Source organism: Bufo bufo, chromosome 6 (genome assembly GCF_905171765.1).
Source record: "Bufo bufo chromosome 6, aBufBuf1.1, whole genome shotgun sequence".
Classification (NCBI taxonomy): domain Eukaryota; kingdom Metazoa; phylum Chordata; class Amphibia; order Anura; family Bufonidae; genus Bufo; species Bufo bufo.
In genome coordinates this window covers 369899336-370026457 of record NC_053394.1, presented here as the reverse complement: position 1 = coordinate 370026457, position 127122 = coordinate 369899336, and the positions used below count along the sequence as shown (strand labels likewise).

The window sequence follows — 127122 nt, the reverse complement described above, 5'->3', positions numbered from 1 at the left end:
GGGCCCCCAGACATAACTTTGCTGGGGGCCCCACAATTGTCACGTCTGTCCCTGTATGTAGGTAGCTGAATATGAGATTGAGACATTCTTACAGACCAGTCAGATCACCAGTCTATACATGTGAATCCAGGTGTGCAATAGTTAATCCTGAGTGTGTTTCCTGGATGGGGGATCAGTGACGGCGAAATATTTAAATGTGTTAGGAGACACCGCAGCAGAGCATTGGCTGAGAGGAGCAGCGTGATGGCAGGGCGAAGTGGGTGACTCAGGGCCGCACAGGGTCACCTCAGGGTGACAGCAGAAACTTCTATGTGGATTTAGTCTCTGAGCAGTTAGTCGTGGAACGATCCTTTCAGAGATGGAAAGTCGTTAGAAAAGTTCTTCACAGCTTTCCCAGACTCCTGATCGGCAAATTCTTTCTGCGCTGTGACATCACTGTGTGCATTATCCCAGTGCATTAGGAAAAGTGCTTCTGAAGGTGGTCATGGTGGTCTAGGTCCTTGTTCCGCCCCTGTTAAATTCATTCATCCCTTTGGATATAGCCCAGATCTATAGATCAGCACATTAAAACTGAATGCCAATTTTATGACTGCCCTGGGGCTACAAGGGCACATTAAGGCCTCATGCACACGACCATATGTATTTTGCGGTCCGCAAAAAACGGATCTGCAAAATATACGGATGACGTCCGTGTGCATTCCGTATTTTGCGGAACGGAACAGCTGGTCCCTAATAGAACAGTACTATCCTTGTCCGTAATGTGGACAATAATAGGACACTTCCGTTTTTTGCGGACCCATTGAAATGAATGGTTCCGTATACGGTCTGCAAAAAAAACGGAAAGAAAATCCATTCGTGTGCATGCGGCCTAAGGGGCCGCCACCAGCTGGATGCCACCTGCAGGGAACAGATCTATGGTTTTCAAGATATTTTCTCAGCAGACATTTTGTGAAAATGCCTGGGTACGTTAGGCTACTTTCACACTTGCGGCAGAGTGATCCGGCAATCTGCATGCAAACGGACAGCATTTGTAGACAGATACAAATGCATTGCAAGAACGGATCCGTTTTTCTGGACGTCATCTGGAGAAACGGATCCGATATATATATATCTTTTTCACATTTTTACCGATCTGCGCATGCGCAGACTGGAAGGACGGATCCAACATTGCGGTATTTTTAACGCACTAATACATTTCAATGTAAATTAATGCCGTATCCGGTATTCCGGCAACTGATCCGGAATTTTGGACGGTGATAATACTGCAGCATGCTGCGGTATTTCCTCCGTCCAAAACGCCGTTCAGTGACAGAACTGGAGACATCCTGATGCCTCCTATTCTGAATGCATGGGGATGAAACCGATCAGTTCTTTTCCGGTATTGAGCCCCTAGGACGGAACTCAGTGCCGGAAAAGAATAACGCTAGTGTGGAATTACCCTGACTATGAAAGTTTGAGCTTGATGACTTTCAAAAACACTGCAGGGATTTATCAAAACTGGTGCACAAATAAACTGGCTTAGTTGCCCATAGCAACCAACCAGATTCCACCTTCCATTTTTCAGAGCTCCTTTGAAAAATGAAAGGTGGAATCTGATTGGTTGCTAGGGGCAACTAAACCCGTTTTCCTTTACACCAGTTTGATAAATCTCTCTCTTTGAGTTTTTCCATTGGCAGTTTTTTTTTTTCTTTTTACCAAAAAAACAGCGGCCAAAATTTGAAAATGACCTATAAACAATATTGGGACATTTTGTCATTTCCCCTCATGCCTTTTTTTGGTACTGAAAAACTGCTCTGAGCTACCATAGGTTTCAATCTAGCACACGGACGGCTGGAGGAGACATGCCCCCGCCAGCAGCACATGCATCATCAAGATCGACATAAATCAGGGTCTATGAGAGGAATTTATCATGAGGGTAATATCTGACGTCATTGGGGGTCATTTATTACGACCCCTTATGCCAGAAACTGGTGTAAAAAAGTCGCACAGCCCCGGTTTGCAACTTTTTGAACACCACAACTCCCTAAATTTAGGTGCACTGTGCCACCTTCGCCACTGGAGAGTGGTGGGGGTGTTATCGGCCCAGGGACCTTCACTATCATTTCCGCCAGTTTCTTGGTGTAAATGATAATTGAAACCTACATGCACGGGAATTTCAATCTACATGCACGGACTGCCGGAGGGTACTACTAAAATATGACGAGGCCTGCACCACCTCATAAATTAAACGTATCCTCCGACAGCACCGGGGATATAAAACACTGGTCCAAATGTATTAAACGTTGCATGTTCCGTTTGGATCATCTTGATACCTAAGGCCCCTTGCAGACGAGCGTGTCCAGGATAAGGTCCGGATGCGTTGCGGCAAACCCGCGCGAGTAGGTACCCAATTGCAGTCAGTTTTGACTGCGAGATTGCGTTCCGTTGTTCAGTTTTTATCGCGCTGCAATATATTTTGCACGCGCGTGATAAAAAACTGAATGTGGTACCCAGACCCGGACTTCTTCACAGAAGTTCAGGTTTGGGTGCAAGGTTGTGTAGATTGTATTATTTTCCCTTATATCATGGTTATAAGGGAAAATAATATCATTCTGAATACAGAATGCATAGTACAATAGGGCTGGAGGGGTTAAAAAATAATAATAATAATTTAACTCACCTTAATCCACTTGTTTGCGCAGCCCGGCTTCTCTTCTTTCTTCATCTGTGAGGAATAGGACCTTTGATGACGGCACTGCGCTCATCACATGGTCCATCACATGATCTTTTTACCATGGTGATGGATCATGTGACGGACCATGTGATGAGCGTAGTGACGTCATCAAAGGTCCTATTCCTCAAAGAAGAAGACAGAAGAGATGCCGGCTGCGCGAACTAGTGGATTAAGGCGAGTTAAATTATTATATATTTTTTTTTAACCCCTCCATTCCTATTGTACTATGCATTCTGTATTAGGAATGCTATTATTTTCCCTTATAACCATGTTATAAGGGAAAATAATAATGATCAGGTCCCCATCCCGATCGTCTCCTACCAACCATGCGTGAAAATCGCACCGCATCCGCACTTGCTTGCTGATGCTTGCGATTTTCACGCAGCCCTATTCACTTCTATGGGGATTGCGTTGCGTGAAAAACGCACAATATAGAACATGCTGCGATTTTCACGCAACGCACAAGTGATGCGTGAAAATCACTGCTCATGTGCACAGCCCCATAGAAATGAATGGGTCCGGATTCAGTGCGGGTGCAATGCGTTCACCTCATGCATTCCACCCGCGCGGAAATCTCGCCGTGTGAAAGGGCCCTTAAGGCTGCGTTCACACGGGCGAGATTTCCGCGCGGGTGCAATGCGGTAGGTGAACGCATTGCACCCGCACTGAATCTGGACCCATTCATTTCAATGGGGCTGTTCAGATGAGCGATGATTTTCACGCATCACTTATGCGTTGCGTGAAAATCGCAGCATGCTCTATATTCTGCGTTTTTCACGCAACGCAGGCCCCATAGAAGTGAATGGGGTTGCGTGAAAATCGCATGCATCCGCAAGCAAGTGCGGATGCGGTGCGATTTTCACGCACGGTTGCTAGGTGACTGTCTATACACTGTATTATTTTCCCTTATAACATGGTTATAAGGGAAAATAATAGCATTCTGAATACAGAATGCTTAGTAGGTGATCAATTGAGGGTTAAAAAATAAAAAAAATTAACTCACCTTGTCCTCTTGTTCGCGTAGTTCTCCCGGTCTTTAGTTCTTTAAAAAGATGAACTATGGGCTAAAGGACCTTTGGTGACGTCAGATCACATGCTCCAATCACAGGGTCCATCACCGCGGTGATGGACCATGTGATTGGAGCATGTGATCTGACGTCACCAAAGGTCCTTTAGCCCATAGTTCATCTTTTGAGAAGTAAAGAAGAGACCGGGACTTACGCGAACAAACGGAGAAGGTGAGTTAATTTTTTTTAACCCTCAATTGATCACCTACTATGCATTCTGTTTTCAGAATGCTATTATTTTCCCTTATAACCATGTTATAAGGGAAAATAATAACATCTACACAGCACCGAACCCAAACCTGAACTTCTGTGAAGAAGTTCGGGTCTGGGTACCACAGTCGGTTTTTTATCACGCGCGTGCAAAACACATTGCACACGCACGATAAAAACTGAACATCGGAACGCAATCGCAGTCAAAACTGACTGCAATTGCATTCCTACTCGCGCGGGTTTGCCGCAACACACCGGGACGCATCCGGAACTAATCCGGACACGCTCGTGTGAACCCAGCCTAACACTTTTTGTCTATACAAATGCTACTACAGTGCGGATGCAATGCGTTTTTCATTGATGGTTGCTAAGAGATGTTGTTTGTAAACCTTCAGTTTTTTATCACGCGCGTGAAAAACACATCAAAACTCATTGCACCCTCGCGGAAAAAACTGAACAACTGAACGCAATCACAAACAAAACTGACTGAACTTGCTTGCAAAATAATGCGAGTTTCACTGATCGCACCCTGAACGCATCCGGACATAATCCGTCACGCTCGTGTGAAAGAGGCCATAGGTTTTACTACAGGAAAAAAAAATCTGAAAAATGTGCCACTAAAAAATGCAAAAAATCTTGTAAAAAACACATAAATATCATGCCACTTTTTAGAAGCCAAAAAAAACAAGATAATGTGGCAGCACCCAAATGAGTGCTCAGGAGAAGGGTAGGGTAATGATATTGCCCATTCTTCAATGCCCCATGTCTGTCAGTGAAGAGAGAGACCCCGATGTCCTGCCGTCCATGGCTCCTAATAGTAATAACTCCCAGTATATCAGCCGCGCCGCGCCCTCCATACCACAGCTACATTCTTCATCTTCAATATCTTTAGGCCTCATGCACACGACCGTTGTTTTGGTCCGCATCCGGGCCGCAGTTTTTGCGGCTTGGATGTGGACCCATTCCCTTCAATGGGGCCGCAAAAGATGCGGACAGCACTCGGCCCATTCCGTGGTCCACAAAAAAAATATAACCTGTCCTATTCTTGTCCGTTTTGCAGACAAGAATAGGCAGTTATATCAATGGCTGTCCCTGCCGTTCCACAAATTGCGGAACGCACACGGACGCCATCCGTGTTTTGCGGATCCGCAATTTGCGGACCGCAAAACACACAACGGTCGTGTGCTTGAGGCCTTATGCAGAGGTATTTGCCGGGGTCACTGTAGGCAACTACAATTAGATTCCCTAATCTTGGAGGTTGTGGAGGGAAAACTCTATTCATTCTCAGTCTGCTGGTGTCATAGAACAAGAGACCGGCATAGGACTGCAGTCCCTTGGGCCCACCAGAGGAAATGATTCTGAGGGCCCACCCTCTGTGTATATAGGACCTTAAGGGCCCTGTTCTATTAGGGGCCTATTACTGTCAGAGCTTTGGCCCACAGGAATATTCTCTGGTACTCTGGTGGGCCAGTGTGGCCCTTCAAGTAACCCCTTGTCGGTAACACCACCGAGGGAATTAGCCATCTATATGACGGAACATTTTTTCATCACTTTATGCAGTACTATTTACAGAAAGTAAGTAATATACAGTGGGGCAACAAAGTATTTAGTCAGCCACCAATTGTGCAAGTTCTCCCACTTAAAAAGATGAGAGGCCTGTAATGTTCATCATAGGTATACCTCAACTATGAGAGACAGAATGGGGGGAAAGAATACAGGAAATCACATTGTAGGATTTCTAATGAATTAATTGGGAAATTCCTCGGTAAAATAAGTATTTGGTCACCTACAAACAAGCAAGATTTCTGGCTCTCACAGACCTGTAACTTCTTCTTTAAGAGGCTCCTCTGTCCTCCACTCGTTTACCTGTATTAATGGCACCTGTTTGACCTTGTTATCAGTATAAAAGACACCTGTCCACAACCTCAAACAGTCACACTACAAACTCCACTATGGCCAAGACCAAAGAGCTGTCGAACGACACCAGAAACAAAATTGTAGACCTGCACCAGGTTGGGAAGACTGAATCTGCAATAAGCAAGCAGCTTGGTGTGAAGAAATCAACTGTGGGAGAAATGATTAGAAAATGGAAGACATACAAGACCACTGATAATCTCCCTCGATCTGGGGCTCCACACAAGATCTCACCCCGTGGAGTCAAAATGATCACAAGAACGGTGAGCAAAAATCCAAGAACCACACGGGGGGACCTAGTGAATGACCTGCAGAGAGCCGGGACCAAAGTAACAAAGGCTACCATCAGAAACCCACTACGCCGGTAGGGACTCAAATCCTGCAGTGCCAGACGTGTCCCCCTGCTTAAGCCAGTACATGTCCGGGCCCGTCTGAAGTTTGCTAGAGAGCATTTGGATGATCCAGAAGAGGATTGGGAGAATGTCATATGGTCAGATGAAACCAAAGTAGAACTTTTTGGCAAAAACTCAACTCGGAGGAGAAAGAATGCAGAGTTGCATCCAAAGAACACCATACCTACTGTGAAGCATGGGGGTGGAAAGATCATGCTTTGGGGCTGTTTTTCTGCAAAGGGACCAGGACGACTGATCCGTGTAAAGGAAAGAATGAATGGGGCCATGTATCGTGAGATTTTGAGTGAAAACCTCTTTCCATCAGCAAGGGCATTGAAGATGAAACGTGGCTGGGTTAGCATGACAATGATCCCAAACACACCGCCCGGGCAACGAAGGAGTGGCTTCGTAAGAAGCATTTCAAGGTCCTGGAGTGGCCTAGCCAGTCTCCAGCTCTAAGCCCCCTAGAAAACCTTTGGAGGGAGTTGAAAGTCCATGTTGCCCAGCGACAGCCCCAAAACATCACTGACCTAGAGGAGATCTGCATGGAGGAATGGGCCAAAATACCAGCAACAGTGTGTGAAAACCTTGTAGACTTACAGAAAACGTTTGACCTCTGTCATTGCCAACAAGGAGTATATAACAAAGTATTGAGATGAACTTTTGTTATTGACCAAATATCTATTTTCCACCATAATTTGCAAAAAAATTCTATAAAAATCTGACAATGTGATTTTCTGGATTTTTTTTTCTCATTATGTCTCTCATAGTTGAGGTATACCTATGATGAACATTACAGGCCTCTCTCGTCTTTTTGAGTGGAAGAACTTGCACAATTGGTGGCTGACTAAATACTTTTTTGCCCCACTGTAAGAGAGAAAGAAATGTCGTGAATTACGTAATAAACGGAGAAAAACAATCCTGATCTTGGGAACCAATGATGTGGAAGGGATCCTGCAGGACTGTTAGCACTTCCTGCAGGATCCATTTGCCATATCTGACCTCTACAGAGTCGACATCCCCTTTAAACCGTGGTGCACCAAAACAAATTTATAGGCCACGTACACTGATCCAGGAGATTGTGATTCCCGTTAGCAGTGCACAGGATGCATGGCTCCCGCCTCCCTTGTACGACGTCTGTGGCATGTACGGAGACATTGGGGGAGATTTATTAAAACTGGTGTAGTGGAAAATGGTTGCCCATAACAACCAATCAAATTCCACTTTTCATTTTTTCCGAAGGAGCACTGAAAAATGAAAGGTGGAATCTGATTGGTTGCTATGGGCAACTAAGCCAGTTTTTCTTGACACCAGTTTCGATAAGTCTCCCCCATCCTCCCCTGGAATCCTCTATATGAATAGGAGGCACAGTACGGGCTCTGTGGACCTCTATGGAAAACCTAGGGCAGCACTGTACAATATCCATAAGGTCCCTTGTAGCATATGACTGCATTTCAATAGGACGCTTCCCAGATGCCTTATACTGCAGCTGCTTTGAGATCAGTAGTTTGCAATTATGTCCTAATTTAAAAAAAACAAAAACACTTCTGTCAGAAAGGGATATTCGGGGAGATTTATCAAACTGGTGTAAAGTAGAACTGGCTTAGTTGCTCATAGCAACCAATTAGATTCCACCTTTCATTTTTCACAGCTCCTCTGGAAAATGTAAGGTGGAATCCGATTGGTTGCTAGGAGCAGCTAAGCCAGCTCCTTTGGAAAATGAAAGGTGGAATCCGATTGGTTGCTATGGGCCAAACACCAGTTTGATAAATCTCCCCCATTATTTTTAAAAATCAATAATAAAAGAAAACTATTTCTATTTTATTTTTATTTTTTCATCTGTAACAGGTACATCATCAGAGGGGCATCTGTGACAGGTATATCATCATAGGGACATCTGTGACAGGTACATCATCATAGGGACATCTGTGACAGGTACATTATCATAGGGGCATCTGTGACAAGTACATCATCATAGGGACATCTGTGACAGGTAAATCATCATAGGGGCATCTGTGACAGGTACATCATCATAGGGGCATCTGTGACAGGTACATCATCATAGGGACATCTGTGACAAGTACATCATCATAGGGACATCAGTGACAGGTACATCATCATTAGGACATCTGTGACAGGTAAGTCATCATTGGGACATCTGTGACAGGTACATCATCATAGGGACATCTGTGACAGGAACATCATCATAGGGACATCTGTGACAGGTACATCATCATAGGGGCATCTGTGACAGGTAAGTCATCATAGGGACATCAGTGACAGGTACATCATCATAGGGACATCTGTGACAAGGAAGTCATCATAGGGACATCTGTGACAGGTACATCATCATAGGGACATCTGTGACAGGTACATTATCACAGGGGCATCTGTGACAAGTACATCATTATAGGGACATCTGTGACAGGTAAATCATCATAGGGACATCTGTGACAGGTACATCATCATAGGGACATCTGTGACAGGTAAATCATCATAGGGGCATCTGTGACAGGTACATCATCATAGGGACATCTGTGACAGGTACATCATCATAGGGACATCTGTGACAGGTAAGTCATCATAGGGACATCTGTGACAGGTAAATCATCATAGGGACATCTGTGACAGGTACATCATCATAGGGACATCTGTGACAGGTAAATCATCATAGGGGCATCTGTGACAGGTACATCATCATAGGGACATCTGTGACAGGTACATCATCATAGGGACATCTGTGACAGGTAAGTCATCATAGGGACATCTGTGACAGGTACATCATCATAGGGACATCTGTGACAGGTACATTATCATAGGGGCATCTGTGACAAGTGCATCATTATAGGGACATCTGTGACAGGTACATCATCATAGGGACATCTGTGACAGGTACATCATCATAGGGACATCTGTGACAGGTACATCATCATAGGGACATCTGTGAGAGGTAAGTCATCATAGGGACATCTGTGACAGGTATATCATCATAGGGGCATCTGTGACAAGTACATCATCATAGGGACATCTGTGACAGGTAAATCATCATAGGGGCATCTGTGACAGGTACATCATCATAGGGGCATCTGTGACAGGTACATCATCATAGGGACATCTGTGACAAGTACATCATCATAGGGACATCAGTGACAGGTACATCATCATTAGGACATCTGTGACAGGTAAGTCATCATTGGGACATCTGTGACAGGAACATCATCATAGGGACATCTGTGACAGGAACATCATCATAGGGACATCTGTGACAAGTACATCATCATAGGGACATCTGTGACAGGAACATTATCATAGGGACATCTGTCACAGGTAAGTCATCAGAGGGGGCATCTGTGACAGGAACATCATCATAGGGACATCTGTGACAGGAACATCATCATAGGGACATCTGAAGTGACTTACAGCGTGAGTGAGGGGGTGTCAGGGTCAGGCTGAGTGGCAGCTCTTCGGTCAGGGCTCCCCGTCTGCCTCAGGTCCTGACTCTCCCCTCTTCTCCTCCCCTCTTTGCGGGGGCGGGGGGATCACCTCGGAGCCCGGCCTCCCCTCTCATTGGACGGCGGCGGGGAGAAGCTGTCAGCCCATGTGGCGTGGCCGGCAGAGGATGTCTGTCATTTAAAGAGTGAGGCTGAGAGCTCCGAGACATCCCAGAGACTGCACCGGCAGGGAGGGGGCACTGGAGAGACCTCAGCAGGGAGGAGACATCTGCTGCTGCATCACCTGCTCAGCCATTGCAAGGAGAGACAGCCTCACAGGCAGAGAGGTAAGTGATGCCAGGAGAATGGAGGGAGGGAGAGGGGCGAGCTGCTCTGCCAGACAATGGATGGCAGTGCCAGGATGCTGGGGGCCCCGCATGATGATGCCCACTGGAGGGCCAGGAATTTGTATTCTATTTAGCCTTTTGTATTATCTTATTTTTCTAAATCATCATGAAATGTTACATTGATGCACATATCAGGGTCATGGTGTATCCAGAGGGCCCCCACCTGGCAGCTACATGCCCGCCCTTTCATTCATAGGTTTGGATGAGGGCAGTGCCTGCTGAGATCCAGGGATCCTGTCCCACTGGTACCAGCAGGCACCATTTTGCCTTCCTGCTGGCGTCCACCGTACTGGTTGCCTGCAGAATCATTTCGGCTGATGATTTTGGAGCCAGGAGTTAGTATGTTAAAATTCTGTGTTGACATGTTTTTATTTTAATATTTTTATTTATTTTGTACATTTTTATAGTTTTCATTCCATTAGGTTTTCTAGGGCAGATATTGAGCCCTGAGATAATATCTGGACATTAGGGAATTGCATTTTATGCATTAGCGTAGGTTCACCAGTGTCATAGCAATCCCCTTCAGATGCTGTAGGCATGTTGGCGCTGTAGTGGCATCACTACGCCTTCTATGAGGGTATCAGCTCACGGGTTTCCTCTGATGTTGTCCTCTGACTTCTCAAGTGATCAGCAAAGGTGGAATCTCCCCTTAAATGGCAAAAGACTACCTGGAGAATTGGTTCTGAAGAAACTTTTACCCACGGCCACGTTCACATCTACATTGTTATTTCCGGTGTTCTCCTCCTATATCTGAAGTCAAGGATCAGACATGAAGGGCCCCCGACGGATCCCATTGACTCTGAGCTGTTTTTAAAAGGGGTTTTCCTCTGGGTAGATCATCAGTATCTGATCGTTGGTGGTTTCGCCAGTCAGTTGTTTGAGGAGTCCTTCTCGCAGCTGCCCATAGGCCGGTGACGTCACGTTCATCGGTCACATGGCCTAGGCGCAGCTCAATCCCCTTCAAGTGAATGGGGCTAAGCTGCGATACCAAGCACAGCCACTATACAGTGGACTGCGCTGTGTTTGGCGAGCTCACAGGAGCGCCATGGCCTTCTCAAACAGCCGAGATCCCCCACCGATCAGATACTGATGACCTATTGTCAGGATAAAAAGGTGGAAAGCCCCTTTAAGGCAGCCTAACGGGGCCTCCAAAGAAGCCCATTGTTCCTGCGACAATTATTGTAGAGTTTAGGAGCCCGACTGAATATTTAGTAGCCGGATTATATGAGCATCCATAGACAGCAATAAAAAATAGCCAAAAAGTTAGACACCACCAGAAAATATCTAAGAACATCAGGCCTAGTCCTGACTAAATGTGTTATCATTTATGAATGAATGAAAATGAGGGAAGGAAGGAAGGGGTCCTCAAAAATGTAGAGTCTTCTTTAATGCTTTAGGCCAGGTGGACACACTGGTCCATGTATTTATGGTGACCCAGGAACCTGATCTTCATAAGTTCCACCATATCAGCCATGGTCACAGGTGAATGAGTATATTGTTCTCTAAATTTAGTGTAGGTGTGTCAGACGTGTTCATTCACTCCTACAAAGGCTTCATTCACACGTCAGTGAATCACAGACGTGTTCTGGCCACGTCCTCCACAAGGATCCATTGAATTGAATAGGTCTTCACATGTTGTTTTCCACGGACCGTGGTTCTGAGGAAAAGAACGGAGGCGTGCAGTACTTTGGTTCATTTTCCGGCTCATGGAACATTGCTAGGAGATTCTGTGGAAGAAGGATGGGCCACCTTCCGTGAAAACTGATGACACGTAGAGCTAAAGAAAACTGACCGGAAATGGTTGAAACCCAAACATCGTCACGGATGAAACATGAACCGTTTTTTTTTTTGTTTTTTTTTTCACGAATGAAGAATGAACACGGGCGTGATCTTGTCTGTAAGGTCTAGTAACGGCCAGCTCTTCTCCTCCATGCTGCTCTCATTGAAGGAGATCTCTAATAAGAACATTTAATTATACGTGGGCAAACCCACTGATGTCCAGATCTCATGAAGGTTATTATTGGAATCCACCTTTAAGATCATTTCATCTATAAATTTATACAATCACTTCCTGATCCAGTAAGGGAATTGCTTCATCTCCTTGATCAAATCGAGGATATGTAGGGCACGACTAGTCCCATCTGAATCCTGCCTCGCATCATGGCCGGTAGCTTCACAAAGGAGGCATTTTCCTAGCTGACATCTAGAAGCCTGCATGTGTTAAGATGGTGCTTGGCTCCCTAGGCACAAAATGCCTTCTCTTCCAGGAGCTGCCTGAACGTCGCGCGCTCCTTCGAGTCTCGTTGTAATTCACAGCTAAGAGTGAACCAGGTCCTAGCCATGGGGAGAAGGGCCCCTTTGCTAATTCAACACGGCTTTGTGTTGGTATCGGAGGGAGACATTCACCCCCTCCCCTTCTGCATTACCCGCCTGATGGCGAGATGTTTTTGTAATGCTTCTCTATAATATAAAATAATAGGAATTACAGATATGATGGATAATGTACAATCCATGGATGTCAGGGAAGGAATGAGATATTGTTTCTGAAATAAACTCAAATTCATTTTCATCTCTATGGGAAGAGTGTTTCCACCTGTCCAGCTGGTTCTTGGTTAAATTGGTTTCTAGAAAGCTGCTGGTGACCCATATAGCAGTCATTCCTGCCCTAGATACGTTCCTCACATATCAGGAGACATTAGGATGGCTTGGTAGGAGACACCATTGGGGGCCATGATATTATCACCTAGCTTCCCAGAACCTGTTGTCATGGTAGTAGTCTATCCTATTGTTTATATAGCGATGTAGTGCTGTACTGAGATTGTCATCATTCACAGTAAGGCTCTGTCCCCATGGAGCTTACAATCTAAATTCCTTTTGTCAAACACGCACATGCTCCCTTGGTCCAATTTCTTAGGGAGCCAATAAGCTTAGCAGTTTGGGAAATCCATGCAGACATGTGGAGAACTTACACACTCCATTCAGATGTTGTCCTTGGTTAGATTTGAACCCACAAACTGCTGAGCCACCCCATAATGTGGCCCTGAACCCGTGGTACTGGTGGAAGTCTGCTGGAGCCTCCACCACAGCTCTCACATGGTCCTTTGTGGTGCCTTGTTGCTCTTGTGGTAGAAGATGTTTCAATCAAAAGAGGTGCAGGAGCATCAACACATGCCACATGGCCTCCATTCTGGGAATTGTGAGGATCCAGGTTTATCTTCTCACAATGACATATGGTGGAAGATGCTTGGAATCCAGATTTAGTGCATCCGCCTTCCTCAGATGGAGGGGGGGCTTAATGTTTCTTCTGCTTGATGTAATATTACTTTATAATAAGACGGCCGTGGATTATAGACTCTACCACATGGGTCAGCTACCGGAGCAACTGGAAACTGGTTCATCATGTTCTAAAAGGATGGGGCATCTTCAGTGTCTTTTCTTGGCCATTGGTACTGCTTAAAAGTGTGTCCAAAGACACTGTAATGTAGGACATTGGCTGGCGCTGTTTGGGTGTAAGGTAAGACATTGGCTGGCACTGTAATGTAGAACATTGGTTGGCACTATAATGTAAGGCACTGGCTGGCACTGTAATGTAGGACATTGGTTGGCATTGTAATACAGAGAATTGTCTGGCACTGTAATGTAGGGCATTGGTTGGCACTGTAATACAGAGAATTGGTTGGCACTGTAATGTAGGGCATTGGTTGCACTGTAATACAGAGAATTGGCTGGCACTGTTGTGGTGTAGTGTCGGGCATTGGCTGGTACTGTATTACAGAGAATTGGCTGGCACTGTAATGTAGAGCATTGGTTGGCCGTGTTCGGGTGTAATGTAGGACATTGGCTGGCACTGTCATGTAGGGCATTGGCTTGCACTTTTGCAGTGTAATGTAGGACACTGGCTGGCACTGTAATACAGAGAATTGGCTGGCACTGTTGTGGTGTAGTGTCGGGCATTGGCTGGTACTGTATTACAGAGAATTGGCTGGCACTGTAATGTAGAGCATTGGTTGGCCCTGTTCAGGTGTAATGTATGACATTGGCTGGCACTGTCATGTAGGGCATTGGCTTGCACTTTTGCAGTGTAATGTAGGACACTGGCTGGCACTGTAATACAGAGAATTGGCAGGCACTGTTGGGGGTATTATGGTTGACACTGTCATACAGGGCATTGGCTGGCACTGTTAGGGGGCATCATGACTGACACTGTAATACAGAGAACTGTCTGGCACTGTAATATAGGGCATTGACTGGGGTTGTTGGGGCATAATGTAGGGCACTGGCTGGCACTTTAATACAGAACATTGGCTGCCACTGTTGGGGGTATTATGGCTGACACTGTAATGCAAGGTATTTCTCCAGCACTGTTGGGCGGCATTATGGCTGACACTGTAATACAGAGAAATGGCTGACACTGTAATGTAGGCATTAGCTGGCACTGTTAGGAGGGATTGTGGCTGACACTGTAATATAGGGCATTAGCTGACACTGTAATGCAGGGCACTAGCTGGCACTGTTAGACAGGCATTGTGGCTGACACTTTAATGGAGGGCATTGACTAGCACTGTTAGGAGGGATTGTGGCTGACACTGTAATGTGGGCATTAGCTGGCACTGTTAGACAGGCATTGTGGCTGACACTTTAATGGAGGGCATTGACTAGCACTGTTAGGAGGGATTGTGGCTGACACTGTAATGTGGGCATTAGCTGGCACTGTTAGACAGGCATTGTGGCTGACACTTTAATGGAGGGCATTGACTAGCACTGTTAGGAGGGATTGTGGCTGACACTGTAATGTGGGCATTAGCTGGCACTGTTAGGGGGCAGTATGGCTGACACTGTAATGTAGGGCATTGGCTGACACTGTTAGGAGGTATTGTGGCTGGCACTGTAATATAGGGCATTAGCTGGCACTGTTAGGGGGCATTATGGCTGACACTGTACTGTAGGGCATTGGCTGACACTGTTAGGAGGTATTGTGGCTGGCACTGTAATGTAGGGCATTAGCTGGCACTGTAATTTAGGGCATTGATACTAATGGAGGGAAAAGGGTATTGGCACGGACAGCTCATACATTCTGACTCACACTGTAATGCTCGGCAGTGGCACTGCTGTCCTGTAGTGTGCTCTGCATACAGACGTTATCGGCACTGTTAATACTGTACCCACAGGAAGCCATGACGCTGAAGGGGACCACGTGATGAGGGCACTGATTGCCTATGCTGCTTAATAAATTGAGGTGTATCTATGGCACTCCGTGTGCCAGAAGCCACAGTCTCCGTCAGCTAAGGGCCTGCATACACATGAGCGATAACTGATGCCAAATTCTGGTATAAATGATAGTAAATCTCCGCCCCTCCCATTAAGCCCCACCCATTTTCTCATCACTATAGAAAAGTGGTGAAAAACTCAATGTCCCAAATTTAACATTGGCCATTATTTGCCACTTTTATGGCGTAAAAGACTCAATAAATCTCCCCTTCCCCCCCACGTATTTAATCAACTATAAGAACAAGAAAGCACAAAAATATGTAGAAATAACAGGAGATAGGTCATCAGTATCTGATTGGTGGGGGTCCGACACCCGGGACCCCCGCCGATCAGCTGTTTGAGAAGTAGTAGCGTCGTGGCCTTCTCGCAGCTTGGCCTAGGCCGTGTGACGTCACCTTCATTGGTCACATAGCCTAGATGCAGCTCAGCTCCATAGAAGTGAATGGGGCTGAGCTGCAATACCAATCACAGCCACTATCCAATGGATGGCACTGTGCTTGGTGAGCAGAGAGAAGGTTGGGGCTGGTGCCTTCTCAAAAAGCTGATCGGCGGGGGCTGCGGCCCTCTTTCTACTCCCCGCGCACATCGCCATGCATTGGATAGTGGCTGTGCTTGGTATCACACTTCTGTGCCTAGGCCACGTGACCGATGAATGTGTCGTCACTCGGCCTAGGGAAAGCAGAAAGAAGGCCGTGGTCTTCACAGGAGCACAGCTGCCTTCTCGAACAGTTGATCGGCAGCGGTCCTGTGTGTCGGACCCCCACGCTCAGATACTGATGACCTATTCAGAGCATAGGTCATCAGTAAAAAAATCTCGGAAAACCCCTTTAATATCTGTCCATGTGTGCCTCTTTACCAGACTGCTTGGATTGGAGGCAAATCTGATCATTCATGGCCACCTTACAGGAGACGTGGGTGCCTCCTCTGTGACCTACCTCCACATGGACACTGCATCAAGGTAGAGAATGAGTGGAGAAGTGGCCGAGCAGGTACGTGACTCCATTCATTCACTTTTATGGAAGCCACGGAAACAGACGAACACGCTTGCTCCCATGCTCCCATGCTCGACCATCTTTTCCACTCATTCTCTGCCTCATGAGGCAGGATGGGGGTCAAATGCTTCCCGTTCGGTTGATAGGTGCGTCATGTGAAAGCATGATTGGTGAAGATCCATTTGATGATCCTGACCGCTGCCTTAATTGAAATCTATCATAGATGTCTCTCCAGACCTCCGAGACCCCTCCAAGTACTGGTTACATTACAACAGTAGTTCCCAGAAAAGGGACCGTCACTTGGATGTTTTCTTTTATAAAGGGTTTACCCCAGAAATAAAAAAATAAAAATATCTGCATGCCATCATTTTAACCGTATCAGTGCAAAAAAAAAAGGTGCTCTCCGGTGTAATTTTTGGTTTTCTTTCTCTTTTTTTTTTACTCACATAGAGGACTTTTTCCCATTATGTGGGTGGGCAGCAGCTTGTATGGGTCTAGTTTTTTAATACCTTATATCCTCTCAAATTCAATGACCAAAGGCATGATTTAAAAGAAATGTAAGGGTAGCTCTCTTTCACTTAGGCCTCTTTCACACGGGCGTCATGGATTTGGGCCGGATAAGATGCGGGTGCGTCGCGGGAAAATGCACGATTTTTCTGCGCGAGTGCAAAGCATTTTAATGCAGAAGTTCGGGTTTGGGTTAGGTGTTGTGTAGATTTTATTATTTTAAAATAATAGCATTCTTAATACAGAATGCTAAGTAAAATAGTGATGGAGGGGTTAATTTTTTTTTTAAAAAATTTAACTCACCTTAATCCACTTGTTCGCGCAGCCCGGCTTCTCTTCTTTCTTCTTTCTTCAGGACCTGGGTAAATGACCTTTGATGACATCACTGCGCTCATCACATGGTCCATCACATGACCCACCACAATGGTGATGGACCGTGTGACGAACCATGTGATGAGCACAGTGACGTCACCACAGGTCTTTTTCCTCAAAGGAGAAGAAAGAAGAGAAGCCGGGCTGCACGAACAAGTGAATTAAGGTGAGTTAAATTATTTTAAAACATTTTTTTAACCCCTTCAGCCCTATTTTGCTAAGCATTCTGTATTAACTCACCTTAATCCACTTGTTCGCGCAGCCCGGCTTCTCTTCTTTCTTCTTCCTTCAGGACCTGGGTAAATGACCTTTGATGACATCACTGCGCTCATCACATGGTCCATTACATGATCCATCACCACGGTGGTGGACCGTGTGACGGACCATGTGATGAGCACAGTGACGTCACCACAGGTCCTTTTCCTCAAAGGAGAAGAAAGAAGAGAAGCCGGGCTGCACGAACAAGTGAATTAAGGTGAGTTAAATTATTTTAAAAACATTTTTAACCCCTCCAGCCCTATTTTACTAAGCATTCTGTATTAAGAATGCTATTATTTTCCCTTATAACCATGTTATAAGGGAAAATAATAATGATCGGGTCTCCATCCCGATCGTCTCCTAGCAACCATGTGTGAAAATCGCACCGCATCCGCACTTGCTTGCGGATGCTTGCGATTTTCACGCAACCCCATTCACTTCTATGGGGCCTGCGTTGCGTGAAAACCGCACAAAATAGAGCATGCTGCGATTTTCACGCAACGCACAAGTGATGCGTGAAAATCACCGGTCATGTGAACAGCCCCATAGAAATGAATGGGTCCAGATTCAGTGCGGGTGCAATGCGTTCACCTCACGCATTGCACCCGCGCTGAAAATTTGCTCGTGTGAAAGGGGCCTTAGGGGCGAAACTGTGCTTTATTGTGGCACACGGCATAACGGGGGGGGGGGGGGGGTGGATTGGGAGGTCCCACTGCCAAAACCTACCATCCCAATCCAAGTAAAATCCAGCCCGGAATAAATAAAGAAAATAGCTCCAGCAACTATATTTACTGAAGCCAGCATCATTCTGGATTTCACCCTCCTCAGCCAGTTGAGAAACCTGGGAGAGATATACCCCCCTTCCGGGACATTCCCATGCATTTTACAGTTCACATTGCCACAGAAAGCATAAGTCTAAGGACTCATGGAATGGAGCAATGGATATGGACGGCACACGGAGTGCTCTCCGCATGTTTTGTGGCCCCATTGAAGTGAATGGGAACCACGTTCGTGTGCATGAGCCCTAAAGTGTACGGAGTACTTGCTCGTGGAGAATCCAGTTTCCTAGAGATTTATCTAAATCCATTGGGAATTCTTGCCCTGAAGAAACATTGCATCCTTTGGTGGAGGTCTGGTGGGACCTGCAGGTCAGAGCTTTTACATGTCTCAGGAGCTTCCTGGAGTCTTGAGAAGGCTAAATGGGGTCTTAGCTTGTCTGCTGCATTGACATCTCTCTGGACACTTTTGTTTGCTTTAGTTTTTATGCTGCTGCCATTGCTATTGGATCTTGAAACATTATTGTGGATATCTTTACCATCAGGAGACTGTAAGGACCAAATGTCTTGCTCCATCCGACTCCACAGTAGTCAGTTATTGCTCCTCCGCGCTAACTCTGTTCCTATTCAAATAGATGCAGTAATACCACAGGTGGCAAAATTACATTATTTAATATTAATATTTCCTACCATATAAGCTATTGTAGGACCAGAGACAAGTTCTCTACTGGTGTACCCTTTTAGTATTCTCAGATGGGGGACAGCAGGGCTTTCATTTTAAGCATAGGTCCCAGCATGTGTGAGCAGAACTCCCTAAACTGCAATAATCCAGCTGCTCACTGCCTTAGGACATATTCACACAGTTTTTGATGGGTCCTCCACACCAAAATCTATGTAAAAAACGCAGAGGATCAAAGCACTGACGGTGTATTTTTCCACGTGTGAAGTCGATCTTTGCCTTCTGGTTCCATAAAAAACACGTCAAGTTTTGGCCGACCTGTATGGCTGATAGCAGTGAGACAGTAGCTGATGTATTTTTAAGGATTGTGCTGAAGGCTCCAAGGTCCGGATGTCACCATGAACTCCTATAGGCAGTCAGGAATCCAGTATGTGCACTAAACCTAACAAAGCATTGACATCACATAGGACCGAACTTCCAAAATATGGAAGGCAACGTAGAATTATTCTTCTTATGATGGTTTAGAATTGTCTGAGAAAAGTACACGTTTTAGGGCACCACTTCTTCCGATCACAGTATGAAGCACAATAAAATAGTCCACAATGAATAGGTGGAATGGCGTCAAATTCCACCAACTTTTTGTATTTGGCGTCATTTCTCCTATATATCGTATATACTTCTGTATTGTGCTGCATAGTCTGATGGATCTGAAGAAGGGTCCAAGTTGCCTTGAAACATGTTATTGATCACATTAATGACCTATTAATAGAGCAAGTTGGGATGTACACACCTCTGGTGCTGCTTATCTCTTAGGAAACCAACTTATCCAGTCTATGTTTCCTCAGTGGGTCTGGGTTCCCCTCCTCTGTGCATTGGGCTCACACACTGCCTCTGGCTCTTAAATGGCTATCGTGCACACCTTCATCTTCACCTGCCAATGGCTGGTGATTCATGCACCTTCCCCTGTGGGAAGGAGCCTGAGCAATAGGTTCCTTAGTTTGCTAAATTTCTGCAAAGGTATGCTGTATTCTGTTGTCTGCCTGTGTACTGACTCTTTGCCCGGTTACTGTATCCAGACCCTCCACCGCCTGTCCTGACCTGTGCATGTCTTCCCTATTTAACCTACACCACCTGCCCTGACCTTGCGCCACTTCCCATATAACATTGGCCTGTCCCTGTCTATGATTTTGCCTGACTTCTCAGCCCCCAAGGCTCAGCTGTCAACTACACAAAGACTACCCCAGGAGGTAGCGGCCTGGTGGCGTTCCTGCTGTGACATCCAGATCCCTGTATTATAGGGATTAAAGGGTGAATACCAGCACAAGGGGGAGGGGCAATATTAATTCACGGGATAAGCTTGAATTATGACACCAACCATGGTATTATTTTTGTACTGTATGTTCGTGACATTAGATGGGCACTACATTGTACTGTTATGTGTTCATGTATGACATTATTGTGTAGGCACTATATTGGAATATTAATTAAGTGCTTTTGTGGCAGTATGTGGTAGGAAGTGGTCACGTTTTTTCAAAGGCCCAACAGGCTGTGATATGACCCTAATGCTGTTAGATAAATAGTCCGTCACCTCCACAATCGGTTTCAAAGTAAGCATACCGCTATGTGGGGTAGTCGTCCCAAAACATAACCATACCTTTCTTGTGAAAATCTGATCCTCTAATACTGGGAAGTGCTCTTTGTGGTTTTTATGCAAATAAGGTTTTTGGTGCACCATGGGCGGGGGTGTTCCATTTGGTGCAGCATTGCTCCACCGTTAATGCCGCCCAGTGCCTCCCTGTCTTGTTAGATTGGCAGTCCTTGAGATTTCAGAGCTTGTAGCGATAACACAGGGGACGCCAAGAGTGGCCTCGCCCTTGGTGCAAAGAAATCCTTATTTGCATAAAAATAAAATGAAGCATTTCTTTGGATTGGATGACCAGATGTTCACAAGAAGGTATGGGGCCTCCACCCTACATGTCGATATGCTTTGAAGCTGATTTTGGAGGTGACAAACATCTTTACAGGAGTTGTCAAAATCTGCATATTTCCCCTAAATGTAAAAATAATAAAAGATCAGGTACTCACCAGTCAGTTCCCTGCCGTATCCAGAGCCGCCGATCCTGTCCTTACCTCCTGTCACTGTTTGTAGGCTGATGTAGCCGTATACGGCACATGACCACTGCAGTCAATCATTGGTCTCAGACTGCACTCGCCAGAAATTGGCTGCAGAGGTCACATGCTGTATTCTGCTATATCACCAATGCAGCCGGCAAACACAGACTGGAGGTGCAGCGGGGGATTACGAGGTGGGTATCCAGTTTTTTATCATATTTAGGGGCACTGGGCAGAGATTTAAATATGTTAGATGACCCCTTTAAAGTTCATACTATCCCTGTAGCGTAGCCCGATCAAAGGGTCTCACTGTGTAGAGAGCTCGGAGTTGTCGTACTGGGATGTGCTTGGGCAGAGAACGTGATGACTTTTACATGACAGGTGATTAAACCAGTTTCTGTTTCCTGCCTGTCTCTGAGCCTATTACAGGGGATAAAGGCACCAGTGCTATGAGTCAGCCATGGTTAGAAAAAAATCAAGGACATTGAAGGGAAATGAACTGAGTAGGATGAAGTGCTAACCCAGATTATATTATAACATTAGTCTATGCAGAAATGTGAAGTGTGGAACAGGGTGTCTCGGACTGAGGGTCAGTGGAACCCCTTCAGCAAGAGCTTATCTGTTTCTAAACCTCATAGACCACATTAATATAGCTGAGACTTGGCCCACCAAAGAATATGGTGGTCCTATCATAGCCCTGATCCTGTAATGGTCCTCTGGTGGACCTGGTCCATTAGCAGTCCTAGTTCTGTGGTGGTCCTGGTCGTCCAATGGTCCTTATCCTGTTGTGGTCATGTGGTGGCTTTGGTCCTCTAGTCCTGTTTTTTTAGTGTCTTATTCCTGTGGTGGTTTTGATCCTATGGTAGTCCTTATCCTGTGGTGGTCCTGTGGTAGTCTTGAAAATGTGGTGGTCCTGGTCCTGTGGTGAACCTGATCCTGTGGTGGTCATGTGGTGGCTCTGGTCCTCTAACAGTCCTGTTTTTTTTTGTGGTCCTAGTCCTGTGGTGGTCTTGATCCTATGTTAGTCCTATCCTGTGGTGGTCCTGTGGTAGTCCTGATAATGTGGTGGTCCTGTGGTAGTTCTGATAATGTGGTGGTCCTGTGGTAGTTCTGATAATGTGGTAGTCCTGATAATGGGGTGATCCTGATCCTGTTGTGGGGCATATGATGTTTTTTTTTTATATGTAAGGAACTCTCCAGGGCCTGAGAGGTGGAGAGTAACCCAAAGATCCTCTCTTAGTCTTCTTGGTTTTTACTTTGAAGAGATCTGAAACAGAAATGTGCTATTCTAAATCTCTAAATGTTTCTTTTGTCCACAGAATAAATATGGAGGACATTGTGATAGCTGGAATAGCGGGTCGGCTCCCGGAATCAGACAATCTGCAGGAATTCTGGGAAAACCTTATAGGAGGAGTGGATATGGTGACAGATGATGACAGAAGGTGGAAGCCAGGTAACGCATTGTATATGTGATGTGGAATCTGTGGAGGTAGTCACTTGACTTTTGTCCTTCTTGTGATAGCTGAAGACTAATATTACTTTATGATTTTATACTCATTTTCCAGGTATATATGGATTACCAACCAGAAATGGAAAACTCAAAGAAATCAACAAATTTGATGCCTCATTTTTCGGAGTTCACCCCAAGCAGGCTCAAACCATGGACCCACAGTTACGTTTACTTTTGGAAGTTGCCTATGAAGCCATCGTAGATGGAGGTGAGATCTTGGTTTCAAGTTACTTTTCAATAGGTTTATTGATTTCTCTTTTTCAACCATGAAACCATCTTACATGCCAGATGCACGCTTGTCAGTGCATTCTAATGGTTTAGGGGTGCACCTAGCCTTTCTGCTGCCTGGGGCGAAAACTGAAACGGCGATCCCCCCCAATGCCAATTTCTTAACCTAACCTCTTTGCCACAATGAAAGCCCTCATTGCCCATGGCCCTTCAGCTGCCACCCTCTCGCCCCTACCTGGTGCTACCTGAGGCGATTGCCTCACCTGGCCTCATTGGTGGTGCACCCCTGCTAATGGTGTTGATCCCATTTCCGTCGGTTGCCCCATTGTGGAGAAATTTTAAACATCTTATGCTAATTAGCCTCTGGGTGCAATGAGGGCGGCACCATTGTAATTCTGATATCCGAGGCTCCGCTCCTTCTCCTTCCCAGCTGTGCCCCCACCACATTGACAGACGGGTCAGTCCCTGAAGACATGCGCACATCTGGCCCTCCCGAAGTTGGCTTCACTGGTCGGCTCAGGCAACAGTGAAATGAACGAACAATCGCAAGACTTCGAGAGACGAGTGATTACGTCTTCACTTCCTGGGCCTGTCAGACAAAGTGTTGGGTGCGTGGCCGGGAAAGAAAAGGAGTGGAGCCTCGGGTGCAGTGTGGTGCAACACCACTGCCTTGATTGCACCCGGGACCTAATTAGCATAAAATAAAAAACCTAATTTCTCCATAATGCGGCAATGGAAATAGGACCAACACCATTAGAATATATTGACAAGCGCGTATCTGGCATGTAACATGGTTTCATAGCGAGCTGTGTGCTGACAGATTCCCTTTAACGTGATACTTGCAGAATTGTCATATCCTTATTTCTTTCCACTCAGGTATTAACCCCTCAGATCTACGCGGCACAAGCACCGGTGTCTGGGTAGGTGTTAGTGGGTCGGAAGCCGCAGAGGCCTTAAGTCGAGATCCAGAAGAATTGCTTGGATACAGCATGACTGGATGCCAACGTGCCATGTTTGCCAACCGTATATCATACTTCTTTGACTTTAAAGGTGGGGCTCAACAATATATTGTGAGGGAGTTTATTATGGTTTTTACATATTTTTCACACATATATTTGATATTTTAGGGCCCAGTGTGGCTATAGACACCGCGTGCTCTTCCAGCTTATTGGCCTTAGAAAACGCATACAAGGCAATCTACCATGGACAGTGCGACTCTGCAATCATAGGTGGAGTCAATTTGCTGCTCAAACCCAACACATCAGTACAGTTCATGAAACTGGGCATGCTGAGCCCGGATGGCGCATGCAAGTCGTTTGATGCCTCAGGTAAGTGGTGAATATAATACCTGCAATACTCGCTGTTGTACCATATACAATATTGATTGTTTAAATAGGAATGTAATAACCATTCTGCGGCCTCTCTTCTCATAACCCTGTTCTTTGCCATTCCTCTATTATCCCTCCCGAATAGGGTTAAATTGACATCTGGACATAACCATTCCTGCCTTATCAAAGGGGAGTGTCCCGACACAATCTGGTAACGTCAGCACTGATTGGGCCGTGTAGGGACGCGCCTCCAAACTAGTAATATTCAGATGTCAAATTAATCATACTTGTCTAGGAGGAATAACAGAGGAACAGCACAACATAGTGCCAAGAAGAGAGTCTCTGGATTGATTTCATGAAGGATGCAAGTACTTACTGATTTAGAGAGATGGTGGGTCCTCTTTGAAGGGGTTTTTCGGACACAGATATTGATGACCTATCCTCAGGATAGGTCATTAGTGTTAGATCGGCGGGGGGTCCGACACCGGGCATCCCCTTCTGATCGGCTGTTACTGGCTGACGCAGAAGCTAACAGTGGACAGAGCGGAAGCAGAACGCTCCATACACTGTAGTTTTCAGCGCCAGCATACTGAAGCTCAGCTCCAGTTCATCTGAATGGGAGCTGAGCTGCAGTACTCCAGTACGGCCACTACATAGTGGACGGCGCTGTGTTCCTCCAGCATTAGGCACTGTGTAATGTCCGGTGCGGTGGCAGCCTGCTGATTGGTGGGAGTGCTGGTTGTCAGACCTCTGATGTTGATGACCTGTCATGAGGATCGGTCATCAATATTTGTGATCCAGAGAACCCCCATAGAGTCTAACATATCTACATCTGTGTAGTTCAGCACACTCTATCATTCTTTGTTATCAGCCATTTCACATCTTCCCCATATCAAATATGGGCCCCTCATTATGGTGCAAGGTTTTGGCTTCCAGGTCAGAGGGGCATCAATGCACCCTTCCATGTCCTTTCCATGACTTGTACCAATTTTCCAGCCCATTCAGAGGGGACTCCTCCGCAGGTTCTTTCCTCCCAGTAGAAATGGGTTGGACCCCCTCTCCCTTATTGGACCCCATACCCCCTTGAATGCCATTCTTTCACATTTTCATTCCTATATCTACATTGTATATGGGAAGTCACACCTAGATATAACCCATATCTGATCTATACAATGGAGGCCTTCTTATATAATAGGAGCCCACAAAATAATGACATCTCCATGTGGATAATTGAACGATTTTAGGTTAAGTAATGTATTTACTGCAAGGAGCGACTGGGTATGTCCCTGATGGATCTTCCAGTCCTTGCTCTAATTTCCCTTTTCAGAAGTTCAGGTTGGAACAAGTAGATGACTGCATTGTGGGATTAGCCGCCTGCTTGATGTTTCTGCTGACTCATTCATGCTCGTTTCATGTCCCCACTTTAGGAAATGGATATTGTCGCTCCGAAGCAGCTTGCGCGGTCCTGGTCACTAAGAAGTCTCTGGCCAAGCGAGTGTATGCGACCATTGTGAATGCTGGGAGTAATACTGATGGCTATAAAGAGCAAGGTGTGGACAGCGTTGTCTTCTGAGCTTTCAGGGCAGCCAGCAGTCTGGATTCTCCGGCACTCCAGCTGTTCTGCAACTACAACTCCCAGCATGCTCCATTCGGTTCTATGGGAGATACAAGAGTAACCAAGCAAGTGTGCATCCTGGGAGTTGTAGTTTCACAGCAGCTGGAGTGCCGAAGGTTGCTGACCCATGTTATAGTCCTTTTTATGTTAAAGAAACACTCCAAGATTTTTTTTCTTGGCCTATATAGTGCAGGATAGGCTGTAATTAAAGAATACAATGGAGGTTCTTGTGTATGCCATGTGTATACCTGATTTATTTGATGTGTAATTTGTGGGTTGTCCTCCTTTTCCCCTCAGATATGGTTTTCCTAATGAATCCTACATTTCCCATCCTCCTGGCTTTGCAGAGGCAGAGGCTCTGTGTAAAGGCAGCCATGGCAGATCAGAACTGCTGTCCCCTCACACTGCAGGGTCTCCATGTTCTCTTTCTGCTCCTGTCAGGTCTTCCATGCAGTCAGGGAGACCATTGTGAAGCTACATCTTATAGAACTACGCTGGAGAGTCAGCACCCACAGATAGTACAGACCCACAGTGTGAGGTTTATATAACTCCAGCTAATCACTGTATACAAGCACTTACTATATATCTGCCCTCCTGGTCTTTTAGAAAGGGGAGACAGATCATCAACAGAATACAGGCATATACAGAGGAACGTGGAGTGTGGGTAGGGGCCTGTTAGCTACCAGAAGGGATTTGATTGGTGATGTCTTCCTCGTGTAGTTCACAGGAAGTCAGCCAAAGTGGAGAGACTGAGTTCCTATTTACACATTAGAGCAAGGAGTAAGATTTGAGGTTACATGACCAGGCTCCCATAGTGAAAAGGTTCAAAATTTATGGATACAGCTGAGTTAGGGTGTAGGTGTGCAGAGGTCAAGAGGGAGTAAATAAGCTGTGATATCACATATTGTGAATGGTGGATGCTGTGTTATCTATAAAGAGGTGTTACCTGTCAGTGCAATCCTGCATGTGATGATAATGAGATGACTGCTGGAATGTGATCTGTACAAAACAGGAAATCTCAGCATGTTATTAAGCCAGTGTGAAAACTGCTTAATTTCAGATATAAGATTTTTTTTATATGATAGCGACATGGATAATTAAAAAAAAACACCAACTATTTCACAAAAATCTGTTTAACATGAACAGTGGGTCAGTTTCTGATAACACATTCCCTTGAACATGGACTGACTTTCTGGTAAGGTTGTTGAGCTTATGCTTATGAACAGCAGTAAATCTGAGCTGCAGTGTAAAGTATGGGGGTTGAAAAAAGCAGCAGCCAGAGCTATTGATAAGACATGTAGTGTGTTCAGACCACCTCAGGCTTTCTTTAAAGTGGTTGTCCAGCCTCTTGAAATTTTTAACCAAAAACTTAGAATGCTAAAAAATAAAAAAAAAGGGTAATACCTTACCTAGTCCTGTTCCTCTCCCACGCCATAGCTTCCCAGACATGTGATCAATCACTGGCTGCAGCGGACACCACTGTTGTCACCAATGCAACCAATCACATGTCTGCGTCGAAAGGTCATCATTGGAGGCCACAGTATAAAGACTGGTGGGGAACCCAGTAAGCGGCAGGGAATCGGTAAGGCGAGTTTTGATATTTTAGAGAATTCTAAGGTCTAAGAAAAAAAAAATGGGGGTGGACAACCCTTTTAAAACTTAGACTACCATGCAGATAAGCTGTGGTCCCAAAATATACCATGTTCTGATTCAGCTGCTGAGCATCACCATGGGGTAGTGGCGTGAATATCATTTTTTAGACTCAGCTGGAAGTTTACTTTACATCATTGACAGCTCTCAGTTAAGTTTTTATCCTGTAAAACAAGACTATTTTGTCTAATTAATGGAAACCAGAAGGGAAAGGGCTGGGGGTGGGTGAATAGTTTCAATGTCCTCACTGTACAGTTGAGTGGTCTCAGAGAGACAATGGCCTCCACCTCATTTGTATTCTGCATAGCCGTCCTCTCTGCTTAGATTAAATGTTCTAAAGACTCCTCTGTCTTCTGCCAACAGGAGTGACCTTCCCATCCGGTGAAGTGCAGCGGCAGTTGCTAAACGCTTTGTACCAGGAATCTGGAATCCAGGTCAATGAGGTGGAATACGTGGAGGCCCATGGTACAGGCACTAAGGTAGTAGGACATGGCAGGACTGGCATATTGAGCAGTGAAGGTCTAGCATACAGAAAGCTCTTACAGGGACTGTTAGATATAGAAAACCCATCTTCAGATACCTGAGTTAACAGAGCAAGGCCCCTTGTTTAGGAGTCTGATCCATTAGCCACAACCAAGAGCAGCTATCAAGAACATCTCTTGGTATGGGGCACCTGGCAGACCCTTGCATTGCACAGCCTTTTGACTTCAGTGAGATTGGTGTAATACTTCATTTCTCCTGTGGTGGTGCTGCAGGGGAATTGAACACTTGCTTCTGGTTGCAGCTGATCACTGACGGAGCTGTAACTAGGCTTTCCATCAAAAGTGAACAACCCCTTAAGGTTCAGCTTAAAGGGGTTTTCTGAGATATTTTAACTGATGACCTATCATCAGTATCTGATCAGTGAGGGTTTAACATCCTGGACACCTGCTGATCAGCTGTTAGAGAAGGCACCGGTGCATGCAGTAGCGCCACTGCCTTCTCGCAGCTTTGCCTAGGCCATGTGATGTTCATTGGTCACATGGCCTAAGCGCAACTCAGCCCCATTAAAGTGAATAGGGTTGAGCTGTGTTACCAATAGGGTTGCCACCCGGCCAGTATCTCACCGACCAAGCTGTATTTTAGTGGCCCTGCTGGTGCCGGTAATTTTTTTCTACCAGCAATAATAATTGCCGGTATTTTCCTAAAAGGAATTAGTACAGCCTTTAACTCCTGCCCCCTCCCCCACTTGTGTTAAGAACAAAAAAAATTAAAATAGAACTCACCTCATCCATTTGATTGTGCCGCGACTCGCTGCTAACTGGATGTGGGGCATTAATATTATTGGGGGGCACTAATGGGGGCACTATTAATTCTGGGGGCGCTAATGGGGGGCATTATTAATTCTGGGGGGCACTAATTGGGGCATTAATATTACTGGGGGCACTAATGGGGGCATTATTCATTCTGGGGGGTACTAATGGAGGCATTACTATTACTGGGGGCACTAATGGGATCACTATTAATTCTGGGGGGCGCTAATGGGAGCATTGTTAATTCTGGGAGGCACTAATGGGGGGCATTACTATTACCGGGGGCACTAATGGGGGGGCATTATCCATTCTGGGGGGCAATAATGGAGGCATTAATATTACTGGGGGGCACTAATGGGGGCATTATTAATGCTAGGAGCCACATTATGACATAGCGACTTAACACCCTGTGTCAAGCTACGCCCATAACCACACCCACTATGGGGTGTGGCTTAACTTGGCTGTTATTTTTTGAAAGGTGGCAACCCTAGATGCCAAGCATTGTACAAAGCTGTGCTTGTTGAGCTGCGAGAAGGTTGCAGTGCATTGCCTTCTCAAGCAGCTGATCTACAGGGTCCCGGTTGTCGGACCCTCCCTCCCCCGGATCAGATACTGATGAACTATCCAGAGGATCGGTCATCAGTATAAAAGTCTCCGAAAACCTCTTTTAATCAGCACATAAAAGCTGTAATACTCAGGGAAACCCACTATGTCCAGTACTTCATCATTATTACACTCACAAACATGGTAAAAAAACAACAACTTTTAATTCTGCATCCTTTGAATACTGAGTCTATATAACCCCTTATCCCCTTTATAATCCTCTTTGATCAGGAGGGTCCCCCAAAATGAGTAAATTCAATACAGTGGAGTCCAGCTGCAAGTTTCCAGTTTCCCTGCAGCGCCACCACAGGAAAATTAAAGTATTACATCGTATCCATTGAAATCTATGGGTTGTCCATGGTATGCATTCTAATGGGTCTTCCAGAGAAGGAGACTCTCTTTGTAGCAGTTCTTTACTCTGGCTAACTGATGTAAGCCACAAATAAAGGTCCCACTCTGTTATCCCAGCGGGTATTTGAATTCTTCTGGATCGGATGGATAATAACCACTTTTTAATTATTTCTTTTGATTCCTTGCTCAAACTGCGTATATACACTGCCTGTCCAAAAAAAAAGTCGCCACCTGGATTTAACTAAGTAAATAGCTATGAGCCTCCTATTGGATAATTACTGCCTGGGCGATTATCTCTCAGCTGGCAACAAGTTATTTAACCCCAACTGGTGCAAGGAGTTGCTTCTCATTTCTTAAACAACCATGTCGAAAGACACATCTCGTGGTCGTGGAAAAGATGTTAGTCTGTTTGAGAAGGGTCAAATCATTGGCATGCATCAAGCAGAGAAAACATCTAAGAAGATTGCAGAAACTACTAAAATTGAGTTAAGAACTGTCCAACGCATTATTAAAAACTGGAAGGATAGTGGGGACCCATCGTATTCAAGGAAGAAATGTGTCCGGAAAAAATCCTGACTGATCGTGATCGACGATCACTTAAACATTTGGGGAAATCAAATTGAAGAAAACCAACAGTAGAACTCAGGGCTATGTTTAATAGTGAAAGTAAGAGCATTTCCACACGCACAATGCGAAGGGAACTCAAGGGATTGGGACTGAACAGCTGTGTAGCCGTAAGAAAACCACTAATCAGTGAGGCAAACCAGAAATAAAGGCTTCAATTTGCTAGGGAGCATAAAGATTGGACTCTGGAGCAATGGAAGAAGGTCATGTGGTCTGATGAGTCCAGATTTACCCTGTTCCAGAGTGATGGGCGCATCAGGGTAAGAAGAGAGGCAGATGAAGTGATGCACCCATCATGCCTAGTGCCTACTGTACCAGCCTGTGGGGGCAGTGCTATCATCTGGGGTTGCTGCAGTTGGTCAGGTCTAGGTTCAGCAACAGTATGTGCTCCAAGAATGAGGTCAGCTGACTACCTGAACATACTGAATGACCAGGTTATTCCATCAATGGATTTGTTCTTCCCCGATGGCACGGGCATATTCCAAGATGACAATGTCAGGATTCATCGGGCTCACATTGTGAAAGAGTGGTTCAAGGAGCATGAGACATCATTTCCACACATGGATTGGCCACCACAGAGTCCAGACCTTAACCCCATTGAGAATCTTTGGGATGTGCTGGAGAAGCCTTTGCGCAGCAGTCAGACTCTACCATCATCAATGCAAGATCTTGGTGAAAAATGAATGCAACACTGGATGGAAATAAATCTTGTGACATTGCAGAAGCTTATCGAAACAATGCCACAGCGAATGCGTACTGTAATCAAAGCTAAAGGCTTTTTTTTTAATGGCGACTTTTTTTTGGGACAGGCAGTGTATATTGCAGTCCTATTCAATGAATTGTAAAGGAAGATAAAGACAGGGGTTTGGTTGTACAGTGGGGGAAATAATTATTTGACCCCTCACTGATTTTGTAAGTTTGTCCAATGACAAAGAAATGAAAAGTCTCAGAACAGTATCATTTCAATGGTAGGTTTATTGTAACAGTGGCAGATAGCACATCAAAAGGAAAATCGAAAAAATAACTTTAAATAAAAGATAGCAACTGATTTGCATTTCATTGAGTGAAATAAGTATTTGAACCCCTACCAACCATTAAGAGTTCTGGCTCCCACAGAGTGGTTAGACACTTCTACTCAATTAGTCACCCTCATTAAGGACACCTGTCTTAACTAGTCACCTGTATAAAAGACACCTGTCCACAGAATCAATCAATCAAGCAGACTCCAAACTCTCCAACATGGGAAAGACCAAAGAGCTGTCCAAGGATGTCAGAGACAAAATTGTAGACCTGCACAAGGCTGGAATGGGCTACAAAACCATTAGCAAGAAGCTGGGAGAGAAGGTGACAACTGTTGGTGCGATTGTTCGAAAATGGAAGGAGCACAAAATGACCATCAATCGACCTCGCTCTGGGGCTCCACGCAAGATCTCACCTCGTGGGGTGTCAATGGTTCTGAGAAAGGTGAAAAAGTATCCTAGAACTACACGGGAGGAGTTAGTTAATGACCTCAAATTAGCAGGGACCACAGTCACCAAGAAAACCATTGGAAACACATTACACCGCAATGGATTAAGATCCTGCAGGGCTCGCAAGGTCCCCCTGCTCAGGAAGGCACATGTGCAGGCCCGTCTGAAGTTTGCCAATGAACACCTGAATGATTCAGAGAGTGACTGGGAGAAGGTGCTGTGGTCTGATGAGACCAAAATAGAGCTCTTTGGCATTAACTCAACTCGCTGTGTTTGGAGGAAGAAAAATGCTGCCTATGACCCCCAAAACACCGTCCCCACCGTCAAGCATGGGGGTGGAAACATTTTGCTTTGGGGGTGTTTTTCTGCTAAGGGCACAGGACAACTTATTCGCATAAACGGGAAAATGGACGGAGCCATGTATCGTGAAATCCTGAGCGACAACCTCCTTCCCTCTGCCAGGAAACTGAAAATGGGTCGTGGATGGGTGTTCCAGCACGACAATGACCCAAAACATACAGCAAAGGCAACAAAGGAGTGGCTCAAGAAGAAGCACATTAAGGTCATGGAGTGGCCTAGTCAGTCTCCGGACCTTAATCCAATCGAAAACCTATGGAGGGAGCTCAAGCTCAGAGTTGCACAGAGACAGCCTCGAAACCTTAGGGATTTAGAGATGATCTGCAAAGAGGAGTGGACCAACATTCCTCCTAAAATGTGCGCAAACTTGGTCATCAATTACAAGAAACGTTTGACCTCTGTGCTTGCAAACAAGGGTTTTTCCACCAAGTATTAAGTCTTTTTTTGTTAGAGGGTTCAAATACTTATTTCACTCAATGAAATGCAAATCAGTTGCTATCTTTTATTTAAAGTTATTTTTTCGATTTTCCTTTTGATGTGCTATCTGCCACTGTTACAATAAACCTACCATTGAAATGATACTGTTCTGAGACTTTTCATTTCTTTGTCATTGGACAAACTTACAAAATCAGTGAGGGGTCAAATAATTATTTCCCCCACTGTATATTGATGTGTTTGTGTTACTTTTTGCACCAATTGCAATTTTCTTTACATGTGATGTTACCTGATTTGATGGACTCCTGTACAGTTGAAGTACATCGCCCTAGAAGATGACCGTAAAGTAACACCATAAGGCTACTTTCACATCTGCGTTATTGCTGGATCCGTCATAGATCAGCAAAAACGCTTCCGTCATGATAATACATCTGGCTGTATCCGTTATGAACGGATCAAGCTGTATTATCTGTAAAATAGCCAGGGTGGATCAGTCACTAAAACCATTGTAAGTCAATGGTGGATGGATCCGTTTTCTTTTGTGTCTGAGAAAATGGATCCGGCACCATTGACTTACATTGTGCGTCATGACAGATCCATCTTGCTCCGCACCCCATCGCAGACAGAAAAACTTTGCTTGCATCGTTTTTTCCGTCCGCGATGGGCAGACAACCAAACGGAACGGAATGCATTGTGGTGCGTTCCGTTTCATTCAGTTCAGTTTTGTCCCCATTGACAATGAATGGAGACAAAACAGAAGCGTTTTCCTCCTCTATTGAGATCCCATGACGGATCTCAATAGCGGAAAGGGAAAGCGAAGATGTGAACGTAGCCTAAGAATGCTATTCCATATTTCATAGCTGCACAATCTTGTGTTCTGCAGGTTGGGGATCCCCAAGAAGTGAATGGGATTGTGAGCGTTTTCTTCAAGTCAGAAAGAGAACCATTGTTACTTGGATCCACCAAGTCAAATATGGGCCACCCGGAACCTGCCTCGGGTCTTGCTGCATTGTGTAAGGTGAGATGAGAGGCGTATCTTGAGTAATATATTTAGCCAACTGTGACATGGCATACTGTGAATCAGTTATAGAGAGGCCCGAACATTCCTTAAGTGAGGATAAGATGTAGATACATTCACTTCATTATTGCGTCCAGTTTGACAAGACTCTAAGGTATAGCCTTGTAGACCTAAGTGGTATCATAGTGCTACATAGTTGGTCCAAAGGATGACCTTTTATAGGCTGAGTGTATAACATGACAACCTTCATTACCGACCTCACTGTGTTTTTGTGTTCTTTTCTATATATATATGGGTTTGTCCCAATTATTGTGTCCCCACTTGGTGTTGCAGTGTAGGGAGGGACCAATAGGAAGACATATTAGATAACGGAGGAAGGAAGCAAGGCAGGGTGTGTGAGTAACCATGTGTCGTGCAGAGCAGCAAGCCTGGGTGAGACAAGCTGGTATGCTGGTGGCAGGAGACTGAAGGAGATGGGGACCCATTGCCTGATTAGTATTGTCTGAGATTGTATCTGTCATGAAGGTTAGGGAACAGTGCAGCTCTCTACTCAACCCACACCACTGTCCCTACCTACTAGGACCATCTGCCCAAATGACGGCCCACAACTTGGTGAAGGGCCTTAACCTAAAGAGGGTAAAATTGTATTCAGACAGACTAATTCCAGGAGGTCATGTCAGAGGCAAAATCAGTAATCAGAGGCAATGTCAGAGAAACAGGTCAAAGATCCAGAGTAACAAACACAAAACTAACTAGTGAAGCAGGAATACCAATCACAGGCAACTGTGGCCAGCGCTGCAAAAAGGGGCAAAGGGGACTACTTCTCTGCTTGTGTACCAGAGTGAAATACTCAAGAGTTAATGTGCTGTACCAGTATTCAGCACCCTGTCATCAAGAGTTACTGTTGCTGCAAGTTATATTGAGTGGTCCTTCAAAGAGGCGGTACCCCACTAGAAGGACTTGGGGGAGAACTGTAACATAGAAACATAGAAACATAGAATGTGTCGGCAGATAAGAACCATTTGGCCCATCTAGTCTGCCCAATATACTGAATACTATGGATAGCCCCTGGCCCTATCTTATATAAAGGATGGCCTTATGCCTATCCCATGCATGCTTAAACCCCTTCACTGTATTTGCAGCTACCACTTCTGCAGGAAGGCTATTCCATGCATCCACTACTCTCTCAGTAAAGTAATACTTCCTTATATTACTTTTAAACCTTTGCCCCTCTAATTTAAAACTGTGTCCTCTTGTGGTAGTTTTTCTTCTTTTAAATATGCTCTCTTCCTTTACCGAGTTGATTCCCTTTATGTATTTAAAAGTTTCTATCATATCCCCTCTGTCTCTTCTTTCTTCCAAGCTATACATATTAAGGTCCTTTAACCTTTCCTGGTAAGTTTTATCCTGCAATCCATGTACTAGTTTAGTAGCTCTTCTCTGAACTCTCTCTAGAGTATCTATATCCTTCTGGAGATATGGCCTCCAGTACTGCGCACAATACTCCAAGTGAGGTCTCACCAGTGTTCTGTACAGCGGCATAAGCACTTCACTCTTTCTACTGCTTATACCTCTCCCTATACATCCAAGCATTCTGCTGGCATTTCGTGCTGCTCTATTACATTGTCTTCCCACCTTTAAGTCTTCTGAAATAATTACTCCTAAATCCCTTTCCTCAGATACTGAGGTCAGGACTGTGTCAAATATTCTATATTCTGCCCTTGGGTTTTTACGCCCCAGGTGCATTATCTTGCACTTATCCACATTAAATTTCAGTTTCCAGAGTTCTGACCATTCTTCTAGTTTTCCTAAATCCTTTTCCATTTGGCGTTTCCCTCCAGGAACATCAACCCTGTTACATATCTTTGTGTCATCAGCAAAAAGACAAACCTGTACCTGCCACCCAGTGGCTTACAGACCATGAACCTCTTTTGCTCAGATTATTATGCAACACGTGCAACCAAGGGTAGTTATAATTTTGTGGAAGGTGATAAAGTTGTTTCTACAAGTACCTGCCTAGGCACAGATCAATTTCCTAAAATTCAACAGTTATTTTGATGAATCCCAACTGGGTGGGAAACTAAGGTCCACGATCCTGGTTTGAGGACCACTCAGGAAGATCTTTCCAATTTTGGTTAGGAAACTAGATGAAATCTAACATGATAAATGTTATACTATGGAGGAACAAGGTGGTATCTTATAAACATGAGGGCATTGCATTTATTATGTTGTTACTGTGAGTGATCCAATAATAGAACAGAAGAAGAACAGGCCGTAGGGAAATCATATTCTCCATGGATTCCAGTTCAGCATCTTACATTCTACCCGAGGATCATCAAACACGATCTGCAAGGCTGATAGGGAAGCTGCAGGGAATTTGATTTCCCCCAGCTCTGCTCTAAATTAAGTTGATTCATAGGTAAACTTATATAGTAAAATAAAACTCCACTTAGTGAAGGTCCTTGGTCAAAGAACCTGGTGGTGACCCTCCTGACCTCTTATTGGTACCATTCAGCAGCTACCACTTGACTTCCAGTGTGACAGGAGTTTGACGTATTATAGAAATACATTGCAGGTCTACGAAACATGACCTTTATTGGGTTCATCACAAAACACTAGGGGAAATGTACTAGGGCATGTGTTGTGTCATGTTTGTCTACTAAGCCTTGAGGGAGACGATGAGCAGCAAGCGGGAATAGAAGTCATTAGAATTACCTGTTTGCCCAAGTGTCAGTCACCCACAAGCGATGTACTTTGCTTAAATAGACATAACATCAGGTTAGTAATTACACAGTCATGTGGAAAAGTTAGTAGATGCATGTAAAGTTGCTGAGATCTGTTGGCTTTTCCCCATCTCAACCTTTGAGAGAATAAAATGAATTCTATTACACCACTTCAGCAGAATAAACCTATTTAAAATCATTATCCGACATTTCCGCAAAAGCCAAATCGTCTTCCATAATAATCGATGGCCTCACTAGCTTTGTAGTTATTGTGCAGATTATCGAGTCTCATTTACTGCTATTACTATGTCAGACAGGCCATGGATTTAATGGGGTTGTCCTACCGGTAAATATAATATGTATTGTACAGATCATGAAAAACTAACAATATTTACCATTAATGTGCATTAAAGGGGTGGTCTGGCCTAAGAGCTGACCTATCCAATGCTTAGAACCTGTGCCCAATTAAAATAAAAAACATACTCACCTCTCAGTAGTACCAGCGTTCTTCTGCCACAGCCCTATTCCTCCTGTTTTGGGTCCCCACCTACCCAGAAGTGGCTTGAACCTGTGACCTGAGGCTAATCATTTGGCTTCAGCAGTCTTATCTCCAAGAACTATGTGTCACTGCTAGTGTCATGCTGTTCTAGAACCTGTGACCACTTAAGCTCCCTAAAAAAACTATCAATTGAGAAATGATTGCATTTACATACATAGTATGGTGCCACCTGGTGTTCATTGTCTATATCAACGTGCACACCCACCTAATGAACTGAAGTCTGGTGGACAGTCATGCTCAGTCACTCTCCCACTGCCAAATTCATAATCTTAGAGTAGTGATCCTCTGTTCACTGAACAGCAGCCTACACAAACTGCTTCAACCCTGCTTGTCAGGGAAGGACTGGCGTCTGTGCAATATACAGCAAAGCTGAGGTCGCTACTGAGGATTGACTTGTAAGCAAGGAAATACTATTTATTTCCATTGCTCCAGATCCCATGGTACAATTATTATCTGCCTATCTAGAGAGCAACCTACTGGGGACTACAGTAGGGCTTCCAGATGGGGAAGGAGACTGACTGAAGAATTTACTGGGGATTATTTTTACAGCTATGAGAGGAAGAATGAGACTGTGAATTTACTGTGGATTATTATGTTTGTGTACTATTGTACTGATGTGGTATTTTTGGAATGAAGTCTGCCAGAGGGGGGAAGCAGACTAACTCGTGGTATTATGCAGCAGGGTGAAGTGAAAGGGAGTACATACAAGGGGTTTGGGCTGTGAAGGCAGAAACAAAAGAAATGGGTCATGTAAGACTGCTCAAGAGCTCACTCAAAATAAGACAGATTAGCAGTGGGGCTAAGGGGACCAAGGGGAAGGAAAAAAAAGGAGAAACATATATTTTTGGTGGAAACAGTGCAAAGTAGTTTAAATAATGGGTTATATGAACTCGATTCATGCGATAACCTCTTTAACCTTTGCTCATTTAAGGGCTATCCTTCCCAGCCCCACCACCATCTCTGAATAATTATCCTCTAGATCTGTGATGGCTAACCTCCGGCACTCCAGCTCCCAAGATGTACACTTGCTTGGCTGTTCTCAGAACTCCATAGAAATGAGTGGAGCATGCTGGGAGCATGCTTCTATATCATCATAGAATCCAGTTTAACAATCACATTTTTTCAGTGGAGTTCACTGCAGGAGTAGGATAGTCTTCTTTAAATCAAGTGCACATATATGAAGTAGTATAGCTGAATACTATGTTTTACTACTTATTGTTTTAATTTTACACCCATATAGGTCATTCTGTCTCTTGAACATGGCGTTTGGGCCCCAAATCTCCATTACAAGAATCCAAACCAAGATATTCCTGCTTTGCAAGATGGAAGAATCCAAGTAGTGACTGAACCCATCCCAATAAAAGGTGGTATTGTTGGCATCAATTCGTTTGGATTTGGTGGCTCCAATGTCCATGTGATCTTGAGACCAAACCCGAAGAGATTATCCTCTAGTGGGGGCTCCCTTCCTCTTCCTCGCCTGGTTCAGATATGCGGACGGACACATGAGGCTGTGGAGGCTCTAATAGAGAAAAGTCAAAAACTTGCCTCAGATGCCACGATTGTGAGCCTGCTGAACAACATCTCTGGAATGCCCTCTACAGCCATGCCATACCGTGGATACACACTTGTGGGAACGGAAAGTGATGTGAAGGAAATTCAACAGACGCAAGCATCTGGTAGACCTCTGTGGTACATTTGTTCAGGTGAGCATTGCCTTGCAGCTTGGTTCTTTGCCACAAAGTCAACTCCTGTAGGTTTTCTGGGAACTTATTCTATGGCTATTGGACTTAGTTTCTCAATGACAGTGTCTCTAATGACAGTGCTGACTCCTCTTAGTATCCAGTGATGACTATCATGACTGAAATCTAATCATGACAAAAATTTCACACACTGGACTATATCATAGAAAAGACCAGTTCTGGAACGAAGGTTAGGTGGAGTAGGCAACGGTGGCCGTGCACATTAAACTAAGGTCGGCCGAACATATAGATTTTGGTGGGACTGACTGACCAGCATGTAGGTGCAGAGGTCTAGTGAACACTCGCCGAGAAGCTACAGAACATGGCGACCCTGTCATAGATAAGTGTAGCTGGCCCGGGATTAAACATCACATATGTTAGGGGGATGTGGGTAAAGGGAAATGGAGACTATGCATTAAAAAATAAAAGCTAGATAGAGTGACTATTATGCAGCTATCATGCTGAGCCTCAGGAACGGATAGTATGCAGGCATTCTTCTATTTCTGCTTTGGGCATCATCTTTGAGATGACCTATCAGTATGTTGCATGTGATCTACAGGAATGGGTACACAGTGGAAAGGAATGGGTCACAGCCTCATGAACCTGGATATATTCCGCGAGTCCATTTTCCGATCTGATGAAGCTCTAAAAGGAACCGGATTGAAAGTGTCAGAACTTCTTCTCCACGCCGATGACAGCACCTTTGAGGACACTGTCCATGCATTTGTTGGACTGGCTGCCATTCAGGTAGGAACTCTATGTGATGCACTTTTCATTCCTTCAACATGCCACGAATTGTGCTTATAGTATGACAGGCGCACACATTGCTTTCTGTGTCATATGTACAGTATCATGCTTGGACCAGTATGGTCCATGTATTATCATTATTGATTGACCTCATGTGCTACATTTCAGATTGCTCAGATTGACATGCTCAAAGCAATGAAACTGGCACCTGATGGCATTGTTGGGCACTCAGTTGGAGAGTTAGCTTGTGGATATGCAGATGATTCACTTAGCCACACAGAAGCCATACTCGCTGCTTACTGGAGGGGACGGTGCATCAAAGAGGCAAAACTCCCACCAGGTGGAATGGCTGCAGTAGGTATGTTGAACTTCATCTTGTGGGCCATTTTGCAAGTTTTTCTATGTCCAGCCCCCAAGGCTTCTTATCTGTACAGATTGAATTGAATTCCATACCCTTATCGCAACCAAAGCTTTTAGACCATCAGTATCTGATAAGTGGGGGTCCGACACTCCGCACCTGCACCGATCAACTGTTCTGCAGTAGCCCCGGTGCCAGAAGTCATCACCAGAACTATACAGCTCCATGCATAGTGCAGTGGACAGAGCTGGTTATTGTAGCATTGAAGTGAGTGGGAGCAGTGCTGCAGTTACCAGCTCCATATGCTACACAATTGATGGAGCCGTGTAGTTTTGGTTTTGACTTTCGTCGACGGAGCTATAATGTTGCAAATGTTAGATATATAGGGCAAGGATATAAAACCAGTTCAAATAAAAACAATGTGTGTGGCGGTGATTAGCGGAATGGGGCATGGCTTAAAGCGATTGTCTCACTTCATCAAATGACATTTATCATGTAGACAAACTTAAAGGCTATGTACTCCTTTGGGGGCAATTTCTTTATTATTGCATTGTACTTATTTTGAGCCAAAAATCATTATTTTCAATTGGTCTTTATTAAAAATATGGAACCCATTTTTTCTGTACAGAGCTGAGATGCTCTAGAAGTAGCCTGTGTATTTTCTCTCTTTTCCGTCAGTTGGGGAGCAGACGGGCTCCTTATCTCTGCTCTCTGACATTATAAAAACTCATTATAGTTTAGTTCTTATCTAACTAATAAGATTGTGGCTTAAATAAGTGTTTATGACCTCTCAGTAGTTTAGAGATAAGGTTTATTAGATGACCGGCACAAAAGTGAAAGTACCAGTCACACAGCTAGAAAACCAGTTAATCCTTTGTGACTGAACAGCTCAATATTTTTTAATAAAGGCCAATTGAAAATAGGATTTTTAGCCAAAAATGAGTAAAATGGAATCATAAACAAAAATTGCCTTCGAATGTGTACATAGCCTTTAAAGCTTCCCAAGTCTGTGTGTACCAGTTGGTCTCGAAGATTGGGGTTCTTTTTGTTACATATCAGCGGGGGAGTTTAAACTCTTCCACTTGGGGTTAACCCCTCTGTAGAATATGCCAGCTCCTTCTAATAATATGGTCAAATTGGATTTTGTGGCTGCGCACGTCATTGCTAGCTGATTGCTGCATGAATTTTATCCCGGTTAGGGATTGCCGTATTATCAATTGAAAAAGGCTTTGGACTGGCCGAAACGCGTCCTGTACCTTTTCTATGCATTAAATTAATAAAGAAAAACCTTCAAGCATACAAGCGACTGCTGGGACTTCTTGTACTACCATAAACAGAAATCTACAACAGCTCAGAGCTGCCATAGATTTCTGGCTTCATTTGCACCAGAAAACTGCTGCAAATAAAGATAAATTTGTCTCAGCTGTCCCTTTCCGGAGCTTTCTACACCCTGTTTTGGAAAAAGGGCAAGGGTGGCATAAAGAGAGGCACTTGCGATTTCTCTTTTCCAAAAAGCTGCATTTAAAAAGTTACAAACAGACAATACAGATAATACATCTCCCCTACTGTGTCTAAAAAAGCACCAAATCCATCATCGTGAGCCACTGGGAGGAATTTGGCACATCGTTAGACTGCGTATTTCAGGACAAGTTCACATCACTGTTCACGTTTCCGTTCTTCTGATCCATCAGAAAAAAACGGATCTTGTATGCTGGACTTTTTTCCCCTCTAAACTAATGGATCTTAGACGGAAATGGCTCGAACGGATGCCAAATGTGCATAACTGATGCTCAGGATCCCTTTTTTTATTTACACAATCTATTTTCTTTATTTTTCTGTTCCTCTGACGGATCAGAAGAACGGAAAAACGAGCGGTGATGTGAACTTGCCCTTATCTGTCTAAATGTCGGACAGGATTAGTAAATCTGCCCCATTGTATTCCCCATAGCAGTCACTCAGTCTACAGCTCTCATCATGCAAGGGCGGTTGAGGAGTGAACCCATTCATTGGTGTCATCTCCTCTTTTGTATGGACTGATCTCCTGCATTTATCCCCCAACAGCCATGACCCTGAGGAGAGGAGAACATGTGCCAGTGCAGTAGCCCTAAGCCAATCTTGTACTAGGTTTTTATAAATCTCTTCCAATCTCTTTTAATTGGCTTAATTATGTCACTTGGCTTAGATCAGTTATGTGTTTTCTCCATGAATCTGTTGTTTTTGTGGCACTTTTGCTTTTGTTCATAATTCACTCAATAAGATTATTATAATCCTGGTCAGGGACAAAAGACTTTTGTCACACATTCTGAATCTAGATCCAATGATGGTAAAGACCTCTTAGACCTATTCTTGTTCAGAACCGTTCATCACTGAGCCGCACAGAAGTGGCTGCGCTGGTTGTCAGAACATCCCAGATGATCTAGCAAGTTGTCATATAACATGAAACTGTCTGCTGCTAAACCTCAGGATAAATAACATTACATTAATTATGTCAAATTAGTCTTGGGTTGCATCCTGTATTATACTCCAGAGCAGCACTCACTATTCTGCTGGTAGAATCACTGCATATACATGCCATTACTTATCCTGTACTGATCCTGAGTTACATCCTGTATTATCCTCCAGAGCTGCACTCACTGTTCTGCTGGTGGAGTCACTGTGTACATACATTACATTACTTATCCTGTACTGATCCTGAGTTACATCCTGTATTATCCTCCAGAGCTGCACTCGCTATTCTGCTGGTGCAGTCACTGTGTACATACATTACTTATCCTGTACTGATCCTGAGTTACATCCTGTATTATCCTCCAGAGCTGCACTCGCTGTTCTGCTGGTGCAGTCACTGTGTACACATACATTACTTATCCTGTACTGATCTTAAGTTACATCCTGTATTATACTCCAGAGCTGCACTCACTATTCTGCTGGTGCAGTCACTGTGTACATACATTACATTACTTATCCTGTGCTGATCCTGAGTTACATCCTGTATTATCCTCCAGAGCTGCACTCGCTATTCTGCTGGTGCAGTCACTGTGTACATACATTACTTATCCTGTACTGATCCTGAGTTACATCCTGTATTATCCTCCAGAGCTGCACTCGCTATTCTGCTGGTGCAGTCACTATGTACATATATTACTTATCCTTTACTGATCTTAAGTTACATCCTGTAGTATACTCCAGAGCTGCACTCACTATTCTGCGGGTGCAGTCACTGTGTACATACATTACATTACTTATCATGTACTGATCCTAGTTACATCCTGTATTATACTCCAGAGCTGCACTGGCTATTCTGCTGGTGCAGTCACTGTGTACATACATTACTTATTCTGTACTGATCCTGAGTTACATCCTGTATTATCCCCCAGAGCTGCACTCGCTATTCTGCTGGTGCAGTCACTGTGTACATACATTACTTATCCTGTACTGATCCTGAGTTACATCCTGTATTATCCTCCAGAGCTGCACTCGCTGTTCTGCTGGTGCAGTCACTGTGTACACATACATTACTTATCCTGTACTGATCTTAAGTTACATCCTGTATTATACTCCAGAGCTGCACTCACTATTCTGCTGGTGCAGTCACTGTGTACATACATTACATTACTTATCATGTACTGATCCTGAGGTGCATCCTGTATTATCCTCCAGAGCTGCATTCACTATTTCGCCGGTGGAGTCACTGTCTACATAAATGACTGTGCAGTGCCTCATACATGTTTACCGTTGTCCCAGTTATTTTTTAAGGCAATTACACTATTAGACTAATAATAGTAATTCTCCCCGACCTAAACCTCCTCATTTGCAGCACTTACCACTCCATCTTCCCCACTGCTGCAAACATACAGTAATGTTTTAGCTGCAGCAAGGACTTGCCAATATATACAGATGTACCAATCACTGGCTCTGGTGGTATACAGCACAAAACTGCCAAGGCCAGTGCTTGGCTGCAGCAGTCACATGCAGTATACAAGCTTGTCACCGCTGCAGTCAGAAAAGCAAAGCCCAAGAGCGTCAGTGCAGGAGGGCTGAGTATACGTTTTTTTTTAAATTATTATTCTAATAACTTCCTTGCTTAAAAATAAAATTACCGGTAATTTGATCAACTCCCTGAAGCTTGGCCAGAGTTTTCCATAAACCCTGCCCTTTGTTAGGTCTGGTTATTGGGACTGTCTCTGACAGGGACAGTTACCATTCATGCCTCATGTAAAATATCAATCACCAATTGCAGACATTTAGACATAAGGAAAGTCTGGGAGATTGTAACCTGGGACTGCAGAAGTGTGATTGCAGCTCTGGAGTAATAATACATACTGTATTCTATGTCAGCAGCAAAAACTCCAACAATCAATTAACGATCAGTTTGAAAACGGCACCGAACTGGATGCCGACATGTTTTTTTTTGGCTTCATCTCAGCTACCCAGCACGTGTGCTACATGTGTCTGTACCCTGACCTTGTCCAATTAGTATGTAGGGACATAACGTATTGGCAAACAAATGAGAACACTCAGTTGTTCATTTAGTAAAGCATTTCCAGAAGGAATAACAGAGGAACAGCAGAATATAGAGTTCTAAGAAAAGATACTCCATAACTGCCTATAGAGATTGATATTTCTCCCATTGTAAGACTGACTTATCTCCTCTTGTCAGGGCTGACTTGGGAGGAATGTAAAGTTCAGTGTCCGGAGGGAGTGGTGCCGGCCTGCCATAACTCTGAGGATACAGTCACCATATCTGGCCCACAGGTAAGGTTCTGTCTCCATTCGCTCCTGGTCAAGGCTTTCCTCCAGCTGGAGGCTCTTGAACTTTGCTATGGTATTTGTAGACTTCAAGGCGTTCTCCTTTATCCTTCTGTTAGGATTCGGTGCGAGGCTTTGTTGCAAAACTCAAGAAAGAAGGGGTGTTCGCCAAAGAAGTGCAGAGTGCAGGAGTGGCCTTTCACTCCTATTACATGGCGTCTATTGCTCCATCGCTTCTCAGTGCCCTGAAGAAAGTAAGTCGCACATTTATATTTAATTTCCTGTGTGTTTACTGATGCTGGGACCTTGTAGGATGTAGCTGAGATACCTCCATGAGCCAGTTTTACATGCAGTCTCATCACCAAGCTTCTGGATGTTATCCCTCACTTGTGTGAGGTCCCTGATGGTGGCCATACACCTTAGATATCTGTAGGCTGAACACTCATTTGTCTGAAAGCTATTCCTCCCACCACCCCATACAGATGCGCACTGTGCTGAGACAAATGTGCACGTGGTCTCAATGGGGGAGGAGAATAAGCATGCTTAAACCATCTGCCATCACGGGAGAGTCAGGACACACATTAAATGGGCAGCCGCTCCTACTGAAATTGGAGGGTTGGTCCAGTCGTTATCTAAGTTGTGTGACTGAGGTGGCACACATTATGTGTCTGTTCACACTGCTCTCTGGTCTTCTTCCTTTGTCTGAAGGGATCCTGTTTTACATGCTGGGCAGCACATAATGCAGAGCAACAGAATAGGGGAGCATGCAAAGCGTAATTACAGCACTTCTTTCCTTTGTCCTAGAGGGGCCTGCAGGCAGCTGTAAATAGTCCTTTACATTGACAATCTCACCCACAGGAAGCCCTGGCAGCATTAAAACAAATGTGCTAAACAGAGGTGTGCAAGATAATAAAAATAATGGCTTCTGAGCTATGGTGCATCATCTGGTCCGCACTCACATGCTGTTTTTTTTTTCTCTGAAAGACTCTTTGAAGGCAAAATCTGGATGTGTGTCCTTATTATTATATTCCCACTAAATCCCAGTTATCAGCCACTTGCTTGAGAGATCTGTTTATTGTTTATCTGAAACAGCGCCACTCTAAATGTTTTGCCTGGCACTGCAGCATAGGTCCATTTTCTTTTGGTGGATCTGGACATATTGGTGACTGAGTCACAGAGTGGTCTTTGTCTTTTTTTATCCTTAGCTTCAGAAATGTATAGCATATCATCAGTAATACAGGTGCTGACGCTGGGCTTGGCTACCTTAGCAGCTCAACTTTAGAATTAAAGGAGTTCTCCAGGACTAGGAACCCATAGTCAGAGGGCTGGGCAGGGTGCAAAGCACTGAGAACCCATCTCCGCCACTTCCAGTCCCGCTGGACCAGAGAGAGGAATCTTATAAAACATGGTTCTTTCCATTCCATGGGCAATCTCATTAACAGCAAGCCCTGGCGGCATCAAAACAAATGTGCTATACAGAGGTGTGCAAGATAATAATAATAATTAAAAAAAAAGGACTTCTGAGCTATGGTGCATCATCTGGTCAGCGTGTACCATCTACATGCACACCACCACTGTGGTAACCTTGGTCATGTGCCGTCCCTGCACAAGTCACCACTAAGGTCAATGATTGGCCGGCAGGGGTGATGTGCATGTAGACGGCACATCACACTTCCAGTCCTGGAGCGCTTGTGACAGGTGAGTTTTTTTTTTCTTCACCTTTTGCATGCTGTCCAACTCCCTAGAACTTGGGTTTGGTCTTGGAGAATCCCTGAGACATCTGTAGTGAAACCTTGCATGCCAGGGCATCACGTGGCACAGGTGGTTATGTAGTTTAGCCATATTCGCATTTGGAAATGCAATACATCACGTTATATTAGTAAATTATAATCCTAGATATAATCCTCTTTATATCAGTGTTTGACCTCAGATTTGCTTTGATATTACCCTTCAGGTCATTACGGTTCCTAAGAGGCGCTCTCATCGCTGGATCAGCACGTCCCTACCAGAGGCCCAGTGGCAAAGCGAGCTCGCTCAGTTCTCATCAGCGGAATACCATGTCAATAATTTAGTCAGTCCAGTCCTCTTCCAGGAAGGCTTGCAGAGCATCCCAGAAAATGCAGTGGTGGTGGAGATTGCCCCTCATGCCCTCCTCCAGGTTGGTATATTAGTCATCACCTGCAGTGCAGACATGTTCTTCTCATTAGCGTCTTCCAATTTTCCAGTGCAAATCAAGTGTGACCGTTTTCACTGCCTCCATAGCGGGTGTTACAGCATGCGGCACATTGTGCATCCAGTACCGCCACATTAGATTACTAGGAGCTGTCTGCGATTTGCAAGTAATCTAATGCCATGTGGGTTACTTCAAAGAGGCTGTCTAGGCTTCTGTGCTTTAGTTCCTCAGAATTTTCAAGACCTCTGCTTGCTTCCGCTGAATGGGAACATTGTTTACCCCCAGAGGCTGAAAATCTGTACACGGCCTAATATGTTACACAGCTGAGGGTTTGTTACAGTTGTATCTAGCCTAGGCAATCCTATGTGGACTGATGACTTATTGAGCAAAACGATAGTTGCCTACAGAGGTTACTATTGAATCAAACTCCAAGTTTATTGAGAAATACAAGGTAAGGAGAGACTTTCAACATCTGGATATTGATAAGAGTATTTTCATTGTCTGACAGCAAGCAGAGATCTTGAAAATGGCGGGAGAAGTGTATTAGAAAAGTGGTATGACTTTCGATTATGCGACACAGGCATTTAAAGAGGGCCTGTCTCCTCTCCTGACATGTCTGTTTTAGAAAATACCAGTATTCCCCAAGAAATAACAGATTTGTGACCTTTAGTTAGAATCCTGTGTTCCTCTGTTGTTCATCCTGGAAGGGTGTTAACAAGTTGACAACTAGGTCTTACTTAGTATTATCAAAGGGGCATGTCCCAACCCCTTTTTCTAGTTTACGGACAAGGATAGGCATTATTACAATGGATCCGTAAAAAAAAACGGATCCGCCAAAAAAACGGATGCCATACGGAACGTCATCCGTTTTTTTTTTTTTGCGGATCCGCAATTTGCGAACCGCAAAACACATACGGTCGTGTGCATGTAGCCCTAGGCCGAGTTCACACTTCAGTTATTTGATCATTTATTTCCATCAGTTACTGTGAGCCAAAACCAGGAGTGACGCCTACACAGAGATCAGGTGCAATGGAAAGATTCTGTGTTTTTGATCCGCACCTAATTTTGGCTCACAATAAGGGTCCATTCACATGTCTGCATTATGGGCCCGCATCCTTTCCGCAATTTTGCGGAACGAATCGGAACCCATTCATTTTCAAAAAAATAGAACATGTCCTATTCTTGTCCGTAATGCGCACACAAATAGGACATGTTCCTACAAAAAACGGAATGCACACGGAGTAACTTCCGTTTTTTGCGGACCCATTGAAATTAATGGTTCCGCATACTGTCCCCAAAAAAACTGAAAATGTTTGTGTGCATAAGCCCTAAGGCTGGTTTCACACGGGCGTTGCGGAAAAAGATGCGGGTGCGTTGCGGGAACATGCGCGATTTTTCCGCGTGAGTGCAAAACATTGTAATGCGTTTTGCATGCGTGTGAGAAAAATCGGCATGTTTGTAGGTGTTGTGTAGATTGTATTATTTTCCCTTATAACATGGTTTAAGGGAAATAATAGCATTCTTAATACAGAATGCATAGTAAAATAGGGCTGGAGGGGTTAAAAAAAAAAAATTTAACTCACCTTAATCCACTTGTTCGCGCAGCCCAGCTTCTCTTCTGTCTTCATCTGTGAGGAATAGGACCTTTGATGACGTCACTGCGCTCATCACATGGTCCATCACCATGGTGATGGATCATGTGATGGACCATGTGATGAGCGCAGTGACGTCACCACAGGTCCTTTTCCTGTGCACAGCAAAGATGAAGACAGAAGAGAAGCCGGGCTGCGCGAGCAAGTGGATTAAGGTGAGTTAAATTATTTTTTATTTTTTTTAACCCCTCCAGCCCTATTGTACTAAGCATTCTGTATTCAGAATGCTACTATTTTCCCTTATAACCATGTTATAAGGGAAAATAATAATGATCGGGTCTCCATCCCGATCATGTCCTAGCAACCGTGCGTGAAAATCGCACCGCATCCGCACTTGCTTGCGGATGCTTGCGATTTTCACGCAGCCCCATTCACTTCTATGGTACCTGCGTTGGAAAACGCACAATATAGAGCATGCTGCGATTTTCACGCAACGCACAAGTGATGCGTGAAAATCACCGCTCATGTGCACAGCCCCATAGAAATGAATAGGTCGGTATTCAGTGCGGGTGCAATGCGTTCAACTCACGCATTGCACCCGCGCGGAAATCTCGCCCGTGTGAAAGGGGCCTAAGGCAGAGTTCACATCAGCGTTCATAGTAACATAATTTATAAGGCTGAAAAAAAGACATTTGTCCATCCAGTTCGGCCCGTTATCCTGCAAGTTGATCCAGAGGAAGGCAAAAAAAAACCTGTGAGGTAGAAGCCAATTTTCACACTTTAGGGGAAAAAATTCCTTCCCGACTCCAATCAGGCAATCAGAATAACTCCCTGGATCAACGACCCCTCTCTAGTAGCTATAGCCTGTAATATTATTACACTCCAGAAATACATCCAGGCCCCTCTTGAACTCTTTTAGTGAACTCACCATCACCACCTCCTCAGGCAGAGAGTTCCATAGTCTCACTGCTCTTACCGTAAAGAATCCTCTTCTATGTTTGTGTACAAACCTTCTTTCCTCCAGACGCAGAGGATGTCCCCTCGTCACAGTTCTGGGGATAAATAGATGATGGGAGAGATCTCTGTACTGACCCCTGATATATTTATACATAGTAATTAGATCTCCCCTCTGTCGTCTTTTTTCTAAAGTGGATAACCCTAATTTTGATAATCTTTCAGGGTACTGTAGTTGCCCCATTCCAGTTATTACTTTAGTTGCCCTCCTCTGGACCCTCTCCAGCTCTGCTATGTCTGCCTTGTTCACAGGAGCCCAGAACTGTACACAGTACTCCATGTGTGGTCTGACTAGCGATTTGTAAAGTGGTAGGACTATGTTCCTATCACGGGCATCTATGCCCCTTCTGATGCAACCCATTACAAAAGTTGTGCATGCAGGACTTTTGGCTCCACTTCAAAAATCTTCCTCTGAGCGGAAACCTAACGGACCCCATTATACTCTATGGGGTCCGTTGGCTCCGTTCGGCTCAGTTATGTGCTGAATCTGTCCTTTCCGTTCTCCTGCTCCTATGGCCTCTTGCACACAACCATATGTATGGCTTTTTCAGTATTTTGCGGTCCGTTTTTTGCGGAACGGAACAGCTGGCCCCTGATAGAACAGTCCTATCCTTGTCCGTTATGCGGACAATAATAGGACATGTTCTATCTTTGAACGGAACGGAAATACGGAAATAGAAGGCATACGGAGTACCTTCCGTTTTTTGGGCGGATTCATTTAAATCAATTGTTCCGTATACGGTCCGTATATGGAACGCAAAAAAACGGAACGTAAACGGAAAAAAAATAACGTTCGTGTGCAAGAGGCCTATAACAGAGCAGGAGAACGGAAAGGCTGAACGCTGATGTGAACTCAGCCTAAGGGCTCGTTCACACAAATGTTTTGTGCCTTCCGTATACAGGCCGTTTTTTGAGTTCATTTCAATGGTTCTGCCAAAAAAAACGGAATGTACTCCGTATGCATTCAGTTTCCTTATTTCCGTTTTTCCATTCTGTTTAAAGATAGAACATGTCTTATTATTGTCTCAAATCACGTTCTGTGGCTCCATTCAAGTCAATGGGTCCGCAAAAAAAAAAGGGAACACATACGGAATGTACTCCGTATGTCTTCCGTATCCGTTCCGTTTTTGCGGAACCATCTATTGAAAATTTGATGCCCAGCCCAATTTTTTCTATGTAATGGAAAAACGGATCCGCAAAACACTGAAAAAGCCATTTGGTCGTGTGAACAAGCCCTAAGAGTTTTCTTTCAAACAGACATGCCAGAAGTACAGTATGTTGTGCCCTCTAGTGGCTTAGGTGCTACATAACACCTATACAGTATACACTACAGCATAACTGAATGGCTGCTTAGTTTACCCTGACATCTACTGGCCACTGTGAGGTACTGCAAAATATGAATTTCTATTATAATTTTTTTAAATGTTTCATGGCTTTTCTTAAAGGTCTTCAGTGCTGATTGTTTTTAGTTATAACATCCCTTATCCTCTTTCTCTCCAGGCAATCTTGAGGAGAAGTTTGAAGTCAACCAACACAATCCTCCCACTAATGAAAAAAGGACATAGCAACAATCTGGAATTTTTCCTTACAAACATTGGAAAAGCCTATTTAAATGGGTATGAATGTATTATTTTTAAATGTAGAGTTTTTGGATTCAATGGGCCATGGGGATAGTGGGCACACTTAAATTAGGGCCCCTCGTACTGGTGCTGGATCAGATCATCGTGCACCCGTCTTGTTACAGGAGCTTGTTCCACATTCTTGTCCACCCACATCATTTCCAGTCTCTTTTAGAGACAAACAGTCTTCGGGTATAAGGAATGCCCCCATAGTATCCCCGGGCTACCCCTATGGTACATACCCCCTTAGTAAAGCTACAGTATGTTTTTTCCCATGTTGTATAATTGATTGAACACATCATTTTTCATCCTTCTCTACAGAATCAATGGTCAGTGTGATAACATCTACCCCCCGGTTGAGTATCCTGTTCCCGCTGGGACACCCCTCATCTCCCCTCTCATTCAATGGGATCATAGCCAGACGTGGGATGTTCCCAAACCTGAAGACTTCCCTGCTGGTTCAGGCGGGTCTACGTCATCTACAGTCTATAACATAGGTAAAGGACACAGGTGTCGTTATGTATGTCAGTATTCACTGGATTTACTATGGATATTTGCATTACAACTGGAATCTGCAGTCATTTTAAATATTATTTGAGGGAATTACATAATTCATGTAAAAATGAAAATCAGCGATCATATAGGACATGACAATCCATTTCTAATAAAGCCAGCCCTGTACCTCACATGGATCCAGCGGTCTCCCCATTCATTGCTCCAATTGTTCTGCTAGATTTATTTACAGCTGTCAGCTCAGGGGATGTCCTTTCTGCTGCAGCTCTCTTCCTTTTACAGCTCAGGGGACATGCTTCCTCCTACAGTACTCTTCCTATCACAGTTCAGGAGGCATGTCCTTCCTGCTGCAGCTCTCTTCCTATCACAGTTCAGGAGGCGTGTCCTTCCTGCTGCAGCTCTCTCCGTATCACAGCTCAGAAGGCATGTCTTTCCTGCTGCCGCTCTTTCCCTATCACAACTCATGGGACGTGACCTTGCTGCTGTAGCTCACTTCCTATCACAGCTCAGGGGACGTGACCTTGCTGCTGTAGCTCTCTCCCTATCACAGCTCCGTGGACGTGACCTTGCTGCTGTAGCTCTCTCCCTATCACAACTCAGGGGACGTGACCTTGCTGTTGTAGCTCTCTCCCTATCACAGCTCAGGGGACGTGACCTTGCTGCTGTAGCTCTCTCCCTATCACAGCTCAGGGGACGTGACCTTGCTGCTGTAGCTCTCTCCCTATCACAGCTCAGGGGACATGACCTTGCTGCTCTAGCTCTCTCCCTATCATAACTCAGGGGACGTGATCTTGCTGCTGTAGCTCTCTCCCTATCACAGCTCAGGGGACGTGACCTTGCTGCTGTAGCTCTCTCCCTATCACAGCTCAGGGGACGTGACCTTGCTGCTGTAGCTCTCTCCCTATCACAGCTCAGGGGACGTGACCTTGCTGCTGTAGCTCTCTCCCTATCACAGCTCAGGGGACGTGACCTTGCTGCTGCAGCTCTCTCCCTATCACATCACACAAAGGGTGCCCTTTATACAGCAGCTCTCTGCTTTTTACAGCTCAGGGTCCATTTTGCTGAAGCTCTTGTCCTTTAACTGACACAGTTTCTAACAGTAGATACGGCTGGCGGCAGGTGACGGATGGGACTGAGCATGTACGACCACCTCAATAGGTGGGCATGCATATTACTATACAGATGAAACCCCAGGGGGCACCATTATAGTAAAGTAAAGAGAATATCTCACAACTGGATCATGTTTGTAACAGAAAGTAACTTACAATAGTACCTCGTTTTTTTCTTGCTGAGTTATATTAAAATAACATTTAAAGGCAGCACAACCCCTTTAAGTCCATAATGTAATTTGTATGTAAGAAAATGCTGCCTGTAAAGTGGTTCTGTCATCAGGTTATTCTGCAATATATAATGACAGCATAGAATGGGGATAGGCCCGCTCTACTATCTGCCAACACTATTGATGTCCATATACCAGGGCTTGCCAACCTGCGGCTCTCCAGCTGTTGTAAAACTACAACTCCCACCATGCCCTGCTGTAGGCTGATAGCTGTTGGCAGACTGGGCATACTGGGAGTTGTAGTTCTGCAACAGCTGGAGAGCCGCAGGTTGGCCATCCCTGCCATATACTGTCATAGGAGCCATGGATGGGCTTGCCTTCTTGAACAACCCCTTTAAGGGGACTTTTGAATCTTACACCAGGGTATTACATGATTGCTGTTAATGCATTCCCCTCATATAATCTCTGAAAGCTCGAGGCTTGGGCTTTGAACCTTGTTTTTTTTTCCGTTTCTGCTCGCTGTTTTTGTCTTTTTTTTTGTTTCTTACTTTCAATCTTTTCTGTTCTCACTATTGTTTTTTTTTTCAGATATGAGCCCAGATTCCCCGGATCTTTTCATGATGGGACATTGTATTGACGGCCGGGTCCTGTACCCTGCTACGGGCTATTTGGTTTTGGCGTGGAGAACATTAGCCAGATCCTTGGGAGTTGTTATGGAGCAGACACCTGTCATATTTGAAGATATTACAATTCACAGAGCAACAATCCTCCCCAAAACAGGTGACCACTCAGTAGCATGTCATCTCACCTTCCACTGATGCAGTGATGCCTATGTAATTCTGCTCCTCACGTGGGGGATAGAGATCCACGTGTTTGCAACAAAACTGTGGCACATGGATTCACCCTAATAAGCTATCATTTTATAAATGTCCCAATTTTATAATTTTATATTTTGATCCCATTATGTCTTCTGTCTGTACCCCTAATATATTCTTCATAGACATAGTTGTAGCTAGGCTCTCTCTCATCCAGGGCAAGGTTCAGTGCCCCAGCCCTACATCTACATTTCTTGGAGATAGCTTGGCCTGGTGGCTCATCCTCCTCCCAGCCTCCAAGACACTTTTCTCACTTTTCCCACTTTTGGGGCTCATGCACATGAGCGTATTTTTTTGTCCGCATCCAATCCACATTTTTTGCGGGTCGGATGTTGACCCTTTCACTTCTACGGGGCCACAAAAGATGCGGACAGCACACGGTGTGGTGTCCGCATCCGTATGTCCGTTCCGTAGCATCCACAAAAATATAGAACACGTCCTATTCTTGTCCGAGTTCCGTTCAGCGGAAGGCCGGTTATCCGTGTTTTAGGCTACGGTCGTGGGCATGAGCCCTTGGTGAGAGCGACTCAGAATATTGTTGCTTTCCCTATGAATGATCATTTTAATAACTACATTTTATCACATTTAATACAAACTTTGTTCTTTCGCATTTGAAGGAGTCGTCCAACTGGAGGTTCGTCTAATGCCAGCATCGAAACGGTTTGAAGTCTCTGAAAATGGCAGTCTGACCGTTAGCGGTAGGTGGACTGGTGATAAAATTGAGATTAAAGTGTGGATTCATATTTGCTTAAATAGCAATTCCATAATGTATTTATATATACGCTCCTTGACATATCTGGCATAGATGGACAATACCATGATCCACTGGATCCCTAATAAATTTCATGGGATCCCACCGGCAGAGACAAAAAGTTGCACTTGCCGTCAGTTCGCAGCATTATCCAACTATGCCATATACGGTGATCTGCAGACTTTTTGAAAGCAAATGTGAAGCTAGTGTAACAATACATACAAAAAAAAAGAAATGATCTCCTTCCCTTTGACACATACAGCGATGAACTGAGCGCCACTGCTAAAATAAATCAATAAAATGGCAGCGGCATTCAGGCCCGTTCATCGCACCAGAGGTGGAAAGTCTCAGCCACAGCTGGAAAGCCTCTGTGTGCAGTGTTTGGGCCTATATGCCATTACTATTGTAGGCTATTGTACTTGTTGCGTGGGCATGAGTTCAGTCACTTCAGTGCGCAATCCCATCCTGCGGCGCGTGATCCCGCGAGACCCGTGACCTACAGCGGCGGGTCTCGCGGGATCACGCGCCGCAGGACGGGATTGTGCACCGAAGTGACTGAACTCATGCCTGGGCAGCCCGCAAGCGGAACAAGTACAAGGGAAGGTGGAGAATAGCCAAATAAAAAAAGAAATGCTACCAGGCCAGCATAACATTCGGGGCACTGGACAAAACATCCGGGGCTCAAGCCCCGGATGTTTTGACCTAACGACGCCCCTGCTGCAAAGCACTGATCATTTGCAGGACAGCAACATGGATATGGACAGCACACGGATGACATCTGTGTGCTGCCTTTTTTTTGTGGACCCCCATAGAAACGAATGGAAAGAACGTTCAATCTGTAAAAACTGCAGATTGGACACAGATGCTAAATACGGTAGTGCGCATGAGGCCTTAGCCTGGCAATTTTTTGTGAAAAGTGTCAACCCTAATCAAAAAGTAGTCCTCAATTTTTACACTAAATACTAAATGCACATAGCAATACAGACTATAGCGTAGCAATCAATTTAGTAACATACGTAAAAAAGTTTTTGCTATGATTATTTATGAAATTTATGTAAAAATCCTGTTAATTTCCAATGGTAATATAAGGAACTAAATTCTGATGAATTATAAGAAATTTGGACGTGAGCAGGAAATAGTGTAAAAAAAAAAAAAAAAAAGACTCAGGCCGTCCGTGTAACATAGACGTCCATTCACTGCCGCTTGGGTTTGCTGTTGTGCTCATGTAACCTGACTTATCACAATACGGCAGTATTACCAGAGGAATGAAAAAGCCGTCATTAGGTAATATTGGTGGACAAATGAAAAAGATATGCACAAAAATTAACTTTTTTCCATAAAGCATGCTTTTGCAGTTCAAAATTGGTAAAATGTGAAATAAAGTGGACATATTTGGTATTGCCACGAGTTATATACTGCACAGTTCATATCATTAAAAAGATGAAAAAACGATTTCAGATTTACTGAAAAAATAATAATAAAGGCTAATCAATAAAAGATATGCACCCCCACATTGTGGCACTAATAAAGTCAGTGGGAAAATAAAAAGATGGATCTTGAAATGCTAGTATGAAAAATCTGGAAAAAATGGATTTGCAATATTTGGATATATAGGGTGGGCCCCCAAAGTCAGTTCCACTGGTGGGCCCTAGGCACCCCAGTCCGACACTGGCTGGCTGTCATTGGCAGGACATGTAATGGGTGCGGTGTCACCAAATTTCCTTCTGCTAAGCACCTGGGAATGGTCCTGGCAGAGACAGGAGTGTGTAATGAAGGAGTCTGGATGGTGGACAACGAAACTGTGGGAGCTGCTAGTGGTTGTTGACTGAGTGTGCGTGCCCTCATGTAACCACTGCTCCCAACACCTCCTAACAGCTTAGGTCAGATGGCGCCTAGATGGCGTGAAATTAGTCGCAAGGACTGTCCTGCTTCTCTAAGTCCGCGGATGTTTCCCCTCTCAAAGTCTATCAACTGGGCAAAATGTCTTTGAATGCATAGTAGAGGCATGTCTAGCACCGATCTCTCACCAAGGGTTACACTACCCAAAAGTAGCCTCTGAGAGCCTTTTTATAGGGTGGTGGGGGAAGCAGTGTTTTGCCCTCTTGTGGTAAGACCTAGTGTCTAATTGGTCCACTCCTGTAATCATTTATATATCTGTCTGAGACATAACTGCTTGCAGAGTTTAGCAGCAATCCTTAATTTTTTGTCAGTGAGTGTATTATGAGCATTTTGATACTTTAAATGCAGGATTATGTGGCACTTGCAGACTACAGGGGTAATGCCAGAATCTCTTGTGTCGTAGGGCAGTGAAGGGATAATGTCATTATACCTGATGGTCTAGGACAGTGAGGTGGTTTTTGTAAGCATCCCTGGTGGTCTTGTACTGAAAGGGGGTTAATGCAAGTCTAGGGCAGTTAGAGGTCTAAAATCAGTATACCTGGTGGTCTTGGGGCAGTGTCCCTGATTTCTTTTTGAAACACTCCAACTCCTGAATTAACAGAGACATATAATAGGAATACGTTAGGGGAGTGTTCATTTTGCAGTTACCCAAGACTATATGTGTATTTCTTTGGGCAGCACGGTGGCTCAGTGGTTAGCGCTGGGGTCCTAGGTTTGAATCTGACCAATACCATCTGCATGGAGTTTGTATGTTCTCCCCGTGTTTGCGTGGGTTTCCTCCGGTTTCCTCCCACACTCCAAAGACCTACTGATAGGGACCTTAGATTGTGAGCCCCATTGGGGACAGTTGGATGATAATGTCTGTAAAGTGCTGCGGAATATAGTAGTGTTATATAGGTGCATGAAATAAATATCTATTTCATCATTTTTCTTTCCAGGGAAAATTTCCATCATGGAAGACAACGTTTTAAGTGATTTCCAGAAACAACTGGCAGATACCGTGATTGATAGCAAAGAGACAGAGGATTTCTTGTTGTCAGACAAGGATGCATACAAAGAGTTACGGCTGCGAGGATACGACTACGGGCCGACCTTCCAAGGCATTATTGAAGCCAATAGCAAAGGTAAGTTATCGGCAGAGCTGGATTTAGCAGTGTAGAGATCAGTTACCGGAGTACAGAATGGTCGTCAGTGCTTTCTGCCTCCAGGCCTAGTCACTGTAACTTATATATTTAACAAGTTTTTTACAGTCACAATTACTGCGACATTCATATTTAGATTTGTATCTTCTAGGTTTCTGTTTCCTTTCATTTATAGGCTAGAAACACCTTCAAGGGCATTTTTTTATATCATTGCGTTTTACTCATTTTGGGCTAAAAAAAATTTTTTGCAGTTGGTCTTCATTAAAAAGTTTTTGGTCTACAGCCTTCAATTTCAGTGAAGTGCACTAACGGCTCGATCTCTAGCCCTAAGGGCCATAGTCAGTTTTGCTGTCTGCAAAACACGGCTACCGGTTGTGTGCGGACCACATTTGGCGGAACGGAACGTCCGCCCCATAATAGAATGCGTAATGCGGACAAGAATAGAACATGATGCAAAGATGGAGGTGGCTCACCTGTCAGCTCTCATGTATGAGGTGCTTAATGCCAAACTGACTCACCCAGTCAGAAAAAGAGAAAAGGTTAACTATTGAAATAGACCAGCACTCTCTGTTTGGAAGTACTCAGAGAGATATATAGAATAGCAAAAACCTTTAATATACAATATACAAATAATAAAAATTAATACAAACAGTATGCATACAGATAAGTATAAAAACCACTAATTAATAATTAGATACTCCAAAAACATATCCGGATCAACTTCAATTATTGGAAGAAAAATGTACGGCACATGGCACATTCCATACATATAAAAAAAAAATCACTCAAATAAAGTGGCCTAAATGGGAGGAAATGCTCAAAAACCCCAAACACTGTAGCGTGTTTATAACCGGGGAGCAATTCCTCCGCATGTGATCCGTTGTCGGCAGTGGACGACATGCACCACAAAAGCAATCTACACAAGATGGGATAATGTGTGGATGAAAATATACAAATACATAAATCACTGCGAAAGGCGCACCACAATGATATGGACACCTGGACCTACCTGGACACTATGACAACACTGGCTAATTCCTCAAGCTGGTGTTAAGAACTGAGACTTTAGCCAATGCATTCCAGTCAGGAACACATCGGAGCCCTTGTGCACCACCGTCAAGGTATCTCAGTTTGGCATGGGTCCTACCACTAGACTACCTATGGTGTCTGAATGGTGCTAAGATCTAACTCACAGCCAAGCTCCCTCATACCTCCATAGTGAGATCACTCGTGGAGTGGGATGCCTTTGTGGTGCATGTGGTCCGCTGCCGACATCCTCCATTGTATGCATTTTTTGCTGGGGATTGCCGCTAGCAACGAATCACTTGCGGAGGAATTGCTCCCCCGGTTGTAAACACGCCACAGTGTTTGGGGTTTTTGAGCATTTTCTCCCATTTAGGCCACTTTATTTTAGATTCTGCTCCTGTAAATACCGCGACAGTTGTTACCATAAATCACTTGGCGCAATGTGATATATTAGACTGCTTCTGTAAATTCCGCAGCAATTATCATCATCCTAAGAAAAGTATAGCTCTTATAGTTCATAAATATCCAAAGCAAGAATATAGAGTATAGGTGATCCCCTTATAATGTATCCTCTCTCAGGCCTAGTCCACACGATCGTTTTTTTTGCGAGTGTACGGGCCGTTTTTTTTGTGTTCCGTATACGGTCCGTATACGGAACCATTCATTTAAATGGTTCCGCATTAAAAACGGAATGTACTCTGTATGCTTTCCATTTCCGTATTTCCGTTTTTCAGTTTCGTTGAAAGATAGAACATGTCCTGTATTTGGCCGCAAATCACGTTTCGTGGCTCCATTGAAGTGAATGGGTCCGCAAAAAAAACGGAACACATACGGCAATGCATCCGTATGTCTTTCATATCCGTTCCGTTTTTGCTGAACCATCTATTGAAAATGTTATGCCCAGCCCAATTCTTTCTATGTAATTACTGTATACTGTACATGGCATACGGAAAAACGGAAAGGAAACGGAAACACAACGGAACTCAAAAACGGAACAACGAATCCGTGAAAAACAGACCGCAAAAAACTATAAAAGCCATACGTTCGTGTGAACTAGGCCTTAGGGTGCAATTCACATCACAGTATCTCACGGAATAAATTATATTGCGATATTTAGGAGGTCACTACAATCCGATGCATCCAAATGTCACAAGTATATATACCCAGTTATTCTGGGAATTGAAACACCGGTCAAGTGCTGTTATATTTGAAAAAACTGTAATAGGTGAGCTCAATTCATTCAAATACTCAGTTTATGAATATCCAGTTCTTTTAGGAGTTAAATACGCGGTCGGGTACCAATATTTGTCTGCAGTGGCGTCCCACTAGCATTGATTACCTGTTCCGTCGCTCTGGAAGCTCGCTATCTGTGTGAATAAGGTCTCCCGTCCAAATCCCGCTGTCAGCGTCCCACGTGGTATAGGTGCAGTCAGCGTCCCACGTGGTATTGGTGCAGTCAGCGTCCCACGTGGTATTGGTGCAGTCAGCGTCCCACGTGGTATTGGTGCAGTCAGTGTCCCACGTGTTGGTGGAGTACTCTCGTCCTGGCGGGCGGGTTTATATGGACACAGACCAATAAATGCAAGTGCCGGCAGAAGGAGCGATTCAGGCTGAATAATTTAGGCCATATTTGTTCCAAATGCAGATATGCGGTTACATTAGTTGTTCACCAAACACGTTTCGGAGTCTATAGCTGACTCCTTCATCAGTGGTCACCCGCATTTTACCCATCTCACCCCTTTTATACTGACCATTAGGTAGGGCTGAAGATCTGGAACAGAATAATTCCTTCCATTTAACTTGTCTTCAATAGTTCGGGCTATTTCTACTATAACATATAGGTCTAGATAATTTCCATCCTTGGTGAATAGGTTATAATGTCCATAGAAAGAACTTAGTACAAAAAATACATGCTGCGTTTTTTTTGCAGTACCATTGCGTTTTTTTCCATATATGTGGTTTTTTTTTGCCTGGTTTTCAATAAGAATAGGACATGTTCTATATTTCTGCGGATGCCACAAAACGGACATATGGATGCGGACTCTTGCGCATCTTTTACTGCCCCATCTAAATGAATGGGTCCGCATCCGACCTGCAAAAAATGCGGATCAGATGTGGACAAAAAAATATGTTCGTATGCATGAGCCCTTATCTGTATTTTCCTGACGACTCATAAACTCATACTAGTTAATTTATCAATTTGATAAAAATGGTGGACATTAATCTAAGCGTAAATAGGTTGCAAATTGTGTCACATGCCATTTATGCGGTAAATTTAGCAACATTTCCCCCTTCACACCACTTTTCAGACGTGGTGAGAAAAGGGAGCATGTTGCGGGCAGGGAGTGGGCAGTGCCGCTGGCCCGCCACATTTATCTTTCTTCACGCCAGTTTTCTGAAGGAACCTGTCACCAGTTTTATGGTGTCCTAACTAAGGGCAAAATAAATAAGTGACTGATTCTCTTAGCACTTTCTTTAATTGACCCAGTCAATCTGCCAACATCTTGTATTGAAAAGCTCCAGCTCATAATGATGAGTCCTGAATATTCATGAGCTCCTGACTCTCCCCGCCTACCTGCTGCTGATTGACAGTTTTTTTTTCCATATGAATCAGCAGCAGGTGGGCAGGGGAGTGGTTATAGCTCTGAATTATAAAAACGCTGGACTCAATGACATCACGCTGGACTCCAATCAGCTCATTAGCATGTGGCATCTTTGTGTGTATATTATGAGGTAACCATCTGTCACACCAGTAAGTGAATACATCTAAGGTACTTTTTAGTAGTTAATGATTGTATATTATTAGTTAGATTATAATCAAATATCCACATGACAGGTTCCCTTTAAATCTACGGCAACTCGGAGGCTGCCATAGATCTAAGTGTGCCGCACAGCCGGAAGATGCGCCAAATATATGAGAAGTATTTGGCTCTGCATAAATTTGGCGCATCCTCCAGCAGTACAGGAGGAATCAAGACCAGCGTACAATACGCCAGTCTTGTTAAATGTCCCCCAGTATATCTTATGGACTGTCAGGGGTTCAGAGATGAGGACTACAGATTGAGTTGTCACAGCAGCTCCCTGAGCATAAAAGAAATAGTACACTGAAAGTGAAGGCTGTAGAACAACTGTTCAAAATGTTTGATAAACACCAACTGAAAAAAAAAAAAAAAGATTTTTCTTTTTTATCTCAAAATGAGTAAAAATGCATTGATTAAAGCCTTTAATATTTGGTTTTATAGGTGACAAGGGGAAGTTGATGTGGACTGAAAACTGGGTGACCTACCTGGACACTATGCTGCAGATACTGATTTTAGGGATAAGTGGCCGCAGCCTCCGCTTACCCACAAGGATCCAGTCGGTTTACATTGACCCCGCAACCCATGAGGAATCTGTGTGTTTGTGTTCAGATGACAAAAAAGGTAAAATAGTAAATGTAAAGCTACTATTATAGCACACACTAGCTAACTATACAATACCGTAAAAGTCATATATACATGAAGATCCCAGACATCTTCTTGCACCGTGAGGCACCATTTAACATAGTTATTATTTCAGCTATTCCCGTTGGTGTGAACAAATGGCTAGAAAAAATTACATCTGGAGGGGTACAGATATCTGGCCTCCATGCCACTACTGCTCCACGGCGCCAGCAGCAGCAAACCCCACCTACCCTGGAGAGATTTGTCTTCACCCCTTACTTTGAAGATGACTGTCTACGAGGTGTCAATGACCTACATTCTCTTCTACAGCAATGCACAGGTACTGGTGTGTGATCTTACTATACTAATTGAGTTTATAGATTTTATATGTGCCCATCTCTCAGAAAGGTACTGCTTCTGCTTACAGAAATCCAGTTGGGTTAGGTAGTCCTACAGGCAATGCTCCCTGGGACAAAGTATACAAATGAGCTCTTCTCCAGAAGTTAGAAAACTGTCTTTCTGCTGTCACCTATAGATAACTACCTACAGCCTTGGCGCTTCTGGAAAAGAGCCAGATGTCCACAATGTCCACCAGATCATAGATCAACGTAGATTTACTGATGTAGGTAACGGGGTCGGGGACTACAATAACATGAGGTCAGTGAGCTAGGGATCCCACCAGTTTCCTGACTGAAGGGCCCTGTTGTTCCTTTGTTCATTTCATAGAAGTGAAATGGGTTTTAGAAATTCCAAATGAATTCAATAAAAAGGTGACCACACATGCACAACTTGTTTTGAAAATGGAGGAAGAGCCCCTTTCATTAAAGGGGTTGGCCACCTTTTGGGAGGTTTTTGGCAAACTTCCCTCCTGGTCAGACCTGCAAAAGGGAAGCATACCTGCTCCTGGCTCCTTTGCTTCATGTCCTTGCTCGGGTTCCCCCGCTGTCAACATCTGTTTTGACACCGCTGCAGCCAAGTCAGATCAGTTGGTCACATGATGCAAGGAGGCAGGTCACTGCTGCCCCCAGTGATTGGCTGCACCAGTGTCAAAGCAGATGTTGACAGTGGGGGACCTGAGCGAGGCCGCTGTGGACGGGAAATTAAGGAGCCGAGATCCAGTGGCGAGGAATAGGAAAGTATGCTTTCCCTTTTGCTGGTCTGGCCTGGAGGGTTATATGCCAAAAACTTCCCAAAAGTTTGCCAACCCCTTTAAGGTATCAGCAACTAGATCCCAAGCAGTCTGACTGACTCCAAAGCTAAAGCATCATCTTGTTTGCCTTCCAGATAAGATCTGTGAACTACAGTCAAAGGTGGCCCAGCACAGATTACAACTCCACATTCCTGGAATCAAAACTGCAGAAAGAGCTCAAAAGAATATAAAAATGAGCACGTTTCCCGACCATGGCTTCCTACATGTCCTCACAGAGATCTGCAACCTTGAACTAAATGGTAACTTGCACTCTGAACTGGAGGAAACTTTAACCCAGAAGAACAGTCAGCTCCAAGATGATCCGCTTTTGAACGGTCTGCTCACTTCACCTCATCTGAAAACGTGTCTGGATATAGTTCTGGAGAACAGCAATCCCCAAAGAATGAAGATTATTGAAGTAAGTTTTTTACAAGTCAAAAATTTGTTAGCTTAATAAATGGGTTTACATGACCATCATCTTAGGCTGGGTTCACACCATAACTACAACTTCCATGGACCTGTCCCGCTATAGGAGCAGGACAAAAATTTTATGGGAGCACTGGAGCCATCAATTGACAGCAACAAATGGCGCATGACGGACCCAGTTGATCATAATAGGACCAGTTGGGTTTCTGTTAGAAAACCCAACATTTTACCGGTCAGAATGGCACAACGTTCCGCACTCGACTGTCCTGAATTTTTGACAGGAATCTAAAATAGAGCCTCTGACGAGATATGAACACAGCCTAACAGATTGTAACTGCTACATAAAGGGAGCACAGATCAATCTGAACAGACATTGAACAAAATCATTTTCATGATCTGTGCTTCAAGTCTGTGAATGGAAAGATTCGTTATTTGCATTCAATGGCTGGAAACCTCCCCTCATCTGCTTACTCACCTGCACAGCCTAAAGCCTGTATCACACAGGCCGATTGAGCAAGCGATTGTCGGGAGGTAAGCGTTCCCTCCTGGCAATCGCCTGCTCACTAGCGGAGGAGACCGCTGCTATTACATGCAGTGATCTCCTCCGCAGCATGAGGAGGAGTGATCGCTATGCCATCGCTCGTCCCCATGCTGTCTAGTGGTTTGCCAGCGGCAGATCGATATTAGACAGCACGATTTGCCGCAGGCAAACGATAATTTTTTAACATGCGGAAAACTCACAATTGCCCAATGAACGAGCGTTTTCTCGTTCATTGCGCAATTGGCTGCAGTATTACACTGCAAGATGATCGCTAACAAGCGTTCATACGTTGTTTCTCTCTTGCACTTGCTCAATATCTCTTGGTTTTTCTCTTGCACACATGCTCTTTTGCTATCTCTTGCTCTTTGTCTCTCTTTTGCTCTTACTCTCTGTTTCTCTCTCTTTCTCAGTCTCTCTCTGTCTCTCTTGCTTTCTTTCTCTCTCTTTTTCTTCCTCTCAGTCTTGGTCTCACTAACTCTGTTTCTCTCTTGCACATGCCCAATATCTCTTGCTTTCTCTCTCGCACACATGCTTTTTTGCTATCTCTTGCTCTTTGTCTCTTTTGCTCTTACTCTCTGTTTCTCTCTCTTTCTCAGTCTCTCTCTGTCTCTTTTGCTTTCTTTCTCTCTCTTGTTCTTCCTTTCAGTCTTGGTCTCACTAACTCTGTTTCTCTCTTGCACATGCCCAATATCTCTTGCTTTCTCTCTCGCACACATGCTCTTTTGCCAACTCTTGCTCTTTGTCTCTTTTGCTCTTACTCTCTGTTTCTCTCTCTTTCTCAGTCTCTCTCTGTCTCTCTTGCTTTCTTTCTCTCTTCTTCTTCCTCTCAGTCTTGGTCTCACTGACTCTGTTTCTCTCTTGCACTTGCTCAATATCTCTTGGTTTTTCTCTTGCACACATGCTCTTTTGCTATCTCTTGCTCTTTGTCTCTCTTTTGCTCTTACTCTCTGTTTCTCTCTCTTTCTCAGTCTCTCTCTGTCTCTCTTGCTTTCTTTCTCTCTCTTTTTCTTCCTCTCAGTCTTGGTCTCACTAACTCTGTTTCTCTCTTGCACATGCCCAATATCTCTTGCTTTCTCTCTCGCACACATGCTTTTTTGCTATCTCTTGCTCTTTGTCTCTTTTGCTCTTACTCTCTGTTTCTCTCTCTTTCTCAGTCTCTCTCTGTCTCTTTTGCTTTCTTTCTCTCTCTTGTTCTTCCTTTCAGTCTTGGTCTCACTAACTCTGTTTCTCTCTTGCACATGCCCAATATCTCTTGCTTTCTCTCTCGCACACATGCTCTTTTGCCAACTCTTGCTCTTTGTCTCTTTTGCTCTTACTCTCTGTTTCTCTCTCTTTCTCAGTCTCTCTCTGTCTCTCTTGCTTTCTTTCTCTCTTCTTCTTCCTCTCAGTCTTGGTCTCACTGACTCTGTTTCTCTCTTGCACTTGCTCAATATCTCTTGGTTTTTCTCTTGCACACATGCTCTTTTGCTATCTCTTGCTCTTTGTCTCTCTTTTGCTCTTACTCTCTGTTTCTCTCTCTTTCTCAGTCTCTCTCTGTCTCTCTTGCTTTCTTTCTCTCTCTTTTTCTTCCTCTCAGTCTTGGTCTCACTAACTCTGTTTCTCTCTTGCACATGCCCAATATCTCTTGCTTTCTCTCTCGCACACATGCTTTTTTGCTATCTCTTGCTCTTTGTCTCTTTTGCTCTTACTCTCTGTTTCTCTCTCTTTCTCAGTCTCTCTCTGTCTCTTTTGCTTTCTTTCTCTCTCTTGTTCTTCCTTTCAGTCTTGGTCTCACTAACTCTGTTTCTCTCTTGCACATGCCCAATATCTCTTGCTTTCTCTCTCGCACACATGCTCTTTTGCCAACTCTTGCTCTTTGTCTCTTTTGCTCTTACTCTCTGTTTCTCTCTCTTTCTCAGTCTCTCTCTGTCTCTCTTGCTTTCTTTCTCTCTTCTTCTTCCTCTCAGTCTTGGTCTCACTGACTCTGTTTCTCTCTTGCACTTACTCAATATCTCTTGCTTGCTCTCTCGAACACTTGCTCTTTTGGTATCTCTTGCTTTCTTTCTCTCTCATCCTGCAGCTAACTACAAGCAGTACATTTTCAGGACTGGGTTTCAGCAGCTCAGTGCAAGTCACTGACTGCAAGCTGAAATCTAGAAAATTCTGGGGAACAGAAACAAAAAATATATGAGAAAGTCGTCTAACATTTCTTTATCCGGTGAATTCGCTTTATGTAGCGGCTGTCCGGGCATGCTGGAAGTTGTAGTTTTGCACCAGCATCTGACTACTGCTCTGTGTGCGAGAACATGAATGCAGTAATAGCACTTACATATGGTGTACAGAAGCTGACTTACTGATGGTCGTTCTTACTTTTTTCTCCTCAGGCCCTAACGGGAAATGAGAATCTGTCTTCTTATGTCCTGAGCCTGCTGAACACTCAGCCCATGCTGCAGATAGACTACATCGCCACTGACCGGACTCTGGAAATCCTCTCTACAATGGAGGACAATCTAAAAGAAGCTGGAGTTTCCATAGAGCAGTGGGACCCGTATACTGCTCCTGCTAATAATGTAACCGGTGCTGACCTACTGGTGTGTAATAGCTCGGCACATCTGCTACAGGATCCGAGACAAGTTATCCCCAATATGGCAGCCACTGTGAAGGATGGAGGATTCATTCTGCTTCATACACTTCTGAGGGGAGATATTCTAGGCGAGACCATTGCCTTTTTGAGGACCCAAAATCTCCAGCAGAAAGATGGCCTCCTTACCCAGGTAATAACTGTATACTTGATGCACTGTGAGGATGACAGTTACATTTGATGTAATTTTACAATACATATAGGTTGACCTTATGCATACCGACAGGCCTAACCTTTATACATCCATATGCATGCCCTGAACTTTTTGAAATGTCTTCATCTTGGCAGGCAGAATGGGAGGAGTTGTTTGACAGTGCCCACATGGACGTGGTTGCCATGAAAAAGTCCTTCTACAACTCAGTCATTTTCTTATGTCGTCGACGTACCCAAGAGAAGAAACATGCTGTCCTTTCAATCGAAAGCATGGACTGTGCATGGGTGGAATCCCTGAAGGTAAAGCATTGTCAATTGACCTTAAGTTCAGTTTTACCCATGATTACTTGATTAGACTCTTCATTATTATTTCGTCCATTTTAAATAGGAAGCCATGGCAGAGTCATCAGACCATCATATATGGCTAACAGTCTTGAATCAACCAAACTCTGGTATTGTTGGAATGGTAAACTGCCTGCGCCAGGAACCAGGTGGGAACAGAATTAGGTAAGTCAGACAAGATCTGATATTTCCAATGTATAGTATGACTCCAAATACTGGAATTTCAAAATTGGTCATCTATCCCCAGGATAGGTCATCAATATCTGATCGGTGGGGGTCCGAACCTTGCGGATTCCTAGGCCAGTGATGTCACATTCATCGGTCATATTGCCTATTTGCAGCTCATTCCCATTTGAGTGAAAGGCCTGGGCTGCAATAACAAGCACATCTGCTATACAATGTACTGCGCTGTGCTTGGTAACCTGTGAGGAGGCTGCAACGCTCACCGGAGCACCGTGGCTCTTCAAATGGCTGATCGGCGGGGGTGCTGGGTATTGATGACCTGTCCTGTGCAAAAGTCATCTGTAATGAACTCCCTGTAAACTCTTTTAACTTTACATAACATGAACAAGGTCGACTACTTTAAATGATTTGCCATATCTTGGATATGCCATAACCTTATGATTACTCATGATGTGACCTCTGAGATCCCTTTCGAATCCATTCAAGTGAATCACGTTGTCGTGCAGTTGGACGCCCACTGATCAGGAGTCATGTTTCATAATTTGCGACTTTTTTATGCAGTGGCGTAAATGCCTCAGTAAATGTCCCTCATTGGGGTTCATTTACCAAGACAGCTTTTTCCACCGGTCTTTGTTTCCCCCCTGCATTGGTGGAGAAAGCGCCTAATTTATGATGAGGCTCTGGCAGTCCGTAAGCCTGGAGTAAAAACCGCTTCAGACTCTGACTGGAGTAGTTTTTACTCCTCTTTTATACCTGTTTCCAGGTGTAAAAGATAATAAATATGTCAGGGTGAAGACCCAGCCATTCCTCTCCCTCGCCAAGTGGCGAGAATGGCGCAAAAACGTCAATGCGACTAAATACTGTCACACCACACGGGCATTCAAAAAAGGGTCTTGCAACTATTTTTATGCCAAAATCTGGCATAAAAGCATTCGTAAATGACATCATTGTTTCCTAGAATACACTGCCATTAAGACTGAATCTCCATATTCCCCTGAGAAAATTATTGACCAAATAAAACTTTATTGAGTTGAGCCAAAGGACAATAATTATTGATCCCTTTTGCTGCAGACATTACTCCATCTTGTCCTTTTATTTCCAGATGCATCTTTAACTCTGACGTGAATTCATATGAAGTCTCTGATAAAGAGGTTCAGCAGCTGCAGAGCAAGGACCTGGTGATAAATGTCTACCAAGATGGAAGGTGGGGATCTTTCCGTCACATCCCCTTTCAGAAAGGTGAGTAACTAGCTATTCATGGGATCGCCAGCATTTATGTATGAGATTCTAATACGCTGCATCTGCCGAGGGCCTGTCTGATAGGTTGATGGAGAAGTATTATTCTAACTAATTATCAAACTTTGGAAAAAAAGAGAACAGATTTAATCTTGCAAGAATCAATGGGTTAATATCTGCAGCCTTAGCTTAAAGGTTTAATAGGGGCAGCATTAGGTACCGAAAAGCTGATTGCCCTCACTTGGGGAGTCCATGTTTTCAGCTTTAGTTACAGAGGCTGTCCTGAGACTACAACTCCGATCATGCCTTGGCTGCCTATTCAGGACCCTCCTCTTTTAGCCTGAGCAGAGCATGGCTGCGAAGAGTGTCTCTTGCTCTGGAGGACCTGACATGTCCACACATTATACAGCGTACTGATTTCAGTGGGTACTGTGTAATACTTTATTTTGCTTAAGGTGGTGCAAAAAGGGAAATGAACGGCACTTATATCATAAGGGAACCCTTGTAGCAAAAATCTAAAATGGACAAACTTTTTAATTCAACCACTCTGGAGAGGATCTTGAAGCACTGTTGTAGGATGAGACCATCATTTGTGTGTCATGTCTGAAGCAATTATATTTTCTTACCTACAGAACAAGCTCAGGATGAAACAGCCTATGCCTTTGTGAATGTGTTGACTCGAGGAGACCTCTCCACCTTGCGCTGGATTGCATCTCCCCTACACAACTTTCAATCTACCAATCCCAACGTGAAACTGTGTAAAGTCTACTATGCATCACTCAATTTCCGTGATATCATGTTGGCAACTGGGAAGCTGCCCCCCGATGCCATACCTGGTATGAAACAATTCCATTACAGTATAGCATTTCCCAAACCGGAAATGATGCAAGTGAAGATATTACCCGTGCTTCCACATATATGGCTTCTAGCATCTTCTTACATTGCACTGTAGTCCGTTCATTTGGTTCAGGAAATCTGGTCTAGCTAGTGCTATAGCAAATCTCTTGTAGTCTGGAGATCCCTTTGGTCAGACATAGAAATTAAAAGAGGGTTTCAGCTTAAAGTATTTAGCACTTATTAGAGAACCCAACAATGTCCAGAACAGGGAACCCCAATATCAGTTCCACCTAGCTGCAAGACCATGTCTAAAAGGAGTTTGAATGGAGTTATGTGCCCCACTGACGAAAACACATAAGCACAGCCCCCTGCTGTTTCTGTTAGTGCCACATCAGTAGTAATAAGGCAGATCAACTGAACCTGTTCTATTTTCTCTTGAAGACATTTCACTAGTCATCCGACTGGCTTTCTCAATTTGAAGCCCTGGTGTCTTGTGCATCAGTTAGTATAATCTGTTTATCATAATCAACACATTCAGTGACCTCGTGGAGGTAAAATCTTCATTGGATTTGCAGGACTAAAGCTAATAGGTGTGATATAACTGCCTCGGAAAAGAGTCATTAGAACAGCATTGTAAGTGGCAGACTCTAGATACTGTTCTAACTCCTCTTCCGAGGCAGTTTATTAACGCCTGTTAGCTTCAGTCCTGCAAATGCAATCATCATCTTACCTCCATGAGGGTATTGACCTCGTGTGAATTATGATAAACAGATTATGCTGACTGAAGCATCAGTACTTAATGCTGAAGATTCCTTGTACAAGTCATTCTACTTAAAGGGGTTATCCCATCATAATGATCACTGTTAAATCTGTTAATGATTTGACAGTGATCATTTTTGTAAATATACTTTATTAACAAATTCCCACCGATTAGGAGAAAATTCATCCCCACTTACCTTATTGTTGTGACTCGGTCTCCCCTGGTTACGACCACCGCTCTTCCGCAAAATCCCGATGGTCGCGCTTGCCCAGAAGACTTCTTCTTTTCTCCCGGCCGGGCCACTCGCTGTCCTGAACGCGCACGCTGCCGCGCATGCGCGACGGTGACTTCTTCCCGGCCAGAATAGTACAGAGCTGCGAACGCGCACGCCGGCTCTGTACTATACTGGCCAGAAATAAGTCACATTGCGCATGCGCGGCAGCGTGCGCGTTCAGTCCAGCGCGCGGCCCGGCCGGGAGAAGACTTCAATCAAGATGAAGCCCGCCCCCAGCCAGAATCCAGGAAGTGAACGCGCGGTGGCAGCAGGTAAGTATAAAAACGCAAAGTGGGATAACCCCTTTAAGAAAGCCAGTCAGATCACTAGCGAAATGTTCCCAAGAGAAAATACAAGTCCAGATGCTCTGACTTATTACTACTGATATACCATGACCTAGATGAATGTCACCTTCACAGACATACTGTTAGTGTCATAAAATTTAAATCGAACAGCAGGGCACATGCTTGACCACCGCTTCATTTAACCCCTTAAGGACCCTGGGATTTTCCATTTTTGCTTTTTCGTTTTTCACTCCCCGCCTTCCCATAGTCCTAACTTTTTTATTTTTCCATTGACATAGCCTTATGAAGGCTTATTTTTTGCTGGACAAGTTGTACTTTCTAATGGCACCATTTACGGTTGCATACCATGTAGTAGGGAGCGGGAAAAAAATTCCAAATAGGGTAGAATTGGGGGGGGGGAACGCAATTTTTTTTACACTGTACACTATGCGGTAAAATTGACCTCTTATCTTCATTCTCCAGGTCAGTACGGTTCCAACGATACCACACTTGTATAATTTGTCTTGCGTTTTAATACTGAAAAAAAAATATAACCTTTGAGGGAATTTTTTTTTTTCATAACCATATTCTGACCCCTATAACTTTTTTGTTGCTATGTGTACGGGGCTGTGTGAGGGCTCATTTTTTACGATCTGTTCTTTTCTGTGATACCAATTTTAAGTGTGTGTGACTTTTTGATCACTTTTTATAAAATATTATTGGGTAGTTGAAGTGACAAAAAATGGCAAATTAGCTGTTTTTATTTTTTTCCTCGCTACGCCATTTGCCGTATGCCATTAATATTGTTATATTTTAATAGTGTGGGCATTTTCGCACGTGGCGATGCCCATGTTTTTATTGGTTCAGTATTTTTATTTTTATTTTAAGGAAAGGGGGGTGATTTGAACTTTTTTTTTTTTATATATTTGTAAAAACTTTTTTTACTTCTTTTAAGTCACCTTGGGTGACAATAACTGGCAATCATTCGATTGCCCATAGTATTCAGTGATGGCTAAATAGCCATCATTGAAGACTTCATTTGCACTATATCAATACAAGGCTGCCACCTAGTGGCCTGTATTGCTATATACATCTAATTGACTCTGAAGCCAGCTTGAGGCTTCGGTCAATTAGATTGAGGTAACAGGTCCCCCGATCTCACCCGGGGAACGCTGTTACCGGACCGGAAGCGCGCGACTTCCGGTCTTCGCAGATGCCGTGGTCACATTTGACCACGGCATCTGAAAGGTAAGATGTATGCGGTCAGCCTTATGGCTGATCTCATACATGTGCTGCGGGTCTCTGCTATTTAAAATAGCAGAGACCCCGTGGCTAAGGCGCCCCGCTGCACGTGCGAGCGGGCGCCATGTTTAGGGATCGGACCCATGACGTACAGCTACGTCATGGGTCCTTAAAGGGTTAAACTCCTCCTAGGCACAGGCATTTGAGTTTTGAGGAGGACCGAGTCCCCTGTTCTGGCAGCAGGGAGTCCCAGGAGATAGATGACAAATGCTTTTGGCTGGAATATACCTTGAAAGAGCAAAGACAATTGAGCACTAAACTATCAGTGTCCTGATAGTTCATAGTTTGGCATCACACTATACAAAATATATATAGAAAATCTGATAGTCTGGCACCACATTAGTGATTGGAATTTACAGTATATATTCCTGTTAGAACCACGTAATAATGGTGGAGCCATTTAACTTACTGTATATCTGCTGTCAGAATTTCATTCATTAATGATTATTATGTGTTCAAATATGCTAGGAAAATGTACTGATTATTTTTTATTTTTTCAGGAAACATAGGCCTACAACACTGCATGCTGGGATTTGAGTTTTCAGGACGTGACCCTACAGGAAAAAGAGTCATGGGAATCCTTTCAGCAAAAGGCCTTGCCACTGTTGTGGACGTTGATCAGCAATTTTTGTTTAATGTACCAGAAGACTGGTAAGTTCCTGCTTAAAAGTGGTTGTCTAGGACTGAAGGTCTATCCTTAGGATAGGCCATCAATACCAAATCGGTGAGGGTCCATCTCATGGCACCCCCACAATCAACTGTTTGAATAGCATTGCAGCAGAGCTACATGTAGTACCACGCACAGGCACTACTGAATGTTCGGCACTGTGTCTGGTAATTAAATGGCCGCAATGCTCGCCCTAATGCTGTGGGCTCATCAAACAGTTGCCATTTATTGCCTGTCCTAACAACCACCCTTTGAATCATTAAAATGGGCTGCTAGTAGTGACAGTTTAATTGAAACCTAAATGTAAATTAATAGCCAGGGTTTGAGCCACCCTTTCTTTTCTCACCTGCGGCAAAGACTCAGTTGGGTGTCCTAGACCTGTATCTGAATACCCTTAACAAGGCAGAATAATTTGTTGGCACCCCTCCCTTTAGGAACCCAGCCACTGAAGCACGTATCTCACCAGCATCTCACAAGCTTCGCCTCTGCCCTAGCTACTCTATCATAGATGCTGCTCTTCTCATCATCATGACAGCAGCTCAGAGATGGAAATATGATATTTTCAGTTTCTATTTATTTTGTGTCTGATTTTGATTGTCAGGTCAAAAACTGAAAAGTCATATCAGGTTGTAAAACTAGGCCTCCTAACTTTCTGCACTCACCAAGCCAGTTCAGTATTTGGCCAGGTGGAGGCATGATAGAAGAAGTTGAGTTTGCTCCATGTTACCGACCCAGCAGCTCCAGTATTACTAAGCAGGGCTGCTGAAGTTAGGTGCCATATCCATTGTGAATAATGAAATTTGACTGTCATTCATGGACAGCTCTAAACAGTAGATCTGTAGACTTGATGGTGGGTGGTTAATCTCTAACCAGAGATTTTAGTTTAAGGCAGAAAACTGACCAGAACATTTTGTTGAGTGTGTTGGGGGGATTACTAATTATCGTAGGTTTACACAATTATACTCTATACTTTCCATTTGTAGGTCTTTAGCTGATGCTGCTTCAGTTCCTGTGGTCTATGCTACAGCGTACTATGCCCTGATTGTGCGCGGACGGTTGAGGAAGGGTGAGAGCATCCTAATCCATTCTGGATCAGGTGGTGTTGGCCAAGCTGCAATAGCCATTTGTCTTAGCATGGGTTGCCGTGTCTTCACAACAGTAGGTAGGTTGTCCTAAGGAATATTTATTGTGGTTATTTTATTCCTTACCATCAAAACTAGAACACTTACTGAACTAGGTGGAAGATGTGATCCTGGCCATTTCCGTCTCCCGTGATAAAAAATAAAAAAAAATGTATTTGTGGTCTAATCGTCTATTCTTTGTTATAAGGTATTTTGTCAGCTGAATCCCACTGTCAGGCATGCCACTTATCAGCTGAGGTTCTAAGGTCACATCCTGATCTGTTGCAGATTTTCAATGCAGATTACAGTACATTTTGTAGAAAATATCAGCGAGGATCTCAGGACACGATGCATATTATCTGAATTCACTATTGTCTGAGATCCTGTGATGCTCTCTGAAAGCAGGAAACCGGTAGAATTGCAATGAAACCCTAAGGCATTCCATCGCTTCATTGACTTCATTGGTGAAAACAACAAAACAGACTCCATTTTTTACTAGGCTCTGTTACTCTGGCCACCCACAGTGGAAACCTGGCAGAATGGAGGCTAGTTGATGCCAACTTATGCCATTGAAATCAATAGGTCTTTTCATTGTAACATGTCTCTGTGCTTTTCCATAACCTTGACTAATAGGGAGCCACTTCAAATAGGTGGCGCTGGTGAGAGAGTTCTCTTTCTTGGGAGATACCTCTTTGCATATTCGTTTCCCATGGAACATTGAGAATAAATCTCCATACCATGGAGTACTTCCAGCAAGTCTCCATACAGAAATGGTCTCTTTAAGTAGATTCAGCACCCTGCCTAAGCTGCTTTCAATGCATCGCACTGAGCCAGCCAGAATCATACTTGGCACTGACGAGGGGCAAGCACCCTGAAACCACTATCTGGCCTGGCTATATTTCTTTTTGAAATCCCAAGAAAAGTCGGATCTTGACTCATAGGGGGCCACTTCCAATAGGTGGTGCTGGCGAGATGTATCTCTTTTTTTGGGAGATACCTCTTTGCATATGCATTTCCATAAAAAAAGAACAGAATAAAGTAGAGAAAATATCTGACAAACACTTAGAACATTCATATTTATTTCTTAGGATCTTCTGAAAAGCAGCAGTATCTCCAGAGCAGATTCCCACAGCTTGACGACAGCTGTTTTGCAAATTCCCGAAACACGTCTTTTGAGCAACATGTTCTCACTGTTACAGGAGGGAAAGGTAAGTGGAAACTGAGACTTATCTTTAATTAAATGTAACACCAAATAATAAACTCGGGTGCCTATATAATTATAACTGGATGGGACTACTGTTAGTTTAAACTACAACCTACACAAAAGACAATTAGCCTCCATTCAGAATAAATACCAAAATCTTTATTAGATACACAATTAATACATATTAAAACATATGGAAACAATTAGCAGCAAGTGAGACCCCCCAAATGAGGATCCCGAGGGGGCCACAGAGCCGGTCAGCTACAACGAATGGAAAAACTTAACAATGAAACAATACCACTTGTAGTTGACCCTTGTACACCCTAAATATCAAAGGGGAGAAAAAACAACAACATTAAATGTGGTATAAAAGAAGGGCAAAGTGGAATAACATAAAATATTGATACCATGTGTAGCACGCCGACTCTGCAGCCACCTCCTCCCAACACCGTTTCATCTCAAAGGCGAAATGAACGAAACATCAGCAAACCCTTATGTTATTCCTTTTCATTGTAGGAGTGGACCTTATCTTAAACTCACTGGCAGAGGAAAAACTGCAGGCTAGTCTCCGCTGTCTGGCCCACCATGGGCGCTTCTTGGAAATTGGGAAATATGATATGTCAAACAATACTCCATTAGGTAAGTTGTAACACAATATGGGATCTAAATTCAAGATCCATCATTTTTTTCTGTTCCAAGTATCAAACTACGAACAGAAAAATACATTGAAGGGGTTTTTGAGTCATACAGATTGGTCTAAAGAAATAAAATAATGTTCACTGGTCCTCTCTGCTGCCATTCCGGTGCTTCTTCTGTCTGCCACTGGTCTCTACTTCCTTCTTGACATGCAGGAGATGCTTACTTGGCCATTCATTGCCTGAGTATCTAATGACCTCACCATTTTTTGGGCTGGTTTGAGCGCTGGGATACTTTTATGATTTCCTTTCATCACTTGCTCAATAGTAGGTTTGTGGTTTTGGAGAGACACAAATGTAAACCTTTTTATCTCCATGACACATTATTTTTAATGGTGTTACATGTAGGAATGGCTCTTTTCCTGAAGAACGTGGCCTTCCATGGCATTCTTCTCGACTCCCTTTTCGAAGAAGGAAACAAAGAATGGGAGGAAGTGTCTGATCTACTGAAGTCTGGAATTAAAAGTGGAGTAGTGAAGCCACTAAAGTGCACCATCTTCAGTCACGATGAGGTGGAGCCTGCCTTCAGGTTTATGGCGCATGGAAAGCACATTGGCAAAGTCCTGATAAAGGTCAGAATTACAATGTCTAATTACTATTTGCTTTATTACCAAAATTGTTTTTTCAGAAGACCCAGTTCTCTCTCTATTGCATAGTGTTTGTACAATGTACAATTTACTTTATAGTAAGGTTTAAGAAGCACTTCTGGATTCTTTTTAGGGTTGGCCCCATTTATATAGTACTTGAGTAATAGAGTACTGCAGTCAATCTTACTGCAGAATAATGAGCCTAGGTTTGGGTCCAATGTTACATCATCTGACCCGCAGTCTGGAGCCCATACAGCATTTTCTATGTGGACTGAATATCAGTCTCTCTGTGCAAGTCTATGAGAGCCTGTATCTTAGTCTCATAGTCATAGATGTTAGATCTGCTTCATGTAAATATAAAATCTTTCACAAACACCGTACAGGAGGTAGTGCAAGTGGTGTTAGTTTTACCCTAAGTCTTCATGCTCATTTCATGTATAGGTGCGTGATGAGGAGACAGGGTCAACTCATGAATCAGAAGTTCTTCTTTCTGCTGTTCCTCGAACATCCTTCCCCTCAACAAAGTCCTACATCATAACTGGAGGACTTGGTGGATTTGGCTTGGAGTTGGCTCAGTGGTTAATTGAGAGAGGTGCCCGGAACCTCATTTTAACTTCTCGATCTGGGATAAGGAATGGTAAGAGCACCGTTGCAGCAATATGCAACCAGTAAAGTAAAGGCTATGCAGCAGAGTTTTGACCATGTACTTATACTTGTAGGTTATCAAGCCAAGCAAGTCCAGAGCTGGAAGCAAGCAGGAAATACTGTGGTTGTTTCGACCAAAGATGCCGCTTCTATAGGGGGAGCTCGTCAATTAATAGATGCTGCATCAGAGCTAGGACCAGTGGGTGGCATCTTTAACCTAGCCATGGTGAGTCCGACAGATTCCAAACCTCTTCGCTTTCCTATTTTTCTTAACCCACAAGAAATGTTAAAGCCTTGGGGTCACAGGCCTCCTTTGTGTGGCCTGTACATTGACAGCTTTGAGGTCAGTGGGTGTTGATAAAACACTGAGAGAGGTTTACCAACTTGCTTTGAATTAGACCTTTCAGTCAGCAAATACTTAGCAGCAATTAGTAAAAGTAGATTTTTGTAACAGATATGAGGGAAGAACTATTTAGTTGTAAAAGCTGTAGATCCTTAAAGGGACACTGACAGGCCCAAAAAGCATATTTAGGTATATATATGACAGTACAGGTCTTATAAAGTGTATTAGAATCATCTAAGTATCCCCCCTGTCCACCCTATAAATACAGTAAAATGAAGTTTTATAACCTGCTTGAATCGTGTTTAATCTGCCCAAGGGGCGGTGTTTCATCTCAACTTGCGCCCAGCCAGCCTCGCCCCAACTGCCGTTTGAAGCGCCGCCCAGCTCATCAATATTCACTTCGCTGGGCGGCTACTAGTGACCCTGACGAAGATCCGGCGCATGCCCAATACAATCCTATGGGCATCGGCCTCCGGCTCATCTTCAGCGCATGCGCCCGGCACCCTCACTGGCCGGGATCACATTGAGCCTGCGCACAGTCTGCATCTCAGAGGCCGATGCAGCTTCTTCTTTATGTGCTATCTCTTGTATCATGGTAGCTGTTCCTTCTGAGTAGGTTCTCCATCTCAAGACCTTCCTTCCCCAGGACCAAAGTTGTTTTTTGTTCTTCTTGTAGCTGAAACATGATTAGTAATTACATTCTCAGGGTGGTCAAGATTTGTCAAATACTTATGTAAATTTATACATTTGGTACAGTTGAAAGGTAGATATTTATTTTGAATGGAGCTTGTACATGAATATTTGTATGGTATTATAACTCAGTCTAATAGTCTGGGGCCTCTGTGTTGCCCACTTATAGTCCAGCTGTTGCACAGGAGCCGACAGGCATAGGGGTCTTGGTGAATTTGCAAATTGAATGTAACAATGCCTATAACATATTGAGTCCCATATTTCTTATATTGGTAATACATTTATAACCCTATCCCAGCATGGACAACCAACCAACCTAAAGCAAATATTAGTAAGAGAGATTTCCATGCTCACAGATATGGTAAGGGTATTCTTTTCTCTTCTGAACAGGTGCTAAAAGACGCCATGATTGAAAACCTATCCCCAAAACTGTTCCAAGATGTGAACAAACCAAAGTATGATGGCACTCTTAATCTGGACAGGTAATTGTTCACACATGTAACTGCACAGCAGGCAATCTGCTTGTACCTTCCTTGACCCCTCTCCTTGTCCTCCACCCTCTATGCAGGATTTTGGTAAAAGCCACAAAGATATATATGGAGTAAACCACAGATTGATATAATTGCCTGATTGTTATTTCGCAGAGTCAGCAGAGAGAAGTGTCCAGAGTTGGATCATTTTGTGGCATTCTCGTCAGTGAGCTGTGGGAGAGGAAATGCTGGCCAAAGTAACTATGGATTTGCCAATTCAACAATGGAGCGTATTTGTGAAAAGCGACGTCGGGACCATCTGCCAGGTAGAATACACACAGATATAACCATTAGAGGGCATACCATCACCTGGAATACAAATGATGCATTTTAGCGAGTGTAAGAACTGAATATTCCTTAAGGGGTTTCTTATAATACTTATATCGGTGGGACTAGTTTGGAAGATGAGTTCTCCAGCAATCTGAAAAATAAAAGGATCACAGGCCTTTTTTTTTATTATATGGGTGGTCACAGAGGTCTACATAACTCCCACCTGGGGTGTAACTAGAAAGGTCTAGTGTGTGTGGCTCCCCTTGTAAATCTGACCCCAGAGCAGACCCATAAAACAGGCACCAGATCAGACCCTAAGCCACACTCTAGACCAAACACCTAAATAAAAACCCAAAATAAATCAGACCTCAGAAAAAACTGGTATTAACTTACCATTCCTTGCGCCTGGCTCCTTTTGTCATCCGAGCCCCATGCAAAGGTTCTGATGGCACTCAGCGTCAAGACCTTATAAACATCTCCAAATACAACATGCCAGGCTCTGAAGGGAGTGATGTGGCATGTGGACTCCTTGGACCATGGAACTTAGTGACCCCTGTAATAACACCACTGTCTCCCACTGATTCTAATAAAGGGACATCATGCGTGTTTTACCATTCCTCCAGTGTAAAGAGTGTTAAGGGCCCTGTCTTTCTGAAGCTCAGTGGGATTTAGGTTGCTAGACCTTCACCAAATCTATGACACGTCTGATCATCTTTTCTGGGACTTAAATTACTTGCAGCCCAATGCTTTCATTTGGGCATGGTATCCTGTTCGCTGGAGTTCCCTTGTTAGCAAAAACTGTGACACTGTTAGCTTGGAGAAACTCTCTGAACTGGCTGACTAAGTCCACCCATGGTTAAATAGCAGAAGTCCTACTACGATGACAGAGTGAAGCTTCATACCTGAACATTCTGCCCTATGAGTCCTATAAGAGTGGGGGTGTAGGCATAAGACAGAAATACAGAATAACATTTAAGGATTATTGAGGTGAAGTTAGAAGAAGGAAAAAGGTGAAAAAGAAGGAAGTTTGGTTCCTAGAACTGGCTTGTGTCCGGTTACAATAACATTTTACATGGTTACAATAAAATTTATGGTAGGTTCTGCAATTTATGCTTTTATGTAGTCGTGTTAATATGAGTTAATCACCGGAATTTTACCTCCACAGGCTTGGCAGTGCAATGGGGAGCTATTGGTGATGTGGGTGTCATCCTGGACACTATGGGCAGTAATGACATAGTGATCGGTGGCACATTACCTCAGAGGATCATTTCCTGTCTGGAGGTTCTTGATCAGTTCCTTAACCAACCTCATCCTGTTATGTCCAGTTTTGTGTTAGCTGAGAAGACAATCTCTGTGAAAACCAAAGGAGCTGGACAACAAGATTTGGTGGAAGCTGTAGCTCACATTTTAGGTAAGAACAGCATTTTGAAAGAATGGTAAAGTAATTCAGTGGCCAAAACTTGAATTTTATTGATGTAGTGGATAACATCAGCTACACCTTAGATGTTTGCTGGAAGCCCAACTAAAACATGGATCACATTGGTGGAGTCAATGAGTTTAAGTCACCCTTGAATTCCAGAAAGGGTGCTACTGTTATATATTTCTTTATTATAGACAAAAAATACAGTCATCAGGCAACCATTCAGGTTTTAGCATAAATAACATTTTAGACATGAATGTGGATCCTTTTGGCTGCAACCAGTTTGATGCTAGCTAGACTCGGGTGGAGAGTCTAAGGGATCCCTGGTTTTTACTGTTTAACTTATACACAGAGATATGGACTATTCTACAAAGAATCACCAGGTTGCAGTCCCCAGAGCAGCACTAGTTGGCTGTCAGAGTCAGCAGTGTTTATAGGAAAGGTACAAGACCAGATCTAAAGCATAGTACAGGAACTTGGACACCAGTAACAGACCAGGGGTATGAACACCAGGAATGGACCAGCATCTGAAACCAGGAGCAATGACACCTGGAACAGACCAGAAGCTGAAATACAGACTCCAGGAACATGGACACAGCAGCTGTACTGGAACGTGGACACAGCAGCAGGACTAGAGTGTGGTCTAGAGCATAGCTAAGAGGTGTAACCAAGAAATTCATGGACCATACGTAGTAACCAGTGATCAAGGCAAGAGTGTAGTCAAGAATAGCCTGTCGTCTGCATCCAGGATCGAATGTGGACTAAAAATATGGTCATGTGCATGAGGCTTTATTGAAAATCTTTGGCAGAACTTTATATGCAAACCATCATTGATTTGAGTGGCTCATTCTTAAGTTTTCAAGTTATGGAAGTCCTTGGACACAGAAGTGGTTTCCGACCTCTGTCATTTTGGAAATTTCATGAATGAGCTCTCTGACTTCACCAATGTGACCTTATATAACTATCTGACATGTCAGATGACTTTTGGGTGGTTTCCCTCTTTAAGTTCTACCTCACATTTAGTTGTTTTTTTTGTTAAGACGTTCTGATTTTGTTTTACTGTTTTATTCTAGGTGTCCGAGACGTAACCAGGTTGAATCCTGACACCACTCTGGCTGACTTAGGATTGGATTCTCTCATGGGTGTGGAGGTGCGACAGACGCTGGAACGTGATTATGATATCGTCATGGCAATGAGGGAAGTTAGACAACTGACAATTAACAAACTTCGTGAGCTCTCTTCCAAGCCTGGACATAATGAAGGTAGGATTTCAAGTGATAAGCGACCTAGAACATTTCCTAGTGTATTCCTTACTATCTAAAAGCGATGACTTTTATTTCCTAAGCAATTATGCCATTTTCCATGGGGTAAGTGGTTTGAAAGCCTAATGTATGGTATGGATAGATTAAACATATGGTCTGTTTCATATAATAAGACTCATTGCACATGTGGCACATTTTCTAAGATAAGTTGGACATCAATTGACGTGAATTTAACTGATCTCTAGGAGCTAGGAAGTCGCACTTAAATAAACCTCTGCCAAGACAACCCCTTTAATAAAAATAAATAACAAAAAGAAATGTTGCCATAAAATATTTTTTTCAACCAAGACATGTGGTATCTTAAGGGCCTTTATTCAGGCATAGAATCGGCTAGATAATAGCTAACAAGTGTTCATAGGAACTCTCGTTAGAGATTATCTGGCGGTGTAAAGGTGCCACCGATTACCTGATGAATGAGAAAAACGCATGTGGTCACCTAAATCATTGTTTGCTGGCAGCAGATTGTGCCGTCTATTCAGCCTCTGCTGCCGGCAAACAATGATTATGTATGGGGACAAGCGATGGCACTAGCGGTCACCCCTCCCCATACTGTAAATACTGCGGTCTCCTTCACTGACGAGCAGGCGCTTTCTGGGAAGGAACGCTTTCTTACCGACAATCACCTGCTAAAAATTCTCCTGTGTAAAGGGACCTTTAGACAGTGACCTTCTGACTTACATTAGATCACTTTTAGCCTTAATACGAGTGACATTTCTTCAGGCTTCCAACCCTAATTAAATTACTGTTCTCAAGAACATGGCTGGAAATCATAAGCAATAAGTCATCACTTCAGAACTAAAATGTTTAGCTAGAAATTATATTTTTGGATACTTGGATATTTTGTCACTTGTAGAAGACTAATGTGAGGCTCCTGGGATCCAATACAAAATCTGTAACAGAGACCCCCAAATGTCTTTCATCATTTATAGTACTAGTCTCCTCATACAAGACAGTAGTCTGTAATCATGGAAACCCTCAGGTCTGCATAGGGGCCGTATGCACAAAACAAGAATATTTTCAGTGAAGACATTATTCAGAATTGTATTTTAGATGCATTGAAGCAATAAAAATGATTTTAAAAAAGTGCATATATCCTCTAAATACTGTCTATACCAGGGATGGCCAACCTGAGGCTCTCCAGCTGTTGCAAAACTACAACTCTCACAATGCCATGCTGTAGGCTAATAGCTGTAGGCAGTGTGGGCATGCTGGGAGTTGTAGTTTTGCAACAGCTGGAGAGCCTCAGGTTGGCCATCCCTGGTATAGACAGTGCAAAAAGTTGAATTGTTATTGTATCTATGGTCAATGTAAATACTGAACCTTAAGGGTACGGCCACACAATCAGGTTTCCGCAAGCAGTTTTGGAAGCCAAAACCAAGAGTGGATTCATAAATGAGAAGCCCTATCTGTTCTATATACTTTCTTTTCTTTTATGATCCACTAATGATTTTGGCTTTCAAAACTGCACACAGAAACCTGTCCGCGTGGCCGTAACCTAAAGCAATGAGACAATAACACATAATATAAAAAAAATATTTTGTGACAGTAGGACAAATATTGAGACGCTGTTTTTATCATATAACTGGCTACTTTTAACTTTCCAGAATCCAAACCCTCCCAGAAAACCTCTGGGCAACCAGATCTCAGCTTCCTGGATCTTAATAACCTCCTGGTGAATCCTGATGCATCCACAATCACCAAGCTGAACGATGTACAAACGAAGGAACATCATCTCTTCCTGGTGCACCCCATTGAGGGATCTATTGCAGCATTCCAGAATCTGGCTTCAAAACTAAACATTTCCTGCTATGGACTCCAATGTACAAAAGGTAATAAGGTGGTGAATATAGCATGGAGGTCGAGTGTCACATTGGTCTCCTAAATATACTATATGTTACGTACAATCCCAATTCTTCAAACAGGCCTTGAGACATTATTTAGCATTATAGCCAAGCCAGTACCTCATCTTCAGACACCTGCTTTGGGGTGATTGCCCCTCATTAATGCAGAGCAGAGAGAACTGAGTGAGAGGCCTTGGTCGGGATCCAGGGTGATAGCTATCTTCCAGCTGGTGGCACCATAGGCTGAGCTTTCTTTTCTTTTTGGAAATAGATATAAATTTTCATATTGTTTTTTCCTGGCCTATAATATGCCTACAAGGTGCCCCCCATGAGGAGAAATTGGGTCCCTCTAGACTCTAGAGTCATGAAATGTTCTCCTTGGACTGTGCATACTACAGGTTAAGAACCTAGGATTTAGTATGTGCTAAATGGGATTAAGAAAAAATTGAACTGTGTTGGATTAAAATGCAGGTCGATTTCTGCATGTTTTATTCTGGCTGAGATTTGTTTGCTCTAAATGTGCCCACAAATCTGGTTGAAAAATCCACTGCATTTCTGCTACATGTGAACATACCCTTACTGTCAAGCGGTATAGTTTGTAATCAACACTTTTGTCATGCTGCCAAGTGTGAACTACATGTAAGATTTTGTGTTTTAGCCGCTCCTTTGGACAGCATTCAGAATATTGCTGCCTACTACATCCAGTGTATAAAACAAGTGCAGCCGGAGGGCCCCTACTGCATCGCCGGCTACTCGTTCGGAGCCTGTGTGGCCTTTGAGATGTGCTGCCAGCTGCAGGCTCAGCGGGACGGCACACACGCCGCCGACAGCCTGTTCCTATTTGACGGGTCACATTCGTATGTTGCTGCATACACACAAGTAAGAGCGCTTGCTTGTATTTCCTTTCTTCATCGGGTGGAGGGGGTGTACGTGATTCACTGCAGAGAGGCGAGGGTTAATAAATACAAGTGGTTTGCTGGTTTGAAGGTGCTTTCTGTCTAGAGAACATAGCTGAGATTGCATTGATATTTCCTATGGGACCCATCCATTAGAATCCTCGCTTAAAGTAATTTTCCTAGAGTCATATGGGATTAAATGCTAAAATAAAAAAAAAGAAGTTTCAGTATACTTACAGTAGTGATTCTCGCTTGCCGTCAGCCACAGAGGCGTTCTGCACCAAGACAGGCAAGAATAGGTTAATTTTGCACCCCCTCCACTTCATTGTCCTAAAAAACTATGAGCAACCTTAAAGGGGTTGACCAAGATCAGAAAAACAGGGCTGATTTTATTCCAAGAACAGCACCACACCTGACAATGGGTTGTGTGCGGTACTGCAGCTCAGACCCATTGACTTCAAAGAAGCTGAGCTGCAAAATCAGGCACAACCCATTGTCAGGTGTGGCACTGTTTCTGGAAGGGTTACCCCTTTAAAGGGCTTTTCTAGTAATAATAAACTATTTCCTATCAACCCCCTAGCCTGCATCACTTGTTGACAAATTCATACTCACCTTGCGTGCTAGCTCCCGTTCAGTGGAGGCAGACCATGCAACAGCTATGGGGCCCAGGGGGAGGTCCAGCGCTGAACTCCTTCTCCTCTTCCCCATGTGAAAACACTGCATTTTCATGAAGCCGCCACTAGGGAGAGCTCAGTACCAACAGATTCTTTGAGCATCACTCAGTGGTAACTGCATAAACTCTTATGAACGGAGCTCCCCCTAGTGGTGGCTGCCAGCAGCCAGCTTTGTGATAGAAGGGAAGCAGGAGATCAATATGAATGAATTCAGACAGTTGTCTGGTGTGAATACATTGAGACATATGGTGTTCAGAATGAGCCCCATATTTATGAAGCGCCAGCTCCACTTTTTCTGACATAGAAGTTGTGTAAAATGGGTGAGGCTGAAGTTAAAAAAATGTAAATTAAAATTTCTTCCACTAAAATAAAAAACAAAACGTAAATTGATCAGAAATCTGGGGCTTTGCACTTTGAATTCTATGTTTCCTGGGAGTGATCGATGCGCACATACTGGGTGGGGCAGGGGGGCCCATACTAAGTTTTGTTATGGGGCCCTATGAGATCTATATACAGTGCTGCCAATAATTATTCATACCCCAGGCAAATTTTGACTTAAACTTACTTTTATTCAACCAGCAAGTCATTTTTTAACGGGAAATGACATAGGTGTCTCCCAAAAGATAGTAAGATGATGCACAAGAGGCATTATTGTGGGGAAAAAACCTTTCTCAGCTTTTATTTACATTTGAGCAAAAAATACAAGATGTTCCTCACTGTGGAAAATCTCAGAGGACGTGGTCGGAAGCCAAATGTGACACCTGTGCTGGCCAGGAGGATAGTTAGAGAGATGAAAAAGAATCCAAGGATCACCACCAAGGCCATCCTGGTGAATCTGGGCTCTGCTGGTGGCAATGTCTCAAGGCAGACAATCCAATGGACACTGCACACTGCTGGGTTCCACGGATGCAGACCAGGCACACAAAAGCTTGCTTGGCCTTTGCAAAAGCTCATCTGGACAAAGAAGAAGACTTCTGGTCTTCTGTGTTATGGTCAGATGAAACAAAAATTGAATTGTTTGGTCACAATGATGTTTCCTTCATTTGGCGTAAAAAAGGAGAAGCCTTCAACGCAAAGAACACCATCCCCACTGTCAAACATTGTGGTGGCAACCTAATGCTTTGGGGGTGTTTTTCAGCCAATGGACCAGGGAACCTAATCACAGTAATCGGCACCATGAAAAAAGAGCAATACATGGGGATTCTCAACGACAACATCAGGCAGTCTGCAGAGAAACTTGGCCTTGGGCACCAGTGGACATTTCAGCATGACAATGACCCAAAACACACAGCTAAAGTGGTGAAGAAATGGTTAGAAGACAACAACATTAATGTTTTGGAGTGGCCCAGCCAGAGTCCAGACTTGAATCCAATTGAGAATCTGTGGAGGGAGCTAAAGATTAGGGTGATGGCAAGAAGACCCTCCAACCTGAAAGATTTGAAGCTCATTGCTAAAGATGAATGGGCAAAAATACCTGTGGAGACATGCAAAAAGCTGGTCTGCAATTATAGGAAGCGTTTGATTGCTGTAATAGCCAATAAAGGCTTTTCTATTGATTATTGAGAAGGGTATGAATAATCTTGGACTGGACACTTTTTGCTCAAATGTAAATAAAAGCTGAGAAATGTTTTTTTTCTCCACAATAATGCCTCTTGTACATCGTCTTATTATCTTTTTTGGAGTCATTTCCCGTCAAAAAAATGACTTGCTGGTTGAATAAAAGTAACTTTAAGTCAAAATTTGCCAGGGGTATGAATAATTATGGGCAGCACTGTATGCCTCCCCTGCGTGATCCTAGCCTTTCTAAAATCCACAATGTACGCAGGTTGTATATGCTCACAGCACCGAAGGCTGCTTGACCGCGCAAGCGCAACCCACTTACATTGTGGATTGTAGCCGGGCTAGGATCACGTGCCAGATGTGCAGCACATAATCCTGGAAGTGCCCGCAATCTGTTCAGGCCGGGGAGCGCAGCTCTGACTGATCATCATCTATACTAGCGTTTTCATGCACATCATGAATAAAAAAGGGCTCATTTCTGTGTCTTGTCAGTTATGTCTTGACTAATGTTATCCCCGTCTGTGTTTTGCAGAGCTATCGTGCCAAACTAACTCCCGGCAGCGATGCTGAGGCTGAAACGGAGGCTCTGTGTGCGTTCATCCAGCAATTCACTGGAACTGAATATAATAAGGTAAACGTGACGTCCATACCCCGCGGCAGGCCGCCTGTGTATCCAGAAATATACCGATATAATGACGTACCCTGTCTTCCTGCAGCTGCTGGAGACTCTTCTCCCCCAGAAGGACCTGGAGACCCGAGTCAATGCCGCAGTGGAGCTGATCACACAGAGTCACAAGTCCATCAACCACGATGCCCTCCAATTTGCGGCTTCCTCCTTCTACTACAAGCTGAAGGCTGCGGACCAGTATGTCCCGGTCGTTAAATATCATGGAAACATCACTCTGCTGAGGGCAAAGACCAGAAACGAGTATGAAGAAGGGCTGGGAGCAGACTACAAATTATCCGAGGTAAGTGGAGATGGTCTGCTGTGCAGCTCTGGGTTATAATACAGACTGGAACTTGAAGGGGTTATGCTACCATTAGAGTTACTTTTTGTAATTTACTTTCTTTACCAAAAATGCTCCAGTTGTGAAATATTCTTTACTTCATCAAAATGGCGCCCCCTAGTGTATAATCTGTATAGTAATGTGCACGTCCACCTACTAAGCTGGTTGAGCACATGCTCAGTTCTATCCATCAACTGCCACCCCGTGTGTCTGCTGTTAAAAGCTGTGACAGTTACAGGGAGAGAGCTGCAGAGGAAAGGACATGTCCCCTAAGAAAGGACACAACCCTTGAGCTGTGATAGGAAGAGGGCTGCAGCAGAAAGGACAGAACCTCTGGGCTGTGAAAGAGAGCCGCAGAGGGAAGTACATGCCTCCTGAGAAGGACACACTGGCCTAAGCTGTGATAAGAGAGCTGCAGTAGTATCAGAAAGGGTACACCCCCTGAGATGTAAGGCTAGGTCTACACGACGAAATGTGTCGCGCGACAGACAGGTCACAACTACACTGCAACATGTGTCGCGCAACATTTTGTCGCACCAATGTCGCGCGACAATTTTTATAATGATAGTCTATGGTGTCGCACTGCGACATGCTGCGACTGCGACGCAACAGACGCAGAAAAATCCATCTTGAATGTATTTTTTGCAGCTGTCGCATCGCAGTCGCAGCATGTCGCAGTGCGACACCATAGACTATCATTATAAAAATTGTCGTGCGACAAAATGTCGCACGACAAATGTCGTTGTGTAGACCTAGCCTAATAGGGACAAAGCTGCAGCAGAATGGACACGTCCCCCTGAGCCCCCAGCTGAGCTGCCAGCTTGAAATAAATCTAGCAGAGCAATTGCTGTAATGAATGTGGAGATCTCTGGACCCATGTGAGGTACAGGGCTGGTTCTAGCTTTGTTAGAAAGGTATTGCCATGTTCTTTATTTTTACATCAATCATGGCATAACCCCTTTAAGATGCGTAATGCAATGCGTTCATATAATTACTTAGAAGAGGTTATGTAAATGAGCCCTTAACAAGCTCTGCCTCTGATGCCACCAGATGCTGAGGCGGCTATCCTATAAGTCAATGTTGACCTTTTACACAGGCCCACCTCCGACACCTCTGCCAATCAGCTGTTTGAAAGGGTAGCGATGCTCGTGCAAGAGCTGCTTCAGCTTCAAAATTACCTGCGTGTCATCACCTTTATAGAGGCGGTACGGTGTCATAACAACTGCTCCATCCCATTCAAGTGTAATTACACTGCACCGCCGTTGCAATGGAGACAGCATGCAGGTAATCTGAAGAGAAAGTAGAGCTAGCATGAGCTCCCCTACCCCTTCACACAGCTGTTTTGTGGGGGCGGGGAGAGTAGGACCCTCGGCGACCTGAAATTGATGGCATATCCTGAGGATAGACCGTCAGTATTAAGCCACTGCACAACCTTCTTAAATCACTTACCCTCAATGATAATAAAATGATGCTCCAACAGCTATCTCTCTCCCAACTGCCCATACACAAGCACGCTTGACCGAGGATGCATGTATACTGAATGGGGAGATGGGGGAACCATGCTGCCAAACGGCAGATAATTTCCCCTAGAACAAGAGGATTGGGCATGTTGACATTGAACTACTTGATCCATATCCTCCCCAACATCAGCCCCATACACATTAGCTGGTTGGCCGTTTCCAATGAAATTGGCTCGTATTCTGTCCACATACATCTAGTGAGTATTGGCAGTTATGACTGCTGTAGTGGCAAGTGTAAAAATTGAAAAAATAAAATTATATATATTTATTTATTTTTATTTATTTTTATGTAAAAAAAACGTGTATAATTAAAACATGATTTTATTAAGATGTCATTTTCTGATTATACATTCCCTTTAATAGGTAATAAAAGTAAAGGAAAATCAGTATAACACGGTACTATTTAGTAGCACTGCCCAGTGCTATTTTTAGTTGGTTCCCATAATGATATCATACTGTGTGCATATGGCGGTATTATTCTATAGCACATTCAGCTATTATTACCCAGCTCAGAAGTCCTAATCTCTAGCTACGTACGGCTCTGCATTTAGCCTCACCTCAGCTGCAGCTCATTCTTTCAGCAGATGTCTGAGCTTAGGAACATTCAGTAGTGCAGCCTCATGCACCATTATTTCACATTCATCAATCCTTTCTGCTTCCTTTTCCAACAGGTATGTGACGGGAAGGTGTCGGTTCATGTCATAGAAGGAGATCACCGCACATTTCTGGGAGCACCTGGCGTCGACTCTATCATCAGCATCATCCATAGTTCACTAGCTGAACCCCGCACAAGTGTCCGTGAGGGTTAAAAAAAAGTGCACTAGTGTGTTGCACTGAAGCTGTCATCTCCTTACCAGGTTTCTATAGGTTCTGCTAACACAAAGGAGAAAATGGCTTCATTTAACACACTGGACTGGGCATGTGGCCCCTTTCACATCAGCAGAGTGCGCCCATGTGAGCATGCCCATGTCATCCGCATAGTCCAGTGCCATAATGGTACCTCAAGTGACCAGCAACCCTGGAACACTCACTGTTTATGTCCATTACACCTTTCCCTGCTCTATGTGTACCAACACACAGCAAGATTTCCCATTCCTTCTACCTAGAGTAGGGGTAGAGTTCATTTTGTAGCATGTTATTCTTATCAGTATTCCAAAGGCAAGACTTTAGCACTTAGAAAACCCTACACACCACTTTTCAATGACCAGTTCTTGTTCTCTGAGGCATAGCCTTGCCTGTGAAGAGACAGAGAGGTCTTATAATGACTGGGGTCTTCATGCGGTGGAGCCCTCGTCAATCTTATTGTCTTGGTGGTTGTGTATTTTTGTAATTTTTTTTTTATGTAACGTAATTTATTGTATCTCTTATCTCTCTCTTCGGGTCACTCACTCATTGGAGATGCAGTCAGCTCTATCTTTGTGGACACCTTCAGTTGTTGATCTGCACTTGTAGAACTCTTCAAGACCTTCCAAGAGGGGATCAAAACGTGCTGCAAACACAATGCATAAAATACTACACAGCAAGAAGCCGTCATGCCCAATGTTTACCTTCAGACACAATACTGTATGGTAGTGTCCTGAAGACTTGATTGTGTTGTGACGGCACTTATACATTGTGTTTGGACACGTTAACCATTATATGATGGGCCAACAATAGTTAATGCTTGGAAATATTGCAGTTCTCTGTGATGAGAGTTTGCAAACCTGCATGCAATGGCCTTTGAGTTAAGACTCAAGCAAATATTAGGCATGGGGTTTAAGCATCATCTGGTGGGGGAGTGATCATTTCACCTGTTCATGTAGCCGGTGAATCTACACTGGAATTTTCCTTGAAGGAAACGAGAAGTTCTGCTGCACCTATGACACAGTTGAGGGGTGGACACAGGTTCAATGTTCTCCCAGATGAAGGCTCAGAACCTAAAGCTGCATTAAGGATTGATTCCTTGCAGATCTTCAAGACATGCTGGTGCTTTCACTGTCAGTATCAACACCTGATGAGATCCTCCTTCTGTTGACCGCAGCAGAACGACTTTTATGTAGGCCTATATTTTAATAACGAGAAATAATTGTGATGGTTTCTTCAATTTTTTTTCATACTTTATTTTTCTCTCTCCTGGTAAATATTGCTGCTTTATGGTAGTCTTGTGAATGTTGCACTCTCATATTATTAATAAAGACGGAAAGCGTTCATACGTGTCGTGTTTTTGTCCTTTTAGGTCCAAGTTATGGGGTTCTAAAACATACCTTATATTAGCACAGTTCAAAGACAGTAAATAAGAAAGAACCCTTGTTCTTACCCTAGGGTGTCAACCTTGTGTGCTCTTAAGCCTCACCAAAGGTAGTGGAGTGCAAAGCTAGGGAGACTGAGGTCAGTGAGAGTATCCAGAATTACAAAGATAAAAAAGACAACAAAACAAATGATATTCCCAATGGCACGTATCTCAACGACAATGGCAGCTGTCAAGCTATGCAAAATATTAGGCAGCAACTGAAGAGTCAGTTTTGGAAGCAGGTAATATGGGCAAGAGTAAAGAGCTGAGCTACTTTGAGAAGGGCCAAATTGTGATGGCTAGATGACTGGGTCAGAGCATCTGAAAAACAGATGGTCTTGTGGGGTGTTCCTGGTATGCCATGGTTAGTATCTACCAAAAGTCAGCCAAAGATGGACAACAAGACAACCAAATCAAATTTCATCTTGGACTTGGTGATAAATCAGCTAAGGTGATGGATCAGCAGAGAGAGATAGGGTGGAGAACAAGCTCTCTGATGGATTTATCACAAAATGGCATTCCGCAGATGCTATGTACTATGAAACATAAAAGCTGCAGAAGTCATAGAAAGCAACATGCTTAATATAAACCTATTGCAAATACTCTTTTCTTACGTCAAAATACATCTGAAGAAGAGATTGCTCTACAGGTGTCCATAGCTTTAAAGGAAACCTGGACATTTATGGCAGATTGATAGGGTATGCCATAAATGACTGATAGGTGCGGCTTCCACCTCTGAGACAGCTTTCTCCATTCACCACTATAGGACTTGGGTTCGGCTATGCTAAGAAGTCCCATAGTAGAGATTAGAATGGTGGCTGCACATTTGCTGCTGTGGAACTTCCAAAAATAGCTAAGCATGCCTGCTCGACTATTTTTGGAAGTCTCATGGCAGTGAATGGAGAGTACACTGCAAATGTGAAGCATGCGGTCGGATCGGGTGGCCGTTTTTGAGATAGAAGCAGGTCCTAGAGGTGGGACCGGCATCTATCAGACGTTTATGGCATATCCTATTGATTCTCCATAAATATCCATACGGTACAACCCATTTGTGTTATTGCTGATATATAAATCTGAATTAAGCGAGCTTCCCCTAGTGGTGGTAGCAGACACCCAGAACGCAGCTCTATGGCTGTGTGAAGAGGCGCAGAAAATGTTTAGCTCTGTAACAAAACAAAAAAAATCATTATATAATATTATGAGATCCTCAAGCATATATGTCCAGAGTCTGAACATATTAAGTATATGTAAATAATGTCAAATCTAATGCTTCCCTCCCTTTTCTCTTCCCTCCGCTTCCCCCCTTCAGCGAGCCCATGAGGAGCCAGAGTGGAGGATGGGAGTGGTAGTGGCTCTGGCTGTCCCAGAGAATCACAAAGGCAGTCCTCACACTGTCGCTCCGTAGGGCCGCGCAGTGAAAGGAGGGGACACCCTTTCTTCCCTCTGGGCACACCCTGATTCTGGGGCTCCTGACTGATCGTAGTCAAGGTGCACTTGATATTAGGTGTTTGGATGTGTGCAAAGCAGGGCCTGTAGAGTGCAATGGCCAGCATATGGTGTAGGAGTAAGGAAATCGGGGCAGAGGTAGAAGAATAAAAGCCTTTCTTTACATGAGTGCATAATAGGTGTTGTAGTACATCCATCAATAATCTAGACATGGTGCAAATTCGTTCCCCAGATAGCAAGGTATGGAGGCTGGCAAAGGTGTGAATCACGACACAAGTCTCATTCACTAGAATCTCTGGCTGACAACTGTTCTCTGGCAATTATGCCTGCAATTCACAGTCCAAAATGTAGGTTCAAAATGACTACTATTGGCTAAATCGTGTCCATGTGTAGTGTGTCTTATCTGTAATCTCTCCAGGGCAGCAAAGTCTCAATAGCTGTATTAGCAGGTTACCTTGCTGACTGACTCGCTCAGCCATGCAATTTCTCTATCTTCTTGACTCAATGGTCTTTCTCCTGTTTGCTAAGTAGCATGCAGGGAGTTGTGGGTCTCTGAAACTTGAAGCTGGGGCCTGGGAGGAGGAACACATGGTCTTTTTTCCCCTCTCCCTTCAACTTCTCCCTCAGACTTTAGTCTAGACTTTCCCTATAGTCAGGAAGTGGGACTAGCCCACTCCAGTGCCTCCTGAGAGGGGTAGAACCGGGTAATTAACCCTGTCTCTGCCAACCATACCAGGCAACGCTGGGTGTACATAACATAGTAAAACAGTACATTACCTAACATTACAAAACATTTGCAGATACTGGCTTGATCCTGTGTTAGAGAAGCTCAACCAGCATATACTGGAGCTTAGCCTACCAACTACCTATTGTGAGAAAACACAAAGTACTATATGTTAAAATTATGGCTAGCTCACAGTAAGTTTGTACGTAATGTCTTTATTGATACATTGCTTTGAGTAAAGACGTTACATACAAACTTTCTGTGAGCTAGCCATAATTTTTACATTTGCAGATACTCCCTGTACTGAACATAACATAAAATAAATACCTGCCCGTCTGGGCTCTACCTAATACACAGGCGGTTCTTATCTCACCTATAGAGTCCTGTTCACACCAGGGAAGATCAGGCTTCAGTCAGCCAGGCTCTAACCACACAGGTCAGCTTCCCCAGGCTTCATTCTCCCCAAACTGACATTCTGACGTCTACTTTATTCCTCAAGTGATGATCCCTACAGGCCTCACCTGGGATCTCCACGGCCTAAGGGAAAAACTTGTAATGGAGGGGTGTGGACTGGGAAATCCCACTACCAAACCTACCCAAACTCTCCCAGTCCTAGAAAATCCATCCCATATAAACTTAAAGGGGTATTCCCATCTCAGACAATGGGGGCATATCGCTAGGATATGCCCTCATTGTCTGATAGGTGCGGGTCCCACCTCTGGGTCCCGCACCTACAACGAGAACGGAGCGGAAGTGTTGCGGCTGGAGGACCCAGGGGTTTTCCTGGGGTCTGGCCACCACCAAGCGCTGCTCCTATACAAGTGAATGGGAGCGCACCACGCATGCGTGGCCCCCACTCCCATTCATTTCTATGAGGCCGACGGAAATAACCGAGCCAGTGCTCGGCTATTTTCTGTGGCCCCAAAGAAATGAATGGAGGGCGGCTGCGCATACGCAGTGCGCCCTCCATTACTTTCCACGCTCCGTTCGTGTAGGTGCGGGTCCCAGAGGTGGGACCGGCACCTATCAGACATTGAGGGGCATATCCTAGCGATATGCCCCCATTGTCTGAGATGGCAAAACCCATTTAAACAAAGAGCTCCAGCAGACTATGCTCTGCTGAAGCAAATGCATATTTCTGTATTTCAACTACCTCACCCAGCTAAGGAACCTGGGTGAGATATATACTCCCTCCACTACCTTACCATGCCCATTACCACAACAGGATGCAACTTGTTGGATGTCACAAATCAAAATTTAATAAAATATGGATCTACGACCCCAGTTCCAAAAAAGTTGGGACGCTCTGTAAAATGTACATAAATGTGAGTAAAAACAGAATACAATAATATGCTAATTTCATAGACCCATATTTTATTTACAATAGATCATAGGGCACATCATATGTTGAAAGTGAGACATTTTACCATTCCATCAAAAAAATTAACTCATTTAGAACTTGATGACAGCAAAGCATTTAAAAAAAAGTTAGGACATGGGCAACAAAAGGCAGGAAAGTCAATGGTACTGATAAAAAATTGCTGGAGGAGCAATTTGCTACTAAGTCACATGATTGGGTATAAAAGGAGCATGTTAGAGAAGCAAAGATGGGCAGAGGTTCCCCAATCTGTAAAAAAAAAACTGCATCAAAAAATTGTGGAACAATTTAAAAAAAATATTCCTCAACATAAAATAATGAAGACTTTGAATATCCCACCATCTACGGTACATAATATCTAGGGATGAGCGAATCGACTTCGGATGAAACATCCAAAATTGATTTGCATAATACTTTGTCAGTTCTGGGTGCTTGTGATTAGAGATAAACGAATTTCATATTTTGAAATTCGTTCACGCTTCGTTTGGTGGTAAAAGCAGAATTGCGTTATGGATTCCGTTACCACGGACCATAACGCAATTCTGTGATGGAATGCCTTTAGAGTCATTCCGTTATTCATTTCATCATAACAGAAGTCTATGGGCTGCAAAACGGATCCTTCCCGTTTCTGTCCTCTCCTGATCCTGAGTCCTTTCCTGCATAACGGAAACCGGACGGATCCGTTATGCAGCCCATAGACTTCTATTATGTCGGAATGAGTAACGGAATACCTCTAAAGGCATTATGTTATGCATTCCGTCACAGAATTGCGTTATGGTCCGTGGTAACGGAATCCATAACGCAATTCTGCTTTTACCACCAAATGAAGCGTGAACGAATTTCATAACATGAAATTCGCTCATCTCTACTTGTAAAGTATAGGCTCTCAGGTGGCACTGTATTAAAAACAGGCAGGATTCTGTTCTGGAAATCACTGCATGGGCTCAGGAACATTTCCAGAAATCCCTGTCTGTAAACACCGTTAGCAGTGCAATCCAAAATTAAATGCTGTATCATGCAAAGAAGAAGCCACATATCAACACCATCCAGAAATGGCGCTGTCTTTCTGGGTCATGGTCATGAATTTTGTGAAAAGGTTCAATGTTCTAGGCTCGAAGTGTCACACTCTAGTCAGCTAATTAATCCATACCCCCTGAGCAAAGGGGACCTGAGATTGTGACTTTGGGGTTTCATAAGCTGTAAGCCATAATCATCCAAATTATAACAAATAAAGGCTTGAAATATCTCGCTTTGCATGTAATGAGTCTGTCTCATATGTTAGTTTCACCTTTTAAGTTGCATTACTGAAATAAATGAACTTTGCACCATATTCTAATTTTTAGAGTTTCACCTGTATGCTCCCATCCAGACAATTTATCATTAGCTCAGGTCAGAATAATGGAGTGAAAAAGTCCCCAAAAAAAGTCCCAAACGCTAAAACTGCGCACAAATTTGCAACTTTTTTCTGCTCTGCACTATGCTCGCCAGTTTTCTGAAAGTGGGCGCGTTTTTTTTTATATGTAAATGAATCTCTAGACAGATTTACTATTGGGACTATTTAAAAAGTCGCGAAAAAGTCGCAATTTCACTCCAGTGAGGACCATGCTTATCTTATGAGACTTTTTAATAGAACGTGCGACTTTTTCGTAAAGATACTGACGGATAAACTGCTACCGTCAAACCACATTTATTACAGTCTTAAAGGGCCGATCATAAATTTGACTTGGCTAAAACTGACTTTAGCCATATGTGAAAGTGGAGTGAGCTGTGAGAGTAATGATAAATCTGGCCCAATGTCTCTTTCAGAGAAGGCCTTGCATATTTCAGCAAGACAATGCTGGTCCAGGTGCTGAACTAGCCGCCTGAAGTCCAGACCTTTCACCCATAGAAAACATTTGGCGCATCACGAAATGAAAAATCCGGCAAAGACGACAGAGGACTGGAGCAGCTAGAATCCTACATCAGACAAGAATGGAGCAACTTTCCTCTCCCAAAACTCCAGCAATTGGTCTCCTCGCTTCCCAGCTTTTTGAGATGCGTTGCTGCCAACAAGATCTAAATAAGTTAATTATTTTATGTGAAATAGTAAAATGTTTTAATTTATTTTATGCACTTATATCTCACTTTCATCATCTGATATGTGTTCTGTGATCTACTGTGAATAAAATAGGGGTCTATGAGATTTGCAGATCATTGCATTCTGTTCCTATTTATATTTTACACAGCTCCCCAACTTTTTGGGAATTGCGGTTGTAATTGCTTAGTATTCGTTTTTCAATAAACTACGAAAATTAAAAATCTGTATGTATATATATACAATAATATTTGTATTACTCTATGGTGATAGGTATTCTTTGTCAAACATGTCCCCTGATGAGCCTGACACCAACCAGGCGAAACGCGTAGGGACTACTTTGGACATCTCACTTCTGTAATTCTATATACTTCATTTCATAATTGGGTGTAGTTTGCCACCGGGTTTTTGCTACTTACATACATTTTATTATTTATTTTGGTGTAACTTAGCCCAGGTGTCTCATTAGGGTCCCCCCTTATTTAGGTATCCATCCCTATAGGGTTAATCAGGGACACTAGGAGGCACGAGAAACGGGATCGCCCCTATCGGGGCGGCCATTCCGTATTAGGTAGGGCTGTTACTTCAGGGTCAATTATAGGGTCATACCTCCCTAAATAGGCTTTACTAACATCTACTAAACCTATAACCAATCCTTGGCTAATATATCACTCTGACCCTAGTTTTTCAAATTTGTTTTTTCCTTTTTTTTCTTTCTATGTTTATTGATTAATTATCATTTAGAGGGATTTATTGACTATTTTATATATAAATATTAAAAGTTATATTTTAGAATTTTGGCATTACTGTGAATACATAATCTGTTGACCATATTCTACTATAGAAGTCCCTGAACAGGAATTTGTTCAATCTGTGAATACTACATTATTTAAGTTCGATAAATATCTATCAAATTATTAAGCTATTACAATATCCTTGTGATGGCCGGCTTTTTAAGCACGCAAACTAATGAAGATAGGTGGCTTACAGAGGCCAGTGAGATCTTTTCAGATAAAGAACTAACCCTATCTAGCATAACAAGTCCCTCTATAAAAACTATTTTTAAAGATCTATATGACATTCATAAGGAATATATCAAGACTTGGTGGGAGATCCAATCTCTAGATAATTATATAAAAAACTCCATCGTACCCAGTGGCCTCAGAATCTTTATTAGACCAGCGGCACGAATCAGTACTCCTGATTTGTTGATTAAGTGGGAAACTGAAGCCACAGCAAGTTCAGTTAGATTCATGAAATTACTGTTGGAACAGGAAAAAATCAATATTGTACAGTTGGAAAATAAAAAAACATCTTTAATAGAGACAGCACTTAAATTCAAGGATCAAACTGAATTCTCTAAAAAAGAACTTGAATTACAAAATAACATTGAAAAATTCAGAACCAGTTTAGTGGAAAGAAAACACAGACAATTCACTAATGATTTGACTGAATTTAGAAATAACACAGCATATATTATTCCAGGAGTTGGTCAAAGGGGCTCCAACACCGACACATCAGCGTCCGAACCAGAAAGCTCGGACCCTGAGTCCTCGTCCTATCGACCACAATATTCCAACCCCAGATCTAATTGGAGAGGTAGAGGTCGCTATAGGGGACGTAACAGGTATTCAAACCCCAGATCTAATTGGAGAAACGAACCTTTTACAGGTAGTTATCCATCTGGATCATGGGGACCCCGAAACAGAGGAGCACCAGGGGACAGGGAAAGGACAGGTCAGGAACAACCAGAACAGGCTGGATATATTTCTGGGCCGTCATCTTCCTCCTACACTCAGGTGCCTCCCCCCACGACTACAACTGCAGCTTTTTTAGATCAAATCCAGCCCAACACCTATATGCTAAGGGACCGTCAACCGGCACAACCACATGTCAACAAAAAATAGATTGGCTATCCACAAATGACACCTTAATCCTAAATTTATCAGGGAAAATCCTGTCTGTGGAAGAGATGTCCATTTTAAAGAAGGGACTCACTTATGTGCCAACTACAAGATTTAACTGTTTTAACTGGATTAAGGATGTACAACTTTTTGCCAGGAGATTACGCTGGCATAAACTGTTTGTCTCATCAGATAAAAAGAGATGTCAGGAATTGGGCGTTGAATTGGGTGATCTTGAGGGCATTGATACCCTAGTATATCTTCTAGAGGAGGGGGAAAGACCTAAGGGTCAGGGCCCCTTCACCACCTTGAGAAATAGGAGTGTCAAGATGCCACCCAAAACATTTAATGACGCAAATATCGACATCTTTTTAAAATCTGTCACACGTGATCTTGAAAAAATAGTTTATACCACATCTGCAAGAAATTACACGACGGGAGAAATGACTGCATTACAGAATTTGAGCACAAACAGGGATATTATCATCAAATCATCGGACAAGGGGGGGAATATTGTCGTCCTCTCAGTACAACAATATAGAGATATGTGTCTCTCCCTGGTCTTAGATAAAAACAGCTATATAGTCTTGACGGTGGATCCCACTGACAGATTCCAGAGGGAACTGGTTCAGATATTACAAGAAGGTCTGGACAACAAATGTATTGATCGTAAAGAATTTGAATATCTACTACCAACATTCCCTAAAACAGCGACTTTCTATGGACTCCCAAAGATACACAAGGGTATTAATCCCCTAAAGGGACGTCCCATAGTCTCTGGAATCGATAGTCTGACCCATCATGCCGGTGTATATATTGACAAAATTCTCCGCCCCTTTGTATCCACACTCCCCTCCTATTTACAGGACACGACTGATCTACTGCAAAGAGTTGAGGGTGTTACCATAGAACCTGAGAGTTGGTTTGCCTCTATAGACGTAGAGGCTCTATATACCTCTATCCCTTATAACAAGGGCCTGTCAGCAGTTAAATCTTTTCTGGACTCCAGATCTGTGGACTTACACCAACACAATCAATTTACCCTTCAGCTCCTCAATTTCATTCTTACACACAATTATTTTATCTTTGAGAACCGCTTCTACCACCAGCTCAGGGGTACTGCGATGGGGAGCCCATGTGCACCAACGTATGCCAACCTACTCCTGGGCTGGTGGGAGGACACAGTTGTCTTCACTGAATCTATGGTATCTTGGACCAGACTTATCACACTCTGGTCCAGATACATAGATGATATTTTTCTTCTATGGTCTGGGACAACTAATGAATTCCAACAATTTATGGATACACTAAATTCAAATCATATTGGACTTTTTTTCACCTCTGAAATACACCAAAATACAATCAATTTTTTGGATGTATGTTTAGAAAGAGATGAACACAACAACATCAAGACGACCCTTTTTAGAAAAAAGACTTCTACCAACAGTCTCTTACGATGGGAGAGTTTTCACCCCATCCCACTTAAAAGGGGCATCCCCAAAGGTCAGTTCTTGAGAGTCCGGAGAAATTGTTCAGATAACAAAAGCTTCACACATGAAGCATCTAAACTCTATGACCGGTTTAAACAGAGGGGCTATCCAAGCCCGTGCCTATACCAAGCATGGGACTGGGCTGAATCAAAAGATCGTACTGCCTTATTACGTCCAAAAATGAAGACATCAAACTCTCTTGATCCAATAAGAATTATTGGTACCTTTGATTCAGAATCTCACCAGGTTCGGGACATTTTAAACCGTTATTGGGCACTGTTAAAGACAGACCCTGATCTAACACAGGTACTATCTGAGAATCCATCTATCACCTATAGACGTGGGCGCAATGTTGGCGACACGGTAGTACACAGTCACTTTGAGCCCCCAGATAAGAACACATGGTTGTCCAATAGACAGATGGGCACTTTTAAGTGTGGTAAATGCAAAGCTTGTGCATTTATAACACCAGGGAAAACCTTCTCTGATAGTGCGGGACATCAAGTCTTCCATGCCCGGAATTTTGCTAACTGCAATACATCTGGGGTAATATATATGGCTCAATGTGACTGTGGACTTAAATATATAGGCAAGACCAAAAGGATTTTTAAAAAACGGATCCTAGAACATATCGGGGATATCCGTAATAAACGGGATAAACCCGTATCAAGACATATTTGGAATAGACATGCAGGATCTGTCAAAAATTTACACTTCTCAATGATTGAAGTCATAAAAATGTCCAAAAGAGGTGGGGACCGGGATAAATTGTTGAAACAAAAAGAATCAAGGTGGATTCACAGGCTCAATACTGTCATTCCATCTGGTTTAAATGAATCTATAGATTTTGCGTGTTTTATTTAAGACGTTTCATCTATCTTACAGGATCATCATATCCTGGGTAACATAATCTTTATCTAATATTGGGGGAGGGATCCACCCCTGCATCAAGGAACCCGTATATGAAAATACATCTATATTCTGTCAATCACTCTCTAATAATGAAAATAAAATATAATAAAATCTGGGCATATATAATTTTGATGTCATAAACTAAATATATTTGGATGGGTACTGTCTGATAAAGTTTATATGGGCCACTACTTTATAATGCCATGATCAATATGGCTGTTATCAACCTCTAATGGGACCCATCCACTAATACCACATATTTAATGTGGTTTATATAGTAGCTATTAACTCTGCTTTCTTGAAATGGCTATGAGAGTCTGTGGTTGGCCTGACCTAATAATTAAATGTCTGACCCCACTGTGCCAGTTTTAATGACCGGCGCAGTGTTGTTGAGGTGCGCATGACCTAATGGATCTACCTCCCATTGAAGTTTATGTATTATAGCATGACGTCGGATGCTGCCCGACGTTGCGGTCACGTGACTCCCCTTTGCGATCCGGAAGTCACGGTTCAGTGTTAGACCTGCAGTGGTTACCTGGGTGCGTCCTGCGTCAGACGCTGTCCTCCTCTCCCTCTGGCGAGGCGTGACTATAGGTGTCTGACGTCTTACGTCGGACGCTCTCTGTCATTATAATCACGTGGCCACTCATGTGACCCGATACCCGGAAGTTAGGGTTTAAAAGACAGGAACGCCGACAACACCTCGCCGCTTACCTGCCGGACGCCATCACCACAGGTCTCTCCCTAAAGCTATCATCACTAAGAGCATCTGGAGCTGCGGACATGACCCTTTGTCCACCCAGTCCTAAATGGGCATGCAAGTACTACTGATACTAATGAGCTGCTATTATCCAGCAGTATATATTGAATGGTCGTGATATATATACTTATACCGCTTGATGCGATAGCTGCTATCTATAGCTATGTAGATAGCTGTGCCATTTCACTATGAGAATCATGTATATCGCTTTATTGATCTCTGCTATTGGCATAATTGTTTGGTGATGTGAAGGTGTGGAGGTATAGTCCCAATGCAGCAGATAGACTAGTATACACCTAAACATATGATCTGGTGTAATTGAGTCTGGTTTATAGCCTTAAACATGAGATGGATGAATGAGCTGGGGGTCTATATCTATATCAATACCGTTACTCCCTCCTGCTCACAAATTAATGTATCATCTCCTGCTGCCGGTAATTGATCTGATCATGTTTTCTGACTCTATTGATCAGCTTTAGTTTAAGTAGTGGCTTTTCTTGAATCTTAATATCTTTCTATGTACCCTCAATCGGAGGAAATATAAATAAAAGGAAATTAAAAATCTGTATGTATATATATACAATAATATTTGTATTACTCTATGGTGATAGGTATTCTTTGTCAAACATGTCCCCTGATGAGCCTGACACCAACCAGGCGAAACGCGTAGGGACTACTTTGGACATCTCACTTCTGTAATTCTATATACTTCATTTCATAATTGGGTGTAGTTTGCCACCGGGTTTTTGCTACTTACATACATTTTATTATTTATTTTGGTGTAACTTAGCCCAGGTGTCTCATTAGGGTCCCCCCTTATTTAGGTATCCATCCCTATAGGGTTAATCAGGGACACTAGGAGGCACGAGAAACGGGATCGCCCCTATCGGGGCGGCCATTCCGTATTAGGTAGGGCTGTTACTTCAGGGTCAATTATAGGGTCATACCTCCCTAAATAGGCTTTACTAACATCTACTAAACCTATAACCAATCCTTGGCTAATATATCACTCTGACCCTAGTTTTTCAAATTTGTTTTTTCCTTTTTTTCTTTCTATGTTTATTGATTAATTATCATTTAGAGGGATTTATTGACTATTTTATATATAAATATTAAAAGTTATATTTTAGAATTTTGGCATTACTGTGAATACATAATCTGTTGACCATATTCTACTATAGAAGTCCCTGAACAGGAATTTGTTCAATCTGTGAATACTACGAAAAACCTGTAATATTACATTTTTAGATTTTAGTTGGAGGTGGGAACAGATTTATCTTACATAGGACACATTTGCTTGAAAGGGAACCTGTCAACAGGTCTCCTGAATCACAGGCCTGAAATCCCAGTAGGCGTTTTCATTACAAAGAGCTGTGATTTACACTGTGACATTTCAAAGAAAACATAGGGAAAAGTTTATCAAAACTGGTGCAAATAGTAACCAATCAGATTCTATCCTTCATTTTCCAAAAGAGCTTTGATAAATGAAAGGTGGAATCTGATCGGTTGCTGTGGGCAACTAAGGCAGCTTTCCTTTGCACCAGTTTTAATAAATCTCCCCCATAGTTCTAAAATAGAGTACGGTAAGTTTCTCCTCACCCTGCTCATCTTGAATTCAAATAGGAAGAAACCTGTCAATTAAGTCAAGCAGGGGGACAGAAACGAATTTGTGGACTCTTCTCCCCCCACCAGGACTCTTCTCCTCCAGCCAGGACTCTTCTCCTCACACCAGGACTCTTCCCCTCACATCAGTACTCTTCTCCTCGCGCCAGGACTCTTCTCCAGACAGGATTCGTCTCCTCGTGCCAGGATTTTTCATCCTTGTGCCAGGAGTCTTCTCCTCGTGCCAGGACTCTTCTCCTCGTGCCAGGACTCTTCTCCTCGTGCCTGGCTTTTTTTTAAACATGATTTCTCAGAAATGACACAATGTTTCAGAGTAAGACATAGCTCTCTGTAATGAAGGAACCCGTGGTTTGTATCTAAATGAGCAGCACAAGCTATCACTTTTCTCTCTAGAGCCACCAGCCTCTTGGAAGGAAGTGGAGCTGATGGATTCATGAAAGGGAAAATAACCTGAAGAATAATCTTTCATCAGGGAAGACAGTGAAATGTTTAATTCATGTGTAATGTCCTCAGTAAGATATTACTTTCTACTATGATTCTTTATTAAATTTCACTTGATTTAATATCCAAAGTTCATGATTCCTTAGAATGTTATTCCATCAAGGAGATGGAGAAAGGCAAAATAAAAATTCAGATGTGAGCAGGAAAGTCTTGACACAATTAGACTGTGGATTAATGTACAAGCTATATTTCAGGCTGTCTCCATTTTCATATTTTTTTTAATCGCTCTGGCTGATAGCTCCACTGTCCAAGGTTAAAAAAGAATTGTCCATAAAAATGGAACAGCTATGTTCACCACATCCAATGTAATTAGTCCATGCCAGCAGTCAACACCATTCTTCTTCACTTTGTCCTTCCTATGTCAGGTGCTTGCTTCCTTCTCCCCTCTCTCTTCGGATTCTCTATATGGCCAAACCTCCTGAGATTTCTACATACGCCAGATGACCAACCTCCAAGTCCGAACTATGGAAGTGAGGAATTACACTGAGGAGAAATGAAAGAGACAAGGACTAGGTAGATTCCAATTAAGAATACGCCATCCCCCACTTTTATTTTTCTTACAAGCTGACTGTCTTGAACACTAGCATATAAATAAAATCATCCATGATCACGGGTGGACTGCGTACTTAAAATGGTCTTGGAAAAAAAAAACTAAAAGTGGCCCCATGTTATAGGCAGGTCCAAATTGACAGAAAGCGGGGGGAACAAAAGTAGGCGAGGCCAGCTGTACCACAGTGCAGCACAATATAATGCCTCAATAGCACCAAATACCATAGTGCAGCACAATATACTGCCCCAGTAGCACCAGATACCACAGTGCAGTACACAATACTGCCACTCTCACCACAGTATTCAACTGCATCATTATCCTGAGAGCATCAGATCGTTATGTACCCAGCTAGGGCAGCGCCCTGGGCATTAGCCCACCGAGAAAGTTCCCTCTTGGTCTATGGCCAGTCCGCCCTTGTCCATGATGTATGTCGATACCAGAACAGTTTTGCCTCTCCGGCTTCATCAGGGGACCTTACCCGTTTCTTTTCACCCCCGTTAAAGCCTTCACTTCTATAGTTTGGATCTGGAGGTCTGTCACCTGGTTGACGTAGAGCCCTCAGGAGGTTTGGCCATATAGATTGTCTGTAGAGAAAGGTGAGAAGAAAGCAAGTGCCTGATATAGGGACACCACAGTGGAGAAGAAACAGTGTGGACTGTTTGCATGGACTGATTACCATGCATGTGGTGAGAATAGAAGCGGGTTTACACGTGCTGACCAGAAAGCCGATTGTCTGGAAGTAAGCAATATGTTACAATTACACCAGTACTTTCTTTATCTCCCTTTTAGTGGATTGTGCAATGTGCCGCAGGGGTAGAACACGTGAGGTTCACGGTGGCCCAAAGTGTACAAACAGTTCATCGGTTACTCACGGTTAGCAGGTGCCTCCCTGGGCCAGCAGTGCAGTGAAGGGGAGAACAGCACCAGATTCTCCGGGGCACACTCTATTACAGGGGACACCGGCCAGGTGGTGATCGAGGTGTCCTTGATGGTGGTTGGGTTTCTGGATGCTTGTGCGGCTGGGCCCCTGATGTCGTGACGCCAGCACCTTGATGGTGCAAGACGATGAGAGTAGTGGTAGTACGGAGATAGAAGAATGAGGCAGGCAGAACTTTACTGTAACCAGGATCTTGATAACAATTTGCATCCAGTAATAAAACAGTCTCTTATGAACATGCAGGTTGGATGTGATGAATCCCAGTAACAGGCTGTACTTGTAGTTCTGTCTCAGGCTATAGTAGGTAATTGTGTACTCAGTGATATTCAGCTCTTTGCCCTGCTTCAGTCTCAGTTGAGGTAGTTCAAGTTTTTATCTTCTACACACAAGTGATACAACAGAAATCTTATCTGTCCTTAAAATAACGGTGAGGCTGCCGGAAGCTAATAAATCCTTCACCTAGATACAAAGGTGTCTAGAGCCTAGAATAATGGCTTTGTCCTTCCTTTGTCTTTTCCACAATAAACTTGGCAAAATTCACTTGATACTCCGGAAGAGTGAATGGTAGAATACAGACTTCGCCTCTGCCTATCTTCCTGGCTTGACACTGACATATAAATTGGCTCCTCTGGGCCTTGGAGCCCAAGAGAGAGCTGAGAGGAGAGGGGACCTCTCCTTCCCCCTAGCCCCTAACTCCATCTCCTTCTTCAACTCCCAACTCCTACATCTATCTTCTCAACTGACTAACTAGGCCTGAACTGTGCTATATATACTGTGGTTCTACACCATCTAGTGGTGGAATGTGTGTAGTGCACATGACAGCCTGGTAACAGGGATTTCACATAAGAATAAAATACAGCATGATACAACATATGACAAAACAAGATTTTGCAGTGCCCACGTACACTAGTGGGATGCTGCAATTGTGCATCGGAGCTGTTAGGCTGACGGGCTGTGTCCACCGCTGTCCTGCTTTACCAGGCGAGCACTATCGTTGCTCCACTCACCCTGTGTGTATTGGGACTAGTGCTCAGTGAACCTCCTTACAGCACTGCTAGAGTTAATCCTTCCCTCTTGCATCCTAATCAGCTGATAAGGAGCTGATCAGCCTCCCTATTTAGCTGGGCTGTGGTTCCACCTCCTCGCCAAAGCTTTGAGGTTTTCCAGTGTCTAGTAACCAGCAAAGGTGTGATCTTTGTCTGATTATCCATGTGCCGTACTGTGCCTGACTACCGACTTTACTCCTTGCTGTCTGCTCTGACCTTGGAATTGTAAATCTAGAGGGTTGTAAAGCCTAGGCACTGTTTAACGTCCCGAGCAGGACTTATATCTGACAATCTGAATGCCTAAGGAAATGCCTAAGGACAAATCAACCTTAGGCATTTCAGGAAATCTTGAAGATCACATCAGGCATTTCTTCTCATGAATGGTCAAGCCCAGGGGCGTAGCTATAGGGGGTGCAGAGGTTGCAGTCGCTATCGGGCCCAGGAGCCTGAGGGGGCCCAAAGACCCTTGTGCCACATAAGACACTGGCATTATAGATAGTGCATACTGGTCAATTTACACCTCTGGCTGGAGGAAAGGGGTTAGGTCAAGAATTTGGCATGAGGGGGTGCCCTTTCAATGTTTGCCTCAGGCAGCAGGAAGGATATGTGCTCCCCTGCCCCTTGCAAACAAGCACTGAGGGACGGGGGCCCAAGCTGAACTCTTGCACCCGGGCCCATGAGCTTTTAGCTACGCCCCTGGTCAAGCCAGTGATATATTAAAGTGAACATACCTGATGTACAGTATATTTTTGGGGGAAATTGTGTAATGCTCCATTTTCCCTGTGGGGGAAGTGCTGGGGTATTGAATACTTGCAGCCATATTCCGCCATCAGCAGGACAAGCTAGGTTTATCTTCTCATTGGGTAAATATAAAGGGATTGTCCAAAGCCGAAAAAGTTTTTGCTGAGTTTATCACTCTCTTTGAGGAACTGCGGCTTCTATAATGAATTCTACAGCAATATGTTATGGAACATTCATAAGGTCACTCTGGGCTCATTATATTCAGTGCAAATCAGCTCTGCACCAGCTGGGAGTATAACACGCCAAGACAGAAAATGGCAAGTTATTTCAAGTTGATTCCATAAAATTTTTTTTAATGAGGATCAGTACATTGACTTATAAGGTTAACATAATCTATTTACCGGAGAGAATATTTTGCAGTGGAAATTTTTTTTTTTTTAATTACTTTTAAATCAGAGTAGTTAGAGGAGAATGCTTCATTCAGAACCCTCATGTCTTACTCAAAGAGTGCCTACAAAGGGTGTCTCTCATTCCATACAAGGACAGTCCATTGATTTCAATGAGCTCAGTGTAATACCTTATTTCACCTGTAGGTGAGCTGCAGGAAAACAAAAAAAAAAAACTGTGTTTTCTTACAGATTACAGATGATTGCTAGGAGGGGGACACATTGAGCTCGTTTTTGGTCAGGGGACCCTTCTAACAAAAATTACAGATTGTTCAAAATAGTGCAGGATTAAAGGGGATGTGTCATCAGAAAACGACCTATTGTTTAAATCATGTTTTGTATTTAACAAAATGTTAATAATTTTTGATGATGTTATCCTTAATATTCCATGTCAATATCTGTATTTAAACAAAAAACATAAAATCCTGCCGTTTTTGCACTGGTTGCTAAAGTCTCAATTATATTAACAGATGAGGCAGAAGATAGTCAGGAAGACCAGGAGCAGGGACCAGGAGCGGCGCAGGGAGCGTGTCAGGGGGGAGCAGCCAATGGCAGGCATGGACGGGGACAAGCATCCCTAGCATCGTGGGTGATTCTAGGGAGGCTCGTCCCCGTCTGCCATTGGCTGCTCCCCTCCGACACCGGATATTTTCATCCACACACGGAAAGAAGCAGCAGTGGCGGGGACCAGGAGCGGCGGAGGATGCGGGAGCCAGGTAAGTATATTCAGTGTGGGGGGCCCGGCATATGAGGGGGCTTTTTATACTCTCGGATAACCCCTTTAAAGTGTAACTGTCATTTTTTATTTTATTTGCTAGTTTATTAGAGCTAGGCATGTATACCTGAGTTAGTCTGTCAATTATTGCCAAAAGATCTGTAATTACCTTATAATAACAGCTTTCATTAATGTCCTCCTTCCCTTTCCGCTGCTCCCTTAAAAGACCGTTACTATGGCTTGTCTGTCTGTCCTTTAGCATAAACAGAAGACAGAGGGGCGGTCCTTCACACTGCATGCCTGCATTAGGCTTCAGAGTGAGGAGGCGTGTCTCTCAGTAATCCAATCTGATTGGCTGGCAGGGAGCTGCTGGCTACAGCAAGTGTGTATGTGAAGTGAGGGAAGGCAGTTTTGGCCTCAGAGAACTGGCAGAGGAGCCATCTTGAGAAGGTCCTCATATTGTAGGGCCCAAAACAGTCGTAACTAAGGAAAAAGCTCAGGAAAAACTGTGGTATGCGAAGAAACTAAAGACTGCTGTATACATAATGCTGCAGCAGCAATATCATGTGCTAAAATGTATTTGTTTTTATGAAAACATTACAGTTACACTTAAACTAAAAATAAACTATTTGGAAGGACCCTGTTCTGCAGTACTGCATAAGTGGTACAGCACCGTGGAGAGCTTGGAGAGTGAGAAGTGTAAACTGCATTCTATACTAAATGGGCAACTAGTGCAGTGACTGGCACAGGGTGGAAGCATCAGGCAGTGACTGGCACAGGACGGTGGCATCAGTTCCTTCTCTGGCACACGGTGGAGGCTTTGTTTTAGCAGTTGGACAGATATATGAGCCTGGCGTCTGCTTTCAGGATAGATTGGAGAGATTAGTGAGGGGAAAACAAATTAATAATTAGTTATAGTAATTAAGAATGGACCAGAGTGAGAAACGGGCAAATTCTTGCCCGATTGGAGTCAAGCATGACCCCAAGACAATGAGTCTGATCTCTCTGCACTACAGTGGCAACCACCTCAGCTGATAGTGGGGTTGATCAGCCTATCAGGGTACAGGGTTGCCCGACCAATCAGGCTCTCAGGCTTGGTGTCATGTGCTTCCTGTTGGCGGAGTATTTAAGCAGGCAACTGTAGCCAGCAGTGATTGGTCTTCTTGCCTCACAAACTTAATTTGTGTTTCTTATGGATTCCTGGACTTCTGACTGGGGATTAGCGAATCAATTTCCGATGGTATAGCCGAAGTCGATTTGCAAAAAACTTTGTTGTAATACTGTACGGAGTTCCTGCTCCGTACAGTATTAAAATGTATTGGCTCCGATAAGCCGAAGTTATTACTTCGCGAAGTCGTGCAAGACTTCGTTTAATAAGTTTGGGAATTAATTATTACTGTAAAAAACCTTGGTACCAAACACGGGTTCAGTTCCAAGGTACCACTAGTTTAGCCACCAAAGTTTCGACTTTCTCTATTTTTTTTTATTTCTTCCTAAAATATATTACAATTTCAGATATGGAAAAAGAAAAAGAGAGGCACACTTATTCCACCTCATCTCAAACCACATATTCCTTTGATTTCAAAGTTTATTTCAGGTTCATAGCCGAATGTGATTCAGATGTATAATGCAGGGGAGAGTCTTCTTCATCCAGAGATAAGAAAACAAGATTAAAACCTAAGAACTGACAACATCTTTTTTCAAATTGTCGGATGACATTAGGAATCTTAATGATATGGCCTTACCTTAGCCTGTTGAAGGTCTTATCAAGTTCTCTATGTCTTTGCATGTAAAGTTGTCAGTGTTCCAGCCTGAAACAGGGATCACTTTTTAAGTGGACTGCACAAGTATGGTATCCATATGTAGATAGAGGAGAAGCCGGGCGGCACAAATGCGCCTCTTCAGGCCGCTGACGTGGGTGCGTGCAAACACGCTGCCTTTTAACAACCATGGGGGAGGTTGTCATGACGACACATGACGCCCTGACCCCCTTCTGGTGAAAAATGCAATAAAAAGACAAATCGTCTATCATTAATAACAGTACAGTACAACAGCAGGAACATCACAGAAATACACTGAGATCATTACGATCATTCAGTCCAAGTTCACCCAAAGCATTCGTACGTAGAATCCCCCTAGCTTCTCTCTGTAATAATAACCTACGTCTATCTCCTCCTGCAGGGGGATTAGATACTAATTCGATGCCAGCAAAGTCGAGATTTTTACAATTACCATTATGTGTCTCCCTCATATGTTTTTGAAGTCTAGGGCACCCTTTACCTGATTGTATGGAATTTATGTGTTCTCTGACCCTCTCAAAAAGGCATCTGATGGTTTTGCCTATGTAGAAATTACCGCAGCCGCATGAGATCACATAAACTACAAAGGTACTCCTACAGGTGATAAAATCTGTAACCCTGTGTTGTATGCCTCCATGCCTATAGATCTTCTCTCATACAACCAGCTGCGGTTTTTAGCGACTTCTCACCAGCCTATCTCTAATAGTGTGACTCTTTCTGAAAGTGATTAATGGTCTATCTACATATTCCTCAAGCGCATGATCCCTTCTAATAATCTCCCAATGTCTGTATATAGTCTTCCTTATAACCTCAGCTATCGGGCTGAATTTAAAGGAAAACACAAACCTCTTTTTCTTAACCTGTCCTTCATTCCTTGACTTACTTCCATCTGAACTTCTATTCCTGCAAGGGAGGAGATCACTCTGGGAGAACTTCCTCGCCCTTTCCAGGGCCACATTTAACATGGCCGCACCCATGTCAGCGGCCTGAAGAGGCGCATTTGTGCGCGAAACGTCCGTCGCCGCTGTGCATGTAAGAATTGCTGTCCGCCCCTGCATGCTCCGACAGTAAAGTGTTACTTGTATCCCAGATGAAATAAAGGATGTTTGGATTTATCACTGCTGGGTGAGTGCTGCCTTATTGTCTTCTCTTATTAATGGTATCCATGTGTGGTCGGTTTTTCTCACAGACCTACTTACTTCTCAGTTGCAGTTAAAATAGCCTTATTTCTATCTTTATCCCCATCCCTGTATGGAGCAGGCTCAGGAGGCTATAAGTGATATCTGAGCCGTTATACAGAGGGATGTGCAGTACCCTAGAGCTGGGGGTATCTGCAATTGTTTGATATAGTACGTATAATGTTATGTTATGCCATGTTCTGCCATGTACTCCAGCAGAAGAGATATGGTTGGAAATAGTTGGCAGGAACAGGAACTGCTGCAGGTGAAGGACTACGGCTCAGACACCCATCTCCCAGATCACTTCCAGGCTAGTCTAACTCCAGGCCTTTATCACTCCATGGACACCTATACCCACAACATCTTTTCAGAGCCACTACCACTCCCATCCTCTGTACTGGCTCCCCAGGGGCTTGCTGCAGATGGAACTCTTTCTATCAGTGTCGCTCCCTGTGGTGAAATTGGAGAGTATTAGTTATTATGGCAGCCGAGGGCCTAGTGAAGTTTCTCAGGCCTGCCATCTTACTGCTTCTATTACACTATGTCAGAGTCAAGGATAGGATGCTGGTGAAATCACAATGTACTCCAATACAGATCACAGTCCATTTAATGCATATGTGCAGGCTTTCATCCCAATGTAGAAGATGGGGCAGCCTGTCAGTCAAGCCATGGGAGAAGTGGTTTACTATGCAGCTCATGAATTCTCCTGAGTCTTCAATATCATCAATATCAGATCAGCGGGGTCCGACACCTGGCACCCCCGCCTATCAGCTGTATGAGGAGATGGTGCACCTGCTGTCTCCCTTCTCTCTTCCTGTCCACTGCTGCTGTCTATGGTCTTTGCCATAGACAGCAGCAGCAGAGTAGGAAGAGAGAAGGGAAACAGCAGGTGCTCACTGCGTGCACCGTATTGCCATACAGCTGATCGGCGGGGGTGCCGGGTGTCGGACGCCCGCTGATCTCATATTGATGACCCATCCTGAGGATAGGTCATCAATAGTAAAAGCCCAGACAACCCCTTTAAGGTTTTATTAGAGGTCCATTATAGTCAGAGCTTGGGCACACCAGAGGAACCTCTGTTATTCTGGTGGGCCAGTCGACCCTGCCTGCGTTCTTTGAGGTACAGAAGGGACATGATTTTCAATCTACTACTTGAATGTATAATTTGTCTGGGGGAGGGAAATGTTGATGACAGGTGTATTTTAATTACCAACATTTTTAGAGGACTTTTAACTTTTTATTTAAAAGCCACTTTTTTTTTCTAGATGACCCACTATGTGAGTATTCAGTCCACTTTTATCATAGTTAAAGGCGAGAAGAATATTGAAGATTTATCCTCAGAATAGGACATCAACATCTGACACCAACTCCTGGCCGATCAGCTGTTAGAAGAGGCTGGGGTGCTCCAGTGAAGACTGGAGCCTCTTCCTGGGCCACCTGATGTCATATTCATAGGTCACATGTCCTAGGCGTAGCTCAGTTCCATTCAAGTGAACGGGCTTGGGCTGCAATACCAAGCACAGCCGCTAAACAATGTATGGCACTGTGCTTGAAATGCTGTGAAGAAGCTGATCAGGTATTGGAGCCCCACCGATCAGATATTAATGACCTGTCCTGAGGATAGGACATCCATATTGTACTCCCGGAAAATCTTTTCAAGGGTCCTAGTGTTTTAAATCCTAGGGTTTAGAAACCCCTGTCGATCAGCTGTTTGAAGAGACCACAGTGCTCTAGTAAATGCTGTGGCCTCTTCCTAGGCCAGTGATGTCACATTCGTCAGTCCCATGGCCTAGTTGGAGCTCAGCCCCATTGAAGTGAATGAGGCTGAGCTGAGATACCAAGCACAGCCGCTAAAACAATGAGCGGCGCTGTGCTTGTGTAACACCCCAGAGTGGTGTTACCACTCCTGCACCCTGCTACTGTCTTTATTGGGCTAACAAAATGTCATCTTATGTATTGCTGTCCAGGTCCTATACGCTGTGCATTCCTAATCTGTTTGCAACTGTTATGTTCATGTAATATGCCTGGCTCACCAGCAGCAAACACGGCAGAGCTGTACTTAGGTAGAATGGAGCTTTCTATTCCATTCTAACCCCCCTCTGGAGAGAAGTGGGCTTGTACTACTTCCTGCAGGAAGGGTGGGGACCAGTTAGAGTCAGTCTAGTTTACCCCCAGCTAGGGGAGGGGTGTGCAGGGGCATGTCTCTGTTGGATGTGCCAACGCCAGCCAGAGCACCCTAAGCTCTGCTGGCCATGGAGGCAAAAGCCTAAAGCCTCAAGAGCCAGGAGATTAGTTCCTCTGCTGAAGATAAGTCAGACTACAGAGTGAAGTGCAGCACCAAGAAGAAGCTGAGTTATACAGCCAGCTTGTCAGTACAGCAGAGTCAGAGAAAAACAGAGATATAGCAGAGTTGAGTTTGCCTGCCAGTTTAATGCTAAAGCCTGCTGGAACCAAGACAAAGCCTGAAACTGTTTGGAGAAACATTTGTTCAAGTAAAGCTGTCATTGAACTTCATCTCAAGGTCTGGACTCACGTTATTTATTCAAATCCCTCAATTATTCCCTCTATTTATTGCTTCGGAGCCAAAGCCTGTGGTCCAGCGGTATCCAGGTAGGAGCACCATGACTCACATAAAGAGACTTTTAGGCCGCACTACACCACTCGGCATTCCTACACCTGGGACGCGATATAGTGGGCCCTGGGGGGAGGCTGCCTGTTGCACTTGGCAAGCTGTGAGGAGGCCCCGGCCCCATTAAACAGCTGATTAGAGGAGGTGTCGGGAGATGGACCTCCAATGATCAGATACTGATGGATAAATCATCAGTATTAAATACTCGGAAAACCCCATTTACATTTTTTTTTTTTGTAAATTCTTTATTTTTGAGAGAATTTTCAGAGATAAAGTAACATTGATACAGAAAGTAACAGTGATACATATTTCCTTGGAAAATAAAATCTGATACAAAAGAATATTTTCAGCATCTCATATTAAGGCACATGTTGGGTATAACACCACCCAGACGTCCAAAGGGGTCAGGGCGGGGGCATACTAAAGTGTCCCGACGCGTTTCTTCGGTTGGAGCCCCAGGATTCTTCAGGGGACACGGGGCTATGTGTTCGCTGTAATCAGTCTGTGACTAAGCCTATGAACAATAAAGTGCATGTATAGTAAAATGCCACAGGGAAATAGTCAAGAAAGAATCAAAGGAAGACCCACCCATCACCTGGTATAAGATCATAGGGAGGTTTTTCACTTACTCGTTTTTGGTTGCAGTCGGGGGTGGCTGTAGGCACACTGTGTAGCAAGACCCAGTGTGGTGGTGTCTGCTAGGATGATGACCGGCAGTTAGTGTGGCGAATTCTAAGGGCTAGGGGGCCAGGTGAAGCGCATTTTTTGGAGTTGACCTCCGGTTATGCGCCTCTTGATGACGCTCCTACAAAGCGTCCGAGGCGGAAGTCATGTGTCCGCGCCAGCGCCACACATCCCTGTCCCATGCGTTCCATAGGGATAAAGGTGGAACGCACGGCCGACGCTGTACTCGGACGTCATCCGGCCGCGCCACTTGAGATGCGTCACAGCCGCAGTCACGTGATCGAGGCCCAGCCTCGGCCGCACAGGCGTATTTAAAATCCCAGATAGCCAGACAGCAGAACCACATATATGATGATATATATCTGCTACCTGGCCACTAAACGGGAAAGACAAAGTATCCTGCCTCAGCCTCTCCTACACTCAGCAGGGTACTATAATTCAACACTTATAAATGGATTGCTCCCCATTCTACCATCTATGGGGGACTCACATCCATCACAAGTCTGGGGTGAGAGAAGGGAGCGATCAGAGGGGGAGACAACCTGCTCACTGGTCCGGACAAGACACCTAACCCCCCTGAGCCTCCTCCACCTCCTCGCAGGATATGACAGTATGCGCCAAATATCCTGCGTCTAGGACCAAAAAATAGAGAGAGGTTTATAGTGGGAAAATTGGCCACAGGGCCCAAGCAAGAAAAAATGAGTAGTCAAAGGAAACAGCTGAAGTTACACTGTTCATTAAGCTCATTGAGGACAACCGTATTCAGCGTGAATGTCCACCAACATTCCCTTTGTAGGATGAATCTGTTCCAGTCTCCCCCACAGATGGGCTTGGGAACATGTTCAATCCCCATAAAGCTGATGGATGCTGGACGTCCCTCGTGGACCGTCTGTACATGGCGCGCAATGGGGGTGTCCCTATTGTTGCGAATGTCGCCATGATGCTCCCCCATACGTTTCCGTAGTTCCCTGAATGTTTTCCCCACGTAACGTAGACCACATACGCACGTAATCAAGTAGATCACGCCCGTAGTGCGGTAATTCAGAAAACCTTTAATATGGTAGACGGTATTCTTGGGCTCACCGACAAAAGTTTTACCCTGTACCAGGCAGCCACAGAAGCTACATCGTCCGCATCTGTGGCAGCCTGTCACAGGTCTGTCCAGCCATGTCCGTGGCTTAGCCCCGGAGGTGAAGTGGCTGTGCACCAGCCTATCCCTCAGATTCTTACCCCTCCTGAATGTGAGGGAGACTGAGGGATCCAGGACCTCGGCCAGATCTGGGTCCATCAACAATGTGTCCCAATGGTGCGCCAGAATCCTCCTCACCTGTGACGCAGCCGCGTCAAAGGTGCCTACCACCCGGACAGCACTCTGAGACCCACGTTCTCTAGTATTTGTTAGATGAAGAAGTTCAGTGCGTGTAACTGTCCTAGTTCTCTCATAGGCCAGTCTGAGAGTCCTGTCTGGATATCCCCTCTCCTGGAACCTAGACCTAAGATTACGTGCTTGGTGCTTAAAATCTTTGTCCTCAGAACAGTTACGTTTGAGTCTCAGGTACTGTCCGGTGGGTATCCCTCTCTTAAGAGGAACAGGATGACAACTGTCCCACCTAAGAAGGGAATTAGTGGAGGTTGGTTTTCTGTAGATGGACGTATTTAGACCGCCTTTATCATCCCTCATGATAACTACATCTAGGAAGGGGAGGTGGTCCCTCACAATGATCGAAGTAAACTTAAGGTTGAAATCATTGATATTAAGTTCAGCGATCAGTTTGTCGAAATCGCTCTCTGGTCCGCTTCACAACAGAAAGATGTCGTCAATGTAGCGTGACCAGAGAGCGATATGACCCACGAACCACCGTGGCGGGTCCCCAAATACCACTGATTCTTCCCACCAGCCCAGGAGCAGGTCGGTGTAGGATGGGGCACAAGAACTGCCCATCGCCGTGCCCCTGAGCTGGTGGTATATACGACCATCAAACATGAAGACATTGTTTGACAACACAAACTCCAGAAGCTTCAGGGTAAAAGCGTTATGTAGGGAAAATTGTTGCCCCCTCATACTCAAAAAATGACTGGAGGCCTCCAAACCTCGTCCATGTGGGATAGAGGAGTAGAGAGCCTCCACGTCAATAGAGGCTAGAAACCAGTGCGGCTCTATACAAATGTCCTCTAATTTCCCTAACAGATCGCCTGTGTCTCTCACGTAAGATGGCAGTGCCGCCACAAAAGGACGTAGTACCCTATCAATGTAAATGCCACAATTCTGTGAAACACTTCCGATCCCCGAGACAATTGGCCATCCTTTAATAGGTGTAGTCTCTTTATGCACTTTTGGCAAGCAATAAAAGGTGGCCATGATCGGGTAGGGCGGGTATAGGAAATCATATTCCTCGTCACTAATGAGGTGGATATTTTTGGCCCTCACTAAGATCTTTTTCAATGTCCCTTGTAAGTTATTAATAGGGCTGCTCTGAAGGATCTCATACCCCGTACTATCTGACAAGATGGAGAGGCACATGTTACGATATGCAGATGTCTCCATTATAACAATGTTACCCCCCTTGTCCGACGGTTTGATAATAATATTTTTGTCATCTTCGAGGTCCTTAATAGCCATCCTTTCTTTTTTACTACAGTTAAACCTAGGTGGGACTGAATATATGTTGGCCAGTTCTGAAGTGGTATGTTGGAGAAATACATCCACGCAGGACACTTCCCCCATTGGAAGCATTTTCACACTCCTATTTTTTAGGGATGTGAACGGACCCAGGCCTTCTGCGTTGGGGGGTGATTGGTCGAGGTTGAATAATAAATGAACGTCTTTCAGGATTTCCACGGGGACACCAAGTTCACGGCTTTCCCTCTTGTCCCTCAGTTTATGGAACTTATGCCATCTAAGTCTGCGGGCAAAAAGGTTTAAGTCCCTTGTCCACCTAAAGATGTCAAATTTATTGGTGGGAACGAACGAAAGTCCGCGTCCCAACAGACTAAGCTCACTAGGTGATAGGATACGGGGGGAGAGATTTATGATCCGTTTGTCTAACAGGGACTGGTCTACCGTGTCTGTTTTTCGGTGTTCCTGCTCCTGAGAGGGTAATGTGTCCCTTGATCTAAAAAAGGAGAGGAGGGACCCGGTACGGCTGCAGGTGGGGTTTGAGAGGGATACTGTGGGTACTGTCTCGACCGATTGCCCCGTCCCCTAGATTTATATGCACCCCGTCCGCGTCCCCTACTCTTAGAGTTTCTCTCTTTCTCTGTATCAGAGAATTCTGTATCCGTACAGGAGACGTCTGTGTTCTGTGAAGTGGGCGGGTTAGTCAAGAATTGATATACTTTGTTGTCACGGAAATCCTGGGAGTCTCTGTTAAATTGCCTGTGCTTGCGGTCTTTCAGATGAAATTGGTACCGCTCCACCGTATTCTGCAGCTGCACTTCTTTAACAGAGAATTCCGGTTCCGACTGAAATTTCTTTGTAATGTCAATCTGTTCTTTCAGACTAGCCTCTGCCCGCTCCAGAACAACTCTCTCTTCGTCCACCAGTAGTTGCATAAATCTAAGGGAACTAGCAGTGGCCTCCTTTTCCCACTTTTTTAAAGAATTCTGGGTTCCTGATGCGGTGTGCTGGGGATAGGGTGATACGCAGCCCTCTGGGCACTATCCCCTGTTTAATGTAATGCTCGAGACCCTGCACCTCCCACCAGGAACTTATGTGTTCTTTATATAGTCTCGTGAGTTCTGAGAAGGCACCATTAAGGGTGGGGGTATACTTTTTTTGTATGAAAAGTTGTTCAGAGAATACCAAGCTGGCCTCAGAGACCCAAATGTTCTTATCTAGACCTGTGGTCAGAAATCCCGACATTACCTCAATAATGCAAATCACACAAATAGTGGTCGTTCAGGAGGGGCAGTCAGAGCCTCCCTGATATACTGCTCAAAGATGCAAAAAGATAAACTAAAGGGGCAGTAGACTAAATAAAACTTCGCTTTTAATGATTAAGGAGATAAAATAGCCCCTACTAGACTAAAAACAAATAAGACGTGCCCTAATTTGGACAAATAAAGGCACAACACACAGATATACAGTATATCACTAGGGGAATAAATCAGGTACAAAAGTGGAAGGTCAAATTGGGCGGCAGGGGTTGTAGTATGTACTGCCCACTGGCCCTAGTACCTCCCTACTTGTCCTGTAAACCCTATAAAGTATCCAAAGGACGGGGTCCAAAAAAACCCGCAAGGGGTGGCCCAGACAGGAACTCTGATCCTAGTAGGTAACCCTAGTAAGGCCCTGGTCAATGACAAAAGGGGACAGAGTACCACCTTGGAGTACTATAAAAATATATGTAATGAACACAGAAAAAAAGGGGGGGGGGGGTATAACACCACCCAGACGTCCAAAGGGGTCAGGTTTCTTCGGTTGGAGCCCCAGGATTCTTCAGGGGACACGGGGCTATGTGTTCGCTGTAATCAGTCTGTGACTAAGCCTATGAACAATAAAGTGCATGTATAGTAAAATGCCACAGGGAAATAGTCAAGAAAGAATCAAAGGAAGACCCACCCATCACCTGGTATAAGATCATAGGGAGGTTTTTCACTTACTCGTTTTTGGCTGCGGTCGGGGGTGGCTGTAGGCACACTGTGTAGCAAGACCCAGTGTGGTGGTGTCTGCTAGGATTATGACCGGCAGTTAGTGTGGCGAATTCCGCCACATTATAAGGGCTAGGGGGCCAGGTGAAGCGCATTTTTTGGAGTTGACTTCCGGTTATGCGCCTCTTGATGACGCTCCTACAAAGTGTCCGAGGCCGCGGTCACGTGAGCGGCAAAACCGGAAGTCATGTGTCCGCACCAGCGCCACACATCCCTGTCCCATGCGTTCCATAGGGATAAAGGTGGAACGCACGGCCGACGCCGTACTCGGGCGTCATCCGGCCGCGCCACTTGAGATGCGTCACAGCCGCAGTCACGTGATCGAGGCCCAGCCTCGGCCGCACAACATTCATCAGTAGGCGCAAGTTTAATGCTATAAAGGAAGCTAGGGGTTCTGTACCATCTCGAGATAATCTTGTATGAGTTTTCCTGTAGGCGAACACACCTAGAGAAACCATGTGAATGTTTAAGACTAAAGTTAATATCCTCATCAGATAGGGATATCTGAAGTTCCTTCTCCCAAGAAAATAAGGTCTAGTAGGGGAAAGGCCAGAGTTTAATTGAGAGTATAAACGAGCTAGCATCTGGAAGATTTGCAAAAAGTCTCTTGAACTTCCTACATTTGAGACCTATATCCAAATCCACCAGATCCGACCTTATGTGTTTAGGGATATGTGTTAAAGCATTTTGGAGAAATTCAGACATGTTTGTGGCTTTTCCCAGTTCAGAGATTTTAATACTAGAGAGATAAAGCCAAGATTTGTGGAATCACCGATGGAAGCACCGATAAAGGGGCCAGAGGGGATAATAAATTAGCCGACACATTTAAGTCACTAGTTCCTCTACAATATTGTAGCATGCATCGGGTGATGTCACTAAGTGGGTTTCTTTTGCTGAGTGAGGGGGCTTTAACCCATAAAAGATGTATGTTTTCTTCTCCCATTAAAGCCTTCTCTAAGTCAGCGTACAAAGAGTTATTGCTACATCTAGCTAAATCTATCCACCTTTCTAGTTGGATAGCATGCAAGTAGGTTTTGATATCTGGCAATGATAACCCTCCTTTTGTCTTTTTCCTTATAATAAGGGAATAAGCCAAACGTGGTCTCTTGTTTTGCCAGAGAAAAGTGGTAAAAAGTCTGATAAGTATTTATTAGAAAGTGGGACAGGAAGACATCTCAGCGTATATAGTATTTGAGGTAATACGTATGTAGTAAGCAGATTTTTTCTGCCGATCCAGGAAAGGAAAGGGATTTTAACTGAGTTCAAGAAGGATTTAACCTTGGAGAAAAGCGGTACATAGTTAAGCCTAAAAAGGTTTTTTGGGTTTGCTGGTAACATAATACCTAAGTGTTTGATGGCTTCCTTTGGCCACTGGAATAAAGCGGAAGATTTAATCTCCGCCATGTGTTTCGTGTTAGCTGAGATATTTAATATCTCTGATTTGTCATAATTGACTTTAAAATTCGAGATTTCTCCATAGTCTGTTAAGATCTTCAAAATTTCCGGGATAGCTTCTTTGGGGTTGGTTATAAATAATAAGAAGTCATCGGCAAAAGCTGCCAGAGAGTGAGTTATAAGCATAGGTGGGAAGCCAAAGTGTCGCAAGGTACCCTCCATGAAGGCCCAGTTGACTCTGTCAAAGGCTTTTTCTGCGTCCGTTCCTAAAATTGTCAGGGGGATGTTATGTTTTTTTGCGTAGTAAATAGCATGAAGGGCTCTACTGACATTATGTTTACCCTCCCTGCCTTTGACAAAGCCAACCTGCTCCTCATTTATTAATTTAGGAAGAAGTCTCGCGACACGATGGCTTAGCAACTTAGCCCAAAGCTTAACGTCTACGTTAAGCAGTGAGATTGGTGTATAGCTACTACATTTGGTGGGGTCTTTCCCTTCTTAGGGGATAATTGAAATATGGGCCATAAGTGATTGTGGGGGTAGTGAACCTCCTTTTAGTAGGAAGTTACACATATTTGTAAATTGCGGGATAGGAGATTCCTGGAACTTTCTGTAATATATAATAGGGAGTCCGTCTGGGCCTGGGCATTTTCCGGGGGGGACACTTGCGAGTATTTCTGTTACCTCATTTATCGTTATTGGTGACAGCAATGCATTCCTATCGATTTCAGTTAGTTTTGGGACATGAACCGACTTAAGAAATGAATCTATTTTTTCGGATAATTGGGAAGGGTCATTTTGTTTTAAATTGTATAGCTGAGAATAAAAGTTAGCAAATTCTTTAGCTATGGATGGGGTATTATTTTTCAATAGCTGAGATTTGAGCAATTATGGAGTCTATTTTTGCAGATCTTTGTTTGCGCACCCAAGCTCCCAGAGCTATGAGTTCTCCTCTAATGTAGGCTTTATGGGATTCCCAGACTATAGCCTCATTCACAGACGGAGAGACATTGATCTCAAAGAAGGTTTTTAGTTTATTCTCAAGTTTAAGCCTATCTTGTTCGTTCTCCAAAAGAGTCTCGTTTAGTCTCCAGGACCACTCCCTAGGAGGGATGCCTTTTAGTTGTAACTCTAATGAAATCAGGGCATGATCTGAGACCAAAATTTCACCTATGATTGCTTGCTTAATCCTCTCAATAATATGATTAGAGACGAACAAATAGTCCAAACATTGGTAGGTTCTATGAACCGCTGAGTGGAAGGTAAAATCTCTCAAGCTGGGATGAACTAGTCTCCAGGCATCAGAGATTTGGTGGGAGGCTAATACTCTCTTAAGTTTGCCAATTTGTTTGGATGTAAATTTAGGGGTAGTTCAGGTAGAGTCTAATGAGTGGTCCAGAACTAGGTTTAAATCTCCACCCAATATTAACAAACCTTCCCTGAAGTCTTGTAAGGATTGTAACAGTTTAGTAAGCCAAGGTATTTGTTTAGTGTTAGGGGTGTATATATTAACAAGTGTGACTTTACTTCCATGCAGTGTTCCCTTTAGGAATATATAACGTCCACTTGGGTCAATATAGTGAGCCTGCTCTTTGAAGGGGACATTAGTTCCAATTCCTATTGAAGCCCCTCTAGAAGCAGAGGAATGTGTGCTATGATACCACTTTTTATAGTGCTTAGTAAACAGGTTAGGGACATGGTTGTGCTTAAAGTGGGTCTCCTGCAGAAATAGAATATCTGCTTTTTCTTTCTTAAGGACATGAAAAATTTTACTCCTTTTTTGTGGTATGTTAAGCCCCTTAACATTAAAGGAGACCACTTTCATTGAACCCATACTGTTCGACAATAGAACATGTGATAAGCGACTATTACCCAAGTTATCAGATGGAAAAATAGATTTGACCCGATAAAAGAACTTAAAAGTATAATAACAAAGCAATAATTGAAACTGTCGGTCCATGAGACCAACAAAACTGTTGAGTAGGTTGTTACACTAACAGTGAGGTACCCAGCCACAACTTAGTCAAGAATGCGGTCTAGGTAATATAAAGGGTGGAAAGAGATGGAGGGAAGGGAAGGAAGGAGACAGACACCCGGAGAAAGCATGTATAATCACAAATGTATGGAAAAGGCACAAAGGACAAGAAGGAAGGTGGAAAGAAAGGAGGGGAGGGAGAAACTGTGTATTACACAAAGCCTGTGTACAGTCACACAGCGCAGTATGATTACATATGTGCTGACAGGGGAACTCTTTAACCCTTGTTTCACCACTTGCTTTAAGCAGATCACCTACCCCAGTCAGCACATCTTTAAACATTCCCAATATATTATATCAAAGAACTGCGAGTTACCTCGTCTATGGGGAGAGCTTCAGAATAGAGAACTACATCAAAGGACGGTGTCGTGTAGAAAGAAAATAGGAAAAGAATATTACAAAGAAAAAAATAAGGGGTTGGGTCAGCACAACCTGCCTGTAGGTGCAGATCACTATGGCGAAATACATATATAAACGGAGAATGCAAATGTGATCGCACACTACATCCAGCACTCTGCCCTCCATGCTGGATGAGACATTGGTTTATATTTTGGCCAAAGCATAGTAAGCCACTCACCGCGTCAAGGTCGTCTCATGAGTGGTCCCTAACTCTTGTTCCTACCTGTTCATAGGCCATGACAGCCACATAAAATCCAGGGAATGCAGGTCAGCATGCAAGCCAAGTACACTTTGCTTGTAACCCCGTCCGGTGCCATTACAGCTTTCATCGGATCCAGGGATGCAAGTACCAACATGCATGCTGAACCCACCATATACTTCTCCTGGAGCCAGATGGCTAATGGTAGGTTCTATACAAGCAGACTCAGTTTTATACTGACTTTAAAACCAGCCTCAAGGACAGATTAACTGGTCAGGTGTGCAATGACTCCAAGGAGATCGCCACGCCTCCAATATATACTACAAAGAAAAAAATAAGGGGTTGGGTCAGCACAACCTGCCTGTAGGTGCAGATCACTATGGCGAAATACATATATAAACGGAAAATGCAAATGTGATCGCACACTACATCCAGCACTCTGCCCTCCATGCTGGATGAGACATTGGTTTATATTTTGGCCAAAGCATAGTAAGCCACTCACCGCGTCAAGGTCGTCTCATGAGTGGTCCCTAACTCTTGTTCCTACCTGTTCATGGGCCATGACAGCCACATAAAATCCAGGGAATGCAGGTCAGCATGCAAGCCAAGTACACTTTGCTTGTAACCCCGTCCGGTGCCATTACAGCTTTCATCGGATCCAGGGATGCAAGTACCAACATGCATGCTGAACCCACCATATACTTCTCCTGGAGCCAGATGGCTAATGGTAGGTTCTATACAAGCAGACTCAGTTTTATACTGACTTTAAAACCAGCCTCAAGGACAGATTAACTGGTCAGGTGTGCAATGACTCCAAGGAGATCGCCACGCCTCCAATATATACTACAAAGAAAAAAATAAGGGGTTGGGTCAGCACAACCTGCCTGTAGGTGCAGATCACTATGGCGAAATACATATATAAACGGAAAATGCAAATGTGATCGCACACTACATCCAGCACTCTGCCCTCCATGCTGGATGAGACATTGGTTTATATTTTGGCCAAAGCATAGTAAGCCACTCACCGCGTCAAGGTCGTCTCATGAGTGGTCCCTAACTCTTGTTCCTACCTGTTCATGGGCCATGACAGCCACATAAAATCCAGGGAATGCAGGTCAGCATGCAAGCCAAGTACACTTTGCTTGTAACCCCGTCCGGTGCCATTACAGCTTTCATCGGATCCAGGGATGCAAGTACCAACATGCATGCTGAACCCACCATATACTTCTCCTGGAGCCAGATGGCTAATGGTAGGTTCTATACAAGCAGACTCAGTTTTATACTGACTTTAAAACCAGCCTCAAGGACAGATTAACTGGTCAGGTGTGCAATGACTCCAAGGAGATCGCCACGCCTCCAATATATACTACAAAGAAAAAAATAAGGGGTTGGGTCAGCACAACCTGCCTGTAGGTGCAGATCACTATGGCGAAATACATATATAAACGGAAAATGCAAATGTGATCCAACCCCTTATTTTTTTCTTTGTAGTATATATTGGAGGCGTGGCGATCTCCTTGGAGTCATTGCACACCTGACCAGTTAATCTGTCCTTGAGGCTGGTTTTAAAGTCAGTATAAAACTGAGTCTGCTTGTATAGAACCTACCATTAGCCATCTCGCTCCAGGAGAAGTATATGGTGGGTTCAGCATGCATGTTGGTACTTGCATCCCTGGATCCGATGAAAGCTGTAATGGCACCGGACGGGGTTACAAGCAAAGTGTACTTGGCTTGCATGCTGACCTGCATTCCCTGGATTTTATGTGGCTGTCATGGCCCATGAACAGGTAGGAACAAGAGTTAGGGACCACTCATGAGACGACCTTGACGCGGTGAGTGGCTTACTATGCTTTGGCCAAAATATAAACCAATGTCTCATCCAGCATGGAGGGCAGAGTGCTGGATGTAGTGTGCGATCACATTTGCATTTTCAGGAAAAGAATATTACCCGCATTGCAACAATGGGGTCTTTGGAACTATATATCCCATAGCTCTGTCTACGGAGGTTCATATCTCACTTATCACTCAAACTTCCCAACCAGCACCAGCACAACATATGTGTATCAGCAAATCTCATTTACAGGAACTGCTTGGGAAATCGCAGAGAAATGTGTAGTTAAAACACTAACAACACAGCATGTATAAGCACAATGAAGTGTGATAGCCTTATTAACGTAAACATTCAATTCAGCAAATAGATGACAAATCAAAGCATTTCAGGAGTTTCAGAAATATATCCCTCTCAGCCTTCCATTCATCTAACTGAGCTGAATAAAACTGGCGGGGGGTATAAGTGAAGAAAAACCGGAAAGGCACTTAATCATATCATGTATGAATGCTTAAGACTCTAATAATACGTCACCAGACAGAAACTTAGGTGGCAAAGAATGACTATAGGATATATCATACTCCTAATTCAAAGAGTACAGTAGTCTTCAGAGCTGGGCTCCTTTTTCAAGTGTCCTTTAATTCAGGATTGCGCTTCTTGGCAATGGGCGACTTGAATTTTCTGACTATCTGCCAGTCATCTCCAGTAGGTAGTGGTGGGATTTTAGTCCCTCCTGCAAGTGGCAGCCAAGAAGCCAAGCCAAAAAAAAAACCCCCATTTACATTTTCTTCTAAGACTTCTTAGTGTTTTTCTAACACATGATAAATGACTGGTATGTTAAGCTTTCATGTATTCAGCGTCACAACTAGAATACAAACCTGAATTTTTACTCTTCATTGTGAGGCGTATTTGGTCAGAACAAAATCTTAAGACTACAATTATTATACAATAGCCGTCTGGATTTTTGATGCGGAGGATGCTATATCTCCTTATGGAGAACACCTAATCAATGTAAGGAGTCTTATAGGCCAGGCAACAATCCTCGGATGAGGTGCTGGCTTAATTATTTTCCAAGTCATGTCTCGTGGCCCGTTTAAAAGGTCAAACATTGACTTATAGGATATCTGCCATACATCTGATGGCATTGGAGGTAGAGCTTGCACAGTGCATATGGCCATACCCTCTTCCTAGATTCAGATGAACGCCATCAGGAATTGGGTTACATTTTAAGAGTGCAGCCACATGGTCAGGTTTCTGCATGCAGTTTTGGAAGCCAAAACCAGGAGTGAATTCAAAAAGAGGAGAAATCGTGTCTGTCCTGTATACTTTCTCTCCTTTGATGAAACCGCATCCAGAATCCTGACCATGTGGTCTTGTCATAAAACTACTGCATACAGTGATTCTGGGTAGGGCTGACAGCGAAGAAAGTTTTTTCATCTTCTGTCTGACTATCCTCTGAATCTCATGGTATTCTATAAGTTTCCTCTGTCTCACTCATTTTGATTCCCCTCCAAAAATGTACCCGTAATTCCTATGGAGTATTGTCATGTAGGTTCTCTTAAAATCTTTACACTGACCTGGATCGGAATACGCCTAGCCCGAGCATTGTAATTACAACCAATTCTCTTCTAAAAATCTGTTCCTAAAACATGTTGTAAAAAAAAATCTTTTTCCCCATAAAAATAATCACTAAAAGAAATTAAGAGTTCTCCATAAAAATTATACTGGCCACTTTACAAGCTCATGGTGGTCAAAGGGAAATCCTTTACGTGTTGGAGGAAAGGAACCAAGAGGGATTTTTTTTTTCTTTTTGTCCTGTCTTGTCCTGTGTGGACCTTGCCTACATCTACTGACTATAGGGTGGCCACTGGCTTCACCCAAGAAAGCCACCCCTCACCGATCACGCTCCAAACCAT

The 127122-nt window shown here is 43.8% G+C and overlaps 1 protein-coding gene across 1 annotated transcript; it reads left to right on the top strand.

Annotated features, from left to right (window-relative positions):
- Nucleotides 1–9821: 9821 nt before the first annotated feature.
- FASN (fatty acid synthase) lies at nt 9822–91081 on the top strand. The gene is made up of 43 exons (XM_040435054.1): nt 9822–10074; nt 22418–22551; nt 22664–22816; nt 23713–23886; nt 23964–24164; nt 25592–25714; nt 27793–27908; nt 33444–33578; nt 38101–38563; nt 39159–39346; nt 39515–39704; nt 44362–44456; nt 44570–44704; nt 46405–46608; nt 50730–50845; nt 51170–51345; nt 53229–53420; nt 54133–54213; nt 57104–57289; nt 61576–61755; nt 61892–62095; nt 63040–63362; nt 66275–66664; nt 66820–66984; nt 67073–67191; nt 68312–68448; nt 69078–69281; nt 72403–72553; nt 73553–73731; nt 74779–74898; nt 75411–75533; nt 75938–76161; nt 76618–76813; nt 76896–77047; nt 78245–78336; nt 78499–78650; nt 79820–80065; nt 81148–81336; nt 83001–83225; nt 83896–84116; nt 86900–86998; nt 87084–87335; nt 89566–91081. The coding sequence occupies exons 2-43, from the start codon at nt 22425–22427 to the stop codon at nt 89701–89703; spliced, it is 7536 nt and encodes a 2511-aa protein (XP_040290988.1). The 5' UTR covers nt 9822–10074; nt 22418–22424; the 3' UTR covers nt 89704–91081.
- Nucleotides 91082–127122: the final 36041 nt, after the last annotated feature.

Bases quoted from the DNA above. Each gene is read 5' to 3' on its own strand.
- FASN (XM_040435054.1), top strand. From the start codon at position 22,425: ATGGAGGACATTGTGATAGCTGGAATAGCGGGTCGGCTCCCGGAATCA. The intron at 53,421-54,132 runs GTGACCACTCAG...TCGCATTTGAAG, and splicing joins AACAATCCTCCCCAAAACAG to GAGTCGTCCAACTGGAGGTT. The intron at 76,162-76,617 runs GTCAGAATTACA...TTTCATGTATAG, and splicing joins TTGGCAAAGTCCTGATAAAG to GTGCGTGATGAGGAGACAGG.